The sequence below is a fragment of the Gopherus evgoodei genome, chromosome 8 (assembly GCF_007399415.2).
Source record: "Gopherus evgoodei ecotype Sinaloan lineage chromosome 8, rGopEvg1_v1.p, whole genome shotgun sequence".
In the NCBI taxonomy this organism is placed as follows: domain Eukaryota; kingdom Metazoa; phylum Chordata; order Testudines; family Testudinidae; genus Gopherus; species Gopherus evgoodei.
In genome coordinates, this window is record NC_044329.1 from 53,103,976 (window position 1) to 53,248,154 (window position 144,179).

General features: G+C 49.8%; 1 protein-coding gene across 1 annotated transcript; it reads left to right on the top strand.

The window, feature by feature from the left end:
* Positions 1 to 237: 237 nt before the first annotated feature.
* BRINP2 (BMP/retinoic acid inducible neural specific 2) lies at positions 238 to 56,696 on the top strand. Its single transcript, XM_030573957.1, has 8 exons — positions 238 to 865; positions 26,534 to 26,870; positions 42,828 to 43,018; positions 44,569 to 44,765; positions 48,516 to 48,621; positions 50,402 to 50,638; positions 53,812 to 54,034; positions 54,456 to 56,696. Exons 2-8 carry the CDS (start codon positions 26,608 to 26,610, stop codon positions 55,570 to 55,572), a joined length of 2,334 nt encoding a protein of 777 aa, XP_030429817.1. The 5' UTR covers positions 238 to 865; positions 26,534 to 26,607; the 3' UTR covers positions 55,573 to 56,696.
* The last annotated feature ends 87,483 nt before the right edge of the window (positions 56,697 to 144,179 follow it).

Genomic DNA, 144,179 nt, shown 5'->3' on the forward strand with positions numbered 1-144,179 from the left:
AAAGTCTCCCCCCCTCCGGCGGCCAGGCCAATCCGGGCGCACAGGGACTATGGCCGAGGCTCCCATTGGCTGCCCGCCTGCATGCGGGCGGGCTGGGGAGTGTGCGGGGCGGGCGGCGCGGTTATCTCGGGGCCCTTCCAGCGCCGGAGCAGCGCGCAGGTGACAGTGGCGAGGCGGGCGCCAGCAGCAGCGCAGGGCTGCGCTCGCCCCCGCACGGTGCAGGCAGTCCCGGGAGAGGCGCCGCCTGTAGCAGCCCCCGCCCTAGAGAGGTCAGCATGGCACGTGGCGGGCGCCACCCTGGCAGTGCCCGTGGCTCGCCGGGCGCTGGGCGAGCGCGCTAGAGCTGGAGCCTGGGGTTCGCCCGTGCGCAGCGGCGTGGCACCCGGCTTCCTAATGTGCAAGGGCTGGTGCATCAGCCATGGTGGGGACTGAGCCGCTGGACGGGCAGAACAGGGGAGCCACGCAGCAGTGAGGGCCGGGAAGGGTGCGATAAGGGGGGTGTCTGCGCGCCCCCCCGGGCCCCCGAAATAGGAGCGAGCCCCGCCAACAAGACTTTGGAAAGTTGCCACCGAGGATGGTGGGCAGCCTCCTCCCCGAAGGGCAAGAGCCAAGGGAGCGCTCCGGGGGTGCTGGTAACGGAGGATCTTTGCCTGGACCGCTCTGAAATCTCCCCCCGGGGGTGCTAAAGCAGTTGGGTGCAGGCCTGCCTGGCTGGAAGGCCTTCGGGACAGCGCCGCGGGGTTTCCCCGGACCGGCTCCTAGCGGAGTGCTCACACCGGAGTTACCACTCCGGAATCACTACTCCGGATTCACAGCGGCTGGCGTCCCTGGTTTGCCTTCTTGACCCACATTCCTATTGCCAGAGGTAAGTCTTAAAAGTTCCTCGCCCTCGCAGCTGCAGCTGTAACGGGGCTGTTCTCGTTGCAGGCACCGCTCGCTCTTTTCCTACCTGATGCAAGCAGGATTGGTTATGCTTATGTGGAGTATGCTGAGTTGCCTTGTATTCACCTAGGCACATATAGATACTGACTTACCATATAGAGATGCCGCACACAGAGGGAAAATGTGCTAATGCTGAGCTCTGTTAAGCACTGGGATAGTTTCCTAAGGGAAGAAGAGGCAGCTCCAGGGCTTCCGTTGTTTAAAACTGGACTGGCAATGGCACTGGAATATATGCTGCTGAACAGTCCTGAAACAGCCAGCGAATGGGCAAGATGACCTAATTCCATCTCTACTGTCTATATGAATATGCCTGTATTTACTGTTTGTATACATCACATTCTATGTCACCAGCAGATAGATTAGTTTTGCCTTGTTCTAGCCACTAAAACATGAAATGCTCCCACCCTACAACTGCATGAACTTGTGAGCTGCCTCTCCCACCCTCCAGCTCACTTTTCAGCAGCCGATACTGTCTCCATTGCTTACTTACCTAGAGCAGGGGCTTGCAATCCAGCGCTGCCCTTTCTCCATTGCTAATTAGCAGCACAGCCCTGGCTAGATCCCAGGTGGATGGGAGAGAGGTGCCAATGGGAAAGGTTGAGAACCGCTGACCTACAGAATGTACACGCAGTCCAAACAGAAACTAGAAAATGGATTAACCCAGGGGGTGGGCAAGTGGAGCAATTTGCCCCGGACCCCGCAGGGGCCCCCACAAGAATATAGTGGGGCCCCTGAAATTGCTTTGCCCCAGGCCCCCTGAATCCTCTGGGCGGCCCTGGGTTAACCTGCTGGAAAAGAGTTCTGTGATCTGACCATAGAGGTAAGTACTGTGCTTGGGCTTCTGACACTTGGAGTGGTACACGGGGGAGAGGTTATAACAGGGATTAATGCATTTGGCAGCTAAGAAATGGCTTTTGTACCTTCGATACTACAATGATTGGTCCCCTACAAATACCTACATGAGATAAAGCTGGTCTTAAACTGTGTGCACATATGCCGTACAATCTACGGCGTGTATTCCAAATGATAACTTAACATGAACATGTCTGGCTGTCTCTTTTAACAGAGAGAGATAAGCAACCACCTAATTCAAGCATACTGCATCAAGTGGGGTTCTGGAGACACTGTGGCTCAGGAGAGCAGAGCATGACAGAACCCTGCAACAGGGTTTCCTTGTAGTACATAGTTGCCTATGTTGTTCTTTTTAAAAAATCTGCTGTTTCTCTTGTGTTCCCAACATGGTATCTTAGCAGTGAGACTGTGTCACCTGGATGGTAACACGGGTGTCCCAAAGCCACTTTTGTGCTGCAAATGACTGTTCATTAGTGCAGTCAGAAATCCAATGTTGTGTGTGCTGTACAGGGATTGGGTGGGTGGGTGGGTGTGAGGAAATCAACATGTGTGTGTTTATGTGCATGTGTAAGGGGGGCGATATGTGCACACACTGTTGCCAAGAAGTGTTTGAGGATGAGCAGTCAATGTAACATGTTCTGTTCGGCTGGAGTGCAGCTTGTTCTGAATAGCAGGATAGTTTGGCACAGACAAGTGTGTGTGGGGGGAGAACAGGGCGTACTTGGGTGATCCTATTCCACTTGGCATTCAGCATTTCAGCCTCCTATGTTAGAACCAGCTTCCATCCTCTTGCCCTACATTTAAGACCATCCTATGACCTCCTCCTGGCTTCTAAACAAGTTGTTTATGGGGCCCTGTCCCTGAGTCATCCTACTCCTTCCTCTCCCCGGGTGCGGAGGACTCATCAGGGAGGGCTCAGGAGACGCTGTAGTGCCCTGTACCTCGCCAGCCTACATAGAGGAGCCCCCAGGGAGAGCAAAGACAGCTGCCTGGGCAATTTCTGCTGACTACATGCTTCCCTCCTGCTTTTCCTGTCTGAAATGTTTTGGACATTCAGTGCTTTCCTCCCCCTTAAGCGTTATTGTTAAACAGCAGGTTGGTCCTAGTGCATTGCTTGAGCTGATAGTTTCAGCCCTGCTGGGATAGGAGGTATCAGTGCAGAGAGTGGAGCAAAAAAGGCTGGCCTGGAAACTTTCCTATTGTTATAGTAAAGGGGGAACTAACATAGGAAGTCACCAGCTTCATACCATAGACATTCTGGCTTCACATCACTGCTGGGCACTGGAAAGGGAACTTGGTCAGGTAGCAATTGTCCCACTGCAGAAATAGTGGCCAGTTGGGAGGACAACAGCAAACTGAGGTACAGATGGGCCTGTGGGTTCAATTCCTGACTCTGCCAGTCTCCCTTTGTGAAAGGCCTGACTCCCATAGGCCCAGATCCTCAAAGATATTTAGGCTCCTAATGTTGATTGGAATCAGTAGAAGATAGGAGCCTAAATACCTTTGAGGATCTAGGTCCTGGGCTTTCTATAGCTCTGCTTCCTCATCTGTTCCATGGGGATAAACACACTTCCCTGCATCGCAGGGAGGAGTCATTCCTTACTGTTCGTTGGGCATCACATGTGGTGCTGATGAGGGGCACCATCTATAGAGAGGAAGAGTATAGCAACAGTGAAAAGAGACTGGGAAGGAGGAAAGGTATTTGGGTAGAGGGATAAAGTAAGAGTACTGGGGTACGAAAAGCAGATTGGAATGTAGGGGAGATACAGGGTATGAGGACACAGGAAGGATGGTGGAATGTGGAAAAGGACCTGGGAAAGATATCGAGATGTAGGGACAATTCTAAGGTACTTGTACATAGAAGAATGCTAGGATCTAGGAGAAATGCTAGGCTACTAGGATGCAGAGTCCTGGGAAATTGGGAAGCTGGACTGATCCTGGGATCTAGGATAGATACTTGGTATTTGATGATCTGTAGAAAATATGCAGGGATAGACTGGAAAATTACCAGAGTACTGGGCTGTATGCAAAATTCTGGGACAGGAGGATGTAAGAAGCATCACAGTATGCATCCCTCTAATAAAACCCTAAATGCAACAGCAATCGCTCTGTCTGCCAGTGATTTCACTGCTAAATTATCAAATCCAGTCAGCCCAGTCCTTGACTGACATACACTGACTGACACCTGCCGGGGTGATGTGCATTGGCCAACATGAAAAAAATGGCTTCTTTGTAAATATTTGCTCAGACTGCCTCCTGTGATGAAGTGGGGCTGTTCTTAATGTTTCCTCTGAATACTGTGTGGGTGCCTCAGTTTCTAGCCAACACTCTGTCTCCTGGCAACTAATGGCCCGGGCCCTTCCCCACTGCAAGGGAATGCTAAAGGTGTGGGAGAACAAAGAGGTCAGGTGACCTCCTGGCCCCAGAAAGGAAATCAGCAGAGAAGGAGGGGCTGGAGGGGGTTTCAGTTGGGATCTGGCTGGGGACGGGAAGTGAGTGCAGACGAGGTTGTCTGGCTCGCTGGGCCCCAGAATGGACCCAGATGAGGGGTCCCGTTCTCTGTACCTGCAAGCTCTGTTTTAGACCATGTTCCTGTCATCTAATAAACCTCTGTTTTACTGGCTGGCTGAGAGTCACGTCTGACTGTGAAGTGGGGGTGCATGCAGGACCCTCTGGCTTCCCCAGGACCCTGCCTGGGTGGACTCACTGTGGGAAGCGCACAAAGGGGCATATGCTGAATGCTCCAAGGTCAGACTCAGGAAGGTGAAGCCATGTGAGCTTCTTGCCCTGAAGACAGTCTGCTCCAAGGGAGAGGAGGCTCCCCAAAGTCCTGACTGGCTTTGTGGGGAGCAGTTCCAAAGCATCGCTCAGGGACTCCATGACATCCCAACACTAAAATTTGCATAGCACTTTGTATCTCTTCACCTTGGAGCCAGAGCAGCTAATTTCACTGGGACCTGGGTATGCTCATGCTCAGCTTAAACAGCTCTTAAAAAAAACTCAGCCATGCTTTTGATTTCCCCAAAAGATACTTCTCCCTCCTTGATTTTAACAGCTAAAATACCCAGCTCCCTGAAGCATCTGTTAGTGGAGATTCTGATCTTAAACTCCTGAGCATGCTGTACCTGTACGGGTCACCTGCTGCACCTCTTGCCTCTTTTTCTAAATGAAACATGCACCATCTGCAGCTGGAAATGTATTCAGGCACATTATAAGGAGCATTGTGTTGCCTGCAGCCACACAGCACCTTGTGCTGTGATCCTGTCAGCTCTCACAAGTGTAGTGGAGTCAGGCTGGGCCAGCACTTGGGTGAGAGCAATCCTAGGAAAAGCCCAGGGTGCCGCCTGATGTGGTTCTGATGAACCAGCAGGTGTCACTCTTCCCTCTCACTCCAAGCTGAACCCATCCAAGCATCCAGACAGATGAGGCATAACACTGCAGCCCGAACCAGTGGAGATGGTGAGGGGTCCCCATGCTCCCTTTCAGAGCTGTCACTTATCTCAGTGTCCTGCAATCCAGTCCCACCCCCGTCAACTCCCCCTGCTATTTTCTTTGTGTGTGCTGTATTCTTCCTCCCTGCCCCAAACTGCCCGGTGGCAGGGGGGTGCGGGGGGGCTGCTGGGTGCGGCTAGACATCTGCAGTGTGCCACTCCTCAAGATGATCCCTGCCCATGGGCTACCAGCTAGGTTCACACTGGCTTTATGCCAGCTTCTGCCAGTGTCAGACCTGGCAGGAGCCGCCAAGGGTGGAAAATACACCAAGGGAGAAGGTTGTGGGAGGCATACTGTTGTGCCAAGCACTGCGGGGACTATTGGTGGCAAGCAGTGGCCCCCAAAAAGAGGAACCACCCATAGGGCCTGTTTAGGGAGCGCACCAATCAAGTGTTTTCTCTCAACAGCCTCTGCCAGCAGGACACCTATGCAGCCACAATGGGAATTCACACTGGCCTCCCACAGGGTGAGTCCCATAAGAGTGCAAGCACCAATCCTGCCAGCTGCCCTCTAAACCACCCTCTTGGCACTAGGGGGCTCCAATGCAGGGAACTGTGAATCCCCAGCTCTGGTGAATCTGACCCTCTAGATCAGCTTACGAGGACGCTAATTAGCCGGAAACCCAAGCAGCACAGGTTAAAAGTGGTTTCAGGCTGGCCCCTGCCCCTGAGTCCCCTGCCAATGACTGTGGTTTTGCAATCCTGTTTTCCTCTCCCTGTGGCTGTGAGAAAAACCCACAGAGACAATGGGAAACAGATTATACAGGCTTTACATTACTCTTCTTAAATCCCCAGCTCCCGGACTCCTGAGGTTACATGAACAATCTTATTCATTTAAAACAAATCTATTTCATTAACCCCCACCCCCACCCCGCATTTCTAGCCCTCCTGGTGTCAAGGAAAAGCTTGACAGTGTGAACCCTAAAGGCTAAAAAAGTAGATGCCAAACAAGGAGAACTCAGTCTATCTTTATATACATAAAATCTCTTGATTTTAGGGGCCATGATTCATGATTTTTGAATGTTGGCTGAGACACCAACTGTACCCAAGCAAACAAAGACAAAGAACGACCCATTTTTCTGTAATTCAAATTAAAGTATCTTCCCACATCACATGTAGATTCATAGATTATAAGGTTAGAAGGGACCACTGTGATCATCTGGTTTGACCTGCTTTATAATGCAGGCCTAGAACTGCTCTGAATGACTTGTAACAACAGGAGGAGGTAAAACATATCCAGGCGGTGCAATGATATGGACCTTTTAAGTTTCCACAGTGCATTGGGATGGAAGGCATGGCATGCACATAAGACATTACAGTGCTGTGAGGTTCATAGCAGAAGGCTGAGTTCCTGAAGCACGATGCCTACTTGGGAATGTTGGGATAACTCCACAACCCGCAGCGTGCTTCTGAAACACTTACTGGCCCTGTGAATTCCCCATTGTGCAAGGCCTGGGCCCATAGTTATCAAGCTTTCAGTTTCCATTAGCTAGTGAGATCAATGTTTCCTTGTCACTTCCTTGGGAGATTATGTATATGATACCTGCACAGCAATAAACTGTGCTGTCTAGCAATTCATTAAGGGGAGGAATATATACCCGACAGCAAAAAGGACACAGGGTGGGAAGGAAACCTTGTGCCACGTAAAAGGAGGCAAGCACCGAGAGAGCTCCCTGAACCCAGGCCTGGCATGTCTCAAGGCAGAGTAGGAGTGCAGACTAGAGACATAGGCCAGGGAGCTGCTCCCCTCCACCTGGGACATGCTGGCTGGGGAGAGTTCTTTTCCCTGAGAGGCAGTCAGGTGATCAGCCTACTCTGAGATCTGCTCTCATGAATTCCAGCAGTGCAGCAGCTGTTTGCAGCTGGATCCCACGGGGTTGGGCGGGCGGAGTTGATCCCCCACCTAGGGCTGCTGCCTCTGAGATACAAAAAAACCAGGACATCTGCCTGCCTCCCACACCCCATACACCCCTGTGTACTAATGGCCCACCACACAGGGCACTTGCTCCCCGTCCCAGCCCCAGGAGAGGGCACCAGCCCCTGTGGGCTCCTGGGGCTGCCCTGGGCACCGACCTCACCAAGCAGTATGCAGTGCCAGCTGGATCCAGCCTGCTTCTGCCCAGCGTGACCCCTGCAGTCGGTACGTGTGCAGCGGTGACCAGGTACTGCTGGCCCCCCAAGCTCCATGCCCCGCTCCTGAGCCGCCCCATCCCCAGGGCTCCCAGACACTCTGGAGCCAGAGCTCCCTCTCCCATTAGAGCCAGAGGGGATGTGATTAGCAAACGCTGGGGTGTTTAGTGTCCCGGGAAGACGCACAGATTTCTCAGGACAGCTACCTAGAAAAAGGGCCAATCATGGGACAGGACAGGCAGCAACTCTAAAGGCGCTGAGCACTCAAGCCCCAGTGCAGCAAGGCTTTTGGGCCCTGTTTCAGGAAGTCTCTTGGGCATATGCTAAAGTCCCATTGACTCCAGAGGTCACTACTTCTGTGTGCTCAAGTGCTGTGCTGGATTGGAGCCAGAGGGCTCAGCACTGGGCAGGATGGAGCCCTTTCTTTGGGGCCCAACTGGGGCTCTGAGTACATGGAAATCCGGCCCCTCAAACCATGTCAGGGTCAGACACAGGGAGGGAGAAGGAGAGCGAGCCGGGGTACCGGGCGGATTGGGAGAGGAGAGCGGAGATGGAGGCCGGGCCTTAAGCAGATAGAGACAGAGCTGGATGGGGCCTGCAGCAGTTGGAGTGATAGAGAAGGAGATCAGCAGCCAGTGGTGGGTGGCTAACAGAGCAATGGGCAAAGGAGACTGAGCTGCTGAATGGGGTTTGTGGGAATCAGAGAGGCCGGGGCATTGGTTGCTGGAGTGAGAGCACAAGGATTGTATCAAGGGGATGGGAGGTTGCTTTACTGAGCTCCCCTGCTGTGGAATTCTTCTGTGGGCTGGCAAGAGGGCGAGCCCAGGGACAAATCACTCAGATTTGTGCAGTACTCTGCACTGGGAACAGGCAAGGTGATGGGAGCAAAGGGGGTAGAACATGGTGTTCTGTGACCCAATTCCTCGAAGTAGACACTAGGCTGGACTGACCCTTCCCTAGGCCTCCTCCTACTTCTGTGCTGCTTTGCAGCAAGGTCTGGTTTTTAAAGCGCAGGAACCTTTGAAAGCATGGCCCACGGGCTCCTGTGCTTGGGGCACTGTGCCTTGCAGAGGAGAGTTGGGGGGCAGATACCTCTCCCAGTATATGGACAGGGGCTCTGTGCGGTGCTAGTTAAAACTCCAGGGGTGGCATAGAGTGTAGGTTAAAACGCAGGCTGAACAAGGTATGGATCTGGGTAGGGCTTGTGTCCCAGAAAACAGAGCAATATGATGTTGTTTCTGCAGCCCCTGTGCCTAAAACAGATGTGACCGTGTAATTAAAGACTATGTCACCCTGCATACGCACAAGGAGACAGAGTTAAGGTTGGATAGGCACCCTTAATTCTAGAATTTCCTAAGCATTGAGAGCTTCATTTGGTAGCCTTAATGTTCTTTTATCATGAGGTTGTTGAGTTTTTTGGTGTTACAGTATATAAAGATCTCCACAGCACCCAACACAATGGGACCCCTCCCCCATGCCACATAGGTCATTGGGAGCCACCATAACAACAATAATAAGAGTTTGAGAGGCAGTGTGAGCTAGTGGTTAGGGCCTTGGGGTCAGGAGATTTAAGTTCCTTTCCTGACTCTGTCCCAGAGCTGTTGTGTGTTTTGGGGAAGTCACTTCCCCTCTCCATGCCTCCCTTTTACCTCCCACCTTGCATCCAGCTGGTCTGGTTGGACTGTCAGCCTTCGGGGCAGAGACTGTCCCTTACTTTTACAGCACCTAGCTTAAGCCAATATCTGTTGACTCTTCAGTCCATCCTGCTACCTTTCCTAAGTCTGCCTTGTAATGCCCTGTGCACCCTGGTGGCGAGTGGGGTGCTGGGCTCCATTGCTCAACAATGACCTGAGAACAGTGGGGGGGGGGGGGGAGTTGGTATTTGACTGGCCTAAGGAAGACACCTGCCTGAAGAACTCCTGGGGAGATCTTCCCAGGTGGGTGAGTTAGCCAGGTGCCTTGTTAATAATGCTTGCATTAGGGTAGACTCTAGAGGCCGCTGCCAAGAGCCAGGTCCCATTGCCCCAGGCACTGTACAAGCACACAAGAATAGACAGTCCCTTATGCTACAGGTAAACAGCCCAGCATCGTTAGCCCCACTGCCAGAGAACGAAGGCACAGAGAGGCTTGCTCTCTCCATGTGCCATTGTGTGACCTTGGGCAAGAAATTGAACCCAGAGCTTTCATGCCTCAGGCTTGCACTGTATCCACCAGACCATCTCTCTTCTCATTAACGTCAATAGGGACTTTTAATGAGATCCCACACCTGCCCATCTGAAAACAGACCACTTGATGGCACGTCTCATCACATCTCCCCAGCATGGCATAGGCCCATGGGGGAGCAGGATTAGAGCTCTAAGGTAAACCCAGGATACCACAGGAAATAGAGTTGATGACTCAGTAGATAGCAACCTTCTCTCCGAAACAATGCCCCAGCACGGTGCTAGGGGGCGCCGTGTCAAGCCCCAAATTGCCGCGTCTGAATTCCCATCCTGGTAATTACACCTCCTTCAGATTCCCTCTGCAATTTTCAACTGGAGACAGTTTTCATATACATCCTAAACTGCTGCGTAATGTTGCTCTGCAAAACATCTGCTGCATTCCCCCCACCCCCTAGCCTATAAAGTGCTTTGAGTTGCTCTGTGCTGAATAAACACGTGATAAGATTATCCTGAATATGTGTTTCACATATGCTGGGCTTGATTCACTCAGGACTTACTCTGGCTTCTGGCGACATAGAAAATCTACCAGGGCTGGGGGTGGATGGAAGGAGGGATTGTGGTGGAGGAAAGCACTCTGCCAGGTGGCTGATAGCCGACTACTACAGCACCCAGACCAGGTGGCATTGACTGGAGAGGAGTGGCACTGAATCAGAGCTGCACACGGGACAATCTGGGCTGGTAGGACTCCTTTGGAAGGTGGAATCCCAAGGGGATGACAGTTCCCGTGGGATGCAGCAGCTGGCACTGGTGTAGGAGTTGCAATTTGCAGCCCCTTGAGCAAGCAACAGAGAATTGAAGCCAAGGGGCCAGACCCACCGCTGGTATAAATTGGCATTGAATCAGTGGAGTTCCGCCAATTCGTACCAGCTGGGGATCTGGGCCATGGTGAATTTCAGAAGGTGTTTGGCCCTGCTTTAAATTATATTTAATCTACTGCAGAAAATGATCTGGAAAATGTACATGGCCTGACAAAATCGATGTTAATGTCCCTGACAATTAGCTAATGCCTTAATAATTGAACTCCACCTGATATACAGTTACACTGTACATATCCAGGGATTGCTTTGCCATTGACTTCAAAAGGAGCAGGATCACAGTGCATAGCTGTGCACTATGTTGTAGTACCTGCCGTAGAACAAGCTTCCGGGTTCTTTTTCTGGGTGTTGTGACAAGGTACTTGGGTTGACCCCCTCCTTTCCAGGCTGGAAACTCTAGGCTCTCCTACAGGAGGTGGTTGTCTCGCCAGAGGCAAAAGGAGGATGGATCTTGAGGTTAAGGCACTGGCTTGGAAGGCAGGAGATCAGGGGAACATGCCTGGATCAGCTGCAGATTAACTGTGTGACCCTGGGCAAATATCTCTTCCCATCAGTTCCCCCATCTGCGAAGAGGGGGTTAGACCATCCTGTCTAGATTGCAAGCTCTTTAGAGCAAGGGGCTGTCTCTCACCATGTATGCTCACAGCGCCTGGCCCAATGGATCCCTGCTTCCGACGGGGGCCTCTCACATTCCTACTCTAACCAGTGCTGCTGGGGATGGGAACAAAGCACGTCCTAACATGAGAAGCTGAAGCAGAAGCGGAGATTTGATGCAAAAGCCTCTGTCTGAGTTTATTTGCCCCCACCACCCATTCCAAATATTGATGCTCTCTCCCCACTCCCACCCTGCCTCTGCAGCCCCAGCTGTTCCACTTCCTTATTAGCTGAGCACACCCCCACTGCGTGGTCGCTCCTTTCCTTTCCCAGAAGCAAAGATGAATTAACAGCTGCAGGGAAGAAAGCTGGGCAGCTTAAAAGCAGTTTGTGATTCAGGTCTGCAGGACTCAGCAATTTGACATTCTTTCTGATCCTGTTATTTCTCACCTTAAACCTACCCGAGTGAGCAAGGTGCCTTTATTATTCATCTAGCTGCTGGCTGTACTCTCAAACTCCACCTGCCTCCCAGCATCTGCCATCTCCCCTCCCTGCAGGCTTGTGTAGGTAGGACTAGAGACCCCAGATCCGAGAAAGGTTTCCATCTCGGCAACTCCTTTTGGGCAGTGAGTGATAAACTGACCTGTCAGCCTATTTCTGCCCTCCAGTTTTTATCTCAGAGCAAGCTTCATTTGGGCTATCGATTTGTACCATGAAGAGGGACTAGGTTGAGAGGTGTCAGGCCAGCTACCTACAATCAGTTGCAGGGAAGGGGGGGTACTGGATGGCTGGGAGGGGCCAGAACAGGGTTAGGCAGAACTGCTCAAGAAATAGACTTTGTTCCCATGAAAAAATTGACAAACACTTTCTTATTTCCATTGAAATTTTTCTTTGAGAGTTTTAATTGGGGTGGGGGGGAGAGAACAACAACTATGCATCAGGAGCCTGAAAATTCCAGGATTTTTGATGAAAATCCACCATCAAAATCCGACGTTTTGCATGGAAAGTTGCATTGTTTTGGTCAAAGAAATATTTCAAAGCATAAGCTCTAGTGTTGGGTTCAATGATGGTTCCTAGGCACCGAGGAGACTCAGTTAGGGTGACAGGTGCTTAAATGAGATAAAGCCCCACATATTAGGACGGTCCCTATAAAATCATGACATCTGGTCACCCTTGACTCAATAGCCAGGCTTCCACAGGGAAACCTAATGTGCGTACACATGTGAATCCTCTAGGATCCACACACTCACAGCCATGTACACATACCGAGACCTGAGACACCCCCACACAAACTCACAGGGCTGGACAAACAGCACCTGTACAGACAAGCACAAACCCACACAGGACAAAGTTACACCCAGCCACACGGGTGCATGCACACACCCAGACAGGGCCTGATCTCTGCGGTCTGCCTGCTTCTCAGGCAAAAACTAGCCATGACGCCGGGAAAAGAGCTTGAAGGTGGGGGAGCAGGATAGTCCATACTGAAGCAGTGGGTGCTGTTAGTACTGAGGCAAGTAAGAGAGTTCTGAATGGCAGCACTCCTGCTGCTGCTGTCGGGGGCCAGTGGTGCCACGTCACATTACATTGCGCCTTTGGAAGTGGCTGCTGCGCTCTGCGCCCCAGCCGACCCCATGCTGTCAGCGTGCCTGGCTGCGCTGTCTCGAGTCCAGCCCCCCAATAGGAAATGCTCATCATGCGTGCACCGCGGCCAGTGTGCCATCTGTCACCCACCGCTAGAGAAGGAAGAAGCACAACGAGATATTTTCTGCATCGTTTTCCCTCCTCCTGCTGCAGGTCTCAGAGCCTGGGCTTCTGGGGTGGGGGGACCCTCCCACAGAGAGAGTGCTCAAGTGGATGGTGCCCTTTGCTGAACCTGAACAGATCCACCTGCTAGCACTGGCTCCTGTTCTGAGCCCGGGGACAGTGTGTTATCTCCCATTGTCCCACGTCATGGGCCCAGGGCTCACGAGCTCTGTGACATCAAACATGGTGCTGATCATCCCCAGCTGCTGTAGCCCATGGTAATCCAGCCGCATCAGCCCACGACCTGGGGCACCTCTGTGTGGTTTACCTTTTATCCACATCACCATCTCCTGAGAGAGAATCCAGCGCCAAGGTTGTAACGTGGTTCAGAGACCCAGATAAATACAGGGTCCAGCCCCAGCAAACATCTCTGACCCAGCTGTACGGAGATGGGATGATCCCTCTTGTCCGTCTCCCTCCCAGTAGCACTAGGCTCTCCACAGCATACGGGACTCTGAACCACGGTTTAGCTGCGTTTGTTTCCATGATGAAGATGGGCCCTCAGTTCCCATGCTGTGGGCCAGATGCTGCAGAGTGCAGCCTGGCACACACAGATGGCACTCCGCGCAACATTCAGCTGTGAACTCACTGAGCTCAAGGGATGGTGTGAGCGTGGCAGAGCAACGGAGGGGTGCTGTTTACACTGATCGGCCAGTCAGTGAGTGTTCAATGCGCACACGTATGTGTTGAGGGTGCAAAAGTGTATGGCAGGAAAAGGTAATAGGAGGGGTTAGATTAAGCTGCTGCCTCCAACTTTATCTACCCCCTTGGTCCTGGCCAAGAAGCCCCAACACTCATCCATTAGAGGTGTCGGAATAGACTGTCCCCTGCTGGTGCAGGGAGGTACAAACACCCTGAGCCTGCCCAGCTCACTGATTCACCTCCCTTGCCTCGCAGCTCTCAGGGATTGTGCAGGGGGAGGGCAGCTTTAGCTTGTAGTCAGGACTTCCAAGCCAGCTGTGTAAATCCTCTAGCTGCCCCAGCCTTGCCTTCTACTTGGCCAAAGCTGCCCCCATTTTTGGCCCTGCAGAAGAGGGAGATTATGGCAGCCCCGAGTTGTCACTTTGCTAACATGGGTCCTGCTGACAGGAGCTGGTGTGGGTACTGTCTATATGCGCATATGGGATCTAACCCACTTAAACCCAGCATGCAACTCTGCTGAGAATGCCAATCCCCTCCCTATCTCCTGCTCATTCCTTTCTGTTTCTGTCCTGTCTGCCCCCTGGCTGGTTCTGTCAGCCAGCCCAGATCTCTCCAGCAGATGGCACCTAGGCTGCTTGAGCTGGCAGTCCCTCTGATCCCCTTCTTTTTGAGGGGGCACTGGAGGAATGCCTCCTTTCACCGGACACCAGCAGCTCTGCCCACTCCTTCTCCAAGACGGACACACTGCCTTTGGGCACCAGGGCATTTGGATTCTCAATGACAGAGCATCAAAATTAATTCAAGGGCATCTTTCTGACGACAGATGGGCATCTCGCTTTGTCAAGGAAGAACATGCAGCTGGGGACAGATAATATAGGAATCCATACACAGAGTTAGGTAGGGCAGGCCAGATCCTCAACTGGTGTAAACCAGTATAGCTTCCCTGACTCACACCAGCCAGGGATCCGGTCCAGGGGGTGGAGAGAGAGAGATGCACACTGTAAAAGCAGAAGTAATGGGGTGAAATTAAGCAAAGGAAAATTTTGAGCGAATATCAAGAAACATTTCCTATCAGTCAGATCTATTAGACCATGGACTAGGCTACCGAGGGAAGCAGCTGGAGTCCTGTTGCTTGAATCTTTTGAAAGCTGGTCTAGACAAAGCACTGGAGAATGCAGCAGAGGGAACAACCCCATACTGGCCACGTGGGAAAGATGACCTAATAGGTTTTTCTAGCTCTAATTTCTATTATCCCTGCGGTCTACCTGAAGAGGTGTGTTAACCAGCAGCCTGGAAGATCTGCAGTGCTTGGCTTTGATCTAGGAAGCTGAGAGAGTATGCTGCAGTAAGAAGTGATTCTCACCCACTAGGGCCAATTCTTCCCCTCGCTCTGGTCCCTCTATACCCTTCCCCTTGTGAAACCCAACTCAGGGGGGTTGGGGGAGACAGGGAGAGGCACATCAGGGTGGGGTGGGCACTGCAGACATTTTGGGTCATGTCTGCCCAAATCCAGACAGACACCCTGGAGAAGCTGCCCTAAGGTAAAATCTTATACCCAGAGTATCCATTTATAGGAGGAATATTCTGTGAGGAAACTGATTTGAGAAGCTGAGAAAGGATCAAAGTGAGGGCTTGACAAGCTCAAAATTTGCCTTCCCTTCTCTAGGGTAAAGCATCCACGTGAGTGTATGTGCGTGAGAAAAAGAGTGATTCTGCATGTATTTTCAACCCACTCAGCACTCCTTCCACCCCCCCCATAAAAACAACCAAATCCAACTGCCCAGCAGCCTGCCAGCAGGATCAGAGCAGCCCACACAGCCCAGCACGAGGACCAAACCAACAGTTACCTGCAGTAACAAACCAACATGCATGTGATGGGAAGGGAAAGAAAAATGTCTTTTCTGCAAAGAAAGCGTTTTCACAGGGCCCAATCCCAAGCTGAGTGAAGTGCATGGGATCCTTTCCTGTGATTTCAGTGTGCTTTGGCTCAGGCCCATCAACAAGCATAAACACAGCCCACTAAACTTCAGACCTGGTGCAGTGTCACACCACATGCCCCGGACAAGACACTGGCAGCCTCCCCCATTTGACATACTGTGAGGGGGAGGCATGGGAGATACAGTGAGGAACATTTTTGCCTTCTAAGGGAAAGCAACGTTGGAATGCCATGGAGATCTACTGCCATTGAGTGCCAGTGGCTCTGCCCATGTACCTCCCACAGCATCCAATTCCACAAGCAACAGCACATGTGTTATGAACAACCAGGAATGCATGAAAATACGTGGCAGGCAGGGTGCATAGGTACAACCAGGGTCCTGGTGGCTCTAGACCTTGTAGCAGCAGGGAGCTAGGCAATCAAGCCAGCACAGCGCCTCTCTGAAGTGCTACTAGGCTCTCTGTTGTACAGATGGGGCTCTGAGGCACAGAGAGGCTCAGGGACTTGCCCATGGGCAGGCAGGCAGTCTGTGGTTAGGAGGGAATTGAAGCCAGGTTCCCAGCTAGTGCTCTAACCACTGGCCAATCCTTCCAGTCTGTAGCACTGCAAGACTAGACGCTGGGGAGACTGGAGTGTCTTCCTATGTGAAAATACTCTGCCTGTCTGTCTCAGTCAGAGACTGCAGAACCCAGCCCTGAATTCCCCTCTGTGGCTCTGCACCCTGATCCCAGCTCTCGAGAGCCTGATCCTAGCGAATGAAAAGGAGAGCCTGCGAGCTTGTTGAAGAGCTCACAGCTGTCACATGGCATCAGCTAGATAATGGTCGCTCTGGTACACACACAGTGCTGAGCGTCAGGAGAACACATATGTGGGGTGTGCAAACCTACTGCCCCAACAGAGGAGGATGACTATGAGCCGCCAATGTGATATGGCTGTTAAAAAAGCTAATGCGGCCTTGGGATGCATCAGACGAGGTATTTCCAGCAAAGATAAGGAGGTGTTAGTACCATTATACAAGGCACTGGTGAGACCTCATCTGGAATATTGTGTGCAGTTCTGGTCTCCCATGTTTAAGAAGGATGAATTCAAACTGGAACAGGTACAGAGAAGGGCTATTAGGATGATCCGAGGAATGGAAAACCTGTCTTATGAAAGGAGACTCAAAGAGCTTGGCTTGTTTAGCCTAACCAAAAGAACGTTGAGCTGGGGATATGATTGCTCTTTACAAATATATCAGAGGGATAAATATCAGGGAGGGAGAGGAATTATTTAAGCTTAGTACCAATGTGGAGACAAAAACAAATGGATATAAACTGGACACTAGGAAGTTTAGACTTGAAATTAGACGAAGGTTTCTAACCATTAGAGGAGTGAAGTTCTGGAACAGCCTTCCAAGGGGAGTAGTGGGGGCAAAAGACATATCTGACTTCAAGACTAAGTTTGGTAAGTTTATGGAGGGGATGGTATGATGGGATAGCTTAATTTTGGCAATTAATTCATCATTGATTATTAGCAGGTAAATATGCCCAATGGTCTGTGATGGGATGTTAGATGGGGTGGGATCCGAGTTACTACAGAGAATTCTTTCCTGGGTGCTGGCTGGTGAGTCTTGCCCACATGCTCAGGGTTTAACTGATTGCCATATTTGGGGTCGGGAAAGATTTTCCTCCAGGGCAGATTAGCAGAGGCCCTGGAGGTCTTTTACCTTCCTCTGCAGCATGGGGCACGGGTCACTTGCTGGAGGATTCTCTGCACCTTTAGGTCTTCAAACCATGATTTGAGGACTTCAATAACTCAGACATAGGCTGGGGGGTTGTTACAGGAGTGGGTGGGTGAGATTGTGTGGCCTGCATTGTGCAGGAGGTCAGACTAGATGATCATAATGGTCCCTTCTGATCTTAAAGTCAGAGAGTCTGTGAGTCAGCAGGGCACTGAAAATAAAGGGAATTGGTCTAATTGCTGCTCAGAGTCACTATAATCCCAGCACCTGGTTCTCCTGCCACTTAGGCTGAGGTCACACCAAGGTATCATGGGAGTCCTGCGTGGTGTGACAAAGGAGAACAGAGCCCAAAACCTTGTGGGAGTCTAGCAGCCTCCAGATCGCCTGGGCTCTGCTCAGCTCAAGGAAGCTGATAGTTGTTCTGCATCCCCTTCTGCAACAAGGGGTGACTCTGTGAAACACACCCCACCACATTGCCAGAGTTCAGGGCCAGCAGGCAGGGCCGGTTCCAGGGTTTTTGCCGCCCCAAGTGGCAAAGGGAAAAAAAACCAGCCGCGATCGTGATCGGCAGCAGCTCCATCACGCCGCTTTCTTCTTTGGCGGCAATTCAGCAGCAGGTCCTTCCTTCTGAGAGGGACCCACCACCGAAGAGCTCAACATGCCACCCCTTCCCCTTGGCCGCCCCAAGCACCTGCTTTCTGAGGTCACGGCCGGGGAGGAAGAAATGAAGCCAGACACAAGGGACAAGAGAGGATTTTCAGCTAAGTCCAGGAAAACAGAGAGAGTGTCAGAGAGACAGAAACTCCCCCCTGCCCTGGAGGGTGGTCACATGTACAGCTCTGATCCCAGCTCACTCCTTACTCAGCAAGGGCTCCATCCTGCTGACAGAGCACCCTCAGTCTCCACTGAAGTCAGCACCTCACAGGAACGAGCCCCCAGTCTCTCAGGCCCAGATTCTCAAAAGTATTTAGGTCCCTGACTCCTACTGATTCCCTTTAGGGGGATCTGCCTGTTCCCTTTGAAAAGGTTAAAGATTAAAAGCCACCAGGCAGAGCTGGGATTTGGAGTAGCCACAAACTCTTGCAAGTGCCATATATGGTCGCTTGTATGTTTACTTCCTCCTCTTCCCTGCTCCTGGGCCCCAGGGGAGAGATGATCACTGTAGTGAATTGTTACATTTTCCATTCAGCTGCATCAGCAGTGCCAGGGGAGCTCAGCCCTGGGCCCGGAGGAGGGGAAAACCGCTCCCTGCTTGCGCATGCAGAACCGACAGCAAAACAGCAGGGTGAAGCATGGACCCTGGAGGGAGCCTGCCCCTGGCAGCACTCTCTGGGTGCAGCGACTGGACGGCGTTAGGGCAAGAGGTCTGCCATGGGCCCCTGGGCATTCTGAAGAGCAGCGGCCCCAGGCGACATTCACTGAGGACAGCAGCGCAAGGGGGTTGGGTGACTGAATTGGAGCAGGTGAATTGGAGCCACACGTCCAGTTCTAGCTCTACAGAATTTTGGAGTCAGGGCTTCACAGCCACTTCCTATTTCTGCAGAGGGGCAGTCAGTCCCTAGAACCACAGAAATAAGAGATGCACCTGACGTATTCGCTCCTCGGTCTGATCCTCGGGGGCCAATGCAGGATTTCTCAATACAATCCTTTCTCCAGTGCTTTGACCCGGCCAGTTGGAAATCACCAGCCATTCTTTTGGGAGGCTATATACAGCCCAGTAGATCTCTCTGTTAGGAAAGCCTCCTGATGTTCAGCCAAAAAAGGGCCTTAGTTAATTTCATTCTGGCACTTGGTCTATGGTAAAGCCTGGGGTAGATTACTCCTAGCAAAATGCTCTAGGGCTCAGAACCTTTCAAATACGAGACAGATACTTGATCCACGAGGCCAGCGTCTCCAACAGTTTCTCACTCACTAGCGCACATCCAACCTATTTCAGGGATGACCCAAGCCACAGTCTTTTCAAATTTGGCCCTGCTCCAAAAGGGGACTCTAAAACCCCCCACCAACCAACCAGCCATTTATTGTCTTCCTGCGACTCCATAACCAGATCTGCTCAATTGACAAGGAAAAGGGATTTGTATGCGAGATAACCGCTCAACCTCTGCCCAGGACCCATAATGGCCAATCGTGAACCCCTTACACTGATGAGCGTTGACTCCAAGTGCTGTACCTGTGTAATGGAAGGCCCAGTTCCTGAACTCAGGTGACTATGGGGGAATTGCAGCTCCTCTTTCAATAATAAGTTCCCAACCTTGCTGGTTGAGGAGAAAAGCTTGACAACATGGCCAGAGCGCACCCCAAAGGTGCAAAGAGAGAACCTCCCCCTGGATGATTTTTTTTTCATTCTCCTGATTTTTAAGCCAGACTCATGAGCCTTCTGGGCCTGACTGATGCTGATTTGGCACTTGTGATTGGCAGTAACGGCTTGCCAGCAATGAAGGGTTCACACTCCAGCCCTAAACAAAGCCAGCTTCTTTCTGGCTCATGCATTGCCCCCTGTGAGAAAAATTCTGCCACTGGAATGTAGTGAACAATTGGACCGACAATTCATGAGCAAGAATAGAATCCGGCTCCATGTCTGATAGCTCCACTGGGCCTGCAGGGCTGCAGGGGGGAGGAACAACACACCTCCCCCCCCGCAACCCCTCACTGGGCCGCTGGGAAAGAAACTGTTTCAAGATTGGAAAGAGAGAATCAGAAAGTGCTGGGATTGACTGAAAATCAGCCATGTCTAAGAGGAAGAGCCATCTCTCCTGACAGCTCCCCCTTCTGCCGTGCAGCATGTCCAGGAGGCACCAGCCTCTTTACACCTTTTGATCTTTCTCCTCCTTTGGAGACCTTGAGCTCCACCCTCCTTTCCTCCTCCAAAGGCCACTGCTTCTCTCTCCTATGAGGTGCTCTAAGATCTTTAACTGCCCTGAAGATTCCCAGGGTCGGTTTCCCTCCACCTTCTGACTTTCCCTCCTCCTTGGACCTCCCTGCCCTTGTGCCCCAGCTCTGGGGAATCCCATTTCCAGTCCCCGCTTCTGAGGTTTGGGCACCACAGTGATGGTGGGGAACAGCCCTGAGCCAACTGACTCTTGACCAGGGCAATCTCCGCCCTCAATGCCTGCTCCCCAGAGAGGGCCCTGATCCGGAGAGGTGTTCTACGCCTGGGACATCCCACTGAAGTCAGTGGCCGCTGAGGGTGCATGTCTCAGGATCAGGCCTACAGAGAGGAAGAAGGAGCAAGGGGTAGTGAACACAGAGCCTGATCCAGAGCCCCTTGACATCAGATGGAGTCTTTCCATTGATTTCAGTGGGCGTTGGCCCAGGCCCCAGGTGGCTGGAGTAGAGAAAGGGCAGGTCAACTGCTAGCACGTAGCCCCGGGGCAGGAGGTGGCATTAGTGAAGTAATCCCTTGGATGGGCAGCTGAAAATACCAGAAAAGCTGGTGGGAGGCCAGAGATTCAGCCCTTCTCCACCTTTAACAATATGCAGTGGGTTGTCAGACAACAGCCATCACTGTGTGCGGAGGGTGACTGTCACACCCTCCACACCTCCCTCCAGCTGCCCCCTTTAGTCCTGCGCTTGCACCAAGGGAAGCCTAGGTATTTTGTGAAAGTGAGACCTGCGGTGACAAAGCCCTGGAAATCTCTCTTTGGCTATGCAGTGTTCAGATGTCGGCTCTTTACCCCACCCCCTCCTCAGGCGAGGCCTAAGGCTGGAACAGAAGTCAGGATTGGCGAGCACTGACCGAGCTGTGAGCGGCCTTGTACCGGGAGAGCTGGGGTGCTGCAGGGCAGAAATGAAGTGTGAAGACAGAGAACTGAGGGGGAGGATAGAACAACAGGCAGTGTTGAAGGCATAATTGAGATTCATGAGAAGAGCTATGTGGGGCCCCTGAATTGGATTAGCAGGGGGTGTTGAAAGCTACAATTGACATGCATTAGCAGAGCTGCATGGAGGCCCAGGATGCATCCCAGGGGGATGCTGCCGGTCTGGATTGACATGCATTAGCAGTGCTGCGAGAGGGCCTGGCACTGGAATGGCAGGGCTGCTGCAGGTAATAATGGAGACATATTATTAGAGCTGCATGGGGGCCGAGGACTGGCATATCAGTGGGGTTTCAGATCAGGAGTGAGAGGCACTGGCAGAGCTGGGTGAGCTCGAGCATCTGCCTGCTGTAAATGTTGCTCATGACTCACAAGAAAGTTTGCTAAACATATGGAAATAATTCTTAATATCATATTGCCCAGATGGTTTTGATGGGGAACATATTTTGCTAGAACAGTAGATCAAAAGCCCTTATACGGTGTGGGCCACTTCTTGAGAGAGAGAGAGCGAGAGAGAGTGCGAGCTTCCCCCCTCTTCGCCAGGGACGCTTCCCCCTCCCAGCCTCCAACCCCAATCCCACATGCTCAGAGACAGGAAAAAAACATTAGGACGGTATTAAGGAGGCAGGTTGTAAATAAACTCCCTTGAATCTGATGGCTCCAGTCTATATCTGTTCTATTTATTTCCTTTTTCAGGGGGTTGGACGCTGCTCTATTGGTCCCCAAAATCCCTTTGTCTCCTGCTACCCCGATAAGAATAGCTCTTGCATAGATGGGTTATGCATACATCTCCAGGGGAAGGGAAGTATTGTTAGTCATAATAAGTGGGGGAAGCGGAGGTAGAGAGAAGGGAAAGGGTTTGGCTAAGGTCACACTGGTGCAGGGGCAGAACCAGGGATCGAAACCAAGTCTCCCGATTCCTAGCCCTTTGCCCTAGCCACTAATCTGTCCAGGTTACTTGATAGTTTGCTCCTCTCCTGTGTGTCTGTTGCGTCTACAGTCTGAGGTCATCCACCAATTAGATTGACTTCACCTGCTGGAAGAGCCCAAAGACAGACATGAAGCAGCCATGCAGATGGGGGCTTGTTGTTTTGAGCTCAGTTGGTCAAAATCTCCTAGCACCATAAAAAGAGCCTGGGGATGAGCCATAGCAAGCAGGAATTGCCTTGAAAACCCTATCTCAGCAGCTTCCACGCAAAATCAATAGCAAAGCCCCTAGCAGACTTCATGGAGTCTCTGGCAGTTCTCGCTTTACTGGGTCAGAACTCTGCTTGGCTTAGGGTTTTTTTTTTTTTTTTAAGGGGGACTGGATTCAGAAGTGTTTGAACTGGGAGCGTCACTTATGGTGGAAAGGCCTTCTCAGAGATGAAATCCTTGCAGTATTTCCTAAAGACAGTCAGAGTCTAGGTTCCTCTGGAAGATTGTTCCATAGCTGGAACCTCTCCCCCTGGAAGCCACGCCATGCCTCTCCCTGTGCCAGAGGTCTATGAAGTGGCTGTTGTCACAGCGATGGCCAGCAAATACCTCCTTAATGGCCCAGCTACATGCCAGCAAGTGCCTCCAGGTATGTACTTTTACACCCCTGCATTTATTTCAGCTAAAAAGAGAGCCTGAGTCAAAAGTGTTGGTGCTGACTTTGAACTCATCTTTGTTCTGTAGATATTTTTAGTTCTTGCCATCTGAGAAAAACCCCTAATAAGGAAGAAAATGTTCTATCCACAGTCAGATTCTGCTGAGCAGCAGGCCCTGAACCTTGTAACTCACCATCTTCAGTCAACCCGCCCCCACTGAACAAACAGGAAACACTGACTCACAAAGCAAAGCTCCTACCTAACATCCATTGGGGGGTGGGGGGGCACTCAAATCCCACTTGGAATGTCTGTTACCAGGTTAGAAGACAGGCTCATGACACCTCCTCCTGAATCCACCACAGGACAACCCCCTATTGGTTCACTCCCTGCCAAGGGGCCATGAGGGTCTTGCTTTGAGGTCAGCTCTGGTTATGAGCACAATGCTGACCCAGCCAGCCACCAGATGGGTAGGATACTCTGGTCTCTCACTAAGGCTGCTCCAGTATCAGATCCCTTGTTGGTAGAACCAATACAGTGTAAATAAAGGCTGCCACTAGTCGCAGACTACAATAGGGGGTATTTTCCACCAGAGCACCCCCTCTAGTCAGGACACAGCACCGCAGAGATTCTTCTACTCCAGCACCACCCGGTTGTCAGCCAAGCTGGTTCTGCAACAGGCTGGATCTTCTGGGGACCAGCCTTCCAGCCTGGTCACCTTTCAAGTTCAGGCCCCTTCCAGGATAACAGAAGTCTTGTTCTTCCACCCACCTTGTGGTCTTAGTTCTCTGCCCCTTCTAGGCTTTTTTTTAGAGATTTGGATCCCAGGATGCTTCCTTTGGAGTCTCTCTCACAGTCTATCAATCATTGGAGTTCCCTGCTCTTTGCCCCTATTCCCACAGGCCTGCAGACTTCTTGTTCCTTTAGCAGGGCACTTTCTCCCCAGAGGCTCTTTCTCTCCTAGCAGCTTTCCCCCACTGCCTTCCCTCCCCATTCATCTCTCAGGGACCTCCCTGCAGGCCATATCTCAGAGACCTACGCTGCACTCTGTGGGTGCCACACACTATCAGAGGTGCCTGCTTTCTGCAGTCACTACCATAGCTTGCTCCCTAAACTGTGCCTCTCAAGCCTTTTTACAAAGCCCAGCTATTTGCCATACTCACACCCACCCCATTAGTCCCACCTCCTCAGGAGGAGAGGCAGCTAATTATGGCACAGAGGGGGCTAATTGGACAGAGCCAGCTGACACTTAAAGGGACTGGCTGCCCTGTTAGACCAATAAAGGGGCCCGTCAATCCCATCTTACCCGCCCTTCTCTATATGCTAATGCACTTAGGAAATGATTGTGAAGGAGGATTTCTTTGCCTGCCTGGACTGGACATCAGGTACCATCCCCAGGAAAAGAAGACGCTCAGGACCAAATTGTCAAGTGCTCAGCACCCTCCCGTGGGAGTGACCTTGTTCAAGGGTTAGCCAGGGCTCAACCCTCTCTGGGGCAGCAGGGAGCCACACCAGCTCACTAACCACAGTTGACGATTGGGGGAATTAGTCTGTCCACAGGGTCTCCCCCAGCAGCCCTTGTGGTAACTGAAATACGCACCGTAAGCCCAGGCCGTCGGGCAGGGCAGGGCAACAATGAACCCGGCGCTCAGGCCCTCAGGCAGGGCTGAGCAGCAACAGTACAACCAATAGGAAGCCCAGGCTCTGGGTCAGGGTGGGGTAAAAGGCCTGGGAGAGGGGGAGACGGCTACCCACGAGTTGGGTGGCAGGGGGGGACGCAGGCCCTCCCACTCCACTGCAGTCCAGCCCAGGGCCCTAGCAGCGGCCAAAGACCTGCTGCTGAGTCAGTGGGGATTCTGGCCGCAACACACTGACATGGGCTCTGGCAGTGCTGCAACCAAACTAGGGTCAGCTGCCCCCGGGTCACTGCCAGACTCCCCCTCGGGTAGTACCTGGGTCCAGGTGTTGTCCTCTGGGGTGTCCTGCACCATGGGATCCTCGGGGTAGCGGGCGCAGGGCAGGTCTGGTAACTTCTCTGGGTAGCGGGTACAGGACAGGTCCGGCCAGCCCTGGGCCATGGGGGTTTCCCAGTTGCAGGCTAGACTGGAGACATCTGCTCTCTCCTGCAGCTGAGGGCTTACTGAGCTCAGAGGGCGAGCCTTTATACTTCTGGGTCGCTGCTTGACCCGCTGAGGGGCGGGCTCAGAGCTACTAGCTCCGCCCACTCCAGCCTCCGGATGGGCTCGGCACCCTCTGGGGTAGCGGGGAGCCACACCACCTCACTACAGACCTTTACAAAGCACTTGCCACCCAGCCGCTCCCAGAGGGATGCTCCTGGCCCAATTTTCTAACCACTTTGGTGCCTAAATGGAAGCGCTGTTTTGCAGAGCTCTGGCCTTGATTGGAAGTGATACATGTGTCTTCAACAGTTTATTGGTTTGTTTGGTTTTCTGGCTGTCTGGGTTTTTTTTATTTGTCTAGTTGATTTGGCAGTCAGGGCTGCGATGCTGACAAATTGTTCCCCTCGCTGTTACTGAGCGTTTCATTTCCTCAAGAATCAGAACCCTGGACCAAAGGAATAAGCTGTGCGCAGTAGGTTTGTGCAGAGTGAGCACATACTAGATAGCGGCTTTCGGGACTGTGCACCTCATCCAGAGCACGAGTCCCCTCCTCTGTGTGCACGGCAGGTCCAGTCAGAGGGGAGGAGCGTCCATGCAGCAAAGGAGGGAGGGTCGGGAAAGGTGCCACGGAATTAAGGAGCAAAGTAGCAGCCGAGCGTGATTTGGGATACAGTGATGCTAAAGGGAACTGGTCCCCAAGCAAGTAGCTATGACTCCTTGGGGTTGGAGGCACACCCTGAGATGAGACACTAGGTCTCGGCTCCTAAATCCATGGAAGCCCATTGAAATCTCCACTGGAGCTGCCCAAGAGGTCACATCCATAGTGGCACGTTGCAAAAATGTCTTGTGGCAGGATGGACAAGGAGCTTCCTTTGGGCCAAGCCTGTCTCAGAAGGTCACCATCAGGGCCAGCTCTGGCTTTTTTGCCGTCCCAAGCAAAAAAAAAAAGGGGGGGAGCCCCGCCGGAGCGGCAAAGCAGGGGAAAAAAAAACCTGCGGTGTGGCCGGAGCGGCAAAGGAGGGGGGGACAAAACAGCATGGCTGGAGCAGCAAAGCGGGCGGGGAGAACACGGCACTGCTGGAGCGGCAAAGCAGGGGAGGGGGAACAAAACAAAAATGGTGTGGCTGGAGTGGCAAAGCGGAGGGGGGAACATGGAGCGGCAAAAGGTGGGGGAGAGAAACAATGGCGCGGCCGGCAAAGCAGGGGAAAAAACAAAACAAAAAAACTCTACAGGGTGGCCGGAGCCAGGGTGCAGGGGGACTCCCTGCGCTGCAGAGTGCGCGCCCAGTCTAATGGAGAGGAGAGGGAGGGAGCAGGGGGGGGGGAGAGAGAAGGGCCCCACGGCCTCAACCGCCGCGCCGCCTGCCAGGAGGGCTCTGTGCTGCTCCGGTCGACGGGGAGGGAAGGATGCGGGCCGCCCTGCCAAGTTTGCTGCTTGGCGCTCCCCTCCTTCACGCTGTCGCTCCCTACAAGGCGGCCAGAGCAATGAACACAGAACACACTGACAAGTACCAAACTCAGGGTAGAACAGTGGTTCTCAAACTTTTGTATGAGTGACCCCTTTCACATAGCAAGCTCTGAGTGCGACCCCCCCCCCCCTTATACATTAAAAACACTTTTAAATATATTTAACACCATTATAAATGCTGGAGGCAAAGCAGGGTTCGGGCTGGAGGTTAACAACTTGTGACCCCCCATGTAATAACCTCCAGTTTGAGAGCCCCTGGGGTAGAACAGCCAGCCATGGACATGTTTCAGACCTAGCTATGTGCCTGCCATGTGTTTCTCCCCAGTACCCAGCATAACAGCATGTAGGCTACCAGTGGGTTCTCTGCCTGTCAGTCTGTCTCACTAACACCCTTCCCCTCGTGCCGTTGCAGTGCCGGAGGTCCTGAGGAGTGCCGAGGGGGAGAGAGTGGCGAGAGAATGAAGAAGCCAACTGCGCGGGAGAAGCATGAGGTGGCAGCAGTTTGAAGGGCTCCGGCTGATGGTCCCATGGGCTTTGGCGCTATTGGTCCTGAGTCTGTGCTGCCGGGGGTTGGTTGCCGCCGCTGCTGCCAGCCCAGAGCCTGATCAGCATGCCGCCTCCTCCTCCCCGGGCCAGGCGCCGCTGGACTGGCTGCTCACTGACCGGGGACCATTTCACCGAGCGCAGGAATACACTGACTTCGCTGAGCGCTACCGGCAGGGTTTCACCACCAGGTACAGGATCTACAGGTGAGAGGGGGAGCTGGCGTTCCTTCCCTAGGGGGCTGTCTGTCTACAGGAGCAAGGCGAACATGCTGGGAGAGCAGGGGAGAAAAGAGAGACAGAATAGGGCAGGCAAATATGATGAGCTAGCTCGTGTATGCACACGTGTGTACATTGCTGCCCTCTAGTGGAATAGAACAGATCTGCTCAGATAGGAGTGCTGTTCACCTCTTAATTCCCATATAAGCCCCCATGGGGTGAATCTTCCCTCATCGCCCTCCCGTGAATTGGGTGACTGCAAATAGATCCTGGCAGATCCTCAGGAGCCACCGTCCCAACTCTGCTGCATTGATGCGCGTTTGTACATTACCACTGGGGATAACGCTAGAGCCAAACTCTGCCCTTCTCAATGACACTCACACATCTGTCTGCAAGTGGTGTGTGGCCCTGGGTTTGCAGTTTAAATAGAAGGATCAAATTCATTAAAGCCAGGGCTGGATTAGGCCCAAGGAGTTTCCAAAGCAAATACACCTGACCCTTGCTAACCTCCCTGTGTTACTCCACTGAGTACCCTGGGGCTTCAGCCAGCTGAGAGGTGGAGCTAGTTAACAAGGAAATATTGTCATACATAATTGAACCCCTTTTGTCTAAATAACTGAACAAAGCCTGGTTGGGGATGCTAGATCCCAGGGTGGGTTTTTAGGTATTGTCTTTGTTCATTTACTCATGGAGTCACTAACTCTGGCAAAGCCTGTCCCATTCAGACATGAGCTTTTAAGCCAGGCTGTTCAGACCTGATGCTCCTCAGGATGGGGACTGGCTCACACTATGGGCTGGGCATGGTGAGGCTCTAATCTCAGTAGCAGCCTCTAGCCTCACTTCTACTAGAAATAAATAACGCTAACAGGCTAGATTCTCCAATCTTCCGTCTTTGGGTGCCGCTCAGGAGATGCCAAGGGAGCAGAAAGCACCCTCCATGCTTTCTTGGGGATATCCCGAGTAGTGTAGAGGGCATGTCAATGTAAAGATGGAAGGAAGCAGCAAGTGGAGTGACCAATGTGCCCAGTCCTTTGGCAGTTTCCAGCTGCCATGTGGTCCCTATGGGGCCATAGCCAGCTGGTGCAGTTTGATGCTGCTCTAAACTGTTCTGAGTCCAGGGGCAGAGATTCAGGAAGCTGTAACTGGCCACAACTGGTTCCCAAAAGCTCTCCTCCTCCCCCTCTCCACTGTACTCAGCATAATCTGGGCCAGCAAGTGCAAATCAATGAGGCTTCAGTGTCATTCGCCTCACCAGCTGGCACAGAGCCGATCCCAGGGCAGGAGCAAGATGAATTCTGATGGATGCAGTAGCGAGCCAGGCCTCGGAATCCAGAGCAGGCAGCTCAGTGCACAAGCGGGTTGAACCAAAACTAAATGTGATTAAGAAAGAAAAAAAAATCAGGCAGGCAAATAACCCTGCGACGCTGTCAGACCTTACTGCAACTTCAGAGAGCGCTGGGAAAGATGTGCTATTTATAGGCCACCCTGATTGCATATGTAGAGCAAACAGGGGACAGGTTCTTCACGGCGCTTATGGCAAAGGGAGGCCTGTGGCGCTGAGTCTTGCAGGAGCAAGTCAGGCAGTGTAATGGGCTTTGATAAAGGGCTGGATCATTTTATAGGCAGCAATAACAGTTATAGCTCCAATAACACCACTTTTCATGTCTCTAGCCTGGCCATCTGAGCATCCCTGAGTGCTTGGCCAGCTCCCAGAACGCAACCTTTCAATGTCCTTGTGCGCAGCAGGGCAAGGCTGTTAGCATGTCGTTCTCGCAGTGATGGGCTAGGGTGAGTGCTTGGCACAATGACCTGCGTTGAGGGGCAACTTCAACTGTATTATCAACTGGAGCTGTATTACCTCAGGCAGAGATTTGGCTTGGGAAAGTACAGCCCTTCCCCCAACTTGGGGTCTGAGCCTGGGACTTACAAAGCTAAGAGCATGCGAGACTATAGTAGGTCCATTAACCGCTGATATGGAGCCACCAATAGAGGGGGACATAGAGCCCCATTCGCTCCATGGGTTACACATGCACCCTCCCAGTACCATCTCTTAGAATGGTTTAGCATACTCCTCCTTCCACCCCCACCGCCACATCTGCCCAGCCAGCTCCAGTGATCAGTGAAGAGGGGAAATGGAGCCCTGGCTTTCACCTTCCATGTCCCTGGGGGGTGTTAGGAGGGAGCACTCCTTCCACTGTCCTGAGCACAGGGGCTGTAATTCTTCCTCACCCTTGCATGCTGGATGCAAGGCAGGGGAAAGGTGGCTCCTTGCTCCAGCCTTGGGTCAGCCATTAGGAAAAGGCTGCCCCATTCTGTCCAAGTGAAACCCAAGTGTCTCACAGGATTCCTGCAGGAGAGAAAGAAGAGACAAGGCATCTTCACTCTGCTGCCGCACAGAAAGGGTTAATTTCTACACCCTTTCAGAAGAGCAGGTTCTGGAGAGGAGATGGGTTGCCAAAACCATGATTGTCTGTGAGGCACAGAGAGAGGATCTGCTAGGGGCAGGGATAGGGGGAAGAAAAGAAAAAAAAAGAAAAGAAAAGATGACTGTTTGAAGGCAATCAACATCTTGCTCTCGACATCAGGAAAACTCTGCTTTAATCTGCCACGGCTGTCACTGCAGTGCCAGAGGCGTTTGAGTGACAGAAGTGAGGAAAGGAGCTGCTTGTTAGCACCAGTGTACAGAGGGCAGGGGACACAGGGCTGGGTGGCTATTGGAGAGGACATTGCTAACTGGGAAAGCCTGAGAACAAAACTATTGGGGAAGTGAAATCTGGGTGGTGTTTTGTGCACCTGTTCGGTCACCTGGTGGAAGCTCAGCTGGATTCCCCGCTGGCAAAGGGAATTCCTGACTTCCTCACACCGGGGTGAAACGGACATGGCCTGTATGTCACTTTTAGCCCTTCTTAAGTCCTCAGGCTTCAGTGGTACCTAGGCTTTGTGCTGGTCTCCTGCATAGGGGGTCATGAATTTCACCCTTAAATAGCTCTTCTGAGGACCTATTTTCCTTCCTGGTTCAGCCATGGCCCACCCCAGACATCTGGAATAAATGGACAGGAGTGTTGGGAAGCACATGGGCTTGGGGATGATGGAACTGGCTCCTCTTGCCCCGGCCCTCAGGCAGGCTGTGGTAAGTGACTACCCAAATTCATAACCCCAGGATCGATGTGGTGGCCTATGGGAAAGGACTCCAGCAGGTCTCTGTTCAATTCTGAACCAGCAGGCGTCAGCGTCACTAACCCCGGGCGACCCTCACAGTAGGAGCTAGCACAGAATCCAGGGAGACCAATCTAATCTATCCCCGCCTCCCTAGAGGTACTGTGTAGAGACTGGCTAATGCTTCAAAGGTAAATTCTCTGAAGATATCATCCAAACTGAGCATTCTCCAACCTGGGGCCGAGCAGGACCTTTGCTGCAACTGCAGCTCCGGGCTGCCACAGGCTGGGGCTGGTCAGAATGGCCATTGGAACCGAGAGCAGGGATCTGGGCTCTCCGGTGCTCTCCATGACCTCTCTGCTCAGCCTAGCCCCACAGCAGAGGAAGCTGCCTGGTTCGAACACAGAGGGGACAAGAGGCGGACCTGAGGGAGTAGATTGGGACCAGGAGCCTTGGGAAGAGACTGGGACTAGAGAGGAGGGAAAATGTGACTGTTAGTTGGGATGGGGAGGAAGACTGGGAGTGGGTAGGCAAGGAAACTGGAGTGGGAGCCAGGAGAGACTGGAGCTGAGGAAGGAAATGAAGGAGAGACTGGGAACCAGTGGGTATGAGGGAGAACTGAAATCAGATGATGGGCTGGGTCAGGGAGCCACTGGGGACAGGGGAGGTGGGCAGGTTGGCAGGGGCTCAGTGGAGGCTAAAGCCAGAGGAGAGAGACAGATTGGAGTAAGAGTTGGGAGAGGTGAACTCAGACAGGCTGGGCAAGGAGACTGGGATGAGAGGCCTGAGAGTGGAGACTGGGACTAGCAATGTGGGGCAAACTGAACTGGAATTAGGAGCCAGGAGTGGGGAAGAAACAGGACTGGGACAGGAACAGATTGGAGGGAATGGTGCAGAACGGTCAAGCTTGGGGAGATGCGGAAACAGATGCTGAAGAGTCTGTGCCCACTAGAGCACACACCCCTCCAGAGCCTGGAAGGGAACCCGATATTCCTGAGCCATGTCATTCCTCTGCTGTCAGCAAAGAGCTGTGAAACCCACTGGCAAGTTGTCCCATCCCCCCCTTGTAGTGCTGGTCCAGAAAGAGGCTAATACTGCTATCCACCTACTACTACTACAGTTCCCCCATCAGCTCCAGTGGCAGAGATCTATGTGCGGGAGCGAAGGGTTCCAACCCTGCTGATTCCTAGATTCCAAGGCCAGAAAGGAACACTGGATCATCTAGTCTGACCTCCTGTGTAACACAGGTCACAGAACTTCCCCCAAAACAATTCTGAGAGCAGAGCGTTTAGCAAAACACCCAAAGACCTAAAGATTTCCAGTGATGAAGCATCCACCATTACCCCTCAGAAGTTGTTTCAATGCTTAATTACCCTCACTGTTAAAAATACACACATTTGCAGTCTGAATTTGTCTAGCTTCCGATTCTTGTTATTCCTTTCTCTGCACAACTGAAGAGCCCATTAGCCAATATTTGTTCACCAGGCTGGTACTTATACACTGTGATTAAGTCATCCTTTAACCTTCTCTTTGTTAAGCTAAATAGATTGAGCTCTTTGAGTCTGTCACTGTAAGGCATGTTTTCCAATCCTCTAATCATTCTCATGGCTTTTCTCTGAATCCTTTCCGATTAAACAGGTGTGTTGTAAACAAGACACGAGAAGTCATTCTTCTGCTCTACTCGGCACTGGTTAGGCCTCAACTGGAGTATTGTGTCCAGTTCTGGGCACTGCACTTCAAGAAAGATGTGGAGAAATTGGAGAGGGTCCAGAGAAGAGCAACAAGAATGATTAAAGGTCTTGAGAACATGACCTATGAAGGAAGGCTGAAAGGAGACTCAAAGAGCTTGGCTTGTTTAGTCTAGCCAAAAGAAGGCTGAGGGGGGATATGCTTGCTCTTTATAAATATATCAGAGGGATTAATATTAGGGAGGGAGAGGAATTATTTAAGCTTAGTACCAATGTGGACACAAGAACAAATGGGTATAAACTGGACACTAGGAAGTTTAGACTTGAAATTAGATGAAGGTTTCTAACCATTAGAGGAGTGAAGTTCTGGAACAGCCTTCCAAGGGGAGTAGTGGGGGCAAAAGACGTATCTGGCTTTAAGACTAAGCTTGATAAGTTTATGGAAGGGATGGTATGATGGGATAGCTTAATTTTGGCAATTGATCTTTGATTATCAGCAGATAAGTATGCCCAGTGGTCGGTGATGGGATGTTGGATGGGATGGGATCTGAGTTACTGCAGAGAATTCTTTCCTGAGTACTGGCTGGTGAGTCTTGCCCACATGCTCAGGGTTTAGCTGATCGCCATATTTGGGGTCGGGAAGGAATTTTCCTCCAGGGCAGATTGGCAGAGGCCCTGGAGGTTTTTCGCTTTCCTCTGCAGCGTGGGGCATGGGTCACTTGCTGGTGGATTCTCTGCAGCTTGAGGTCTTCAAACCACAATTTGAAGACCGCAATAACTCGGACATAGGGGTTTGTTATAGAAGTGAATGGGTAGGGTTCTGTGGCCTGCTTTGTGCAGGAGGTCAGACTGGATGATCACATTGGTCCCTTCTGACCCTAAAGTTTATGAGTCTATGAATTGGGTTTATTTAGTTTGGAAAAGAGAAGACTGAGAGGGGACATGATAGCAGTTTTCAGGTATCTAAAAGGGTGTCATCAGGAGGAGGGAGAAAACTTGTTCACCTTAGCCTCTAATGATAGAACAAGAAGCAATGGGCTTAAACTGCAGCAAGGGAGATTTAGGTTGGACATTAGGAAAAAGTTCCTAACTGTCAGGGTAGTTAAACACTGGAATAAATTGCCTAGGGAGGTTGTGGAATCTCCATCTCTGGAGATATTTAAGAGTAGGTTAGATAAATGTCTATCAGGGATGGTCTAAACAGTATTTGGTCCTGCCATGAGGGCAGGGGACTGGACTCGATGACCTCTCGAGGTCCCTTCCAGTCCTAGAGTCTATGAATCAACATCCTTCTTGATTTGTGGACACTAGAACTGGACACAGGATTCCAGCAGTGACCAAAAACAGGGGTAAAATAACCTTGCTACTCCTAGTTGTGATTCCTGTTTATGCATCTAAGGATTGCATTAGCCCTTTTCGCCACAGCCTTGCACTGGGAGCTCATGTTCAGCTGATTATCCACCATAACCCCCAAATCTTTTTCAGAGTCTCTGCTTCCCAGGGCCGAGTGCCCCATCCTGTCAGTATGGCCTATGTTCTTTGTTCCTAGATGTACACATTTACATTTAGTTGTGTCAAAACTCATATTGTTTGCTTCTGCCCTGCTTATGAAGTGATCCAGAACACTCTGTGTCGGTGACCTGTCCTCTTCATTATTTACCACTCCCCCAATTTTTGGGTCATCTGCAAACTTTATCAGTGATTATTTTATGTTTTCTTCCAAGTCATTAATAAAAATGTTGGGGCCAAGAACTGATCCCGAGAGGACCTCACTAGAAACACACCCGCTCGATGGTGATTCAATGTATGTTATATTTGAGATCTATCAGTTAGCCAGTTTTTAATCCATTCAAATTGTGCCATATTTATTTGGTCCCATTCTAGTTTTGTAATCAAAATTTTGTGTGGTATCAAGTCAAATTTCTTACAGAAGTCTAAGTATATTGCATCAACACTATTATCAACTGAATGTGTAATCCCATCAAAAAATATATCCAGATTCATTTGACAGGATCTGTTTTCCACAAATCTGTGTTGATTGGCATTAATTATATTACCCTTCTTTAGTTCTTAATTAATTGAGTCTCATATTAGCCGCTCCATTATTTTATGCAGGCATGATGTCAGACTGCAATGAATCATATGGGGTTTCAATATGATGCCATGTGACAGAATTTCTGTTTGTTCAGTTTGCTTTTTTAAAAGCCCAGGAAATCACACACATTAAAAATGACATAGGTTACAAAGTCAAGGACTCAAAAGTTAGGAAATTCCAAAATTAAGTTTGATGTGTAATCTTAATTTGGCACCCTTGTGTATATGCATTATGATATCATTGTTAATTACAGGATCACATACAATTTTTTTCCACAAAACCCTTGCCTCATTTGGTATGTGGCATGGATCTGCTCTGGAGACTAATCAGGCTGTGTAGTGAAGGAGGCTGTTGCCTATAGGACCTTTCCTCATTTTTTGCAGAATTGGGAATGAGTGTAGCGAAGGAGACAGGGGATTGCAAGAAGAGAAAGAATGGTCTCATGGCTAAGGCAATCAGATGCTGCCCTGGAGAACGGATTTCATCCCTTCCTCTGTCACAGAGATTCTGTGAGATGCTGGGCAAGTCACCTAAACCCAACTTTTCACAAGGGGCCACTAATTGTGTATTCCTCATTTTCTTGGGTGCCCAGGTTGAGATCCTGTTATCTGATTTGAAGAAGCACTGAGTGTGCACCGCTGCCAATGGGTGGTGCGCTTTAAACACATAATGTACTATAAATAATACTAAGTTCTCTAAAAAACTGGGCCCGAGGTATCTATAAAATTAGTGGTTATTTTTTACTTTAATCTCTGTGTGCCTCTAATCTGGAAAATGGAGATAATGCTCCCTTATCTCATGGGTACTGTGACAATGAATTAATATTTATGAAGCACTCCTATACTGTAGTGACAAGCACCACAGAGAAGCCCATGAGGAAATTAATAATTCTGTCTTCAGACAGGGTTGGAATAGTGTGCAGTAAATAAAGCCTGGGGCTACCCAATGAACAATGAAGAGAAAACAAAATTTTTTTTGTAAGCGCTGCGCACTGAAGGAGACAGGACTCCAGGGGAGAAAAATAGTATGTGATCACATAATAAAAGGCTGTACCATACAGTATACGCACAAGGGGGCCAAATTAAGGTGACACAGGCCACCTTAATTCTAGTATTTCCTAACTTTTGAACACTTGACTTTGCAACCTTAATAATGTTCTTGTAATGGAGGTTTTTGTGGTGTAGTAATTATTTATATTGCAACCGTCACAGACCAGGACCCCATTGTTGTGGGCAAGGTATAATACAATGTATTATATTATATGTAGCATTTTACATGCATGTAAATATCACAGGCCATGGGGCTTTTTTTTGAAGTGATCCATTTTTCAGGACAACTCCAAATCCAAACATGTCCAAGTTTTCATTTTCCCCTTTATTTCCCTCTTTTTCAGTGGCAAAATGGAAAAGAGAGAGAAAGAGGGCAAAACACAGAAAACAAACCACCTCCAGTTCCCAAAAACTGGAGAAAAATGTGAAAAATTTTGAAACCAAAATAATTTTTAATAGATTTTCACAAAATATTCCAAAGAAATGAAAACCCTTTCGAAACTGTCAGAAGAAAAATTGTTTAGAAAATTTTGAAAACACTCGTGAAAAAAATCTTTCCCTTTTTTCAACCAGCTCTTGCACTAGCCATGAATGAACAGAACAGCCTGGGGAACTATTAATTGAAGGTTATCTCTAGCTGGGGAGGCATGTACTGGAAACAGTGAGAATTCCAGTTAGAGGGGGGTGATGACACCAGTTGGTTTTGCGGATTAATAACACCCTAGCCTTTAACTTCGGGAGGCTGTTCAGATAGGCATTGATGGGCTTTTTTTCCCCCTTTTGCTCACTGTTCTCTTCCTTCTCCCATCCATCCACCCACCCACAATTAGATGTATCTGATGTTTCTAGCCAGCAGAAAACTTAGGGCTGGGATAGCAGGGGTCATGATGGAAGCACTTCGGCAGAGCTGCATGCGTGGGAATCTTGCACATTGCTTGCCTAACACTGCTCCTTCCTCTAATCAGTGCTGTCAGGTTCTCACTTTAATGAGCATCAGAATGCACCTAATTGTCTCTAAAAGACTCTATGGGTTTTTTCTGTACAAAACCTTTACAGCCAGAGAAGTGGTTTTTGAAAGGCAGAGAAAAGCAGAGATTCTAGTACAAGGCCCTTTTTGACAACAAACAAAGCAGCTGCTGCCAGTGCTGTGATCAGCTTGTTGTTATGAATCCTGGTGCCTTCAGGGGATTGATTTTCACCACCACCACCCTGGCCTCCATGCTGCTGCTGTGGGACCAGAGGTCTCTGGAGAAAATGCTGGTGACGAAGGTGAGACAGGAAGAAAGAACCCCACATGGATTAAGGCAACCGTTGTCTCTCAGCTCCTCCGAGGCATGTAATCAGCTAGCAACCCTTTGGATTTGTTTTGATAGCACAAAAGCTAAACTCAGGGTAAGCTAATCCACCTCCACCTGACAGAGCCTTCTGCACTTGGATCTAAAGAGCCTCTCTGAGAAGGACCTGCATGGCATTGGGGATTCGCTCTGTTGTTTTCCAGGTGGAGCCCAGCGTTCAGATTTGCTGTTGGTCCCCTGTGAATCAAGTGTTGGGGGAGGCTTGTGGGGCACATGCTAAGCTAGCACATGGCCCCAAACTGGAATAGGAGGGAGTGCTGATTAAGTCACATTGGGGAGCTGGAAGAGCAGGCACTGCTAAAAGTCAGGACTGAGGTGCCTTGTGGGAGTGAGACAATGCTCGGGTTGGCACAGCCTGAGGTGGGGCAGGTCAGGTGTCAGTGCTTTGGCAGTGTGTGGGCACAGGAAGAGCCAGGGACCTGCTGTGGGACAGGACCGAGGGGTGTTGATGTATGGGGGGCCCAGCACTGGAATGTGGGGGCTTTGCTGATGAGGCTGGGACTCTGACCATAGGGTATAACAGGTTTGTCAGAATAAAGCATCTCTCCCTCCTAAGCCCCCACACATGCTGACATAGGAGCAAGACCTCAAGGCCAAAACTCAGCCCTTCTGACAGGTGCCCAGTCCATACCACTAACCATCCAACAAAGGCCAAGGCCTAGCCCACGGCCCCTGGTGGCAGGAGCGTCTGCTCCTCCGACCCATCAGCCAGAGCAAAGGAGGCTTTGTCTGTGGTGAGGAAATGGGGCCAAGAGGTTTCTTTCCCCCCAGGTCAAAGCAGAGGGACGCGATTCCAGAGAGACACGCACCCCGGGCAAGGGACATAAGGCTTCTGCCAAGACGTGGGCCCCATGCCTGTGGCTGGAAGAGGACAGATCTCAGACATAGTCAGAAGTAGGGGAGAGTGGGATATATGGGGCCTAACACCAAACACCAGGCCCTGCTCTTTCTCCCAGCTCCACATACGCAGACCCTTTGGTCTTCTTCCTTCAGCCCCTGGACAGACCTTCCTGGCCAGGGGTGATCTTCCTCTTCCACCCTCCCCTTCCTCGCTCCCTAGCACATCACCCCCCTGCATAGACTTCACCCCTCTCACTGACTCACTGTTCAGCTGGGCCCCTCAGAGGAGCTGGGCCTACAGCCCAAAGGTGGTGATGGGAAGGAACAAGTGACCGAAATGAACAAAAAGCGCCAAACCTGAGCCTCCATTCTCCCTCCAGAATAGCCTCTGAGGCAGGAGCAGCCCTAGGCTGTCAGTGGTGGTAATTCCTGGGCCAGGTCGATTGTGAAGAGCACAGGCATGCTTGGCTGCTCAGGGCTTTGCACTCTCACAGCTGCAACTCCAAGCGCTTGTCTGCTCTCCGATATGGCTGTTGTGCTGCCCATTTAACCTAATAAAAACCCACCCGGGGCGCCATCACTGGAGCGATGGCAGATACTTCGGCTGGCTGCTCACCCCAGCCTCCCCTCCATCTCTCCCAATCACCCTTAATTAAACCAGCTGAAAGCCACAGGCTGATTTTAATTAGAGCAAAATTGCAAAGATTAGAATGAAATTGGCCAATCATTGTTTACAGGGCCATTGTTTGGGAAAACAGTGGGCTGGTAAATTGCCTCTATGCTGGGCTTGCAGCAAGTGCAGACGGTGCCAGGGATGTGGGAGTCCTGCTAAACGGGGCTTGGCACGTACCATATGGCACATTTTGCAGGCTGCAGATGTTGAGATGTTACTTACCAAATTACCCAATGCCAGCACATGCTGCCAACCTCCTTCCCCCGGTCGTGCCCCTCAATACAGAGAGGGGGGTGCATGCTTGGCAAAGCTTGGGTATAAACCCCTGTGAGCTAGCAGGGCTTTTGACAGGATAATGGCTGAGTAGGAAGGATGATCTAGGGCAGGGTGGGCAACCTATGGCACGCGTGCCAAAGGCGGCACATGAGCTGATTTTCAGTGGCACGCACAGTGCCAGGGTCCTGGCCACCGGTCCGGGGGGCTCAGCATTTTAATTTAATTTTAAATGAAGCTTCTTAAACATTTTAAAAACCTTATTTACTTTACATACAACAATAGTTTAGTTATATATTATAGAAAGAGACCTTCTAAAAATGTTAAAATGTATTACTGGCACGCGAAACCTTAAATTAGAGTGAATGAAGACTTTACACACCACTTCTGAAAGTTTGCTGACCTCTGATCTAGAAGATAGTGCACTGAGCTGGGACCCAGGAGATCTGGAGTCAATCCCTAGCTCAGCCATAGACTGCCTGCTTGACTTTGGGCAAGTTACTTGGTGTTACTTAGTACTTCAGTTCTTCCTTTGTAAAACAGTGATAATACATCCCTTTCTGCCAGAGGTACTGGAAGGGTAAGGAGGGTGCTATGTACCAAGAGAGGTTATGAGTTCGAATTCCATTGTTTACACTCTAATTTCCTTTCCTGTCCCCCTCCATTCCCAGAATTCCCACCTCCAGGAAGTGGCATAGCTGAGCATACTCCCACACTTTGTGGGAAAGCATCAGATCGGGCCTTCCCTTCCACCCCGTTCCTGCAACAGCCCTGTCTGGGGATAGCAGCAAAGTTGGGAGTCTCACACTGCTTGGACAGCCCTGGGTGGTAGGGCCATGTACACCTGTGAAGGGTATTCCTGAGGGCCCCTGCTGGCTTGTGCCCTTCTCACATTCATAAGCAGACTCAGACGGGTCAGAGGGAGTTTTGCCTGTACTTTCAACAGAGCAGTGTCAGGCACTCATTTTATAGCTCTGTTTCTGTTAGAGATATCACTGTATTTACAGGGTAATGACATTTTAAACCTCAGACCCCTTAGCTCAAGTATGCCCAGAGAACAACCATGTCCTATAGGCCATTGTTCAGTATCTTAGACATGGAGGGGCAGAGTGTCGGGGAAAATGATTTTAACAGGCCAAAGCCCCAGCCTTCCGGATCCTTTTTATTTAGTCAGTCTCCACGTACAATTATATTTACATGTAAGTATATTAGCATACCGGGAACTGAGTCTCCTCTCACCTACAGCTCTGTAAATCAAGACAATGAAGTCAACGGTACAAACCAGAGAAAAATCAGGCCCAGGACGTTGCATGTGGTATCAGATCTGTTCCATAGCAATTATAAATAGTTCAGACCTTTGTGATTCATTTATTACTATTACACATAGTATTAATATATACTGGCTTGCTATTAGAACTAATGGCTCTGGGATTACCTGTGTTTGTTTATAACTTTAATTTTTAACTGATATAATTAGCAAGCAGTGTGGTCTAGTCGGTAGACCTGGGTTCTATTTCCTGGCTGTGCCATTGAGCTGCTGAGTGCCCTTGGGCAAAACACTTCATCTATTTCCCCTCCCACCCCTTGTCTATTTAGACTGCAAGATCTAAGGTGCAGGCACCCTCTTGCCATGTGTGTACAGTGCATAGCACACTGGGGCCCTGAGCTCATGCTACCATAATACACATACAAAGGCACATAATCATGTGCCTTTCTTTGGGACTAATACAAAACCATCAGGAGTCTTTTCATTGATTTCAGTGGACATTGGCTCAGGCTCTCTGAAACCATCTGCAGGGTGGGAACTGCACAAGCAGGGCCGGCTCCAGGGTTTTTGCTGCCCCAAGCAGCAAAAAAAAAAAAAAAAAAGCAGCTGCAATTGTGATTTGCAGGAGCCCCACTGCACCGCTTCAGTCTTTGGCAGCAGGTCCTTTGCTCCAAGAGGGATTGAGGGACCCGCTGCCAAATTGGCGCCAAAGAGCCAGACATGCCGCCCCTTCCCCGTGGCCACCCCAGGAACCTGCTTGCTGGGCTGGTGTCTGGAGCCAGCCCTGTGCACAAGGAGAACACTATGATCAGCTTACTAGTTTGTCTGTGGGTGGAATCCATCAGCCAGCAGTCCACATCTGTCTGTCTCCAGAGAGGCAAGGGGGAAGCAAGCAGCCCAGCTGCGTGCATGCATTTTTCATTTCTGAACTTCGGTAAATGTTCCTGCAGATTAGATGCAGCCCTCTGGTAAGGTGTCAGTGGACCAAGCCTGAAGTTTTGGCATCTCTGTCTTAGCTCTGAGTACCAGTCTGTATATCTAACCTTGGAAACAATTCTAGGGCCCTGCCCACCAGGAATAGCTGATACACACAGCTGCAGAGCAGAGCAAAGGTTTCAGCCGCAGAATTCCCAGATGGGATCACTATGCTGTCAGCCAAGTCTACGTAGCACTTTTAGCCTGTCCACACTACCTACAAACTTGTTGCACCATTGGCTGAGGCTGGTAGTAAGCATTCTCACATGCAGCCACCCATCAACCCTGTGAGACTGGGGATATGTCCCCCTAAGCATTCACTAGGCTGTGGTGTGGGGAAATGCCTGTGATAGCCTTCGGGTTAATCTGTTTAGATCAAAGGGTGGTAAATGCTTCCTGCAAATCGTCATCTGCTACATGCAGATCACATAGGGTATTATGACAGCAGGACAATTCCCCGGAGAAAACACTACTCAAAGGGGCTTTCCCAGCCAGGCAGTGGTGGCTACCTAGCTGGAAGTCAATGGTTGCTTCCAGTACAGATTGGCCTTTTTACCAATGGATTCGCTGGTTCAAATTCGGCTCACATGTGAAATGAGTTTGGATGCCTCAGCAGCAGGGGATGGGTAGATTCATATACTGGAAAGCCAGAAGGGATCATTGTGATCAGCTTGTCCAACCTTCTGCATCACTCAGTGATCCCCACTTCGGGTCCTTAACGTGTGGTGGAACTAGTGCATATTCTATAGGAGGCCATCCATGGAGTCTCATGCTAAAGCTGCAGAGTGATGGAGCATCCCTTGGGAAGCTTTATCTGTGGTTAATCATCATCATCACTGTGCCCAGGCTGATTTTGTTTCATTTCAATTTCTTGCCTTGATCTTTGGAATAGCAGCTGTGCGTTCAGCCTCCATCCATTCTCTCTCACTCCCACCTCCTTTGAACTGAGCTGGAATTGTTTCCATTCCAGTCTCTCCTCTCGGCTGCCAGAGCAGAGTTATTGATCATGTGAGGGCTGCGTTGAAGGGAGCTAGACCTGTTAGATATAGTCTGTTACCGCCAGTTATGAGAGACTCTGGCTAAATCCCTAATCTATTCAGTTCTCTATGGGCGTACTTAACCAGCTGATATTGCAATATCCCTAGCCCAGTTCACTCCAAATGAGATGTTTCCAGCACACATGTGGGACTTGTCATATATACATGGATTTATATTGTGCTGCATGCCGGCAGGGGCTCATGTGCTCCACAACAAAGGCAGCCAGCACGCCTGCAGGACAGAGCATAGAGGGAGCCGGGCGTTGCCTGGCTCCACGTATGAAGGGAAAGCAACTGAGATGATGTGAGGTGGTAGCTGAAGGAGAGGGAGGCTAGCCTTGTGGTTACAGCCCCGGGCTGGAACGCAGGAGATCTGGGTCCAATTCCCTGCTCTACCACTGACTCCCTTTGTGACCCTGGGTTCTGTTCCTCAGTTCCCCATCTGTACAGCATGTAACAGGGTGGCACCCCACCTCTGAGGAGCACCCTCTGGCCAAGTGTGTCTGCACCTCTGTCAGTCTGTGGTGACCCCTCCAGCCAAGTCTCACTGTGTATATGGAATACAACTCAGAGCCCTTCTGGAGTAGCAATGCAACAAAGTCTTTCAGCGCTCCTGGCCCTGATAGGGAGCCATGCTCGCAGGGCCTCCTCCATGGAGACTCTTCTCCTGCTCTGGTCTGTTTTGGCCCCTGCTGGGCCTCTTAACAGTTCAGATCCTCTTCTGGGGTTTATCACTGTACAATTGTAGGTCACTTCCCCAGTGGCCTATGAGGGGGACTCGGGCCTGCATACTACTCCAGGTCCCCACCCAGGGACCCTAAGAATCGCAGCCACATGCCACCATGTCCCTTTAACAACCACTTTCAGTTCCCAGGGCCACTTCCCTGCAGCCCCAGCCTTCACCAAAGCTTCAGCCTACCTCAGGGCTCTTTTGTGTTCAGGCCCGACAGCCAGCCAGCAGCTCTTTCTCACTTCTCCTAGTTCCTGCCCATGCTGAGCTGGCCGTGGTGCTGCAGTTCCCTTTGGCCAGCCAGAAGCACCACCCGCACTCCCCTGGCTGTAAGCTGCAACTGAGTTTGGGCTGCACTGCAGCTCCTTTTATACTAGCTTGCAACCATGTGAATGGTTAGCCCCTTGCAGCCTTCCTGACTGGCTATATCCCACACAGCCTCTCTGTGCAGCTTGGAGGACTGCTCTACTGTACTTTCCTGGGACGGGTATGGGAGGACCCTAGTCCTGCCTGTCACAAGTGGGGATGAGAATCCTGTCTGATCTATTAAAGCGTGAGCTCTTGTGGGCAGAGCCTGTCTCACTAGGTGCCCGTTACCGTGCCTAGCACAATGGGCCCTGATCTTGCTTGGATCTCCTTGGATCTACCTTCACCCACCCCTAATGGAAGGTGGTACAATGACCAGTACATACTACAACCTTTGTGACTGCGATGGGGGTTTATGTTCTCTCCCATTTCCCCATCCTCCCCTCCCTCTAATCTGGATACTGGAGTTTATGGCTGCTTTTTCTTGGCTTCTTTCTCCAGAGAGTTTGCCCGCTGGAAGGTGAATAACTTAGCCTTGGAAAGGAAAGATTTCTTCAGCTTGCCGCTGCCCTTGGCCCCTGAATTCATCCGGAACATCCGCCTCCTGGGACGAAGGCCCAGCCTGCAACAGATTACAGAAAACCTGATTAAAAAATACGGCACACATTTCCTGCTCTCTGCCACTCTGGGAGGTAAGTGCCTCCTGTGCCAAAGTTATGCACGTGGGGCCAGATTCTCAGCTGTAAATTGGCATTGACATCAGTGACGCTAACTCCATTTTCACCAGGTGAGGATCTGGCCCATGCAAAATAGCCTTTACCTTTCATGCTTTCCTTATGTAGCAGCATCGAGATGTGAGCATGGTCTGCCCAGTTCTTGGAACACTGCATGCTCATGGAACTACTGTTGCTGGCTCAGCAGCAGAAGTGATGACCAGCCAAGATCTTCCAAAGTGGTTAGTGATTTTGGGGTCCCAACCTGAGAACCGTGAAAAGAGACTCTTTTTCGGAGGGCGGATGTGCTGCACTTCCTGAGAATCAGGCCCCTTTCCAGCATCTCAAGTTGGGTCCCTCAAACCACTAGTCACTTTGGAAAAATCTTGGCCGCTGTTGCTGTGGTGGGGCCCATAAAACCAGCAACTAATGTTTGGCAAGGAGAGCAGCAGAAAAGAGATGGGTTTTAAAAGAGATGCATGGATGTTTTCAATGTCTGGGAGCATCTTGGAGCAACGGGGTACAAGCAGCAGCAGAACAAGTCCTAAATACGAGGACTCCAATAAGCATGGGGACTCTTTACTGAGAGACCATGGGGCTGGGAGCACACAGACATTTCCACTTAGCTGATGCTAACACGTAAAGCTGGTCTCGGCACTCCCAGGCCTGCAGAGGGCCAGGCAAGGCGTGCTCCATCTCCGAATGGAGCAGGAGAGTCTCCAATGACACAACCACAGTCCTCTGGCCAAGCGCCACTGGGCCCCCCAAAGGAATGCCCCGATGCTCCTGAAGCCTCAAGCGCTGGGTTGCTTGGCATTGGGGGCAAGTCCTGGAGCATGGCTCAGGGATCTGATGGGGACGTGAGAGGTGCAGGAGAGATGGAGGGAAGAAGTGGAATGGGTTGTATTTGTGTGCTAGCCTCTCGTGTTCTGTCCTGCAAATGGGCCACTGTGCGAGGGCCAAGGCAGTAAAAGATAAGACGCAATGTTCCTTTAATAAGGGAGGCTGGTTCTGTAAATCCATGCACAGGGACGTGTCCCCAGGCAGAGGAAGGGCCAATGTAATGGAGAGAGAGAGCCTCTAATGGTGCCCTTCCGCCTGCCCGGCAGAAACAGTTGGGATTCCTGCAGGTCTCTGCATGATTGAGCCTCCTAGCTGGGCACTGGCTAGCTGGCCCGGGAGTGGCAATGTCTCACAGCCGGCTCAGGATGGCCATCGAGCAGCAAGGGGCTGTGACACTGCTTGGGCGATCCGGTGCTCAGTCTCCAGGGTCTGATTAGAGTGGCTGGAAATCAGAGGGGCTGCAGACTGACGTCCCCCACTGGGCCAACTCGCACTCCTGCGAGAGGCCTTGTGGGGCAGACCTACCCAGCAGCCCATCCTTCGGGCTTGTATTGCTGTGAGGGATGGCCAGCCCGGAGGGGCAGCAGGGAGGCGGACTCTGGCTCCATTCCTGCCCATGGATGACTGAGGGTGAAGCAGAGTTGAGCGTCCCTGGAGCACACTGACCAGCTCACGTGCCTGTGCAGGAGAAGAGTCCCTGACCATTTTCGTGGACAAGCGCAAGCTGAGCCGGAAGGCGGAAGCGGTCGGGACGAGAGGGGGTGGGAACAGCTCCACTGTCTCCCTGGAGACTCTGCACCAGCTGGCTGCCTCATACTTCATTGACCGGGAAAGCACGCTGCGCAGGCTCCACCACATCCAAATAGCCACAGCCGCCATCAAGGTAAGACCGCCGCTGAGCACGGAGCAGGAGGTCCCAGAACGGTGGGGGTGACAGCAAGGGGGACCCTGCCTATCCAGATGGGGGGGCTTAGCACCTCTGACATTAGCTTTCCAAAGTAAAGCAAAGGTGAAAGGGATACAGAGCTCATTCCAGGAGGGATGGGCTTGCAAGTACTTACTCTGCGTATTACAGTAGCCGCTAGACACAACAGATGCTGCACAAACACATTGGAAGGAACAATGTCTGTCCCTACAAACTTACAATCAAAGTACACAAGGCAGATAAAGGGTGAGAGGGGAAACTGAGGCACAGAGCAGGACGTGACATGCCCAAGGTCACCCAGGCAATCAGTGGCAGAGCCAGAAAGAGATCTCATGTCTCCAGACTCCCAATGCATTGCCCAAGGCACTGAGCCATTGTCACAGGGTGGCCCCTCCTCACATGCCCCTCCTGTGGTAGGCTGCGGCATGATATCTGCTCCTGCCTCAGTTTCCCCTCGGTCGAGCCATAAAGAGAGACAGTCTGTCTCGCAGACCAATTCAGAGAGACACCTTTAAGCATAACTTAGTCATGAACACATACAATAGTGCATAGAACTCTCATGGTAAAACAGTTCTCCCAGTTCCCACAGGAACACTCATCTAGATACAGGGATTTCTCCAGTCCCCTCTCTGGGGACAACGCTTGCATGTCACCCACCCGTGAGTCCCCCAGCACTCCTTTCTGCCCTTGTTCCAGGGCCCCTCTCTCCCAGCCAGCCACCTGAGAGCCACCAGTCCCCTGACTCTTCTACCCTGAACACAGCTCAGCCCTTTTCAGCCTCCCAGCACTGGCTCTCCAGCTCAGGAAGGGCAGCAGGCTAACCCCTCCACTGGCCTCCTAGCATTTCCTCCCTATTCGCAGGGAAGACCCACATCATTCTCTCCTCTCTGCAGCTTCCCTGTCTCTCCCAGGCAGCTCTCACCTGCTACTGCCTGGCGCTCTCTTTATAAGGGTCCAGCTGCTTTCTTTTAATCCCCGTTGGGCAGCTGCTAATCAGTCACAGGTGCACTGGACTCTCTTACCTCTCATAGGGCACAGTCATGCTGTGACAGCCACTCCCTCCCAAGGCATTGCCCTCTGGCTGAGAAAACTTGGGTTCGGTGGCTGCTTCTGCTACAGAACGTGTGTGACTTCGAGTAAGTTGCTTCTGTTCCCCTCTGTGATGCAGGGCCAGTAACACTCTTCCTTGGTCTGGCCTGTAAGGGGTTGTCTAGGGCTGTCTCTTGCTCTGTGTTTGTACAGTGCCTGACACAATATACATAAATAATAATAAACTATCTGGGCAGGGGAGTCATCACCGGACCCTCCAAATGACATGTCTTGTTCTGATCATCTCTACCCCTTAGCAAGCTGATGTCTTGCTTTCACCTTGTTCCCTGGCTCCTGTGGCTTAGCCCCTGGGTATCTTCTATGGCTGAGAACAATCCATCAGGAAATAAAACACTAGCCTTTCATCGTAAGAGCCAGCAATGAAATCCACCACTCGGTATCCCACCCGTCGGCTCCAAATGCCTACCATTAAACTGCCCCATCAGGTGGCCATTCATGGCATGGACCAACATGGCATTCTTATGCTGTGATCTGCAGCCAGTGTTCTGTCATCAGAGTGGGGGGCTCAGGGAAACGGCTGGTGTCCGGACTCACAGGGCGACATTGGCCAGAGGGTGTGAAAAGCTCCCCTCCACCACTCTGCTGGTGCACCTCAGCCCTGACCTACAGCCCACTACTGGTCCAGTGCTGGGTCTCCACACCCTGCTCTGTTGTGGGTAGAGAAGCCAAGTCAATCTCCTCGTGTGGTTGGAGACTGGGCTGAGAGGCTCCAGTGTAAACCCTTCCTGAGCTCTGAGCTTCATGCCGTAGGTGGGGGGAGCTCGCTGTGGAAGGGGGAGGGGCAGAAATGGTGAGTGGTCGAAGGTCCAGTTCAGATGAAATAGAAGGAACACGGGAAGAGGCCAGAAGGGTGGTGAGGTCCCCTTGCGAAATCCTGGCCCATGTGGTCTCAGGCGGCAGGGTGACCTTGGAAAGCAAACGTAATTCAGAGGCCGCAGGGCCATCCTTGCTGAAGAGTTGCTGCTCTCCCGCTGGCATTGCTCTGCTACATCTGTGCCTTTCCTCTGAAAGTGTCATGCCAGCTCCCAGCCTGGAGCAGCTGTGTACAGATCAGGCAAAGCGCTCATTGTGGTGGACTATATAGGAGAGGGCTCAGCCTCCATCCTGGTCTGTTTCTCTGAAAATGGGAGGCCAACTGTGCACTTCCTCCTTCCCCTCCATGTAGAACCCAACGTAAGTGTTTTTCCTCTCGCCCACTGGCTGCTGACAGCGTGGCACAGAGGATGCAGCGTGAGCTGGGGAATCAGCAAATCTGCTTACTAGTCCGGGCTGTGCTGCTGAGTTACATGCGGCAAATCTCTACACTCTGAATTCCTTCTGTAAAACAGCTGTGCTTTGAGATCTCTGGACAGGCTGTTCTCATACGGGCCTTTCAGGGTCGACTTGTGATTGTTGGATCTGCCCCCTCTGCTCTTTGAAGCCCCCTGTGTTAATGTGATTGAGCTGAGTGGCTCTAACGTGATTGAGGAGCATAGAGCAGGTGTGCCACATACAGTCAGGGGACGGGACAGGAATCTCCTGGTCCCTGTTCTCTCCACCCCCATCCCGATGCTGCACTTGGGATGCAAACTGTGGCTGGTTGAAGCCCAGTCCCCGCCCTGGGCTCTCCTCCCGCAGCCTGCCAATTATAACCCCATCTCTGGCAGCCAGCGTCCCCGCTGGGAGGGGAGAGGGAGCCGGAGCGAGGTTAGCGCCTTCCTGTTAGTTATAGGAAATTGGCCACGCTAACGAAGCCAAGCTGCATCAGGCTGGAGGCAGAGCTGCTCTCTGTCAACAGGCCAATTAGCATGCAATTATTTTCCCTTTCTCCCAGCGCTGCCAGGCCGCCTGTCTCTCGCACTGCCACAGACGCTCTCGCTCGGGACTGCTCTGCTGGCCTGGCTGGCTCCTTGTTGGCAGGAAGTACGGCCCGGGGCCACTGACTTACATTTGCTTTCCAAGGTCGCCCCGCCTGAGACCACCTGGGCTGGGATTTCGCAAAGGGACCTCACCACCCTTCTGGCCTCTTCTCATGTTCCTTTTATTTCATATGAACCAGACTACTGTATTGCACCTTCACTGCTCACCATTTCTGCCCCCTCTTGCTCCTTCTATGGCCCTGCCTGGTCTCCAGGTGCTGAGAACAGAGCGTGGACTATTAGTGCCGAGTTGGCTAATGCCCGATGGGGCCACCACCAGCAGATGCCACCCTGCCATTGCTGGGGGTTGGTTCTGGGATGTAATAGGTCCTTTTCCTTCCCTAACTACTTATCTGGTGTGCCAGGCTTCCTGGGCTGGGAACTGGCCAGCATCCAAGTTCTCCCTGGCAATGCAGCAGGGCAAATCCCCTCACACGTGCAATGACTTCAGTAAGGGGACGAGAGTTCTGCGTGGCCCCAGGACTGGCACAGCCGAGGGTTTTGAGAGTCAGGCCTGCAGTGCCCGGGTAGAGGGGCACAGAGCCCAGCACTGGCTTAGGAAGGAGTATGGGTCAGGCCTGAGGTGCATTGACAGAGCTCTGCATGTTTTCAGCTGCAGGCTCAGACCCTAATTGCTGAGGTGTGATGCAAACGCCAGGTCCTGCCTCACTCATTCTCTTACTACCCCTTGTTCTCGCAGGTAACTGAAACCAGGACGGGCCCTCTAGGCTGCAGCAACTATGATAACTTGGATTCGGTCAGCTCGGTTCTCGTCCAGAGCCCTGAGAACAAAGTACAGCTACTAGGTGAGGACGGCAGCCTTCCTTCTTTCATCCTCCACGCCTAGCAACAGCCAGAGCCAGCCGCTACAGCACTCATTGAGGGAGGGACAGGCCAGTGGGAGAGAGGAGGGATACTGAAGCAAGGATGGGTAGGGCCCCAAGTAGAAGGAGGGAGAGAGTGTACAGGAGTTAGGTCAAAAAAGGGTCCCATTTACCCAGAATGCCCCAATGTTGGGGGGCATACCCCATGTCATAAGTGATCCCAACAGGTTAGGTCAGTCTTCACTGCATGCTGACTCCTATCAGGGCCCAAGCATGCACTGCCCCACTAGTCCCAGCTGGGCCCTGGGCCCCTATAAGGTTGGATGGAAAGGTGCTTTGGAGGGTGGGGGAGAGAACTGCAAAGTGGGGGTTGCTGGGGGTGGGAGAACACCAGGAGGCCAACCCTGGAGAAGGAACAACCCTGCCCCGGCTGCCAGAACCCTGAGTGGTGCAGCAAGCCAAGCTCACCCAGTCCCACAGCACAGGAGCTGCAGGATCCGCCACTGTGGGATGAGTGCTGGGTAGGATCTCACCAAAACCACCCCAGGGCAAGTCTGTAACCAGGGCAGGACAAGTGGATCAGCTGCCCAGGGTGCAAAGCCACAGGGGCGGCTCAGACCAGTGATGACAGGTGGCATGGAGCTCAGTGGGGCCAGCAATGCCAGGCAGGCTCGGTGGGGCCAGCCCCACAGTGTAGGAGCACCACCTCCACCCCCAAGTCCCCTCAGTGAGCCACCCAGCCTGTCTGGGTCAGGGGGACACAACCAAAAAATCTGGGGGAGCATATGACCCCACATGATCCCCTACACATCGCCTCTGGTAGGGGGCACAAATACGCTTGCTCGCTCCCAGGCTCTGGGAATCCTCACTGGTCACAACAGGCCATAACCATTTACAAGGAGTCCTGAGCCCCAAAAGGTTGAGAACCACTGAGCTGCAGTACCCAGCACTGAGGGGTAGAGCCTCAGCTGGTGTCAATCGGCAGAGCAGCCCATGGAGCTATTCTGAGTGAGCCTGGTGGAGGAGCCAGCCCTGGATGTTTGCCTGGACCGGATCCAAATTACTGCAGATTCTCTGGGTCTGCAAAGCTAGGCGAGGGGTCTCCCAAGAAGAGGCTTCCTGGTGAGATGTCCGTCACTTCCAGGGTCAGTCCCAGTCAGAACCCATAAACAAAGAACCCACGTAGAGAGCTGGGGATGGGACCCAGAAAAAAGTGAATTCAGCTTTTCCAACTCTCCCAAAGGTTGAGGGACAGGGCTGAGTTTGGGGATGAAGATGCCAGTCATGCTCAGTTTAACCAAATTGGTTCAACCATCTCTATCTCTGAAATGCCTGGAGAGACCCTGACCCCTGGGAGTCCCAGCCTGCTTCGCATGTTTAAAATGAGCATCTGCACTTTTGTAGCTTCTCTGAACTGAGTCTCTGCAGCTGTAGAAATCCATCCCTTCCTAGACCGGAGCTTCTACCCTGACAGTTATTGGGCAAAGTGGGGAGAGGTCATCAAGTCCCAGATCACATCATATCTGATGCTCCTGGTCCAGAACCTCCACGCATGGAAACTGGTGTGGTTGATGTAGCGACATCAATATTGCAGACTCTGGGCCAGAGTCAGCCCTGGTATCAATGGATGTGGCTCCACTGCTGTTCATAATGCTGAATTTGGCCCAAATCCCCGCAGATGGGAAACACAGAGCGCTGAGTGCTGGGGTACGTGTGGGGCATCCACTTGTCTCACCTTTCCTGGGACTCTCCCTTTGTGCAGGGCTGCAGGTGCTGCTGCCTGACTACCTGCGGGAATGCTTTGTGGCAGCTGCGCTCAGCTACATCACCTGCAGTTCGGAGGGAGAGCTCATCTGCCGGAAGAATGACTGCTGGTGCCAATGCGGGCCTGGCTTCCAGGATTGCAATTGCCCTGAAGCCGACATCCAGGCAATGGAAGACCATCTGCTGCAGATCCAGGATGCCTGGGACAATCACAACAGACAGTTTGAGGAGTCAGGTGAGGCCAGGAATGTGTGTGCTCACTGAGACCCACTCCTCTTACTGAGACTGCTGTGCTGGAACAGACCAGTGACCCTGCTAGTCTGCTGTCCTAGCTCTGACAGTGCCAGATATTTCCCAGTTGTATTAGCTAAGCTATTAGCCAGGATAGTCAGGGACACAACCCCATGCTCTGGGTGCCCCTAAACCTCCAATTGCCAGAAGCTGGAACTGGACAACGGGGGATGGATCACTCAATAATTGTCCTGTTCTCTTCATTTCCACTGAAGCACCTGGTACCAACCACTGCTGGAAGACAGGATACTGGGCTAGATTGGTCTGACCCATTATGGCCATTTTTATGTGGGAAGGTTTACTCCATTATGCAATAAGCTACCCTCTGTGTAGAGATTTCTTCCTGACCCAGATTGTAATCAGTTTACACCTGGAAGAATGAAAATGTAGACCCTCAGTGGTTATCCCAGCCAGTCTCACTGCAATGTTTGTTTCAGTATAAAATCTTTAAAAATGACCGTTTGCCTCAATTATATCCAGTAGCAGTGAGTTCCACAGGTTCCTCATATATAGACTTAAAAAAAAGACATAATTGCCTTTCAGGGTATCCCCTTGTTTTTTTGTTATTATGGGATGGGGTAAACAGCAGCAGCTGGGATCACAGCCACATCCGTCCCCTTGTCAATTTTAAACCTGAATTCAGTACTATTAATGCTTCGGAGGCAGTGTGGCTAGTAGACAGGGCCTGGACTGGGAATCAGAACTGCCCAGAGGGACAGGGAAAAGAGAATGACAAAAGATGCATGAAGTGGGAATTTGAAAGCAAAGTGGGTTCTTGCATTGCGCTCTCTCTCTTGGCAATCTGGTTTCAGATCCTGAAAGTCACCCAAGTGGAAATGGGTAGAGGGGGTCTCTGTCTCTCGTACTTATCTGAATCCCACTACTAAAGTGTTTGACAGCTTCCCAGAGACAATTTTTGTTAATTACAAAGGGCCAGATTCTGACAGCCTCCCTCATAGTAAATAGCACCTTACAGCCTGATCCAAAGTCCATTAATGCCAATGGGAAGATTCCCACTGAGATCACTGGCCTCTGATCAGGGCATTAAGCCACCAAAGACCCCATTGAAAACAATGGGACCCTGGAGAGTAAAATGCCATTCAGTCTGAGTACAGGAATCAGCCCGTGGCACCCTAACTTTAGGCCACGTTGGTGATCTCTGGCATGACATAGCTAAGGGGGCTGATGGTCGGGAGCACAGGGCAACTGGCAGAGCTCTGTGCGTCCAGGACTGAAACAGCTGGTGTGCTGGTTTGCAAGGAAGGTGCAGTGGCAGAGCTGTTTGGGTCCCCACGACTGAAACAGCCAGTCAGGAGTGAGGTGCATTGGCCTAGCTGCATGGGAGGAGCGTGACAGCTCAACGCCTGGCTTCAACCAGGGTTACCAGCCTCTCCACTAATACTATGTGCAACGGAAGATTAATCCATTAGCTCCAGTGTAGGGAAAATGACTTCAGAAATCTCTGCCTCGGTCTCCAAGTGGTCTCTCCTTTCCACCAGGGACACCCTTGCCAGGGTGAATATCTAGGCCTAGCAAGCAGATGAAAGGTACAACCCCACATGGGCATTGAGCCATCCCGACGCCAGTGACAGTCAGTGGGAACAGGGGGCTCTCAAGAGACATGCACAGCACCTTGGGGAACTGGCCCTGCCCCTAGGAATTCAGTACCCTGAGGAGCGTGCATTAGAGCTGCTGTGGCAGGATGTTGCAGGGAACCAGCACCTCCTCAGTTAAGTCTGGCAGGGGAAACCAAACGGTACCTGCCTTGCTTTCGCCGGGGGGACCTGCTTGAGTCCCAAGGGGGACTTGTGTGCAGAGAAGTAGCGTGAGGTCTGGCTGGGAAAGGTGGGAACTGTCTGAATGTGAAGGATTGGCATCGTGGCTAGAGCATGCCCCAGCGGTCACTGGTAACACCTTCTCCACCAATACATTAACAGCAACAGAGCATGGTCTAGTGGATTGGGCATCTGATTGGGACTCAGGAGACCCTGGTTCTATGCCAGGCTCCATTCATGTGACCATGGGCAAGTTGCTTTACTGCATTCTTCTTTGGTTTCCCTTCCAACCCCGTGTCTGTCTGATCTAGTTAGAATATCAGCTCTCTGGGCAGGTGGACTGTCTCTGACTCTGTGTATGTACAGCACGTGCGGCCATGATATTCACTGCCTACCCTTAGGTGCTATGAAAAAACAATAAATAAAACTGCATTAAATAAACTAGTAGTATTTCAATATAGAAATGAATGAGACCTTACTATTAGTCTAACCAGGTAGTGTGACCTAATGGATCAAGCCCTGGCCTGGTACTCAGGGTCTATTCCCAGCCCTGCCACTGGCCTGCTAGGTATCTTTGTGTAAGTCATGTGCCCTGTCTCTGCCTCAGTTTCCCCAGCTGTAGAATGGGGATAATGTTTCAGAGATCTCTTGTAAAATGTCTTAAGCTCTAGTGATGAAAATTGCTAGATGAGAGCTAGGTATCATTACTATAATTCTGTCATCTATACTGCACTAGTACTTAGAGTCTCATTCATTGCTCAAAACCTCCTTGTGCTAGGCACTAGCCATGTACATAACAAAGAAATGGGCCCTGCCACAAAGAGCTTACAGCTTAAATGTGTTTTTCTTTGAGGGAAATGGTGTCTAGCATCTCCAGCTAGGACATGTCCCAAGTTCTAATCCTGTCTCTGTAGCCCAGGGCAAGTCAGTTCACCCCCTGCCTCAGTTTCCCAGCTGTAAAATAAGGAGAGTGCTCCTTCCTGACCTACCTGCCAGGGGCATTGTGAGGACAGTTTGTAGGGTGCTAAGTATTACTATTGTGTAATTTTAGCAAAGCTACAAGCTCTCAGAGGCCAAATTCAGAGTTGATGTGATGGGGGTGGGAAGGGCTGGTGCCATGGGGGCAGGCGTGCTCTGTCCCACCAGTCCTTGCAAAGAACCCCTGTGCTAAGTCCATTTGCATGGGTGTTGTGCAGGGGCCACGTGTTTGGACTGGTGGCTAAGGCAGGGGAAAGACTCTAACCTGGATGATAGGCCCCACCTGAGGGTGACTCCAGCCTTATCAGACAGCTCTTCCTGCGTTGCATTCCTGCTCTGCTGACTTCCCCTTCTCTACCCACAGAGGAGCTCCAGTCCCTGGTGAAGAGACTCCCAGAGGATCACTTCGTGAACATGACAACAGTCTCCCAGTACTGGGCAATGGACCTCGACGTGCAGCATCGCTACCAGCAGCTGGGCACCAACCTGAAGCTGCTGCTCAAGAAAACCCATCGAATCATCCGGCGTCTCTTCAACCTCTGCAAACGCTGCCACAGGCAGCCTCGCTTCAGACTGCCAAAGGAGAGGTACGGTGTCCCCTGGCGCCAGCTGTCGGCTGGGTGGGACAAGGCCTGGGATCACCTGGCCCAGTAGTTATGCGCTGCACTGACCAAACTGGGACTAGAAGGATGACGGCCCATCTCCTAATGTGTCACGCCATGGAAGCATTCCCCAGTGTGTTGGGGAGCTGAGTAGAGAAGCCAGCCCTTGGCAACTGAACTGCTTTGCCCCCTTAGTGCTGGCTCTTCCAGGCTCGGGGTGGTGTCATGGGGATCCTTGCCTGTGCCATGGCTAACCTGAGGACTCTAGTCTCCAGGGCTGGTCCCTCTCCCCAGAACAATAAATATGCCCAGAGGACAGGCCACCACACTGTCCTTCGGGAAGAGCGGTAGCCGTGTTCACGCTGGCACTAAGGAGCCTTTTCTCTCTTGCCTCCTTCTCCTTTAGATCTTTACCCTACTGGTGGAACCGCATTCAGTCCTTCCTGTACTGCAGTGAGACCACCCCACCGGGGACTTTCCTGGAAGACAGCCACAGCTGCACCTGCCCCTCTGACCTTGTCTCCTGCCAGGGGTCCATACCATGTGCCTTGGGCGACGGGCCAGACTGCGCTGCCTGCGCTGAGGAGAACAGCACCCGCTGTGGGACCTGCAACCCAGGCTACGTGCTCAGCCAGGGCTTGTGCCGTCCGGAGCTGGCGGAGTCCCTGGAGCACTATCTTGGCCTGGAGACAGACCTGCAGGACTTGGAGCTCAAGTACCTCCTCCAGAAACGGGACAGCCGCATTGAGGTGCACTCCATCTTCATCAGCAATGACATGCGACTGGGGAGCTGGTTCGATCCCTCCTGGAGGAAACGCATGCTGCTGACCCTCAAGAGCAACAAGTACAAGCCAGGGTTGGTCCACATCATGCTGGCCCTCTCCCTCCAGATATGCCTCACCAAGAACAGCACCCTGGAGCCAGTCATGGCCATCTACGTCAACCCGTTCGGGGGCAGCCACTCAGAGAGCTGGTTCATGCCTGTGAAGGAGCGGGGCTTCCCGGACTGGGAAAGGACTAGCGTGGATGCCTCAGCCCTGTGCCAAAATTGGACACTCACCTTAGGAAACAAGTGGAAGACCTTCTTTGAGACAGTCCATGTGTACCTGAGGAGCCGGATCAAGTCTCTGGATGATAGCTCCAATGAGACTGTCTATTATGAGCCCCTAGAGATGGTGGATCCATCTAAGAACTTGGGATACATGAAAATCAATAGCTTGCAAGTCTTTGGCTTCAGCATACCATTTGACCCGGATGCCATCCGGGACCTGATCCTTCAGCTAGATTACCCATACACCCAGGGCTCCCAGGACTCGGCCCTCTTACAGCTCATAGAGATCAGAGATCGGGTGAACCGGCTTTCACCGCCTGGCAAAACCCGGCTTGATCTTTTCTCTTGCTTGCTCCGGCACCGGCTTAAGCTGGCCAACAACGAAGTGGGAAGGATCCAATCCTCCATGCAGGCCTTCAGTGCTAGACTGCCAAGCCCCATGGAGTATGAGACTGGCAAATTGTGCAGCTAGCCTTGGGGCACCTGGAATCTCGGAGGAGGGGCCAAAGAAAAGGGAGGGGGATGGAGAACCGAGACTTCTGAAGGCTTTACCTTAGTGCCAACCGTGTACTTCCACGGGACATCACGTGACCAGCCACGGGGATGGCAGAGTGTGAAGGATGCAAGGAGATGCCCAGGCCATGGCAAGAGACTGCAAGGCAGCAGATGCAAATTGGTCAGAAAGGGGAGACAGGCTGCTCAGTTTGTAATGGCTTGTATTTCTCCCCCTTCCCAGTCACAAATGACACTTGTGACCAGGCAGAAAAATCAACAGATTATTTCACCTGGGAACAGGCCCGTGTGGGGGAGAAAGCTGGTGAGAGGAGTCTGCCCTAGAGAAGAGACATCAGGTAGTACCTCTGCCTGTGACCTTGCCTTCTGGCCTGTGAGCCCAGCCAGTGCTTCACACAGAGTTGGAAGGCGAAGGGACAGGTGGCAAGACCTCAGACCCCCAGGAGGCCAGAACTGCTCAGAGCGCTTCACTCCCACCCACCTCGTGGGAAGAGGCTGGCTACAGCCTTCCTCAGTGCAGGCACTTTTGTATTCTTTTTAACAGACGTTTCTACCCACATCCCAGCTTTTCCATTATCCGTGTCAATTTCTAAGTCAACATATTCCCTGCCTCTTCCTTCCACCCCAACCTGCTCTCTAGCACCATTCCCTTGATGGCAGGGGAGAAGCTGGCCGATTCCAGCTGGGGGGGGGGTCTGTGGGACAGGCAGCCCTGCCTGATCTCCCCTATTCCCACATGGAAGCGAGGAGCACTCCGCCCTCCTTCTGCATCACGGCACCATCAATGCACCTTGGTACATTGAGCCAAGACGTTCCATCGTCGACATGAGCAGCGACTGGGCACCTGGATGGACACACCTGTCATTACAGTCAGAGGTGGAGCTTTGTGGGTAGCTTCTCCTTTCAGGTTTTTATTTATTTAATCAATTGTTGTTGTTGTTTTTAAACGTACTTATTTGGGGGGAGAGGATTCAATTCTTGTCGATTTCTCCAACCGAGATCCACCTTAGTCAAATGTATCTGGTTTAATATATTTTTTAAAAGATTGCCTTTTTGAGCAAAACAAAACAAAGTTGAAAACAACGTGGTCTTGGGCTGTGTCTTTTTGAATGGAGAGGCTCTCTGGGCATGTGTGAAGAGGTGCTCGGCATAAACGTGGACGGATACCTTGGGGCAACTATCAGTGGATGGGATGCACAGGTGGAGATATGAACAGCCAGATGCACATATGATTATGTAGATGCGATGGCAGAGGGATGGGTGCGCATAGGCAGGGAAGGACACCTGCGGGGCAGTGTGGATATGAATTGGAGAGCCAGGGGGAGGTGGTGGTAGATAGGTATTGATGGTTCTGAGAGGGCAGGTGGGGATGTGAAATCAGACGGGGTTGTGATGAAGGTGGGGGTCTGTAGAGGTGAAATAACCTGTAGAGAGATCTGTGCATGTCCATCCACACACATGTAGCAGAAGTTCCCAACCTATTTTTGGCACGGTTGCCATGGCTCCTTTTCTGCTGAGCCTTTTCTGTTTTTTTCCTCCTCATTTTGTTTTCCCTTTTGTTTGAAGTCTATTTATAACCCTTGTACCTCTGCTCTTAGCCACACAGAGATCAGGAACCCCCACTGATTTGAGCACTGATGCTGGTTTCTCATTGTTAAATGAAGCCCTTGTCCCCATGTGTGGTTCCCTGGCTGATGGCTGCAGCCAATAGATCCTGCAGCGAGATGATGTAGCCCAATCCTCAGTATTGGCCAACCTTTGTCATCCCCTGAACCTGGGGGCAGCCACAGCCTATTTGAGTCCTGGGCGCAATTTAGAGGGGCCTTCGGGCTGGTGTAAGCATAAGGGATGCTGCCATATGTGGGGAATGCCTGGAGCACAGCATGACTCGCATACTGTGCTTTCCCCCACAAAGGCCATGCCCCCCACGCTGAGGGCTGCAGGAAGGTTGGTGTAGAGACAGTTATGGCAGCTGCACACCACCTGTGGATTTCCCCAGATGAGCTGTCTGATGCCACACAGGGGCCCCTTTACATCACTGGAGAGGGGCTAGAGCTCTGGAGCAGGGCTCACAACATGTGTTCCTGCAATGTCAGGCCAGGAGCTCTTTAAATGCTTTTGTAAACCCCATGGAATCACTGTGGAGATTTACAGGGAGCCAGCAGGGTAAGGTGGGTTAGTTTAAAGGCGGGGGGCTGGTGAATAGAGACAGCAGCAAGGGAGAGCTGGAGCTGCTGTCTATATTAGCCGGCACCAGCAGGCAGCACAGTCTGGGGATAATCTATACATGGAGAATCACAAGGTGAGAAAAGCCTGGCCCAGCTTCTCCATATCCCCTTCTACCAAGCAGCAACCCAGCCACAGGTAACGCTCTCAGGCCTTCAGCTCACATATGAGCAACATGGATCCAATCCACCGTCTCCCCAGCCAGCTCGAATCCAGACGAGGTACCTGAGCACTGCACTACTGAAATGTAATCCGAAGAGGACACACCTGTATTTCCCTGCTGCTGGCGTGCCAGCCTTTCACAGCAGGCCATAAAGTCACTGCACAGCTTTCTTTGTGGCTACTGAAAACAGAACAGGGCCTTATTAAAAATCCCTGAGTGAAGCAGAGAATTGCAGACACCTTTTGAGGGGGCACAGATCTCAAGCATGCCCCCTTGTGGCAGAGAGTGGCCCTTCTGCCCCTTGCAAGAATTACTCCCAGATCAGAATTCTTAGACTAAGATTCTACCAGGGAAGGGCTTTAGACCTTCAAGCTCCTGGAAGCCTGGGTGCTAATTCAAGCACGCATCTCCTCCTAACTTCATGAATCCCGCAGCCTCCCCTGGGCAATACTTCTTCTGGCAGGCTTACCCTCCTGGTTTACATAAGAACGGCCGTACCGGGTCAGACCAAAGGTCCATCTAGCCCAGTATCTGTCTACCGACAGTGGCCAATGCCAGGTGCCCCAGGGGGAGTGAAACTAACAGGCAATGATCAAGTGATCTCTCTCCTGCCATCCATCTCCATCCTCTGATGAACAGAGGGTAGGGACACCATTCTTTACCCTTCCTGGCTAACAGCCATTTATGGACTTAGCCACCATGAATTTATCCAGTTCCCTTTTAAACATTGTTATAGTCCCAGCCTTCACAACATCCTCAGGCAAGGAGTTCCACAAGTTGACTGCGCTGTGTGAAGAAGAACTTCCTTTTATTTGTTTTAAACCTGCTACCTATTAAATTCATTTGGTGACCCCTAGTTCTTGTATTATGGGAATAAGTAAATAACTTTTCCTTATCCACTTTCTCAACATCACTCATGATTTTATATACCTCTATCATATCCCACCTTAGTCTCCTCTTTTCCAGAGTCTTTTCTTTTCAAGAGTCCACTGCCTGGTTCCTGTATATGCTGGGACTACCTGTCCCTCAGATCCTTATCTCTAGGAGCACAGTCCTTCAACTGAGTGCTGGTAGCCTTTTATCTGTCCAGGTGCTTGTTACTTAGCTGCCAACCAAGCAGTCAATTAATTACAGTGGGGCCAAGATGGACTCATTCTCTCATTAGAAGCCCACTTTGGATAGACTGGATCCTGATTCCACTTAAAGCCCCGGCCACTCCCTTTAACCGTTGCTGAAAGGCCCAGATATGTCCCAGTAGACTGTACCTGCCCTCCTGCTAACTATTCCAGGTTCTCCCTGTTGGCGCACACGTGCTGCAATATATGGTGCAGGCACACCCTGGGGGAACTCACTGACCATGCTGCTGAGAGCTCCAGCTATGCTTTGGCAGTACGCACATCCTGTGTATTCTAAGTACTTCCCAGGAGAACTCACCTGCCCTGCAATTAAACACAGCACTGACTCCAAATGGCACTTGCTTGGTAGGCCTGGGAAAAACATTGCTTCTTTGTTGCTGAGCATTCCTGGTGTAGCCTGATGGAAGACACCTGCTCTGTGCTCCAGGTACAGCCCAGCAGCATACAGCCTGCTGGGTACTGAATGTACCAGTTACAGCCTGGCTGAATGCACTGTAACATACTGCCTTGCTGCTGCAGGGGCTAGACAGACCCTGGTGTAGCCCACCAGCCATGCAGCCCAGGTGCATTCCATTTGCACACACCGTGATTCAAGCCACGGATTCCGTGATTTTAAGAGATGGCTGCGAGCGCTTCAGCTTCAGCCCTATGGGGCAGGGCTCAGGCTTCAGCCCGAGTTTAACAGGCAATTTAAAAGCTTCTGTACTGATGTAGTGGAAACTGCATTACTGCATGTACACATCCATGATGTATTGTCCACATCCTGTCCGTGGCTTTTAATAAAAATCCCTGTGCCAAAATTGTAGCCTTAACCATAATGCCCCCATCATCAGTCCAGTCCACTGTGACGTTAATGGCTCACAGGGGATGAAGCAGAGCGGAACCAAAGGGATGTGTTCATGTCTGTCTTACTGCCCCACACCAGGAGTAGGAAGGGTTAAAACAGGCCAGAGGGAGCCTGTGCAGAACCCTCCATTTAGAGGTGGGCTCACTAAGTGAGCCAATCAGGAGGTGGCTTGTTGCAGCGGCCAAGCAGGACCAGCAGGGGCCATATATAAAGAGCTGCTCAACAGAGCAGAGGGCAGGCTCTCTCTGACCTGCTAGGGAGGACTGGCTGCCTAGGAGCACCGTGGCTGGAGCACTGCTGGGCAGGGTAGCAGAGCAGAAGAAGCTTTAGGCTGACTGATGCCAGACTAAGGCCCTGGAGGAGGGGCAGATAAGGTGCTAGGGCTGCCCCCACTTGCCCTGAGGGAAGTGGCCAACATAGACTGCAGTTTGCCCTGGAACAAGGGACTAGACTGGTGGCTGGACTATAGACTCCTGGTTCCCCCTAAAGTGGGGGAGACAGCATAGCAGGGAGAAGACGACGACTCCGGGAAGCGACACGGGTTCCAGAGAGGTGGAGACAGCAAAGCAGGAGTAATGGCGAGTGAGACACCACCGGAGGCAGGTGTCTTGCAGAAGGACTTGAGCTAATTCCGGAATGGCCAGCAGGAGGTGCCATGGTGATGAGTCTCACCCCACTACACTTACCATACAGCTATCAAAGCCCCTTAGATACGTTCTCATTACCACTCAGAATTAAATTGTCCATCCAGCCGGATGTGTGGATGTCTGACCCACATTTACTGACTGAAGCATCAACATAACTCACTAATTAATCAAAACTCCCATCTGCCGCCAAAGCAGGTGTACTGATACGCTGCTCCATGACTGGCTGACTGACATGAAAAGCTCCATTCTCCTCCACCAATAAGAATGCATCCCTCCAATTAATGGCACGCTGAGCAAGTGTCACCCTGCTGCAGCCATCATCCATCAAGCCAGCTGATTAAAATCTACATCAGTCATTTGGAAGCACTGACAGGTCCTGGCCTTGAGGTTTGCCAGGGCTCTGACTGTATACTGTATTTCCCAGGAAACAGGACACCTCCTTCATTGTCACTTGCAGAGCAAAATGGCCACCTTTTCATTTGGAGTTTCTTACCTCTAAATGTCTTCTCTGTGCCACCCCTCCAGTCTGTTGGTGGTGACCCAGCCCTACCTCCTTCATTCCTTTTTCCTCCCCTGCCCAGATGCCACTGTTGAGGTTGCACTGAGTTTTTCGGGTCACTCTCCTCTTTCAGCTGCCAAGGGGAGTTGCAAGGCCAGAATATAGCAGTTCCCCTTTACACCTGCTTTGCTTGTGTGCTCACAAGCCTGTAGCTGTGCAGAATAAGGCTGCTAAGCGCCTACACCCTGTGGCAGCCCAGGATTTAATTTGCAGTTAAGGACAGAAAAGTCATCATGTAAAATGACCCATTTTTATTCCACATACTCCCCTGTGCGGCTGTGAGCCCTAACGACATACTTTGGGCCAGCTTTTCCGATGGCTTCAATCAGCATAGCTCCATTAACTTCAGTGGCGCTATGTCCATTTACCCCAGCTAGCTAGTACTTTTATCACCAGAGTATCTAAGTGCCTCACAATCTTTTGGGATGTATTTACATTATCAGCAGTGGCTCTGGCCATTGTTATCGTTCATATTACAATTGTGTCTAGACACCCCATTTGAGATCAGGGGCTCCCTGTGCCAGGCGTGGCACTACGTACATTAAGAGCTAGGTCTTGCCTGCTCACACTCCTTAGACGAGGCAACCAAAGGAAGTGCTGTCATCCCCATTATACAGATGGTGAATTGAGGCACAGAGAGATTAAATAACTTGCCAAAGGTAATTTAGGGACTCTGACAGATGGGGGAGGATCAAACCCAGGTCTCCCGATTCCTAGTTCAGTCCAGAAAGTGCCGAGTACCACTCTCTAAATCAGGCATCCTTGTCTCATGTTGGGCCTGTGAAATCACGAGTCACTTTCAAAATCTTGGCTGTAATTCTCCACTTCTATTAATGCAGGAACCTTTTCACTACTACCCTGTGTGGTTTATACTTCGGCTGTAGTGTGTTGTCTATGGTGCCCCGAATGCTTTTCCTATAAATGAATCTTATGGGGTCTGGTTTAGGGGCATAGAACAGACCACAGTACTGCAAGATGCCATCCATGTGACTCTATGGTGGAAATAAAAATGCTATGCTCTTATATTGTATTATCAGTGAAATAGTGTGAGACCATGTAATTAAATACCACATCATACAGTGCATGCACAAAGCAGAACTAGGGTTGGACATACCAGCCCAGATCCTCGTATTTAGGCTCCTAATGCCCATTGATTTCAAATTCCTGAATAACTTTGAGGTGCTGGGCCACTATTCTATTCTGTGCAATTCCCTGAATTCAAAGGGCTTAGCTGGGCATCTTTGCTGCTCTTTGGCATGGAATTTCCTAGGGTTTATTTATTTATTTACATGTAAAAAACATCCCCAGGAGCAGCAATCTACAGAGCTCTGAAGGGCAGCTGGCTTTCAAAACAATTGCAACTACAATCTAAATTCCACACTGGAACTATTTGGCTAGAGACCTCCAGATGGTGTGGCCAAAGTCACCAGAACGCAGCTGGCCATGACCAAGGCCTCCTGACTACTAAGGAAAACATCCCCTCTATGATAAAGGAAGACCCACTGATCAGCAAAAAATTAAGACATGAGCAACCCCATGTTTAATGAAGAGCCTGGCATGGGGAAACTAGAGCAAGGCATAAAGTGGGCTGGTTTGCTGGGGGTGGGACATACAAACAGAGCTCTGAGACTCATTCCTTACTGGTGAGCCATGGCTGTTCTGCCAATTTTCAGCAGTGTGAATGCTGCTAGAGGGCTTGGTGCCCCCTTGGCAAGGAATGGGGCCAAAAATGGACACGCCCACTTCCAAAATGGACATACTCAGAGCCCCTGACCCCATATACAGAAAGAGAGGCTCTGAAATAGCTCCCCTGCCCACACCCAGGCAGGTTCCCGTAAAGCACTATGCCACACACGCTCACCAGTCTTTCATATGCTGCAGCTCCTCTCTGTGGATCCCTGAGTGCTGCTTGCAGGCAACATCCAGCCTCATGAACTGGTGACTGCTGCTAATGCTGCTGCTGCCACCACCTAGGAATCCTCCCCCCCCCACCCCCATGAGGAAGAAAGCACCCGGTTGCTAGCCCAGAGGTGGAAAGCAGCAGGAATTCCAGAAGAGACATCTGAGCAAATGCCTACTGTGCTACCCCAGAGGAACAAGTAGTGGGGATGCTCACCGGGCGGCAGTAGCCAGTCTAGGATAGTGTGCTGGAATCCTTGCTTCACTATCATGTCTATCACATGCAGGCCTGGGGTACCATGTCCCGCAACCCTCCCTCCCGCTGGCTCTGGTGGCACGAGAACATCATACATGTGCTGGGACCAGCTGTCTCAGCCCTTAAATTGCATTAGGACTCAACAGAATCCCACCCTCAGGCACAGCGCCTTTAAACTTATCCCCTAAGCTCTGAGTTCAGGGAAATAATCATCTGCTTAGCACAACCCTGGCACTGGATATTTTAACACGCGAGGCCAGTTCAGCCCCTCAGAGCAGCCCCAGCTGCTGCCAGCTGATAGGATGTGTCTCTTGATCATCATCAGAGTTGCTGCTGACTAGAATGTCAGAGGAAACTTTTTAAATGGCATTTTTGGGCTAACTTCAGTCTGCTCTTACACCACAGCAATAAGCTTTTCCCTCTGTTAATGACATATGGAAAGCCTCAGTTTACACTACTGTAGCAGAGTGCAGCAGGGTCCCTTTGGCTCCTGCCTCTGCTAGGTCCACAAAGTCACTCTGACGCCCTGGGATAAGTAACCACAGGTGCCGATCTTTACAGGCTTGTTCCTAGCACCATTTCACAATGTACAGTTGGCCCTTCACCACTGGTGGGCAGGCGGGAAGAGCTACTGCCCTGCTTCTACTCCCTGCTTTTTCCCTTTCCTTCTGCTCTTCCCTTGGCTTCCTTCCTCTGAGGCTCTTAAAAAGCCCCAGGCTAATTAGGCAGCAGCTATCTCCAGCCAGCCCTAATCTATCCCCCTAAATGGGAGCCTGCATGACAGACGGCTGAATCAGCAACCCTTTGCCCCGCACTCTGTCACAACTACAGGCTTCATATTTATATTCTAATGCATAAGAGTGCCCTCTGCTGGCTGGAGTAAGAAGGGCTCAGATCTATGTCATAGATCCTATATTGACAAGCCCCAATGGAGATTTTCCTTTGAGCCAATTAGAGAAGAATCTTGGTTTTAAGCCTGCACAGCTATAATGAGCAGCAGAGTGCTAGCTCAGAAGCCTATATATGTGCTATATTTATTATATATGTGATTTTATACATGTGCTCTATTATATATCTGTGACATATTTATGACATTGAGTATACGAAAGCAGGAGTCTAGTTAGCTAATGAGGGGTCCATGCTACACAGATAGCTCAGAATACCTGCACTGGTCGAGACTTCTCAGCTATGTTTTCTGCTCATATTCAGATCCCCATAGAGAAAGGTCGAAGAATGAAGATGAGAAAATAATCTCTGTTTAACCAGTTACTATCTTTATTCATTGTTCCCTCCATTCCAGCTAATTTGACCATAATACTGACATGCCAGCATAATATCAAGATCTTAGTGGGAATGGCTGAGCCAGATGTGCCAAGACAAGGAACCCACTGACCCTTTGCCCAAAACTCAAAAGGGGCTCGGTTAATTTCCCTCCAGTATTTTTCACATTCATGTCCCTTGCATAGAAGTTGCCCTAATTAGAAGTGGAAGGGCTTGAACAACAGGAAAAAAGGCCTACCTACAATATTGCTGGCTTCCCACGAAGCACCTGTGCTCATGTGATTTCCACCCAATTACACAGACACAAGAGGCTTGCGAGCATCTGGGTATTTATCCAGACTGAACACCTGCCCCTCCTGAGGTTCACCCAAGCCTAGTGCCTCCGGAAGCAGCTGCCTGCAGTTTGGAGCTAGAGGGAGCCAACCGCTCTGAGAGGAAGTGGGGGAGGTGAGGAACCCCATCGGTTAGAGGGAGGTAGTCGCAAGAGGACAGATCTGTCTGTGTCAGTAAGTATGTTGGGTATTTCTCCTGGCATCTGGAGGCACTTTGTGGCATCCATAGATCAGATTAATTGCAGCTCGGCAGCCTTTATGAGCAAGTCAATTCTGAGCAATCGTTCAATGGCTGGTAAGATCCGAGCTCTGGAAGGATGTCAGGTGTGGGGTTCAGCCCTCTGGCTCTCTCCCATCCTGTAGGGAAGTTGCCTCCTCTGCATTCTTGGCTGCACAGGGCTCTGCACCAACTTTCTGGGCATGCTGCCACATGGGCGTTAGACGCTTTTATTCCTCCCTGCTTCCACCTTTCCAGGTGCTTGGAATAAAAAGTGACTTTGGAGGCAACATACTGGCTGATTAGCCCAGCTGTCTGGCTGACAGGCCAGGGAATTGGGGGGTGGGGGGAGATCAGCAAAGCAGCTTAGCCTTCTTCTGCCCCCACCCCAGGAGGGGTTTCAGCCATGCCAGAGACAGCGCTGTCAGTAAAGGAGGCCTGACAGCTGACAGCTTTCAGAAGCAGTTGGAGGGTTGGTTTCTCCCCCCTTTCCCCGTTGTTGTAGAGCTCGGTGCCTGACTGGAATTTAAAGCAGCACCATTCCAAGACTTTAGGATAAAATGTATATATGCACCAAGCTTTCACTTTGTTCCATCTCCAGACTGGCAGCTGTCCCAATTTCTAGGCAGAGACAAGGCTTCCATGTATTACTCCAACGATGGACGAGGGGGCTAGGTGGCGTGAAGCTCCCACATGGGCCCTGAAAACCACCGCTCTTCTCAGAGCTGGGACCCTCAGGACAGTGAGAAAAAAATCCTTGTACAAATCCACACACCACCTCCTAATCCTCACAAGTAGGAGGAATTTGGCTTTTTTAATGCCGCCAAAGCTATAGTAACTCCACATAATCTATCCTGCTTCTATTATCTGTCTGTTCTCCCTATCTGTCTGCATGTTAGATCACTAGAGAGATAAGCGAGAGAAAATATAAACAGGGTAGATAAACTATCCTATTTATATTCACTGTCTAATCTATCAATCTATCAGTCTGTCAATTGCATTTATAGTCTCTCTCAACCTGTCGCTTGGGCTTACTGTTCTCCATTCATCTGTCTCACTCTGCCCATGTCCTTTTCCCTCACTTCTCATCCTTAAAAGAAAAGCAGATGATTGAACACACAGAAAGGAAATGGAAAGTCAGACAAAAATCAGCTAGACGCTCTGTGACACAGAAGGCCCAACGGTGGTTCACAACTTGTGTCCACAACTCATGGCAGGCCTAGCATACTCATTACACCTAACACTCTGCTTTGTAGTCAGTCTCTAAAAGGAGCCATGTAAGGGACCATATAAAAATTAGTAACACGCTGGTCCTGAAAATCATTGTGTGGTGTATGTACAAAGAGATACAAGTATGTGGTGAAAATACATTCTTAAAATGCATTTGGCAAGCAGTGCCTAAGCCACCCCTGTTCCAGACAAAGCCATGTGGTTCTGACTGCTTGAATGTGTCTCTACTGTGTGACTAAAGACAAAGAAAAGCACATTTTCCCATGCAAGGTAAACAAAACCATCAGGAGAGCAACTGGGAAAAGATAACCACTTAACACTCTCCACGGAGAATGGAGACTGCACCCTCAGACACCTTGCCTGCCTCTTCCAGCGGGTCAGTGAATTTAGAAAGATACAAGGAAAGAGAAAAAGCCATTTTGGCACCCTTCACCTAGTGAGAAAAAGTAACCCAAGCACTTTGAGCCCTGTGAAGGGGCCCGGCCAAAGAGTCTGGTCAGCCATGCTGGAAAAGAGACTTGGTGAGAAACATCTTTGAACATGAGAGTCTAGTCTGTTCAATCAGGTTTAGTTTAGAAGTGTACTTTTACTTTTGTTTGCTTGTTCTATCTTTATTCCTTATAGGTGTCACTTATACCTATGACTTTTTAATAGGCTTATTCTACTTTTACTATAAACCATTCAGTGCTTTGATTAAAATAGAGTTTGTTAACCCCAGTTAAGGTAATAAGCTGTGGGTACTGTCTCTTTAAGGGAGCAGCAAACCTAATTGTTTTGTAAGTGAGTAAAGAAGGGGCTACAGGGCAGATGGTTGGGGAAATTCATGAGGTTGGGGGTCACTCTGCAAAAAGTGTGCAGTGAATATAAGACTGGCCCTACTGGATCAGCCCAATGTCCTCTAGCCAGTGTCCTGTCTTCCGACAGTGGCCAGTGCCAGATGCTCAGAGGGAATGAACAGAACAGGCATTATTGAGTGATCCATTCCTTGTTGTCCCAGTCCCAGATTCTGGCAGTCAGAGGCCTAGGGACGCCCAGAGCATGGAGTTGCATCCCTGACCATCTGGCTAATAGCCATTGATGGACACATTGGGGGAAGCCAGGGTCTGACCTACATGCTTGTACGCTGGCTGCTAGTCAGGGCTCTCAACCACAGCAGCATAGCACGTAAGGCCCCCAGAGCTGCAGGGCAGGCAGTGACACAACCCGTAATTGGTCTGGGTGAATCCTAAAGTGTCACATGCTTCCACTCCGTTAGTATAAAAGCTGCTGCCACCAATGGGGACTCAGGGATAAATCTCTTGGTGGAACAAAATCACCTAAACACCCAGGGGACTGATTCTGCTCCCATCGACCTCTGTGTACTCTCATGGGAATCGCACGTGTGCCACTGGGGTGGCACAGATGGATGTGAAACGGGTTTGGGCCTCAGGAGTGCCAATATGGCAGAACAGTCAGGAATCAGTAGTCTATCAATTTGTCCATTTCATGGCATCCAGTATTCTCAGTGGGCAAGACCCACTGCTGGTAAGGTTCAGGGACTTGCTGCCCCATGACATGTTTGAAGCCCAACGTGGAACATGCAGTGTGCTCCAAAAAGTAATGGTCTTGATTCTCCTGGGATATTGACAGAAGCCCTTCTTAATGCTACAACTACCACTGGGTCAGTCTGGTTTTTGCTGTCCTTCAGCTCTCAAAGGACAGTTTATTTTTGCCGCCCTGATTTCCACTGGAAGATGCTGGAGAAAGTCAGTTTCATGAGAGAACGTTTATTAAATCTGGAGATCAAACGAGCATGCACGGTGTATTTCAGCAAGTGCAAAAGCCTCTTGGGGTTGGGGAGAAGTTGGAGATTACTCATCCAAGCTCTTTCCAGGCCAGAAGTAGAGGTTGGTTCACTTCAAGATTACAGCAGAGATTCAGGTCAGCAATTAGTTTGCAAAAGCCACTCAGCCGTCCTTGCTGGAGATTATGGAAATGGGGGAGGGGGATGTTGTGTGTGAGGAGGGATGGGGGAAATAGAAGGAAAGAATAGAGAATTCATTGAGGGAAGCCCAAATCACAATGAAAAGTGAAACTCTGTGAAGTTAACTCTTGTGTACATCTATCTCTAGTAGCATAGAGAGCAGATAAGAAGGGAGGAAAATGGCCTTGTGAAGGAAACACAAGAGATCTAAATTTGGTTCTTTGCTCTGCCTGCGATGAGTTGGGGACTCACCACATACACCTCGTGCTGGTGACTCTAGGAATTAGCTCTGTCCAGTGGAGCACCTCCTCCTGGTGGTGTCCCGTCCGTCATCTCTCCCTCAGTTGATGTCTCTGGACCCGCAATGCTCCCTGCTCAGCAGCATTCTCTTTGACTGCTCCTTTCCTGCGCAGCATTTTTATAGGGCTATGCCTGGCCCTGATTGGCTGTCTCCAAACTAGGCCCTGATTGGCTCACAATAGCCCTTCTTTAATTGGCTCCCTGTCTGCACAGGCACCCTGGCCTGCCACAGCCCACATCACAGGGTGGGGCAGTCCACCCCACTACACTGCCACAGATTGCATGTACAACCTTGGGCAAATCACTTCATCTCTCATTTTCTCCTGTATATAGTTTAAAAGGGCTAACATTCTATTTCTCCCATCCTTTGTCTCTTTTGTCTTGATCACAATCTCTTGGGGCAAGGAATGTGGATGGCCTGTGAAGTGGAATTCCAGAGACCTGGATTCTAGTCCTGACTCTGCCACTAGCTTTGTGGTAATTTTGAGCAAGACACCTGACCCCCCCCCCCCATGCCTCAGATTCCCCATCTGTAAAAATGGGTAATACACTGACCCCCACTGAGATCAAAGGATGAAGAGCCCTAGATAAGCACTAGGTGGTATTAGTATTATTATTTCTACAGTGCCTAGTGCAATGGAACAATTATTCAGATCAGGACTCTCAAGGCACTACTGAACATAAATAAAACAGCTGGTTAGCACAGGTCTTCGAGAACTGATTGGTCAGATACACATCAGTCAGTAGAAGGATGTGGCTCCTGATCTAATGGAAGCTCTGGGTGGATGAACACCTGTCGCTGATCAAAACAGACCTATTGTCTTGACTGTGAGCGCCAGCTGCAATAGCTATTTCAGGTGAACTCTCCCTGGCTTTCTAGAATGTGCTAACTCAGGATCTTACCATACTGACTGCAGAAGCCCCAGTGCCACTGTGAAATGCTTCTCAGGGCAAAAGAGAAATCCAGGCTCTAGTCTTTTGCTGCTGACTGGATTCCCCTGGTAGCAGAGCGACCCCAGGCTTACCTAGCCTGGTGCTCAGTTAGCCCCTATGGCTGTTGCTGTCAATCAGACAGACAAGTGCTGCTATCAGAGCAGCAGCCTAGTGCAGATGATAGGGGGAGGTTGTGTTACTTTTAATTTAATGACAGGAGGAAACACAAGAACACCGCAGGCAGTTGGAGGGAATTATCGACTGCTTTTCAGGCTGCATCTCCAGGTAACCACAGCCAGGAAAAGAAGGATGCGAGAGCTGACAGGACAGCAGCGGGAGAAGGCCTTCAGTGAGCTGGCCTGGCTAGCTTTGCCCCCGGGCCACTCTGACTGCCGCACTAATTCTTCTCACTGAGGTCTGGAACCATGCGGTGGTTAGGGATTAGTGAACAGATGCTGATATATGATCGGCCAACTGAGCTTGGACCCGGAACGGCTATGGAAGCTTTTCCAAGGTCAGAAAAAGTTTGAGCCATGTTGTCCCTCCATTAAAATATATATATATCTATATCTATATATCTATATCTATCTATATCTATATATCAGATATATTATATATATAGATATATAGATATATATATATATATATATAATCTGATCTTGCAAGATCTCTCTACCCAGTTCTGCAGCGATTGGGCTGATTATAAGGACCGAATTTTTTAGGAGTTTATCCAGACTGGTTCATAGCTCAGAACCTTATGGGATTTGCTCACCTGCCGGCAAATGGCAACGACAGAGTGTTTAAACCCTAAATGTTACATCCATTGCTCAGAAAGCATTATCCTCTCTGGTGACCCCTTTGGCATATGGGAGGAGGGGTGCACAAAGACATAGTGTGATCCACAGCTTAGAAATGGAGGCTCACCCTCTAACACTGCATGGAGGGAATGGGTCATAAACACGGGACAATGGGCTCAGTCTACTTGTTGCAATGGCTCCTGGGCTAGGTTCAAGCTCATGCAGGATTAAATTTGCAGTGAGGTAACAGAAATGCTGAGCGATTAGGGCTTTTCATTGTAAGTAGAGCCTTGCGGCACAGCACTGATGAAAGAGAAATGGGCTGTTGTCAGAGCAGAAGCAGGAGCTGGTCATATTAAGGTTCTAGGTGTGTCATGGGCCCAGTGCCGAGGGGAGGCCAATTGGGGAAGGGAGAGCAGCGTTGGCTCTTGTGCTGCAGGGCTGGGCCCGACCGGATTCCTCGCTCTGGGCGATGTGACTAGGTGCATGGGTTGCAGCACCAGTGGGAGCAGCAGGTACTAGGCCACTCCTCACTCACATTCGGCCTGCCCACCCCTCCACCATGACGGAGGAGAGGCTGAGCCAAACTGAAGGGCACTGTAACTCCATGCGCCAGCTTGCAACGCCCCGAGCAGGGAGCGGGGCCCAGCCTGTGGGACAGAAGCCACCACTGTGGGGTAAGTGCGGGGTAGGCTCATTTTCCAATTTCCCGTCCCCTCTCCCCAGCACGGTTGGGGTGCCAGGGCAGAGGGTGGTGCTCTGGATGGCTAGTTACCCTCAGCAGGGCGAGAGGAGGTGGTGGAAGAGAAGGACTCTGGCCTATGATTTGGGGCTCCCCTCCATGCATTTGGACCTTGGGTGTGTTGTTAAAAAAAAGAAGTGCAGTTGGTGGGTCGCTTCACAGAAAAGTTTGGGATCTGCTGAGCTAGTGGTTAAACCACAGGCCCAGCAGTAAGACAACCTGGGTTCTAATCCTGACTCTGCCACGAACACTCTGTGGTATGTCATTTAGGTTTTCATTTTCCACATTTATAAATGGGATTAATGCCGCTGGGATGTGTGACTCACCAGCTGGCAGGCCCCCTTGTGGCTGGACGTGGTAGCAGGCTCTCCTTCTTTGGCGCCCCTGCTGGAAGCTGCACCAGCCCTGCAGCAGGGTAACAGAGAGTCTGATGAACGATAGTCCGTCATCCTTACGCTGGGTCTTCAGTCCAGCTCCCGATTCACCAGCCCTGACCCCTGGCATCCAGGGCTTTTAACAGTCCTTACCCCTTGTCAGGGATTTCTGCTCCACCTTCCCCAGGAGGTGGGTAGGAGAACTCTAGTCCAAGGACCCTTTAAACAAGCAGTCATGGCCCTTCTGCATAGCCCCCTTGCTGCCTCCCTGGACCACTTTCTGCCTTTCCCTGTCTTGGGCCATTGCCACAGTCTCTTCCTGGGCTCACAGTGTCTCAGCACCTCTCTGAGCCTCTACCCCATTCATTCAGCCCTTTTAATCCTCCCAGGTGTACCACAGGTGTAGCAGGGCAGGGCTGACTGCACTCTTCTTAACCCTTTCTGGCACAGTGGCACCCCCATCACAAAGGACTGCCCCCTCCCCAGGATAAACAAATATCTATGATCTGTTCTGAGATCCATGAAGGGAACATCTCATAGCAGGGCAACGTGGTAGGTTGCATGGTAGCCCTGAATTCTGAAATGGACGAGGGCAACAGGGGAAGATGCTATATAAGGGAATAGTATCAGAGCGGTAGCCGTGTTAGTCTGGATCTGTAAAAAGTGACAAAGAGTCCTGTGGCACCTTATAGACTAACAGACATATGAGAGCATAAGCTTTTGTGGTGAATACTCACTTCGTCAGACACATGTGTGGAAATTTCCAGAGGCAGGTATAAATATGCAGGCAAGAATCAGTCTAGAGATAACGAGGTTAGTTCAATCAGGGAGGATGGGGCCCTCTTCTAGCAGGTGAGGTGTGAACACCTAGAGAGGAGAAACTGCTTTTGTAATGGCTAGCCATTCACAGTCTTTGTTTAATCCTGAGCTTATGGTACAAATAAGTGACAGTCACGTTAACACTACCCTATACACCACTCTATACTGAAAACCACCACAAAATTTCCACCATATGCGTCTGACGACGGGGATATTCACCCACCTAAGCTTATGCTTCAATATGTCTGTTAGTCTATAAGGTGCCACGGGACTGTTTGTAGCTTTTTACATAAGAGAATAGCATCTCCTGGATATGAGACAGGGACAATAAGAACCAAGTTGAAACTCCCCTGAACAGCGCCCCAAATCCATACCCCTCTTGAAAGAAAGCTTTGTTTGCTTTAATTTTCAGCCACATCTACACTTCTCATGTCTGGAGAGGAACAGAATGGGCAGTGCCGAAATACTATGCTCTGTTCTTTCAGTATTTCCTGCCCAAATCACAACCAGAAGTAGAAACTCTCTAAGATCTTAGGGGGATGTTCTTGTGGAATGGGCCAGCTAGAAGCAGGATGGACTGGAAAATTCACAAGTGTGCTCATTCCTCTGACATCATGTCTGTCTCTAGCCAAATAATTTCAGTGAGTTGGATAGCATCCAAACATGTAGATGTTCCTGTGACCTCAACCTTTTTGGGTAGTGCAGCTTTCTTAATGGGGGTTCTCAACCCAAAAGGGGTCACAAGACTATTGTGGCGGGAGGGTATGCGAGAGTGGCAGCTGCTGGCAAGGCACCTGGCTCTGAAGGCAGAGCCACTGCTGCCAGGAGCATGCAGAAGTAAGGGTAGCATGGTATAGGCGGTCATCACTTTTGGGGGGTCATCACAGCCTGAAATATTTTCAAGCAAAAAAAGGCTGAAAAAAAACCCTGGTGTAATGGACTTTCCCTTCACATCTGCCTGCTATCACCTCTCTTTTCAGCCATGCAGTAGGCACAATGTATATCTGCAAAAAAACCACTCAGGACAGACACTGAGTGGGATATTATGGCTACTGGTTTAACAGAGACAATAACCCTGGAAGTGACCAGGTGCCACTGGCCATTCATGATGTACAGGGCTGAATGACTATGGGGTTTTCCCCTGTATTTTGCTGATCATCATAGTATACTGTGGTTAACCTTCTTTCAAGAAGAATAAGTTGTTGCTGCCAGGTACGGGGTAAATGATTTGGATAAAATAAAATGGATTCCAGCCTTACTATCTGGGTCCCACCAACTGATATGATGGGGAGCATGGGGTGGTTGAATCACAGTCCTAGATCCCAGATTTGGGGTGTAACATACAATTCCCATGTGATTTTTGTTAGATGATTGAAAAGTCCAAATTAGAGTGAATCAGAATAACAAACTGACTAATAACAAAGGGTCAGATTGTGACTTCCTTGCTCATGTTGCTAGCACTTTACACCCCAGAGATTACAACAATAACTCCCATGGGACCATATATGAAGTATATCCTGCATAAGGCAAGCAGAATCTGGCAATAGACTAGATATGTAGGGAGCCAATAGAAAATGGGCTTTATCCAGCCTTAGGACAGTACTTAGGACAGTACTGGCACTACAGTAATGTTGTCAAGCCCACACAGTCAAAATTATGCATCAGGCCACCAAAAATCGTGAGATTGCCTTACCATTCCATGAGATATTTTTAAAATAACACAAGTGAACTCCTTTTATTTGCCCTCTGATTTTGGAGACTTGGGCTTGAGATTTGCAAGCTTTCTCTGCACCATGAGGCTAGAAACTTACTTCTTTTTTATTAAATGAACGTGGTATTCTCACATAATCACCTGACCCCAGAAGCTGAGGCTTGATGAAAAACATGGCCTATCACAAGTGCTGACACCACTGCTGGAGCTACTTTCTCCAGAAATAACCAAGACGCACTGATCTCATCTTCAGAGAGCGGCATGCAGATCCCTTGCTCTGTCCTTAATCAGCTTAACTCCTTCCATAGAAGGTCTGACACAAAACACCCCCATTCACACCCTACACACTGCTGCCCTCAGCTTTGTATAAAGTATGCCTTGTAAGAGATCGTTTGAAAACACGTAACTTGCTAGTCAGTATTGTCCTGGTAAAATATGTGTGGCAACATTATACGTGAAGTTATAAGATTCCCCTGTATGGTATTATTAACACATGTTCCAAACTGCACAGCCCTGCCCAAACAGAAGTTAGCAAACAGAGGAATGCATTTAAGCAGTACACAACGTCATGAAGCAGGAAGGGAAGACAAAGTTTGAACAGGTGAAAAAACCAGCACAGAATATCCTTCCATATAGAGTCTTTGGCTCTTGGTTCTCAGCTGGAAATGTTTTTAAAAGCGGGGGAAAACACCCCAAGGGACTTCACGCTCTCTCCCTGCACCTGAAGAGACAAAGGAAGCAGGTGCTGGACTCTGGGGGAGGGGTCTTGACCCAAGAGTTTGGTCAGTAATCGACTGGTGCATGTAGTGAGAAACTTTGCTTGAATCTAATAGTTTGTTAAGTTAGCCATTAGCAAACATTCTATCTTTGTTTTTCTTGCCACCGTTTCTGACTTTTATGCCTCATTACTTGCAACTCACTTCAAATCTCTCTCTTTGTAGCTAATAAACTCGATTTACTGTTTTATCTAATGCAGTGTCTTCAAGTGGAAGTATCTGGGTAACTCCATTTGGGGTAACAAGTTGTGTGCATATTATTGCCTCAGAGGAATAGAGGACTTGATCTATTTGCACTGTCCAGGAGAGGGCTGGGCAGGACAGGACATATGTTTCTGGGGGAGAATCTCAGACTGGGAGTGTTTGGGGGTCACCCTGTGGACTCTTTAGGGCTGGTGAGAGCCAAGGTGTGGCTGGCTGGCTGCAGCTCACACAGACATGGCTGGGAGTGACTTGCATGCTGGAGGCTGTCTGTGAGCAGTCCAGGCTGGAGGCTACAGCAGCAAAGCAGTGTAAAGGGCACCCCAGGTGACAGTGTAAAGGGCAGGGGTGACACAGCTACCCCAGGCTGGATTGTACCCTGGTATGTCACAGAAAGCTCAATCTATTGTAGACCGGCCCGCCTGCCATTTTGGCTCCTTGGTCCTGACAGACAGACCCTGGTGTAGAAAGCAGTCAGAAGCTCGTCAAAGAAAAGAGAGAGGAAAGGATCAGAGACAGAAGGATCAGACAGAGGGAGAAGAGATGGTAGATGCTGGGACAGGGCCTCTGAAATTATAACATACTGTGAGGAGAAAGAAAAAGAAACTAAGGGCCAGACCCTTGGCAGGCATAAACTGACATAAGATACAGCAGTGGTTTTCCACCTGTGGTCTGCAGATCCCTGGCATTCTTCAGACTATATCTAAGGGGACTGCAGAAGGTTGCCGTTATCACAGAACTGTGGTTTTCAACCTGTGGTCTGCAGAATCCTGGGGGTCCGTAGACAATGTCTAAGATTTCCAAAGGGGTCTGTCAATCCATTTGAAATTTTTTAGGGGTCCACAGATAAAAAAAGGTTGCAAACCATTGCGACAGAGCAATGCCCATTTACAACATTTGAGCATCTCTTCCTAAAATATTACTCCTTGGATTTTTCCAAAACTGAAGTCCTTTCAGTCCTCGCTCTGATGGCTGATTTACTGAGCACTGACAATGTGTTTCCCTGTACAAACATGAAACCTGAGCAAGGTGAATCTGGATTGCAGTGTGAAAAAGCTCCCTTGACTTCAACCTTTCTTCTATCTTCATTATCTCCTTAAATTCAAGCATAAAGTTAACATCGAGTATGTCAACTCCCAACTTTGACAGGGTAGTTCCTTCAACTCCATATCCACTTTCAGCAGCCGCACTGTGTAACTAGAAAGGGGGCTAGACCCAGCATCTTGATCCCTGAATTTCGAGGGGTCTAAAATCTGGATCCAAACAGCACACTTCAGGCCTATATGGCCTGTGAATATAAGCCAGCTAAGCAAAAGAATTGCATCTGCTCTGCCTGGCCCAGAGAGTGCTGAAACAGGGCAGATGGGCCAATTTACACATTCTTCACAGGAAGGGCTAACAGCATTGCTGTGTGAAACTCAACCAGTTTACATCTCAGGTGTTGCACTTTATTATTTCCATTCGCTCCCTGTGTATTTTTCTTCGAGCGCTGGGTTGGAACTAGGGTGACCAGATGTCCCAATTTTATAGGGACAGTCCTGATTTTTGGGTCTTTTTCTTATATAGGCTCCTATTATCCCCCCACCCCTATCCCGATTTTTCACATTTGCTGTCTGGTCACCCTAGGTGGAACACACACAAAATCACAAAACAAATTTGGCCAGAACTGCTAGGTTTCATGCTGTAATGACAGCAGCAAGGAGGGGCCTGTGGCTGAGAAACATGACTGAAAGCAACCGTCTCTAATCGGAGTTCCATTCTTGGATCTGCCACAGTGTCCTTGTGTAGTGTTGATGTTGTGCCTCGGTTTCCCTCTTTGTAAAACAGGGGAGGTTATAAGGGTTAATCAGAAGCGGCGCCAGGGTTTCTGACGCCTAGGCAGACGGCTATTTCTCCTCCCCCCGCCCCCGGTGGACCTACCGCAGTCATGCTGGCAGACGGTCCGCTGCTGGAAAGGCTCCGGTGGAGCTGCTGCAGTGATGCTGGCGAGCAGTCCACTGGTCTAAAGGCTCCGGTGGACCTGCCACAGGCATGACTGTGGTAGGTCCGCCAGAGCCTTTAGACTAGTGCACCGTCCGCCGGCATGACTGCGGTAGGTCCACCGGACCCGTGTGCTGCCCCCCCCCAAATTAGCGCCCCCCCCCAAATTCTGGCGCCCTAGGCCATTGCCTAGGTCGCCTAAATGGTAGCGCCGGCCCTGGGGTTAAAGTGTTAATGTTCATAAGTACTTTGAGGACCTTAGAGGGACAGTGATATAAATCTAGGAAGTCTCACTACTAAGCAAAACCATAAATTGCATGCAATTTTAATGCAAGACCCCCAAATTGGCCTAGGCCCTCTTGTAATTGGGCCTGTATTTGTCTGAAATGTTGGAGAACCTTATTGAGCTCTTAGATGTCATGGTTCATATTTCACGTTCATGACAATACTAAAATCAGGACGAGTTTTGCTTGGCTCTGGGCTTTTACAATGAACATTTTGTTCAGCTCTGTTTAAACCTCTCCATATGCAGAGCATTAGCCCCTAACCATCAGGTTTCTCCTAAAACAAAGACATTCTCCAGTTTGACAGGTTTCTCTGTGTTTGAATGTTATTTCTGAGAACATTCAATAAATAGCAAGAGGTTTCTGAAATGTGTTATGATCTCTTCCTTCTGGCACAGGGCAGTTTTTTCATAACTAGGTTTCCAAAGATGCTTTGATTTATCATTTTCATGGACTATTGCAATGCCAGGTTCTGGACACACACTGATGACCCAGTTCCTGATTCTGGTGATATCTTGATTGGATTTGCTCCTCCTCTTAACTAAATTTGGTCTAAACCAGAACGCTGGACCTAAGGTAGAAGATGATTAGGGTTGGAAGAGACCTGTTACCAGATTTGGATTACTTTGGGGTACGCTCATTTATTAGGGTTACTCTTTGAGGTGGGGGGTGTTCTGTAATTCTATCAATTTACTGCTTGTGTCATTTGTGTCCTCATATGGAGCTTTACTTCTCTCTTTGACAAGTCCCCTCTCAATGGAGCTATCCTGCAGGACCTAGGTTCCCCAGGGCTGGGTTCTTCCAGTCTCAGAATCAGACGCACATACTCACACATTAACAGAGTGTGTCTGAGAGGACTGGGTTAATCAGCACTCCCAGGCTGACCCCTTATATGTCCCTGGACTCAGCAGGCTGAGTCGAGCAGCATTTCCAAGCTGCCACCCTCATAGGCCCTTGGATTCAGCAGGCTGGGTCAAACAGCACCTCCAAGCTGTCGCCCTCATATGCCATGGGCACCGCACCGGAATAGAGTGCACTTGAGCAGGCTGGGTTGAGCAGCACTTTCAATCTGCCACCCTTACGTGCCCCTGGACTCTGCAGGCTGGGTCGAACAGCATTTCCAAGCTGCCACTCTCATAGGCCCTTGGATTCAGCAGGTTGGGTCAAACAAGGCTTTATCAAACCAGGCCTTAAAAACCTCTAAGGATGGAGATTCCACCACCTCCCTAGGTAACCCATTCCAGTGCTTCACCACCCTCCTAGTGAAATAGTTTTTCCTAATATCCAACCTAGACCTCCCCCACTCCAACTTGAGACCATTGCTTCTTGTTCTGTCATTTGCCACCACTGAGAACAGCCTAGCTTCATTCTCTTTGGAACCCCCCTTCAGGTAGTTGAAGACTGCTATCAAATCCCCCTCACTCTTCTCTTCTGCAGACTAAACAAGCCCAGTTCCCTCAGCCTCTCCACATAAATCATGTGCCCCAGCCCCCTTTAATGTGGTGTACTTTGGATTTGGAATTGGATCTGAATTTTGCTGCTTAGGCCCATCGCTATTTGTAATCAGTCCTCTTCAAATACCAAGGAGACACTGTCAATCAGAGAGGGGAAGGATGGAGCAGCTAGTGCACTAGCTTAGGCCTCCGGCAGAGATTGGGCTCAATCTGCTCTACCATTGACTGCCTGTGTGAGCTGAGCCTCAGTTTCCCACCTGTACAATGGGGCTAATAGCACTGCCTTACCTCACATGGGTGTTGTGAAGTACTCAGCTACTAGGGTAAGGATGGCCATAAGGCTAGACTGATCACTGTCCCGATTCCTGCTGCACCACCTATGCAGCAGCATGAGATCTAGTGCACAGGACTCTGGGATTCACTGGAGGAATGCCACTTGTATACAACTTGACTCCTCGCTTGAGATCTTCCTTCTCTGTTTTGCAGGAACCCCCATCTCCCAGCTGAGGAGCAGATCCATGGTTTTGATGGACAGGAGACACCAAGTCCAGGTCTGAGAACCAGTCCATTTTCAGGTGATATTGGCTTTGCTCCCATGTGAGAGGAAAGCAGAAAGTTTAAATCTAGAGAGGTTTTATTTCCATTTGCCCATAAAGCACATGGCGCGGCCCAGCCTGTGGAGTGGCAAGGTGAGATAAAGGCTTGCTGTTTCTTTTTTCTTCCCCTGACAGACTCAGAAGTACAGCGCAGGTGGCAAATTAGCCCTGGTTCCTTGTTAATTGGCAGCAGGAGTGTTCTCCTGCTGTTCAGGTTGTCATAAGCTAGTTCAGCACATTTGCAGATTTTTTTTTCCTGGCAGTGCTTTTTTTTAATCTTTGCCTTCTCTGAAAGCTGTCGAGGGCTCTGATCCACCCATGTTGTGCTCCCAGGGTTTCCTCAGGCCGAAAGGGTCAGGGAACGTGAAATGGCCGTTCCCAGCAAGATCAGGGGATGATTAACATTTGCTCGGTGAGAGCTGGATGTGCTTGCACTGCCAACTCAGTGACTGTCCTAGCCGGGGCTGTCAAGAGACGCCCGGAAGGCACAAGAGACATTGCACAGGCACCCTGCAAAGTGGGAAGCAGGAGGTGGGGAAGAACAATGGTGAGTGTGTGGGTGAGTATAATAAACAGCACTAGAGCCAGCCTAGGATGAGATCAGAGGAAAGGCAACGTGACAGCATGGCACGCATGGGACATGCTGACCCAGTGACCCAGAGAAAGGACCTTGTTCTTTGCCTGGAGTGCATGTTGTGTCTATAAAAGTTGGGAGATTCAATCCACACCATATGAGTGGATCCTGAAGTCCTACTCATGGGGAGTGATGCGCTCAGAGAAAACTTGCTCTTGTCCTGAAGCCTGAGGCCAGATCCTTGACTTCAATGAAGCTGAGGCAGTTTACACCAGTTAATAATCTGACCCAGAAGGAGCTGAGCTAGGACAGATAGATCCATATACCCAGACAGTACAAACTGGTGTAGCTCCACTGAAGGTCTGTTTCCATCAGGTGAGGATCTGGGCAGTAGTAAAAAGGCTTGAGAGATAAGGATGCTCATGCTGGAGGGTTGATCTTATGGAAAGATCAGTTCATCTCTAAGGAAGTGGTGGAATCTCCATCACTGGAGATTTTTTAAGAGCAGGTTGGACAAACGCCTGTCAGGGATGGTCTAGATAATAGCCCTGCCATGAGTGTAGGGGGCTAGGCTAGATGACCTCTCGAGGTCCCTTCCAGTCCTAGGATTCTACGTACACGTGGCACTAACCAAGCTTAGTTTTCTATATTTTAAGTAGCCATATAAGCACTTGGAGCTTGCTACAGCCATTTTTAAAATGACTCCAAATATGATAATAACTAGCTATTATGGAGATATCAAAGTTCTTCACAAAGGAGCCAGGTTAGAGAGACAAGGTGGGGGAGAGAATATTTTTTTATCGGACTAACTGCTGTTGGTGAGAGACACAAGCTTTTGAGCTTACACAGAGCTCTTCCTCAGGTCTGGGAAAGGTACTCCGAGTGACACAGCTAAATGCAAGGTGGAACAGATCATTTATCTCAAGTAGTTAGAATATGTGCTAAGGGACCATTCAAGGTAGAGTGGCCCATTGACATGCCAGGCAAATATCCACCCCAAACTCCTCCATTTCATCCTCACCCATAACAATCTTACATTCAATAACAAACACTTTGTCCAAACCATGGGAACAGCAACGGGTACTAGGATGGCTCCCCAATATGCCAACCTCATCATGGGCCACCTTGAAGAAGAATTTCTGGACCAGTGCACCACAAAACCAATGATATACCTGAGATACAATTGATGATATTTTCATCCTCTGGACAGACAGCTTAAACTCCCTCATAGATTTCCATCACAACTTCAACCACCACTACCTGTGCATCAAACTCTCTGTGAAACACTCCCACACTAGTATCAATTTCCTGGACACCAGAATCAGCTTCAACAATGGAACCCTACTGACAACAATATTCAAGAAACCCACAGCTTACCACACCTACCTTCATAGATCCCATAACTACCTCAAACACACCAGCCAGGCACTCAGATACCATAGAATAAGGTACCACAGCTCTGAGGAGAAAGCCCGGGATACACACTTTCATACACTTAAGATGGGATTCACCAAACAAGGACACTCCACCAGTGAAGTAGATCACATCATGGAACAAGGCACCCAAATATCCCGAGAGAACCTGCTTTCATACAGAAATAAAACCCCCTCCAACCACACACCTTAGTTGTCGCCTACCATCTCACAATGGAACCCATACAGGATCTCATCAAACTACAACCCATACTCGATGGGGACCCCATCCTGAAAGAAATCTTTCCTGAACTCCCCCTCTTCTGGCCTTCAAACAAACCCCCACAACCTCTGCAAGCTCATAATCAGAAGCAAGCTCCTCGCAGACCAGGACATGCCAGCTCAAAGTGGTGCCAGACCCTGCCAGAACAACAGATGCAAAACCTGCTGACATATCTCCATCGCTACAATGATTAACACCCCCCACAACACACCTCACAATATGTAGTATACCTCATCCAGAGCACTAAATGCCCCAATAACTCTGTGGGTGAAACCGGACAATCACTGTGCTCTTGAATGAACTCACACAGGAAAACTATAAAAGGCAAAAATGCTCCATCACCTGTGGGAAACACTTTTCACAAAGTGATCACTCTATATCTGACCTATCAGTCCTCAGCCTCAAAGGAAACCTGCCCAACACTTTCAAAAGTCAAGCCTGGGACTTAAGCTCATAACTCTGCTAGACACTAAAAACCATGAACTGAACGGACACTAGATTTATGTCTTATTACAACAATTTGTAACCCACTAACTCCCTTTTTTTTGTCCTATGACTCCAGAGATGTTAATGGGCCACACTACCTTGAATGGCCCCCTAGGCTTTTTCTACACTGGCACTTTTGTTGCTAAAATTTTTGTAGTTCTGGGGTGTGAAAACACAGTCCCCTGAATGACAAAAGATTTAGTGGTGAAAAGCACAGATGTGGATAGCACTTTGTCGGCAGGAGCGGCACTCCTGACGACAAAGCTACCACCCCTCGTTGGAGGTGGTTTGGCTTTGTCGCTAGGCGAGCTCTCTCATGTCGATAAAGGGCAGCCACACAGTGCACCTTACAATGGTGTGGCTGCAGTGGCACAGCTGCGCCATTGTAAGGTGTGCAGTGTAGATATACCCTTAGAATACATGCTAAGTACTTACCCTACACAATCAGTTCCACCTTGATTTAGCTGTGAGGCTCAGAGTACCTTTTCCAGACCTGAAGTGGTTTGAAAGCTTATTTTATTGGACCAACTGCTGTTGGTGAAAGAAAGATATTACCTTGCCCGTCTTGTGTCTCTAATATACTGGGACCACCATGGCTACAACTACACTGCATACAATAAAGGAGGTGGGTGTCCATTTTGAAGATGGAGAAACTGAGGCACAGAGAGGTGAAGTGAATTGCTCAAGGTCACTCAGCAGGCCAGTGGCAGAGTCAGACAGAGTCCAGGTTTCCTGAATCCACAGTGCCTTCTCTACTCAATCATGCTGCTTGTCAATAAGCACCTTAATCAATTAAATGAAATAGTTTGACAATACATAATGCTCACTTAACCCCCACTGAAAGGCAGCCACCTCTAAAGCACAGATCTACATGGGGGCTAACACTTGCATACAAACATTTGCAGTTGTCGTTTTCATATTTCACTTTCTTACTGCCCGAGGGAGCCATCTACGGAGCTCAGAAGGCAAGATCTCTTCTTCTGATGGCACTTCATTTCCTACGGCATGAATTATTGTGGGAAAACCAGAACGTGTGCTAATATGGCCCCATAAATACCTCCCTGAGCTGTTCAAAAGCTCCTAAAAAACAAAGAAATGCCGATACCAAGATATTTGGCTTGCCTGGGTGTATTCCCCCTACTGCTTATTTTGGCTTCATTCGGTGCTTGTGGAACCTGAGTCCGTGTGAAGTTTGGCAACTGCTTAACAGCAAAGTGCAACAGGTGCACACTGTGCCTGCCGCTGATGCTGCCTGGGGGCCTAAGAGAGACAGAAGTTCGTTACTCAGAGTGGAATTTGGCCAGAACCTGAGGAGCTAACAGCTTCCCTCTTGTTCAAAAAGCCATAGCCACAAAGGACTTCTGGGCAGGATCTCAGATGTGTGTCTCTGCACTTCCTCCCCTAAGTGGGAGAGAACGAATGATATTATCAAAAACGAGTCTTTCATTTTTGGATAGTCCTAAAGCCATCTCTGGGACAGGCTTGGTTAATAGACTTTTCAGCTCCAGGGAGCCTTCCATTGTAAAACTCACAAAGTTCCCAAAGTGTTGAAGATGCCCCATGAAACATGTTGGATGCCTAGGGAGATCTCACTCACAACTACCTGCACCCTTTTCCCCCTCACCCTCTGCCAAACAGAATGGCCCGATCTCTCCTGTCCATCAACCGAGAGACAAGCCCCTTCCCCAAGGCTATCCTTTTGGGCTCCTTTCACCTCTCCTTTGCTCCTCCTCTTGGCTGAACCATATACTTGCCTTATGCACTAAGGTAGACCATGTTAATGGAAGCAGGGAGGGTCAAACACAAAGACAGGAAAAGAGACTATGGCCCATGCAATGTTTCCATTCGTGTGTATTTCTGAGCTTTGCTTTAGAGCAGTGATCACTAACCAGTAGATCGCGATCTCCAGCAGCACAGCAGGGCTGTCGCAAAGACAGGCTCTCTGCCTGCCCCACCCCAACACTGCTCCTGGAAGCAGACAGTGCAGCCCCGGGGGTGGGGGCAGGGGTCTCCCTCTGCGCGCTGCTCCTGCCTGCAAGCACTGCTCCCGCAGCACCCATTGGAGACACATGTCACACACACACATCCAGGCCACAGCCGCACATTGGCCTCTTCCGGGAGCGGCATGGGGCCGGTACAGGCAGGGAGCCTGCCTTAGCGGCAGCCATGCTACACCACCTACTGGGAGCCACTGGAGGTAAGTGCTGCCTGGTGGGAGGCGACCACAACCCCCAGCCCTGATCCCCTCCCAGAGCCAGCACCCCCACCCCCTCCTGCACCCCAACACTCTGCCCCAGCCCAGAGCCCCCTCCTGGAGCCAGCACCTCACACTCCCTCTGGCATCCCAACCCCAACCCCCAGCCCTGATCCCCCTCCCAGAGCCAGCATCCCACCCCTCCTGCACCCCAACACTCTGCCCCAGCCCAGATCCCCCTCCTGGAGCCAGCACCTCACACTCCCTCTGGCACCCCAACCCCAACCCCCGGCCCTGATCCCCCTCCCAGAGCCAGCATCCCCCCCCCACCTGCACCCCAACACTCTGCCCCAGCCCAGAGCCCCCTCCTGGAGCCAGCACCTCACACTCCCTCTGGCACCCAACCCCAACCCCCAGCCCTGATCCCCCTCCCAGAGCCAGCATCCCCACCCCTCCTGCACCCCAAGACTCTGCCCCAGCCCTAAGCCTCCTCCCAGAGCCCACACCCTGCACCCCAACATTCTGCCCCAGCCCGGAGCCCCCTCCTGAACCCAAACTCCCTCCCAGAGCTTGCATCCCCCACCCCAGGCTCAGCTCAGAGCCCTCTCCCACACTGTGAACCCCTCAGCTCCAGCCCAGAGCCCAAACCCCAAACCCCAACTCCTTACTCCAGCCCGGTGAAAGTGAGTTAGGGTGGGGGAAAGCAAATGAGGGTGGAGGGAAGGAGTGAGTGGGGTGGGGCCTTGGAGAAGGGGTGGGGTAGATCCTGGGTTACCCTTAAATTCAAAGAGTGATCTTGGACGTTAAAAGGTTGGAGACCACTACTTTAGAGAGAAGGATGGTCGTGTGGTTAAGGCACTAGGCTAGGAGCAAGGGATCTGGGTTCAATTTCTGACTCTGTCATAGACTCCCTCCTGTGTGACCTTTGGCAAGTCACTTAACCCCTCTGGCTCTCAGTTCCGCAGCTGTGAAATGGGGATGAGAACGCTGCCTTTGTCAGGGGCTCTCTCTTACTATGGTCTGTACAGCACCTGGCACGGGAGGCCCTGATCTCAACTAGGGCTTCTAAGTGCAATGGTAATAGAAATAATTAGTAAGTGCCTGGGCCGGTCCCTAAACAGTGTCCTGAACATTTACTCTGCCCCCCTTTCCACCTCTCGCTGAGGGCCTTACAGATGTATTGTGGGTGTGGGGAGCTGGTTAGACCGGGCAGGTAGCCACGGGAAGGTTCTAGCCGCTCCGTTGCCCCACCAGCAGTATCCGCATAACAGTCCGAGGCAGATGTGCCATTGCACAGTCTGATTGCCAATACAGCAGGCTACAGTACATGGTGAGTGCAAAGCACGTGCCTGAGGGAGACCCACACGAGCCTGTCTGTCACAAGAAGTAATGTCATTCCCAGAGAATTAACAGGTGCAGTCATTGCTCCTTCTAGCAGTTGACTGAGCTGCCAGACAGCCATGTAAAGATGTTCTCCAATGGGAGGGGTCTCTGGTTGTGGTGTGCAAGGTCCCAGCTTCAAGTCCTGCTGTCTGTGTGCTTGTGAGGGGGCACAGGTTGCTACATTGTATCCAGCCATGCAGTGCAGTGACTGTTGTCTGACAAAGTAGAGATGTGATGGACGCTCCTCTTGCAAAAGGGTCAGTCCAGAATGGAGGTGAGGGGTGATGGAAGAGAGCGCAGGATCAGGTATTGAACAGCATGACATTTGCACTGTAATCACAGGGCAGGCTACTAGCAGGAGCCAGAGGACACTTTGCCAGCTGGCTAAGGACACTCCTGTGCAAGTTACTGCAAAACTTTTGTGGCTGTGACTTTAAATCATATTGAATTTTTCTTAAATGAAATTCTTTGGGGGTGGCTAAAAGTCACGGCTCTTTGGTGGCCCACGTGAAGAGTGCTTGTGATCTCAGTCCAGCTTCTTCCATATGCTCTCGGGCTCAATGTTAATTGGCAGTCCCAGCAGAAAGAACAGGATTTAAACAGGCAGGAGACTGGTGCCTCTGGTCCAGAATCCTGTCTCTGAGCGTGGCCAGTACCAGCTGCTTGAGAGGACATAGTTATTCCAAAGTCTACTTACAGCAAGCAATTCACTATTCTAAGGGGCAAGTGAAACTATTGTGTCATGAGGAAGAATTGGCCAGTGGCTAGAACATGTGTCTAGGGCTTGGGAGAGTGGGTTCCAGTCCCTTCTCTGCCACAGCTGTTTTGTGTGATGGACAAGTCACTCGAGGCTCAGCGTGCAAAGATCCTGAGGCATTGCAGTCTTTGGCACTGAATGGCCTAGGCATATGTGGGGAGCTCATCCTGGACCCGCCTGCCCACAAGCTGTCTTTTGTATGGGACCCAAGCCTGTAGAATGCCTCAGGATCAGGCCCTCTAGTGAGATAGGTGGGGGAACATGGCCACCACCAGGGCTCCAGCTTGAGCTAGGGCTCTGAGCAGCTTGTTGACTGTGTGGCAGCATCCGGATCCAGGCAGCTTTGCAAACTCATTAGCAGAAACTTAGGCCCCTCCAGGAGGAGCTGGCAGCTGAGTACCGGTTTGGAGAATGTTAGAGGTGCACTGGAGCCTTCATGTTGGACTTAGACACTTAATATCTTTGTGAATATGCGTCAGTCTCTCGGGCGCTCAGCTCCATGCCTGTGAAATGGGTATAAGCCTGCCCTACCTCCTAGGGTATTGTGAGGATGACTCCATTAAAGACAGAGCAGTGCTCAGACCCTCTGGCAACAGGGGACGTACAAGTACCATGGTCCCATGTCATTACATTAGCTCCAGCAGCTCATAAAGGTATGGGAGCCGATTTCATGTCTGGGCTGTTACATTTCCGTGATATTTTTGCACATTTGGGCAAAGGGCCATTTAGGGGGAGGTGCAGCGGGATGCTTGCCCTGCTGCTGGCCACAATGTACCTGGTCGGTGGAGGACTTCCATTTCCGGAGCTTAGCCAAATCACTTCCAAAATGAAAACATGCATGCACAAGTCCCAGGTTTTATGACAACTTTTTGCACATAACCCACTCAAAGTCTCCAGCAATTAAAGGCCCAGAGAGCTAAGAAGTTGGTTAGGGGAAAAGAGGAGGAATCAGACATTGAGATAACGCCAATTTGTGTTAAATATACATACCATAAATATTAAACAGACATAATTGGCGCCTTTGGGATACCAACTTTTTTCCCACTCTCAAGGAATTCCTAATGATTAATGCATGCTGGCTGCATCGTTAGCCTGGTGTAGATCACGCAGACTGCCTGGCGCCCAACTGGAAGCCATTAATTATTCTTTTTATTACCAATGAAAGTAAAACAAAAAACCCCACACTCACCGAAAAAGAAAGACTCTTGTTCAGTTCAGAGCCTACAACAGAAGAGGCTGTCAGGATGGGCCACTTCATGTGATGTCACAGTCACGCTCAAGTGTCATTGGTTAAGCTGTGATAATATCATGCTGCAGCAATCAGAAAGCTCTGTACTCAGTTCCATATGCTGTAGCCTGTGCTGACTCCTGGTTAAACAGGAAGCATAGTTGAGTGGTTCAAGCACAGGACTAGTAGTCAGGAGATGTGAATTCTGTTCCTAACTCTTACACGCACTAGCTCTGTGATCTAATGCAAGTCATGTCATTGCTCTGTGACTCAGTTTCCACATCTATACAATGGAATTAATAGCACGCCCCATTGTGTGTAGAAAAGGAGGGGGGATCAATTGTAAACAACTTTGAACTCTTCAGTTGACAGCTGTTACAGAGGGCAAAGCATTCTTTCTCTGCTATGTTTTATGGCAGAGGTCTCCAGGTGGTGCTGTGACAATCTACAAGTTTTTTTTCCCCTCTTAGTTTGTGAGAAAGATTTTTAGTCTTGGAAAGAGTGCTGCAGTGGTGCTGGTTTGCTGATGCCGTTCTTTGGTGGAGCTGTTGCAAACAGCAAGGGAGTTTGCTCTCTACCCTAATCTTCCTCTAGAGTCGATTCTTGGGGCAGAGTTGCTCCCTGAGAACCAGGCCTTAGTATTCAGACTCCAAGGATTGCTTGAATACTGAGCACGACCACATCAGTTCCAGGACTGATGTATGCAAAAGAAGTTGCACTAAAAATATATCCAGACCTGAGATCACTGAAACAAGATGCTGATCTGCAAGGCCCTACCATCTACTACACCTGGGCAGAGGTGCGACAATATATCATTGTTACCAGATTTGCCCGTTACTTTGGAGTATGCTAATTTATTAGGGTTACTCTTCTGGGGGAGGAGGGGGTTCTGTAATCAATGTACTGCTTGTGTCACATGTGTTTCATATGGAGCTCTACTTCTCCCTTATGCAAGTCCCCTCTGTCACGGAGTGTGGGGGAGTCCAGCCCTGCACCCCTCTTCCTGGGCCCCACAGTGACTCTTAACCAGCCAGTAAAACAGAAGGTTTATTGGACAACAGGAACACCGGTCACAGCAGAGCTTGCAGGCACAGTCAGGACCCCTCCACCGAGTCCCTCTGGGCTTTCAGGGTGCTTGGATCCTAGCTAGGATACCCTGAATTCCGCCCACACAGCCCCAAGCCCAAACTCAAAACTGCTTCCCTCCTGCCACTCCCTTCCTTTGTTCCCCTTCCCGGCAAAGGTGTTGACCTTTCCCCTCCCTTACCTAGCTCAGGTTACAAGCCCTGGCATCGTCCATCCCCTAAGTCCTCCCCTGCTCTCCCACTCCCCCACACAGACAGTCCCTACTGCATCACATCTCTCCCCCCTTCGAGACTGAACTGAGCGGGGTCACTCTGCCCAGTGACCTGGGGAAGTTCAGGGCCCCCTCTCCGGGACAACGCGTCCGCTGTCAGGTTGGCACTTCCCTTCACATGGACCACGTCCATGTCATAGTCCTGCAGGAGCAGGCTCCACCTCAGGAGCTTGGCGTTGGCTCCTTTCATCTGGTGCAGCCAGGTCAGGGGAGAGTGGTCGGTGTACACGGTGAAGTGTCGCCAAAGAGATATGGCTCTAGCTTCTTAAGGGCCCACACCATGGCCAGGCATTCTTCTCGATGGCCGCGTAGCTTTTGTTCCCGGGGTAGCAGCTTCTTACTCAGGTACACGATGGGTTGTCTTTCCCCCTTTCCATCCTCCTGCATTAACACTGCCCCCAGTCCTGGGTCTGAGGCATCAGTGAACACCATAAAGGGTTTGTCAAAATCTGGGTTTGCCAGAACTGGGCCACTAACCAGAGCCTCCTTCAGCGCCCGGAAAGCCTCCTGGCACTGCTCAGTCCAGATCACCTTGTCTGGCTTCCCCCTTTTTGCACAGTTCAGTGATGGGGCCGGCTATGGCACTAAAGTGAGGCACGAACCTTCGATAGTACCCCGCCATCCCAATAAAGGCCTGGACCTGCTTTTTAGTTTGGGGAGCAGGCCAGTCTCTGATCACCTCCACCTTGGCTGGTTCCGGCTTCAGGCAGCCGCTCCCCACCCGATGGCCCAGGTAAGATACTTCAGCCATCCCCACCTTGCACTTCTCAGCCTTTACTGTTAACCCAGCCTTTCGGAGTCGGTCTAGGACTTGTTTAAACCTGGGACTGTGGTCCTCCCAGGTCTGGCTGAAGACGCAGATGTCGTCAATATACGCCACGGCAAAACTCCCTCCATCCCCCTCAGTAGCTGATCCACCAGGCCTGGAAGGTGGCCGGCGCTCCCTTGAGGCTGAAGGGCGGGTCAGAAACTCATAGAGCCCCAGAGGGGTGATAAAGGCCGATTTTAGCCTGCATCTGCGTCCAGCGGCACTTGCCAGTAGCCTTTGGTAAGATCCATAGTGGTGAGGGTACCGAGCACCTCCAGCTAGTCTAGGAGCTCGTCAGGCCTGGGCATAGGGTAGGCATCAGATACGTGATGGCATTGAGCTTTCGATAGTCCACACAGAACCGGATTGACCCATCCTTCTTGGGGACTAGCACCACTGGCGAGGCCCAAGGCTGGAAGACGGCTGGATCACCCCCAAAGCCAGCATGTCCCTGACCTCTCTTTCAAGATCCTGGGCAGTTTTCCCCAGTGACCCGAAAAGGGGAGCATCTTATAGGGGCATGTGACCCGGTCTCCACCCGGTGGACAGTCAAATTAGTGCGTCCCAGGCTGGTTGGAAAACAGCTGTCGGTATAGATGCAGCACCCCTCTGATCTCAGCATGCTGGCCCGGGGTCAGTTGATCAGAGAGGGGAATCGCCTCCAGGGGGGGAACCAGCTTTTGTCCCAGGGAATAGATCTACTAAGGGGTCATCTCCCTGCCCCTCCCAATGTCCACACACGGCCAACACCACATTCCCCCTGTCATAGTATGGTTTCATCATGTTCACATGGTACACCCGACGGTGATGTGCCCGGTTTTGACAGCTCCACCACATAGTTTTACCTCATTCAGTTGCTTGATCACCTTGAAGGGCCCTTTCCAGGCGGCCTGGAGTTTGTTTCCTCCTCACGGGGATAAGAACCATCACCTGATCCCCGGTGGCGAAGGCACGGGCCTCGTGCTGCTCGCGGTCATACCAGACCTTCTGCCTCCTCTGGGCTCGGGCCAGATTCTCCCTGGCCAGGCCCATGAGCTCGGCCAGTCTTTCCCGGAAGGTCAGGACATACTCCACCACTGACTCTCCCTCGGGAGCGGCCTTCCCTCCCATTCGTCCCTCATTAGGTCTAGGGGCCCCCTCACCCGCCTTCCATACAACAGTTCGAAAGGTGAAAACCCGGTAGATTCCTGGGTACCTCCCTGTACGCAAACAGCAGGTGAGGTAAGTACTTGTCCCAATCTTGCGGGTGCTGGTTCATAAATGTTTTTAGCATCATCTTCAGCGTCCCGTTGAACCTTTCTACCAGCCCGTTGGACTGGGGGTGATACGCTGAGGCCCAGTTGTGCTGGACCCCACATTTCTGCCATAAGGACCGGAGCAGAGCTGACATGAAGTTGGACCCCTGGTCCGTTAAGACCACCTTGGGGAACCCCACCCGGCTGAAAATTGTCAGCAGCGCATCTGCCACTGTGTCTGCTTCAACAGAGGACAAGGCCACCGCCTCGGGGTAGCGAGTGGCAAAATCCACCACCACCAGGATGTATTTCTTCCCTGACCGGGTCGTCTTGCTGAGGGGTCCCACTATGTCCACGGCCACCTTCTGGAAAGGTTCTTCTATGATGGGTAAAGGCCTCAAAGCCGCTTTCCCCTTGTCCCGGGCCTTCCCCACCCTCTGGCAGGGGTCACAGGATTGGCAGTACTGTCGGACATGGGTAAGACCCCAGGCCAGTAAAAGTTCTGTAGCAGCCTCTGCCTGGTGCGCCGGATTCCCTGGTGCCCTGCGAGAGGGATGTCATGGGCCAGGTACAACAGCTTGTGACGGAACTTCTGGGGAACCACCAGCTGCCTCCTGATCCCCCATGACTCTACTTCCCCTGGGGGAGCCCATTCTCGGTACAGGAACCCCTTCTCCCACAGGAACCTCTCCTTGCAACCTCTCCTCATGGTCTGTACCGCACTAAGGTCAGCCCGGTCCCTGTGCTTCCGCAAGGAGGGATCTTTCTGCAACTCGGCCTGGAACTCAGCAGCTGGGACAGGGATGGGGACCAGCTCTCTCTTGCTGGCTGGGTCTGAGGCCGCAGCCTCTCTGAACCGTGCCCCTGGGCTTTCCCCGCTCCCTGGGTTAGGGTCCTGCACCTCGGGTCGAGTACCTTCCCCGTTGTCGGGGAGCAGTGCCCTTTGCCGACTCTGACTACGAGTCACGACCAGGGCACTCTGGGTGTTACTAGGCCAGTCCTCAAGGTCCCCTCCCATTAACACGTCAGTGGGCAAATATTGGTGTACCCCCACATCCTTGGGGCCCTCCTTGGCCCCCCATTTCAGGTGTACCCTTGCCACGGGTACTTGAATGGGTCCCACCCACGCCCATCAGGGTCAGGTAGGTGTCGGGCACCATCCGATCTGAGGCCACCACCTCGGGCCGGGCCAGCGTCACTTCTGCGCCCGTGTCCCAGTACCCAGTGACCTTCTTCTCCATCCACTTCCAGGGAAACAATGCACTCTTTCCGGAGGGCAGCCCCGCGCCCACCCGGGGTAAACCAAAAACCCGGAGCCTGGAGCATCACAGGTGGTATGTTGCCAGCCCCCCTTTCCTGGGAATGTAGCCCCTCCTCCGATGGGTTTTTACCCAGTCCACCCCTTGCGGGTTGGGTCTGCTTGGTCTGTCCCTGAGCTTGGGGCACTGGGCCCGTATGTGACCTCGTTGGCCACAGCGATAGCAGCCCATATCTCGTGGGTCCCCTTGAGTGGGTTGGAGGGACCTGCCGCTGGATGTTCCCCTTTTGGGGGGGGGTTCTCCATAGGCCCCCTTTGGGAGGTCCCATGATGACTCTCTCTCTGCGTTGAGGCAGGCCTGCTCCTTCGAGACTCCTCCCTGCCATCCCTTGCCCGACTGTCCACAAATTGGTCGGCCAGCTGGCCTGCATGCTGCGGGTTCTCCGGCTTCTGGTCCATCAACCACAGCCTCAGGTCGGACGGGCACTGCTCGTACAGGTGCTCCAGTATGAATAGGTCAAGCAGGTCCTCTTTAGTTTGGGCCCCAGCCGTCCACTTGCGGACATAACCCTGCGCCCGGTTGACCAGTTGTAGGTATGTGACCTCACGGGTTTTACGCTGGCTCCGGAACTTTTTCCGGTACATCTCAGGAGTCAGCCCAAACTCGCGGAGCAGGGCCTGTTTGAACAGTTCGTAGTCCCCTGCCTCCGCCCCTTTCAGTCGGCTGTACACCTCCACGGCTGTGGAGTCCAGTAAGGGGGTGAGAACTGCGATCCTGTCTGCAGGATCAACCCTGTGCAGCTCGCAGGCATTCTCAAAGGCCGTCAGGAAGGTATCTATGTCCTCCCCCTCCTTACGCCGGGGCAGCAAGTGCTTATCAAAGCTCTTTGTAGGCTTGGGCCCCCCCCTCACTCACCGCAGCCGGGGCCTCACTGCTCCTCAGCCGGGCCAGGTCCAGCTCATGTTTACGCTGTTTCTCCTTCTCCTCCCGCTCATGTTTACGCTGTTTCTCCTTCTCCTCCAGCTCTCGCCTTTTTAACTCGAGCTCCTCCCGTCTCAGCTCCCTTTCATATTCCAGCCGCATCCGCTCCACGGATGCCGAGCGTTGCCGGGAGGATCCCCTGCTGGGGGGTGAGCTTCGCCGTGAGGCTCCCCTGCTGGCCGGGGGTGTCACAGTGCCCTCGGTATACACTGGGCTCCTCCCCGCCCTTCCCCTAGGCCTAGGAGGGGGGGGTCTCGGGAAGCCCTCGTCCGCCGGCTGACCACTCCCAGCGGGGACAGACACTGGTGCCTGCGCTGCATCTGCTCGGCTGCTTCCCTCAGAGACAGGGCTCCGTTCATTCATGCGGTCTCCCTGCTCCAGCTGGGCAATCAGCTGGTCCTTGCTGAGCCTCCCTGGGTGTAGCCCCCTCTGCTTGCACAGCTCCACCAGGTCACACTTGCACCGCTTGGCATACATCTTCCTGCTGGCCACTCACAGGCCGGGGTGCTCTCCGCTCCCCACGGTTTCCAGGGGGACCCCTAGTGCACCAGCCCTTCGTGAGGTCACCACCTCTCTGCCAGGGTCGAGCTGCCGACTCCTTCGCCCCTGGGACCGCTCGCTGCAATCCCCCGGGGGACCCTGTTACTGCAAAGTCCTTCTCGCTGGGCACACACTCCCAGGGGTTAATCACCCCTTCGTTTTACTGCTCCCCAGTCACTTACTGCAGGAAGCGCCGTCCACGGGGTGCAGTATCTCCCGCCGCTGCCACCAGTTGTCACGGAGTGTGGGGGAGTCCAGCCCTGCACCCCTCTTCCTTGGCCCCACAGTGACTCTTAGCCAGCCAGTAAAACAGAAGGTTTATTGGACAACAGGAACACCGGTCACAGCAGAGCTTGCAGGCACAGTCAGGACCCCTCCACCGAGTCCCTCTGGGCTTTCAGGGTGCTTGGATCCTAGCTAGGATACCCTGAATTCCGCCCATCCAGCCCCAAGCCCAAACTCAAACTGCTTCCCTCCTGCCACTCCCTTCCTTTGTTCCCCTTCCCGGGCAAAGGTGTTGACCTTTCCCCTCCCTTACCTAGCTCAGGTTACAAGCCCTGGCATCGTCCATCCCCTAAAGTCCTCCCCTGCTCTCCCACTCCCCACACAGACAGTCCCTACTGCATCACACCCTCACAATGGAGCTATCCTGCAGGACCTAGGTTCCCTAGGGCTGGGTTCCTCCAGCCCCAGAACCAGATGAACACACACACACAGTCACTCTCTCTCTCTCTAACAGAGCAAGTCTGAGCGAATCAGGTCAATCAGCACTTTCCAGCTGACTCCTTATATGTCCCTGGACTCAGTGGGCTAGGTCAAGCAGCACTTTTATGCTGCAACACTTACGTGGCCCTGGGCTCAGAGGCTGGGCCAAGCAGCACTTTCAAGCATCCATCCTTATGTGTCAAAGGTTCCACACCAGAATAGAATAAGCCTGAGCAGGCTGGGTCGAACAGCACTTCCAGGCTGCCACCCTTATATGCCTCTGGACTCAGCAGACTGGGTCAAGCAACACTTTCAAGCTGCCACTCTCGTATGTCACAGGTTCAGCACGCCCCTATCCCTACTTTCAACATCACAGTTGTACTGGTAGTAACCCACTTGATGAGCAAACCCCACAGTATTTTTGGGTGCTACAGGGATCTTTAGCTTAAGTAAAAAACGTTGCTGCAGAGTAAATGGGAAGCTAAAAATACAAAAGGGTAAAGTTCAGACAGAGAGAGAGAGAGGCAACCAGCTTAACCATAAAAGTTATTTATTGAATAATAGTGATAACTGCACAAGAAGAGGCTAAACAAACATAACAGTTACATTATTAAAGGTTAATACCTGAGAAAAGAAAAACAGAGCGAGGAAGAGAGAGAGGGATCTCACCCATTCCATGAGCCTTGAACTGGTCAGGGTTCCCAGATGAAGGTGGTAGCTCAGGGTCTTGAGTACTGGAGACAGGCAGAGCCCCCAGCACGATCAGTCAGGAGAAGATGGAGTCCCAGTGGAACTGATGCATAGTTTGGACCAAGCATCAGAGCACTTACTTGGGCATAGGTAAGGGTTTTTGTAGAGAAAATACAATGGTTCAAGGAAGAACACTAGATTTATTTATGGGTAAACTGATGACTCAACGGTTTTCTTTAGGCTAGACAATAGGAGCTGATCACTCTTGGCTATGGGTGGTGTTTCTTACCAGGGAGCTCACAATGCAGTTAGGCTGCTTCAGTAATTTGGATATCAATCAAGGATTCATTATTAGTTTTGGTCTGATAACTGCTGAGCTGGGTGTGTGCAAGTGTAGGTTCATTAACATCTGGAGCAGAGATCCCCCATGATGCTGTGATCCCCTGCTTTTCGGGTCCCATAGTTCAGCGCAGTTCTCTGTTCTCCATTCTGCATGCTAATGGTGATGTCTCCCTGTCCCATCTTTCATGCAGATGAGGGGAGTTGCCTCTGTTCTCCATTCTGTATGCCAATGGAGATGTCTTAATCTTGTCAACCTTGTCAGGAGGGGTCTAGGTGTGTCTCCCAATGCCCTTCACTGCTCTCTGCAAGCCTTTTCTCTGATCAGTTTTGGTTCAAGCAGAGACTGCTGTGTGTGTGTGGGGGGGGGGTGTCTTTCATGAGTCAGACAGGCTAGATACTGTGCCCTGGTTCCCCAAGAACACAGAGCTGACTGATATCATCATAAAGTTTTATTCTAGACAGTGTCCAGTACCTAAGCACCGATCATGCTGTCCCAGGACATAACCCAATTGAAATAAAGTAGGATGGGTAATAACTGAAATGGGACAGGAAAGGGCTAACGCAATTTGATAGATTGGTAATCCTTCGATTTTGAGGATGATCTCTACCCGGATTTACATAAGAGTCTGATCCTGGAACCGCAAATCCACCCACAGTATTTACAGACATTTTTGGGAGAAAGTTATTTCTTTTTCCTTCCTCCTCTCTGTCACTGCAGCTTCAAGGGCAACGCGCTTCTCCTCCAAGCGGGCCACTGCCTGATGGAGGATATGGCACCATTGGGGTTGGTTGGTGTCTTGCTCTTCCCAGGTTGTGACGTCCACATCAGTTTTCTTGAGATACACTTTCAGTGTGTCTCTGGCCACCATGGGATCTTTGACCCTGGGTGAGCTGAGAGTAGAGGACTTGTTTTGGGAGGCAAGAGTCTGGCATCCGCACACAAAGTCCAGCCCAGTGAAGTTGGTGCATGAGGATCATTGCTTCAATGCTGGTGACATTGGCTTCAGTGAGGATGCTGGTGTTAATGAAACGATCTTGCCACTTGACACGAAGGAGCTTTTAGAGGCATCATTGGTGATACCACTCCAGATTCTTGAGGAGCTGTCAATAGGCCATCCAGGTTTTGCATCTATGGAGGAGTGTAGGAATAAAAGTTCTCTTATGGACCTGGATCTTGGTGTCCTACCATAGGTCACGGTCCGTGAAAATGCTTTGGAGCAGTTTCCGAAAGGAAGCACTTGCGCACTGGTTCCTGTGCTGGATCTCCCTGTTGATTTTTGCGCTTTGAGAAAGTTGGCTACCGAGGTACAAAAGTGCTCAACTGTCTCCCAAGTCTAACCCTCAATGGTGATTTGTGCTGGGTCATGTTCAAGGCCTGAAGCATGTTGATAGAGCACTTTAGTCTTCTCAATATTGAGTGAGAGTCCTGGTGAGAAAAAGCCAAGGAGATTGAGCTTTATGCTGCTAAACATGACATGAGGAGTTTCTTTCAGGCAATAAAGGCCATTTATGGCCCATACTCCCATGGACACACACCACTCTGAGCCCAACACGGTTCAACATATTTTAAGGACAGCGAAGCCATTGAAGTCAGATAGAAGGAGCCTTTTGAGTTACTCCTGAACCATCAGTCAACAGTCTCTGATGCCACTATCGAATCCATACCTCAATGACATGAAAGAGAATCTCTTGCTGACCCCCCAACCCTTGAGATAGGAACATGAGCCATTATGCAAACTAAGAACAACAAGGCAGCAGGGCCAGGTGGCATACTAGCTGAAGTCTACAAGTTTGGAGGCAAAGAACTGGAAAGGAAGCGCCACAAACTTTTTCTTCATATCTGATATAATGAGAAGATTCAGAAGACTTGAGAAAACACGATTTATAGATGAACTGAAAGCATCAGAAATAAATTATTCGAATGAAGTGCCTGCTACTGCCTTCTACTGGATGGAATCAGTCATGCTTGTGTTCAGCCTCCCAACCCCCACACCCTCGATGGGAGGTGGGTGCAAAGGTGTCAATTGTCCCAAGGCCCAGTTATTTAAAAGGGCCCAGGCACATGGGATAGATACATTTTGGGGGGTTTTAAATTAAGAAAAAAGAAATCTGGGTCCTGCTGCTGCTGCTACTACTGCTCTGTCCCGCATTGTGACAGTAACAGTTTGCCGGAGCACTGCTGCATCCTTCTGGTCTGGCATAGCATCAGCAACAGCAGCAGCAGCAGCCTGGGAGCCGCGGAGCTTGTTGCCTCTGGCTGCTTGGGAGCCGCTGGGCCTGCCGTGCTGGCTCTCCGGATGCGGGGCTGAGGATAGGGAGACTTTAAAGAGGAACAAGCTCCCTGCTGCACTATCAAATTTCCTCACCAAGCAAACAAGCCAGCAAGTTCAGCCACCCAATCAAGCCACCCTAAGTTTGCAGAGAGGCAGCCAGGGCTAGTCCCCACTTTGCTGCCACTAGCACTGGCTGTCGAACTGCTATCACAAGTGAAGAATGAGGGACCACCTCCACCCAGGAGCAGCACCAGGGTTTTTGGCGTCCTAGGCAGGGGTCCTTCCGCGCTCCCGGTCTTCGGGGCACTTTGGTGGTGGGTCCCAGAGTGAGTGAAGGCCCCACCGCAGAATTGCCGCCGAAGACCTGGAGCGCGGAAGGACTCCCCGCCACCAAATTGCTGCTGAGGGCGGCAAAATGCCGCCCCCCCAAATCCTGGTGCCCTAGGGACCACCTAGGTCACCTAAATGGAAGCGCCAGCCCTGCTTCCACCACTCAGCCAGGGAACGAGCGGCTAGTTTTCCCTCTGCCTTTGCCACTGGCTGCTTCCACAGAGATCTCCCAATAGCTGTGGTGCACTATCTACTCATTGCCATCTCCTCATTGCTCTGGGTGTTGACGTCCCACAGCACCAGCAATGCAAGTATCATATTGTATATTTTAACTTTGTTGGTCACAGTCAGTTACATCTTGTAGATCAGTTTTTTCCTTGTCTTTAGATTACACATGAATCATGATTAGGTGTTTAATTAGCCTATTTGATACTTTAGGTGTTTTCTTACTTTGTGCTCCTTTAAATATTTTATATATCAATTAATGTCATTCCATAATATATGTATTTAATTTAAATCTATAATTCAAAAGAAATTCTACATCTTATATTTAAGCTCAGGATTTGTTTAATACTGGTGCTGTAACTGGGAAAAAAAAAGGTTAACTAGATCAAGCAATGCCACAACTTACACATAGTGGGTTCAGATGTGTTATCAATAGGATAACAAGTAGTGTTGTAAACTTCAGCCATCCCTTTCTAGGGGGGCCATTGACGGTTCTGCCCTGGAGCCCAGAATTGCTGTTGGTGGGCCTGCTCGTGTTTCATAGGCTCTATATTGTATACAGAGTCTCCTTACAGCAGCCTATGCTTTGGAGAAGGAAGATCTGTGGGTTTTGTCCCCACTTGCCCCTGTGGCAAGGCACCTCCTTCGTCTCGCTGGCCCAATCACATCCCCACTGGTGATGATGGGCCTAGGGTAAATCAGCCCCACCCCACTCTGGGCAGCATTTGTTCTCCACTCTTCTGTGCTCCTTTGGCCATATTTCCTAGGTAGGCTTCAGGGTAGGCCTATTGGCTGATCCTCCACCAAACAAAAGGGGAATAGTCTCAAACACAAAAAACAAAGGGTGATACCTTCCCCTGCCTCCTCGCTGGGGCTGGGTGTCACCCTGTAGTCTGCCCCGGGGTGTCAGTCCTTCCCGTAGCAGGTGCTCAGGCTTGTCTGTTTCCCCTATGGGGAGGAGCGCAGCCTCCCCTCCTGGAGAAGCTTACTTCGCTGCTGCCACTAGCCTGGTAAGGGCTTGTCACAGTCTCTCCCTCCTGGTTTTAAAAGGTCTCAGGCAGTCCTTAACTGGATCCAGGTGTTCCTAATTGCCCTGAGGTAACCCCTTCTCAGCTTTTCAGGAAGAGGGCCTTTAACATTCTAGGGCTAACATAGCTGCCTTCCTACACCGTCTTGCAGCCGTCCGGCCTGACTTTGTCACACCCCATAAAGTTCAGACAGGCCATGGTATGCACCACGACAAGTGGGAAGCCCTAGAAAGTCTGGCTTTATTACTATGTGAACAGAACTAGTGTGGTGTATGGAGGCTAAATGGTGCGGGAAGGGAGAGCTGAGTGATGAATGATTCTCCACCCTTTCAAAATAAAAGCTACTGCAGTGGAGGAGCAGGCTGGGCTTCTATTTTGTCTCTTGCATCCCAAGCCGAGCACCCACTCCAGAACCTTTAGTGCTGCCGTACAAATCAGAAAGGCCAGGGCTAGATTTGGAGACACTGAGGGCTGTGAGACTGTCAACAAAAAAATCCTCTGCTTTGACTTGCAAAGTTGATCCACTTGATCTGGAAACCAGAGACAGAGACTAACTAAGCAGCAAGCCATAATGGTGTTGGATTTTGCGTTCTGACCGTGACCAACAGGGCCAGCGCTACCATTTAGGCAGCCTAGGCAATTGCCTAGGGCGCCAGAATAATTGGTGGGCGCTGTTTTGCCGGAGGGGGCGGCAGGCGGCTCCTGTGGAGTTGCCGCAGTGGTGCCTGTGGAGGGTCCGCTGGTCTGCGGCTCTGGTGGAGCTGCCGCAGTGGTGCCTGTGGGCGGACGGTCTGCTGCCCGCGCAGCTCCGGTGGACTGCCCACAGGCATGACTGCGGCAGCTCCACCGGAGCCGCGGAGCACCGGACCCTCCGCAGGCACCATTGCGGCAGCTGCACCGGAGCCGCGGGACCAGCGCGCGGAGCGGCAAAATTGCCATGCGCCTAGGGCGCTCAAACCCCTAGCACCGGTCCTGGTGACCAACACTTGAGGTCTGAAGGCTGTTAAATCACGTGCATCACATTAGCTGAGCAGGAGTTGTTCCGCACTCACTTGCATGAACTGTCCTGTTCTGCTGCCAGAAACGCGCTCGAAATCTGCCTGTGCTCTTCAGTGGCGGTAAAACTTCACAAGGCGTGTTACAAGTACCTGAGGAAAACCGTAGAGAAGGAAGGAGTAGAGCGGGCTGCCTGGAAGAGACTGGAGGATAATGATGAGGGCCTGAGTCCTTGCTCTCATAAGAATGGTAGAGATCAACACCCAGTGGGCACAGGACTAAGGCCCAGATCCTCCAAGGGATTTAGGTGCCTAACTCCCATTAATTTCAGTGGGAGTTAGGCACCTAAATGTCACTTCCTTCTTTCTCCTCCCCAGGAGCAGATGTTTCAGTTGCTCTCTGCGGAGGTTAGTCCCATTCTCCACCTCCTCAGCACAGAGGCTGGGAAATGGGGCATGTAGGGGGAAGCGCGTCACTGACTGCAGACAGACTGGGTCGGGTGGGGGAAGAGCTTGAGAAAATTTGCATCAGCTCTGATGTTCTCCTTTTTTCCCCACCATGGCTCTTAAACTCTCACCATCAGCACACAGCCTCCCTCTGAGATTGAAAGCCCCCCTGTCTTCACACCCTACATGGTGCTGTAATCTTCTTTGTACAGCAAAGGTCTTGTGAGGTATCGTTTGAAAACTAACAACTCAGTGGTCAATAATATCATGGCAAAAAGTACACAGCAACATTCTGTATAAAGTTCTGAATTCCCCATATGACGCTGTTTGCACATGTTCAAACCCATACAGCCCTGACGAGACAGGAGTGGCTAAACAGGTCTGCCCTAAACAAAGAAATGTGTTTTATCTCAATTTACACTGAAGTAGTAAATAGGGTCCCTAAGACAGCAAGAGGGGAAAATGGTAGGAGACAACGCAAATCTGCATTTCAGCATACACAGGGAGAAGCTGGAGCATGGGGCCACCTTCACTCCCAGACTCCATAGGGCCTTTTTTACTGTTTGAATAAACTTTGCTTTGCCAGGTAATCCTCAGAAGAATCCACTACAAAGGGTGACTGGACTACAACAGTGAGGGACAAAAACACCTCAGGGATCTCTCCCAGTCTTGCTCACCTAAGATGACAAAGGAACCAGCCCTTTGACTTTCGGGCATCCTGACCTGAGACTTTGGTCAGCAACATTGCTGGGAACATGTGGTAAGGATGTTACCTTGAACCAAGTTGAGCTAGTTAAGTTTTAGCTACTAGAGGAAGCATGTTGTCTTTATTTCTCTTGTAGCCATTTCGGACTTGAATAGCTTCTACTTGTACTCACATGAAATCTGTCGTTTTGTAGTTAAATAAATGAGTTTCATTTTTAAAATCAAAACTAACCCAGTGTTGTGTGTAAACTGAACTGTTTGGTAATGCCAGTTAAAGTAGCAAACTGTTGGCTATTGCCCCCTTGCTGGGGCACCGGACCTCTAATATCTGAACTGCCCCCGAGAGGCCTGGAGAGTGAGAACACATGTTTTGGAGACACGTCAGGAATGGAAGTGTGCTGGAGCCAGAATGTGATTGGTGTGTTGCTGGCAGGGCAAACTGCTGGGGCAGGACTGTCACAATATACAGACAGTCAGGGCATGACCCGCTGTTGGGAGCTACAACAGCAAAGCGTTGAGAGACACCTCGGGTTGTGGGGCAGGCAGTGACAGCCTCTCACTGGTCTGGGTTGCACCCCAGAATGTGCCACCTTCCCAAGTCCATCTGCCATTGTTCCCCTGCTTGGCATTTTCCTCCTGATGGTGATGGGGAGAGAAGGGAGCTCCCTGTGCCCCCTGCCCAGGAAAGGAGGCACTTCCTCACCTCCAACACTCTAGAACCATCCCCAACAACGACTGCGTCAGGGAGAGGCAGAAACTGACGGAGCTTACAGCCCCTGACAGCCAGTGCTCCAACACCGTTCCCCAATGTGCTCCTGCTGGGAGAGGCAGGGGCGAGAGCAGCTGACTGCTCCTTGCCCCAGAACCACTCCCTTCAGGGGCAAGAAGTCAGCAGCTTTAAGGTCCCCCAGAACTGTTGCTCCTATACCAGTCACCTCTACTGAGATAAAATAGGGCTAGCAAATTTGGCTGCCCCTGTACTATTCCCCCCACACCAGGGACTCTTGCTGCAGTGTCTTTGGCTGAAGCAGTGCATCCCCCACTAGCTTGCCTGTTTGAGGGCATGTACTCTCTCAAGGGCCTGCAGAGACTATCCCACAATTCTCAGCACTGCTACCTGGCTCTCCTGCCCAGGAGGTCTATGGGACTGGGGTGCAGCCATAACCCTTGTGTATACCTGCTGAGTCAGGGGTGCAGCAGGCACCAGAACCCAGGTTCCTTGACTCACAGTCTCTTGCTCTCTGACCACAAACCCATGCTTCCTGCTCTATGCACATGGAGCTGGAAGGAATTGTTAGAACCATCAGACTTGTCCATTTCTGTGTGAATTAAGAGGGGAGGTGGAAGGACATGGGGCAGCGCAGGGCTGGCTTCCTATCCTTGATCAAATCCACAGCCGCTAGATGTCATTTCACTCCAACGGGAGCTCATTAAGTTTGCCCCACATTAGGGGGAAGTGTTTGCTGAACCAGCTTGTCCAAACAATTCTAATTCCAACACTCTGAGCTGGATGAGGGAAGCAGAGCCCTAGGCCTGTCTGCCTCCATATTTTCACTCAACAGGCTTAATGTACCTCATCTCCATGCCCTGCTGCAAAGCCCAGCAGGGAACTCAGTGTATCAAGTCAGGACGTGGTGTGAATTCAGCAGGCCCTGCTCCCTCAGCCCGTCTCCTGTCCTCCCCCCAAATACATGCACATGACTCATGTATGCTCTCTTGCTGTCGCACATGCTATTCTGACAGCTGTTATCTTGGCCAAAACCCCAGGGATTGAGCATAGCAGAAAGCCTGAGCCCTCCACAGCAGAAAGGCTGAGCCTCTATAGTATGAACTAAAGTGCAAGACCCTTTAAGAAACAGTTTTAGCAGATTCACAGGTGAGTTGGGGTGCGAGGGACACACTGACAGTGCCACCCACTATTATTCTCATGCTCTTCCACTAATGCTCTCGCCCATGTACCCCCAGGCTTTGCCCCAGTTCCAAGCACACTGTAAAGCCCTGCCTGTAGCTAGGCCAAGCGGGGATTTACCCACCTGAGGCTGCCACCTGCCTGATACACCAGGCTAAATTCGACCAGTACAAATCCCAGCTCTTCTTGTCTATACTGAGCATTTGCATGGGTATGGCTGTGCCAACTGGTGGCCCTGATCCCCAGCTAGCACATGCTCACTCCTCATGCAGACGCTTCTTCTCCGACACACTCCCTCTATTTAATTCCCCTCTCCCCTTGCCAAGGTGTTCTTGTGTTCATCGAACAGGCTTTCAACTCTCTGCGCTGAAAAATTTACTTCCTCTAGATTATATAACAGGTTCCTCAGGGGATTCATCAGGTTGCTCTTGAGTTTGGAGCGAGCTGCCAAAATGAAATAATAATGTCTGGTTTACACAGAAACCCAATTAAAGGAAGAAGGTGGTGAGGGGAGAAGAACAGCGAGTTCTAAACCGAGTGACTTTTGTTTCCTGTCAGACACTTGCCTACTTGCTTTCCGGAGACAACTCAAATTCCAGTCAGGAGAAAATCTCCCCGAGCTGGTACTTGTTCCCTAAAGCGCACTGTGCACTCCGACAACGGCCTAGGTGGCAAACCAAAGGGCTTTTAATATACCTAGAAAGGGGCCCATTTCTGCAAATGTTCTCTCGAGGCTGCAGTGTTTTCAAGTGGATTTAGTGCTGGAGGAGGTCTTCGGTTTATGCACAGTGTGGCATCCCCTCTCCCTTATCACCGTGCTTCAAATCTTACATGGAGGGGACACCTCTAGGGCAGAGAAGGCAGGTCTGGACAGATCCTCAGCTGACGCAACTGGAGCTCCATCCATTTTCACCAGCTGAGGACCTGGCCCCATATTTCACCTGGCAACTAAGTATTGATCCAGTATGGTTATCTGACATGCAGTACACACCCTGTACTCCTTGCAGTACTCACCACACAGCAAGGCTTCTACCCACAAAGAGTCTCTTCCTCCCAGATCCTGATCTGCCCAGGTGTGCATTCACCCTGTCCTCGGCTCCCTATTTGTCACCTCATAACACTATGCTGCCCTTCTCTATGGTCGGTTGGGGTCAGTCAGAATGGTGCTGCATTACTGTGCAGCAAGTCACTACAGGTGCAGGTGCTGTCAGGACTTGCTCCAAGATGGTCCATTCTCACTGGTACTGCCACTGAATGTGAACACCAGAACCCCAATTTTCCTTTTGCTTCCACCAGCATCAATGAAGAGGAATGAGACTCAGCCAGTGCAATTGCACCGGGACAAATCACTGCACCTGATAGCAGCATCAGGCCCAAAGTGTCTCCCAAGCCGACGCACACTGGTGGATTGTGGCACCTTTTTCTACAATTGTGAAACTAGACCTAGAGAGGCAGCCAGATGCAGATCTGGGGAGGAGAAAGGGAAGTCTGAAAGGAGTGCAATACTCATGGAGACAGAAAGAGGGAAGGATGAAGAGGGCAAGGGAGGATCAGTGACAGAGCGAAGGAGGGAGAGTAGAGAAAAGAAGTGACTCACAGAGGAAAGGAGAGGAAAGGCAAGGAGAGAGCTTATTGTCACTGTTAGAACAGGGAGCAACATGGTGAACCAGTGTCAGGATTTTTAAATACTTGAGGCCAGATCTGGAGTTGATATAAAACAGCAATAAGTCAGAGCAGCACTGATTTTCTCCAGCTGAGGATCTGCTCCCCTAGGAATGTTACTGCAACAGGCCTAAATGAAGAGTCACTGTGTAACCCCACCCTCTGCCTGTGAACAGGAGCGCTGAACAAAATCCAGCGCAGCCGAGGGCAGTGGCCCACACTCCCGGCTTTCTCCCAGGCCCATGGTCTCCGCCAAAGTCGCAATTGCTGTAGGGGTGGCTGATAGAAAACAGAATGGTAACTCACTATTCAGCCGTTGCCAGCTCCCCTTATGCTCACTGAAGCTCAACAGAGAGCTCCTCAGCCTCTCTTTGGGGCTAGGGAAAAACCCGTGGAGCTAACAAGCAGCTTCTGCTCTGTTCTGGCCACTGTGGTAATAAGAGCTTTAATTAATTTAATTCCAGACTCCTGAGCCATTTCATTTCTTCCTTGACTGGACAATAATGGAGTTAGTCAAGCAGAACATTCAGTAGACAAAGAGAGAGAGAAACAGAGTGAGGCAGGGTGGGCGACGGTCACAGTCAGAGATCTTGACCACTCCAGGAGAACTGGCGCTTGTATTTTGATAAACCACTGAACTGGGTCACTTCCCTGATAAGACTCTCTAGGTCAGACCCTCAGCTGCTGTCAGTTAGCATAGCTCCAATGAAGTCACTCAACAAAGCTTCGTGGATCACATCTGCTGAGGACCTACCCAGGAGAAGTTGCGTCATCCTCCCTGATTCTCATCTCCCTTACTCCAGTTTACCCCGAGCAACCCGTTTAACCCTGGTATAGCTCAGGAGTCCCTGCATTATTGTGAGAGGAGCATCATGCTCTGACAGTCTTAGCTGGCCAAGTGCTTGATTCTTCCCCTGAATGCAAAAAGGTCAAGTCCAGCTGGAGATCTTAAATGCAATGAGTCTTACAGAGGCTCCCAGCAGATGGGAGTTTGCATTAAAAAAAAACAAACCACCTCACACGTTGCAATCTGTCTCTACATAGGAGAAGAACAGGGGTTGAACTTGTAATAGCAATAGTGCTCCTTCCCCTCACCTCCATCTCACAGACCAAGTCAAGACTTTTTCTGGAGCTCCCTTCATTATGACCAGGTATTTCAGAGGTGTCTGCGATCTCTCACACCACATGTGGGCTGCAAAACTGATCCAACCTCAGGGACCCGTCGTACTAGATGCTGTATGAACCCTTCAGGAGAGGCAGCCCATCAAATGCAATGGCAGGAAAGCCAAAGAGGCAAGGCAGTGTGGTCTAGTGGGTGGGGAACTGAAGTAGCACTCAGGAGTCCTGGGTTCTAATCCTAGCTCAGCAGCTGTGGTTTTTGGCAAATTTCCCCATCTGTTATGTATTTAGATTGTAAGCCATTTGAGCCAGGTACCGTCTCTCACTAGGTGTTTGTACAGCAACAAGCGCCGTGGGTCCCTAATGGTTGTGGTCTGCAGGTGTTTCTGCAGTGCTAATGAAGTTTATGCAGAGTGTTTCTCTGGATCCGTAGCAGGACACCAAGAGGGAGGAGGTTGTGGAGCTTTTGGCCAAGAAGCTTTCCCAGTGAGGCAGCTACAGAGAGAAGAGCTTTATGGAGAACACTGGTGGTGTCGAGCCGGCCGATACACAAGGAACACATTTGGTATTTTCCTCCCCATTGTCTTTCAAAATTACAAGCACATGTCAAAATTTGAAATTTTTTAACCCAGGCTGTAGCTGGTCCAAAAACCAAAGGAGCTCAAAGAGAAGGTTAAGGGGTGACTTGATCACAGTCTAGGAGTTCTTTTCTGGGGAACAAATATGTTATCATGGGCCCTTAAGTCTAGTCAACAAAAGATCCACAGGCTGGACATTGGAGCTAAATAAATTCAGACTAGAAATTAGGTGCACATTTTTAGCAGTGAGGATGATTAACCATTGGAACAATTTACCAAGGGACAGGGTAGATTCTTCATCACTGGAAGTGGATGTTTTTCTAACGTAAGTGCTAATTCAACCACAGCTATTGTATTTGAAGCAGGAATTGAATCAGGAAAGTCCATGACCGGTGTTACATAAGAGGACAGATGATCACAATGGTCCCTGCTGGCTTCAACTCTGTCAATACAGGTTTAAAGAAATGTCACTGGAAATTTTCACAGTTTCCTCTCCCTCCCCCCACAAATTGAGAGTTTGAGGCAGAATTTATTTTGCTTCTGACAAGAAAGATCCACCTGTACCTCCTGCTGGAGAGTAGCAGTAAGATGGCAGCTCAGACAGACATCAGCAACAGCCCCTGTGATGGAAAAGGTGAAAAGGAGGCAGGTATGTCTAAAAACTGCATCAGTCATCCCCTACCCACCTACAGTAGAATAGACCCAACAAAGAGTTGGGTAATTCATGGGAGTCACACGGGAGGATGTGATGATCCCTTGTCCTAGGGAGACACTGACCAAGAATGGAGTGGATTTCTCTTCCTTTAAGGAGTGATGCTAAGTGGGATGTGCCAGTGCTCCTGCACTCCCAGACAGGGGCTTGCACAGGAATTTAAATTTGACTCCTTCTGGGGGAAGCACACTGCCCCTCTTCCCACCTGGCGCCAGCCAGAGCTCAATCCTCCCTCCCTCCATCCTGCCCTAACCCTGGCCCTTGCTCTGGAACGAGCTCAATCTTCCCTGCCTTGGTGGCCCTTGGGCCAGAGAAGTTCTGTGCCCATGATGATTATTGGGGGAGCATGTTCCTGCTTGCATCCCCTTGCTCATGCCCCTGCTCCCAGAAGAATCCCTAACCCTATCGTGTATTCCCTGTGAGATGGAAATCCTTTCCTCCCCTGTATGAGACGGTAAGTGATTTGGTGGCTCTGGATCCTCCATCACCAGGGGACTGGCTGTCAGGTCATTTCTTCCTGTGTAAGCTGACACTGTTAAACATTTCATAGAGCAGCCAGAGCCTGTGAGTCCCACTAACTAGACCCCCTCCTTCCCCAGCTCCAGGGAAAGAGGCAGTGGTGAGTGTCGCTTCTCACATTCATTTATCTCCAAAGAGAGGGAAAGAACCGATCTTCTAAGCCCTGTGGAAGCCAGAGGGGCACACAGTTCCCTGTGCTGATGAGCACTAGCCCAATCCTCCTGCAGCACTCATGTTCAGCAGCATTTAAACAGCATCATTCCACTGGATGTATCAGATCATGGGAGGCAGAAACAGGAAACTATTTTGCTCTAAGCACTTGATAGGTGAGGCAGCATTTAAATGGTTAACAGAGAGGCTGAGGCACAAGAGCTTGGGGGACAAAAGGGGAATATGTTAGATAGCAGGGGCCTGATTGTCAACACCCATAGCCCCCACTGAAGTTGGGGGCGGGCGGGGAGAGAGCATCTCTGACAATCGGGTCCTGAGTTACACAATTCAAGCAAAACACAAATAAAAATTTACAAAATTGGTAACCAATCCTACCAAAACAAACTCCACTGTGTGCACCGTTCTTCCCTGGGAGAAGAGAAGAGAAGAGAAGAGAAGAGAAGAGAAGAGAAGAGAAGAGAGGGAATGAACTACACGTGACAGTTGTTAGTCACGTTGCTTAATGCACAATTGGAAGGTGCTCAGATAGGATGTCGATAAGCACAGCAGAAGAACCTACAGAGAATGTTTAAGTATGTGCCCTCAAGGTTGTACTCCAATAACACCTCAAGAGAATCATATGGTTTTGTGCACGATACAGAGTGATTCTCTCTTGTAAAGTTCCCATCCACATCCTGTGGTTCTTCTCTTCAGACAATTTTGATGGAAAAAATTAAATTGAAAATAGGCAAAAGCTGAAAGTTAGGCAGAGAAAAGGTTTTGGGGGGTTCAGACACTTTCGACAAAAAATTCATTTAGTTAAAAACCCAGTTCTCCCTTGAAAAAACAGTTCTGATGGCAGAACTGTTTGAGCGGCTCTACTTCCCACCCTCCCAACACAAACATGTAGCCAGGAATCCCCCTGGCTTTATACAAATATATCTGGGTCACATTCAGGGAGGTTCAACCTAGAGCATGAACTCTAAGATCCTCAATAATTAGTGCTTGGCTCTGGAAAGCTAGGCTATGAACCTGTCCTGCAACACCCGCTACCATGGTGATGAACACAGCATAAACGAAAGAAGAGAGAGAGAGAGGAGATGATGTTGTTCCAACAGTGAATCATTTTTAAAAAAGCATTTTCCTAGCCTACGGGCAGCTTGTATTATGCATTAGGAAATGACAACCCCCCAAAGCTAATTTGGCCCCAACGAGCACCTGCCGTATTGTTTATGTGCCATCTACTTCTATTAGAAATGTTTCTCTCTTCCCAGGAGCCTTTTCTCGCAGTCTCTTATTTGTTTACCTTTCTTTTTTCTCTTTGGATTCCCCCCTCCTTCCTTTCTCGCCCTTTGCAAACCACAAAGCCTGCTGATGTCTACGTGAGATCTTCAGACTCAGAATATTCCAACTGCTTCCAGAGCTCCCCAGGGCAGAGTGCACATCTCTGTGCTTTGGGCAGGGCCTTGCACAATGACAGCACTGAACAAGTGATGCTTGGCTGGTCAGGGCTGGCTCACATACTCAGGGTCTAACTGATCCCCAGATTTGGGGTCAGGAAGGAATTTTCCCTTAGGTCAGCTTGGCAGGGACCTTGGGGATTTTCTTCAAGGGGCACTAATCACCTGCTAGGATCGTCTGGGCATATCCTAGTGCCACATTCTGGGATATAATCCAGCCCAGTGCAGGGGTGGGGGTGTTGTGTCACTCCTACCCTGTAACCTTGGGTGCCTCACAATGCTTTGCTGCTATAGCTCCCAACCTGGGTCTCTCCCAACCAGCCTATCAGCGTGCAGCTCACATCCTGAGCAGGTGCTAGACTGCTGGGGTCTGAGCTGCTGATCCAGGGCAGCCTCTCTGCAGCTTCCCCCAGCATTGGTTACAGCCAGCAAGGATGACCCCAACACACTCTGTCCTGAATTTTCCCCAAGCCGTGTGCTCTGCAGTGTCTAGCCCTCTCCTGGACTGTTCAGAGAAATAGTTTGGTATGTTTCTTTAAAGCCACAAAAGCTTAACTGGGTGAACACACCCTTCCCTTTCAAACGCAGCACAGAGCTGGTATATGGTGAAAATATACACAGGATTCAGTGAGTTCAAGCATAAGGAGTGAAGATAAGAAGAGTTACAAGTAAAAAAAAAACCAACTATGCTTCTAAAGCTTAATCTATCGCTGACTTTTCTCTCAGTCAGAACCTTCCACAAAAGTACAAGATGCTGGCTTCCCTTTCACCTAAGATGACAACATCTTTGCCTAAGCAGGTTTCTCACCTCCATTCAATTTATGGAGACATCAACCCCATCTTGGTTGAAAGGCCAGTCTTCGTCAGCTTGTACAAGCTCTCACCTCTTGTGTCTGTCCAGTGATGGATGCCAAAGATGGCTTATGTCTCCCACAGTTCAATAACTGTTTCAAGAGGCAGGATGACCCCTTACTGTTCTTTCCTTCCTGTGGGCTTCCCATCTCCTGATGATTTCTACGTAAATTAAGCTCCCATCCCATTGTTCCTCTTGCTGGTCGAGATGCCGTCTAGCTCCTTCCATCTCTCTTACAGAACAGAGCTTCGTTCCCTCCTGCTATGGTAGGACATCCCCTTCTCTTTTTCATAGAATTTAAGGCAAGAAGAGACCATTAGATCATCTAATCTGCGCTGCTGTATAGCACAAGCCATTAGCAATCCCCAGCCACCTCCACACCAAGCCCAACAACTAGAATTAGACCAAAGTATTACAGCCCTCAGGAAACTAAACTATTGTGTGCAACAGACAGAGAATAGAGACTGAGGTGCACCAATGCCTGTTGCCCTGCAGTAGGCATGGATTTGATTAGGCCCTGTGTTCACACCCTACACACTATTGCAATAATCTTTGTACAAAATATGCCCTGAGGTATCATATGAAAACTAACAACTCACTGATCGTTAATGTTCTTGCATAATGTATGTATGCAATGGGTATTGAGAGTTATGAATATATGCTGGAATTATAACTAGTGTGTGTAAACCAGGTGTGTTGCAGAAGTTGTAAAACAAGCCCATCCTATACAAAAGAATGTGTGTGTGCCTCAATTTACATATAAGCCGTAAATAGACCTATCAAGCAAACAAGGGAAGAGGCAAACCTCACACTAACAAGTGGAGGAGAAAACAGCCTGGCACCTATACCCAGCAGGAGAGAGAAACTTGGTCTGGGTTTTACTTTTCAGAAGATTCCATTTCAAAGGCTTACTGGTCTATAAAGACAAGAACTGAATATCAAATGATAAGCAACTGATTGCATACAGTATTACTGCATTACAGTGTATAGAGTGAGGGCTTTTCTGAAAGCTAAGGACACATTGGTTCCTGCCCAGACAGGAGGGGGACAGCTATCTACCTGTCTATGTACAGTAAGCATTGTAAAATCAGAAATGAATATTTCCACCCTGGCTACTGAGCTGTACTGTGACTGAGGGAAGGCTGATGGGGAGAGGGTTCTCCTACAGAACATCAAAAACTAGGGGCATTTTCCTTGGAAAACTCCACCAAAAAAAGACACAGCCCCATATTTATTCAGTGTTCATCATTCCTTCTTGTTATGAATCCCTTACAGCTGTGTTTGTCTAACATTACACCAAGGTCAATCTGTCTCAGCCAACCCAGGCCCAAGGCTACTGTAGAGTCACTGACCCATACTCATGCATGTTTACCTCAGCTCTGCCATTCTCTGATTCCTTAAATTAACGACTGCAGTTATTTCCCAACTGCCATGCAGTCACTAATTATGCAAGTCCCTGACCTCTGAGTGACTGGGGGAGTTCTGAGGGCAGTAGCCATATACCTACAACATGGTTAGCTGACTAAACCCAAGAAACACAGGCAGCGGGTATAATAGGCCTCCCCTGGTGCAGCTGTCACCAGACAACAGGTTTGCAGGTTTTCGCAGTTTGCATGGGCTGGGCTTCTACCAGAGGAAGTTTTTATTATGCCCCATGCAGCTTCTGGGGCAGTGGAGGAGGTGAACTCCAGAGAGATTACTGAGGAACCCAGAAAGCTGAGTAGTATATACCACCTCCTCAGCTTCCCCAGAATCTGCATGGGGCATATGAAAAGCTCAGGTTCTTCAGAAAGAGTTTTTGCTTTTCCCAGGGGACAGCTCGGGGTCTCGGCTCACGTAACCCAGGGCTCCTCCAACCATAGGGGTGGGTGGGCTAGCCTCCCCAAAGAGGAAGGTCCACCTGCTGTCCATGCCCAGAGATCACATACAGTCTATATAACCCCACCACCAAAAGCACCCCGAGGGGAGGGGCAAGCGGAGAATATTATGCTGATGGAAATGAACGAGACTGGATAGGCAGAGTGACATGGCGTGGAGAGGACCAGAAGTTCAAGCAGCCATATTTGTTGTGGGTATATAGGGCCAAATCCTGCCCTCAGTTATACCCTGCCAGCCTATGGACTTCAGCAGGGTGGCACAAGCAGGATTTGTGGGTGGCACAAGAGAAGGCAAGATTTGGCCTCTAGATGGGGAGCTCTCTAAACTGTGATTTACATTGGCCAAGTGAGATGACAGGTCAGTAGAAGAGCAACAAAAAAGAGAAGAGGTTTAGAAAACAGTATCGGTGAGGAAAGAGAGAAGAAGATGGGGGGAACCTCGATCTTCAAATCAATAAACAGTTGTTATAAAGAGCATGGGGAATCAATTGTGTTCCCTGTCCACTGAGGACATAAGAAGTCGTCATGGACTTCATCTGCAGCAAAGGAGATTTAGGTTAGTTATTAGGAAAACCTCTGTATGTCCCAGGACAGTTGAACACTGTGAGAGGTGACCTACAGAGGGTGTGGAGTCCCTGTCACTGGAGGCTAGACAAACACCTGTCAGGGTTGGTCTAGGTTTACTGGGCCCTGCCTCACTGCAGGGGACAGACTACATGACTTCGAGGACCCTTCCAGCCCTGCATGTACAGGATTTCTGTAACAGTGATGGTGATCTGAGCATGCTTCTTAACTTGGTCATAACCATATCCTAGGGGAAATCTATGCATTGCCTATCTGCCCCCCTACTCCCAGCTCCACAGGCAGATGGGACCCTCTGCTCATAGATTGCCCCTACCCTGCATGGAAAGGGGATTCAGCCTTCCCTGGCACAGGATGCTGCATGTGTCTCACGATCATACAGGGGAGGGGGGTCATTAATGGGTGGACTAAAGCCTGGGAGAACATGAATCACACACAAGGTAGAAATGTAAATTCCAAGGTTCATAATGGATTCTCCATCCCTGGCAATTTTAAACTCAAGATGGGATGTTTTTTTCTAAGCTCTCCTCTAGGAATTATTCTGGGGAAGGTCTATGCCCTGTGTTATGCAGGAGGACAGACTAGATGATCAGAGCCCTGAGACACAGCCAGTGGCAATCAAGCCTCGGAATTTATTTGCCCTAATACGTGGAACAATATTACTTTGTAAACAGGAAGCTCTCTCACAACTTACCTTATGTCAATCATAGGGTTTTTAGGTGATAGAGAGGCCAGTAAGAAAACCACCACCACCATCGCTGGGTACTAGCAGCCTCTCCACTCTGTGCAGAAGAGGTGAAAACCCCATGGAGCAATCTATCTATGTAACACTCCAGCCATGTGTGTCATGTGTCCTGCTCTGTGCCTGATCCATAGAAGATATGCACCCACAACTGTTCCCAGCTAATGGATACAGGCCCAGGATCCAGCAAAGCACATGGTTAACTTTCAGCTGATACAGAGTCCCATGGGAGGCAATGGAGCTATGCTGGTTTACATCAGCTGCTGACCTCGCCCAGCGTGTCTAAAGCAAGTCAGTTGTTAATTCTGATTTTACTTTTCACTAAACATTTCTCATCCACACATCTCCTTAAAAAAGCAGACAAGCCTGGTCTAGTTTCCTTGCATCTTGCATGTAGATCAATCCCAACAGATAATAATGAGAGAAGCCAGATGAATCAGCTCAGGGTCTTGCTATTCAATTTTCCATCCTTTGGCTCCTTTATCTCAGGGGCATTGAGAGGGGAACTGCACATGAATTCTCTCCTATCTCCCTTTTCTCCTCTGCATACTGTTTTTTTAAGTTAGATTCTGTGCTGTTTTGCTGACATAATCCAAAAATATAACATATAAAATAGCTTTTCTGGACTTTGGGTACTGGGGCTATGTGACAGACCATAAATCCTGGCACTCTTATAGCAGAACAGAGAGATTCAACCTGGCCATACATGGTCAGACCCTCAGGTGGTGAAACTTAGCACAGATCCTCTGTAGTCAATGGAGCTAAACCAGTTAACATCAGCTGAGGTTCCAGACTATGCTGTCTGAGAATTGGCAGTGCTGTTGGGAGCAGTGCTGACTTCCTGACAGATTCCTAGGTGACAATCTGTGATTTCTCGTAATTAGTTTCTAACAGCTTTTATCTGCTAATTCCTACTTTGTCAAGCTCTAAAATCCATTATTGATCAAGAGATCTTGAGGAAAACACAATGCATTAAGCAAATACGACAGTCACCCTTTCCATGCTCCAGCAAAGTTAGGGGGAAAATCCATTTTACCCAAATCTCGGTTTAAACCATCTGCTTCTGTGTTTCATTATTGCTGAGTAGCAGAATCTATGGGTCACATTCACATGTTAAGCAGGAGGACTGGATTCTATGAGCCACTGAACCAGGCTTATGCTGGTGTCACTCCTCTGGCCCTGGTTCTCCATCTTGCCCAAACTCCACTCAACTCAGGAATGGAGGTAGCACCCTTCTGTCTCATCACATTGGCTCCTGACATGTGAGAGCAGTGCCAACAAGGGACCATTTGCATCAGCTGAGACTACCCAAAAGGCAGCAGTGCTGTGGTAATACTTGTTCTCCCTGAATACAGTCCTGGCCCCCTATTCTGCCATCGGAGAGAAGAAATTCACATATCCTAGAAACAGAAGACACCTATTAGGTCATCTTGTCTACCCTCAGCTGATGCAGGGCTGCTCCCTAGATTATGTGACTTAGTGGCAATGACTCACACATCTGCACCACTCTTCACCCATAAAGCACTTTTATATCCTCTACCTACAAGGATCACTTTACCCACTGCTGAATGGACAGAAGCTTAACTGTAAGCAGCATCACTGTAGCACATTTCAGGACAGGAAGTGAACTAGAATACTGGTGAAACTGGCCTACATTCTCCATTGCTTTGTCCAGCTTGGTTTCAAATGACCCATGTGATGGTGTTTTCATCTACTCAACCATAGTCCAGTGTATCTCACAGTCAGGCATCTCATCAGTGTCCACTCAGTTGTATTGCCTTGGGCCAGCAATTCTCCCTGCTCAGGTCCAAATGCCATCCACAGATCCATGCACCTCTCTTCAGTTAGCATCTACACTCAGACAGATTTGGGCCTGTTACATACTGCAGGCTATCACAGCCCCACCACATTCCTTGCTCTTTATAGTTAGTTTTTCTTATCCTGCCTCCTGAGTTAATGTCTCCAGCCTCTTAATCATCTTGGATAGGTTGTCTGAACAATTTAACAGCCTCTGATAAAATATTGTATTTTTAGGGCCCTGCTTGGGTGTGCCAACAATTGCATAAAGGGGCCATGCAGCATTCCCTCCAATCTATCAGTGAGCCACTGTATTGATATCTGCAACAGCTGGAGCACTGTGTTTATGTGTTTCATTTGGTGCACCTCTCTTTTGCAGAGCTTGGTCTATTCTCTGATCAGGGAGCACAGGCTCCAAGCACACAGGTTACTTGAAAACCTTTCCAAGCACTGTTAAAAAATAAAATAATAATAATATATAATAATAATAATAATACAACCCACACCAAAACCAGAGGCTGTTGCTGTGGCAACTAAGAATGTGGGTGCATAGATCCAGCCATCGCAACATGAGGTAAGCTCCAGACAGAAGTTTGCTGGAGGGGTAAGCGGACCCTCTGGGAGAGCATAGAAATGAAGAAATCAGGACATTGCTGCTCTAATTGATGTCTGTTTTTCCTCTTTGTAACAGGGAGGAGAAATGGAAGGCAGACTGGAGAGTGAGGAAAACAGATGTGTGTTCATAAATCCCACTTGAATCAGCATGGTAGGCGTATGCATTGGAAGCATTAAGCACTGTCACTCCCTGCAGGAGAAACTGTTTCAAGGAACAGTCATGTCAAATATTGTTGTGCACCACACTAAAATACATGGCATGTTTCCCCATCCCCGGCATTGCACAACTAACCAGATGCATGTTTGGGAAGGTGGAACTTTTCTCTGTAGCATACTAAGCTGTTGCCAGGTGCAGGATACTGGATCTGATGGACTAATGGTGTGATCCAGTGTAGCAAAATCTTATGTTCTGACATAGCCAATATCTTCCCTGAATGGCAGGTACAGGGCCTGTACTTGTCTGTGGGCATATGTTCCATCTCCATACATCTGCATATAACTGCTACTCAGACGGTGTGATCCAGCAGCTGCAGAGGAGTTCGAGAGTGGATCTTTTCTACTCTCGCTTACTACTGCTTTACACATCAGTGGTGCTCCACAAGTGTCAAACTGGTCTAAGCAGATGGGAATCCGGTCCGCTGATGCAGCTGAAGTATTACACTTGAACTTCATGGGCTAGCTTTCATGGCTATAATTTTTCTGGGAGTGAATTTTAGTGCTTGAGAAAGGGCCAAGATAGACCAGTCTAGAGAATGAAATAACTTACCCACCAGCACTGCCTGGCCAATGGCACTGCTAATATAACCATGCTGATAGACTTGATCCTGTGTACATGCACAGAGCTATTTTCCCTGGGCCAGGTCCTGAAGTCCCTAATTAGTCCTTACTCAGCAAAACGTCCACAGATTTCAGTAACAGTTGTGCCTTTCTGGGAGTAGAAGCTAGCCACTTTAAAATAACCGTGCTCTGCTTTTCCAAGTCCAGTAGAGCTTCTGGACAACTTACCCAAAAGACAATGAAAGACAACGTGCTGATGACGCTTATAGAGAAAAGGAAAGGCCAAGAGTGGTATAGAAAACTACTCCCCAAGTGCATCAGGCACTGCTTACCAAACACACACATCTGCATGCCAGCTATCCTACTTGGAATCTCATCCTGGATTGATAATTCTGGGGTTCTAAATTGCAGGACCAGGGCTTTGCAAGTGAACCTCCTTGGGTAGGAGTGACTGGTAGAATGGCAATGCTATGCCACTTCTGGTGCTCTTCTGGTCCTCAGTACAACACTACTATGAAGGCCATTGGGTTCCCGCTGATTTTCATTAAATGAGAACGTCACTTGGGCTTTTTTATCCAGGGCAAAATGACAGCCAATTCTCTTGAAAAAGATGGCGCACCAAGACAGCTGCTACCTCTTCCTTCCCTCACGATCAGGGTGGTTGCCGGGACAGCATGCACTGGACATGGCTTCCTCACTTTCAGGCTGATCTTGCACCAGTGAAGTCAACAGAGCTTCTTCCACTGACTTCAGCAGAAGCTGGCTCCGGCTCTCTTGGAGCAACAGACATGGGCTGGGCCCAAAAAGAGGTTTAGTCAGGAACACTTCAAGAGCAGGGACCAAATGCGAGCTGCCTTCCACAGCATTTTTAACATGCCCCTTTTGGAGGCCACAACAGCTAGTCTATCACGTTTGCCCGAGGGGAGCTACAGGGTGCTCTTCTCAATGCTACATGCTGGCTAGCACGAGCCAGATTGGAATACAGAGATGACCTTGGTGTCATATGGACAAACACTCAGGTATTGGAACTGGATTGCACTGGGACATATGCTCCTTGGGGTCCAGGTTTGGTGTAACTGTTGGGGGGCAATGTGTCCATCGCAGATTTTATAACACCATTTTCTTGGAAGAGGCCAAATGTCTGCTATGGATTTGAGCCCTCTTCCTTTTACTGTGTGCTTAAATATCAAACACTGCATTTCCAGCATGTGCATCAATGAAATTATGGCAGGTATGTATGGATACTGCAAAATTGATACTATCTGGGCAGTACTATTAGTACATAGCACTGTGTGTCAATTCAGTCAGCTCAGGAAGGCTTTTCTGCTGGGGCACCTCAGATTTACCCCAGTTGTTCTAGGACAGCTCCTCTCCTGGGATAGTGAACTGCAGTCATCTGCCATACTCCCACTGCCTGTCTACCTTCTTCTGCTGATACTATCAGCCACCATTACCTCTGAGTTATACACAACAGAGATTTTTCACAGCTGACCCAATTGCAGGTAACCATAGCAATCTACTGTGTTCTGTCTCTCCAGAAGCCACAGGCAAGGGGTTTCTACAATAATATTGCTTCTTCCTTACATGCAACATCCGTCCCCACTGACTGCAGGTAGATCTGAAGGGAGGAAAGGGGGAAGTTTATACTTCCCAGTCTGATATTTTTGGGTGCTTTGGTCCCCTGGGTTGCATTTCAACTCCTAAAGAGGTGGAGTTAAACCTTGGTTACTCCAGGAGTTCTGAATGGGAAAGGTGCCATGCTGAAATAGTATTTAGGAATTTTTAGTGCAGGCACAAAAAGAAATATACCCAGACACACACAGTACATAAAACTACAGTCTGTTTCCCTTCTAATTGGTAATAAATGTAAATGTTTAGTTATGCCTGACTTGGGAGCTATGAACATCACATCTGCCTGGCTGTTTCTCTGCCTTCACAAGGACTGCAGCATTTATGCCATCTGTAGCTTGGGGACAAGGTGCAAAAGCATGAGTGGGGAAGTCTGTGTGCACATGCGCACACCTGAGAGAAACAACAGCAGTGGGGGTAGGAGGAGAGGGGAGATGCGTATGAGACCAGGGGGCAAAAGAGTAGGAATAGGGAGGGTAGGAAGAGAGAGTACAGGAAGGGACAGAGGTATCAGAGGGAGAAGGCAGCTAGGGAGAGCAAAGGGCACTAGAAAGGCAGGGATAATAGGAAAAGAAAGAAGGAAACTAGGAGAAGATAATCCCCCTCCTTGAAACATCCTCCACAGATGCCCAGTGTGCACCCCAGAGCAAACAGAGATGAAGCTAAATGGAAAAAGACTGAGTTGTGGGCCTGATCCTTAGCTGCTGTGAAACAGCCTCAAGGCCAGAGCTATGGCAATTGATACCAGCTGAGGGACAGGAACATAGTGGAAGTAATTATCCCTCCTCTTGTTCATTCCTACTTTCCACATGCTAAGGCCCTTAACCTCACTCCCCTCATAGAGCTGTGTAGTGAAGCAGCCTACAAATTGGGGCTCTCCCTGGTTATCGCTTTCTTGGTATTCAATTGAAGTGTGTGTACAACACATAGCACTGCCAGGCCCGACTGCTGACAGAAGCCTCCAGGTGCTGCTGTAGTCACAATACATAATGAATGACACAGTGGGGCTATCCAGAAGGCACAGCAGCTCCCACCCTCCCTCCCAACACACAACCCAGCCTGTGCACAAGGCACAAGACATATGAATGGAGCCAGCCACTGGGAGCCCTGGTAAAGTGCTCTGACCTGCTCCTTTTCCCAGGGCCCCCACAAGCAAACCCAGATGTGATACTCCCAGCATGTACCAGAAGGCAAAGGGAAGTCCCTAGGCTCTAAAGATGCCACCTCACACCCAATCTGCCTGGCACCATAGCAGGAATTATTTGTATGTCAGCTGTGTCCAGAAGCCACACCACCTCATTTGCTAGGTGCTGCCCATTTGCACAGTAAGATACAAACCAAGTCAGGAAAGTAGAAAATGTTATCCCTGCTTTTCAGTCGGGAAACTCAGGCACAGAGACCTGCAGTGACCTGCCCCAAGTCATGCATGCAGCCTGGGAAATAAGCCTATTCTCCTGCTGTCCCTCTCCAACGACTTATTCACAAACCCCCACATAAGGTGGTTGTGAAGTTACTGCACCAGATGAATTACCACCATCATCTCTTGGCTCCTACTCCAAGTCCCAAAAGGTTAAAAGAAAAGATGCTGGGAACAAAGGAGATGTTTATGGGCAGAATAAGTTGGTGAAGAAAATTTAAATCTCTCTTCTGCCACTGAGCTAGCAGTTGTATCCAATGCAATTTCTCTCTCCCTCCCCCGCCACATAAGCACCTACCTCTCATAGAACAACATTTACATCAGGGGTAGACAACTGAAGGCGGCACGCGAGCTGATTTTCAGTGGCACTCACACTGCCCGGGTCCTGACCACTGGTCCAGGGGCTCTGCATTTTAATTTAGTTTTAAATGAAGCTTCTTAAACATTTAAAAAACCTTATTTACTTTACATACAAACAATAGTTTAGTTATATATTATAGACTTCTAGAAAGAGACCTTCTAAAAACACTAAAATGTATCACTGGCACATGAAACCTTAAATCAGAGTAAATAAATGAAGACTTGGCACACCACTTCCGAAAGGTTGCAGACCCCTGATTTACAGTATATATTGGGCATGCTTGTTGCTATCCTTGGTACTGAGCAGCCCTGTTCCATCATATTAACACCACTCTCTGCAGTAATTCTTTTCATGGCTCACTTTATGCCTCCCTTTTATTTCCTACACAACATTCCAGGTTCTGCACTTGTTCTGGCTAGACCTGTTGAAATGTTGGCATCTTCTTCCTCGGCCTCCCGTTTGACTCTTATTCTGACACTGCTGGCTTTTACTTTGAAGACAGAAGCTCCAGTATACTGATCTTACTTCTTAGATTCTCCCCAAGCGTCAGAGTATTTTTTTCTTGATCAAGGCTAAAGCCTAAAATCCAAATGTGTTTATCAAAGCAGCGTCTTGGGGTGAGATTTGCTGGTAACAAATAACAGTTGTGTTGGAGCCAGGCCAGGGGCCCTAGCAACGAGAACTGTGCAGTAGACATATGAAAAAGACAGCATCTGCATTTACACTAGGTAAGGTGGGACGTACGAGAATGATCAACCTTCATGCTCCAGGATGTAAAGCAATCAGCTGTTGTGGTTATCTCAGAGAATCCCCACAGTGTATAGGGTTGTAGAATTAGGTTCATTAGGGGAGAGGAAGGGGAAGTTTTCTGCTGAAGCATCTGGCATTTTGTCAGGATGCCAGACTCAATGGACCATCAGCCTACTTCAGCACTGGGGAGAAACCCTGCCTCACAAGTGACCTTGACTGTCTCATGACTAGAGCTAGTGAAGCACAGGCTTAAGCTGTGATAATATCCTGGGCCACCAGGGGGCGGTGCCTGGAGACTAAAAGTTATATGAGCCTTTGACGCCTGTACTCTAGGAAAATTCAGGCCTCGGGGGCCTGGCTCCAACAATGTTTGGGGCAGAGTATCTCCCCCAGCCCCACTTGCCACCCCTGTGCACCTCCCCCAGAGTGTCTCCTGCCCTGGGGCAATTTAAAAGGGTCTGGAGGCCCCCAGACACCGCCAGGCAGGTTACCTGCCTGCCCTCACTCTGCACCACTCCCGGAAGCAGCCAGCACGTCTCTGTGGCCCTGGGACATGGGGCGTTTCCGTGCGCTGCTCCCACTCTGAGCGCCGGCTCCACTGCTCCCATTGGCCGGGAACTGTGGCCAGTGGGAGCGGCAGGGGTGGTGCCTGTGGGCAGTGGCGCACGGCGACCCCCCTGCCTAGGAGCTGCTGCCATAGGGGTGTGTGGGTTGCTTTCGGGAGCCACCCAAAGTAAACACTGCATCCCATTTCCCTGCCCCAACCCAGAGCCTGCACCCAAACTCCTTCCTATAGCCCTCACCCCCTCCTGAACCCCACCCTCCATCCTGTACCCTAACTCCCTCCCAGAGCTTGTACCCCACACCCCCTTCTACACCCCCAACTCCCTGCCCCAACCCAGAACCCACACCCAAACTCCCTCTCAGAGCCTTAGGCAGGCATGGAGTGGAGTGGAGGGGAAGGGAGGGGAGAAGAGGGGGGATTTGGACCCGTTCTGGGCACCACGAAAAATTCTACAAACCTGCCACCTCTAACTAAAAGAGCATGGCCTGAAGGAGAGGCCGGTACATCTAGCAAACAGCATGTGGGTCTAGGAACCAGGTGCTCCTGAGTTCTGGTTCCAGCACTGCCACTGGCCCCACTGTTGCTTTGAGCTAGTCACTAGTTTTCAAGCGCGCCCTCTGCTCTTGGGCAGCCTGGTTGTTGTTAGGTGCACAGTGAGTCATTGTGCAAAGAGACAGGAGTGGAAGTGAGGAATTGCAGGATGTGGGCATGAACTGCTCACTCAACATGCTTAGGAATGGCAAGAGAAGAGGGGCACTCCTTAGAGAACAGGTGTGAACATCAAGGCCTGAGTGAAAGCAAAAGGAAAGAAGCCTGAGGAAACAGAGACTGGGGCTACACTACCATTTTTCAGGAGCTCTCCTGCCTGTGCCTGATGCCACTCCACCAGAAATAGCAGTGATGGGAGTGTCAGGGTAGACAGCACGCAAGCTATTACCAGCCTGCTCAGAGCAGGTCTGGATCACATAGCAGGAAGAACCCAATAGTGCTCCTACCACTGGTGGAGCTGCAATGGTGGCAGATGTCCTGAAAAGGGCTAGTGTGGACAAGGCTAGAGTGCTTAAGGGTGAGGAGAATAAGAGGGGAAGTGATGATGAAGGCAGAGAGAGGTCTGATTTGGAGAAGGGGTAATGGAGGAGAGACAGAAGGTGCTTTCCAGAGGAGAAGGTCCCTGCAGTGCAGACAATGGCTGGATAACCGCACACAGATGTGGCCCCTGCAGAGACTAGTAAGACACACCCCAGAGCTGCTTGGCCATGGTAGTTGTGACACAGGTGATTAAAGTCCTTTGTGCAACACACTGGAGAGCCACAGGTATTGCCAGGGCATGACAAATCTCTTCAAACAGCAGGTCACATACACTATGAGCACAGTGCAGGCGTGACATAGGCAACAAGAAAAGCAGTGTATCCCCACCCACACAAGTGCTCCACTTGGAAGAAACACACTGCATACAGACTCTGCTATTCTGTCTAGAGCAGTTCTCAAAATTTTGTACTGGTGATCCCTTTCACACAGCAAGCCTCTGAGTGCGACCCCCCTTATAAATTAAAAACACCTTTTTATATATTTAAACACCATTATAAATGCTGGAGGCAAAGCAGGGTTTGGAGTGGAGGCTGATAGCTCACAACCCCCCATGTAATAACCTCACAACCCCCTTAGGTGTCCCGACCCCCAGTTTGAGAACCCCTGATCTAGAGGATATGGTACTTTCTGTGGGGCCTGTATCTACATGGTAGCACAGGCAGAGACTATACAAATGCTGCTCATAGCATCACATAAGCCTTAGGAAGTGCGCTTATCGGCCCTGTGTGCATTGCACTGGTAGATCGAGCCAGTTCGTATGTATTGGATGCAATCTAGTCCTGACACGTACATGGCCTTTCAGATGAGTCTTACATGTACATCCCACCCCTGGTGCCAGAGCGTCTGCTAGTATAAATCAGCATAATTCCAGGATTTGCTCCTGAAACACAATGGGCCTGGGGAACCATTGTATTAGTCCACAGTGATCTGGAAATGACACGACCAGTTTCACCCGAATTACACTGGCTTTCCGCTGGAATAGTGCAGTGGTGAATGAGGCTCAGTGGGCCAGTTTTTCAGCTGGAGCAGGTCACCAAATGCAATGCTGATTTACACCATCTGAGGATCTGGCCTCACACATGGCCAGCCATCAGCTGGGTGTGCTAGTCTCCATACTTCACTTGTGAAAGATCTCTGCATGTGGGGTGCTGGTACTTCTGTCAGATCCAAAGCAGCAGCAGCTGGCTTCAAGCACTCTTCGCCTAATTCAGTGAAAATGAGATGTTTGAGGGAAATGAAGCTAATTTAATAATGAATAGCTCTAACTTATCAGAGCACCTCTCCAATTCCTTTTTGACAGTCACTGCCTCTAAGTGCAATTTAATAAGGGAATTGCAGTCACTCAGTCATTTGGAATGGAAACAAGGAATGAGGCTCTGCATTTTTCCTAAAAGCTGACACCACCACCAAAGAAGCCTAAACAAAACAAGACAATCCCCCACCTCCCCCACCGCCTTTAGCAGCAGAGATGTAATTCAAAATAAAAAGCAAGCTTCAGCTCATAGCAAGCAGGAGAGAGATTTGCAAGTGAAAGAAATGGTGTCCGAGAGCTTAAGAAGCAACGCCACAAAAATTGTTATAATTAGCAAGGAAAGGTCTGGTGGATTTTTAAAAAAAGAATATTGCTAAAAGCTTGCTAGTAGCCATGTGCCCTCAGCTGGATGGAGCTGGAATTCCTCAGCTACGTGTTATAGTCTCGATCCTGCTGATGGAGATTCTCCTATAGCTCAAGGGAGAGGGGGCTGTTATTTTGGGGCAGGAGGATCCAAGTTCTCTCTCTACTTTATTTGTATTGCTGTAGCACATCAGTCATGAACCAGGACCCCATTGTGTCAGGCGCTGTACAAACCGAACAGAAAGTCCCTGTCCCAGTGTGAAATTCTGAATGGCCACCATGTGTAGCATACCGCCACCTTAGGTGGCCACTGACTGGCTACACTTGTGAGATCCAAGACCTTCTGACCCCTATGTGCTCATTACCTACTCTCCTAGGTGGGCAGTGTCTATATATGGATGCTCTTTATTGGGCCAGTTTAGAACCAATCACTAGTGTATCATATGCCCTATCCACAGAGGTGAAAGTAACTTAAAGAACTTACCGGTATGCCGGAGTCCTGAGTAGGGGGATGGGCCTCAACCGGAAGGGGAAAGGCCCTTAAATCCCTGGGCCTTTTAAATCTAGATTTAAAGGGCCCGAAGCTCAGGCAGCAGAGGCTGGGAGCTCCCAGCCCCTTAAATCACTGCTGGAGCCCCATGGCAGCAGTAGCTGCAGTGGTGGCTGGGAGCCCCGGGGCTTGGGCGGCAATTTAAAGGGTCAGGGCTCCCAACCACTGGCTGAAGCCCCAGGCCCTTTAAATTGCCGGCCCAGGGAAGCTGCCCCCTGCCAATATGATTGGCTGTGTACCAGCTCATACCGGACCAGACTGGCTTACTTTCACCTCTGCCTACAGAGCTGGCAGCAAATCTTCATTATGCCAAGTGGTAGGAGCCTGTCCTTTAGGAGGAAGAGGGTGGTCTGATATCTGCCCTGATGCTGCGAAAAGTTCCAAGTGGCTGCAGCATGTAGCATAGTGGGGCCTCATCCTCAAATCACTTTACAAGCGGGGGCCAGATCCTCAGCTGGTTAAAAATCAGCCAAACGCCATTGACTTCAGTAGTGCAGCTCCACTGTGCATCTGGCTGTGTAGGGAAAGCTCAAGCACAACTGGAAAGCAGACAGTTGTGGGGCTGAGAACTAACGCAGGAGTGACACTACCCCATCATTTAAGACAATGGAACCAAGTTCAATGGCATCTGCGGGGGAAATTTAGATCAGCAGAAAGTGAATGGGAATTTGTCCTGGTCACTGAGCTTGAGCAGAGAAGGGCCGCCAGTGACTATCATGGCCACAAGGTCATGACCTTGGTTTTCCATCCCCTCCCTCTGTCACTTCTCTAAAGCAAGGTGTAGGATGTTCTAGGACAGTCGGGCATGAACCTTTCAGTCAAACATCTTGTCAACTATAACGGGTCCTACTCTTCCCCCTCTGAAACATGCCACTACGAGCCGGTCCTTACGGGACAACCTGCTTTTTGCAGTTTTCCTCCCCAGACTGTTCTCTGTATGCAGCACACTCCAGGGCCCAGTCCTGCGAGATACGGAGTTTCCCGGGAGGTGCTGAGCATCTTTGCTTCCCAGTGATGCCTGCCTGAATTGGATCTTAAATTATTAATTGTATTTCCACTAGGAAACTTTGTTTGTTCAGATTTAGTTGGACTAGATATCACAACGTATTAAGGAAACCTCCATTCACATTTAGCTGCTCCCTTATTAATGTTCAGATCACATTTGCCTCAGATCACCAAAGTGGGGGGGGAAGACAGGGAGCTGAGGAAGTGTAAACAGGGTCATTTCCATGGCCTCTCCACCCCTTCCAATGAGGTGGAAATGGGTAACCTATGGCAAGGCTCCCCGAAAAACAGCTCTGAGGAGAACTACGGGCAAGTGCCTGCATTCCTTTGGATGCAGAACCTTGGAGGGGCGTCACATCCCTTATCCAAGTGGACCTGCAGGCGCAATGCAAGTAGGACAGGAGCACATGGTACCACTAGGCCTGATGAAGAGGTAGGGCACCATCCGCTCATGGGGTCAGGGCAACCAAGGACTGAATTGTGGCTCAATGTCCTAATTGAATCCCTGGTTCCCCCTTTCTCTGGGAAGAGGTAGTTAAGCTTTACCAAGCCCCAGGCCAGCTCACTTGTACTGGCCAGCACATCAGAGAGGGTTGTGGGAGCTTGGTCAAAGTTCCACCTACTCCTGGATCTTCCCCCTCATGCTGGACCCTGCTCTCCTACAAGGCCTGCAACCAGCATCACAGGTTACCTGGATGGGGACACATTACTTCCTCCCCTCTCTCACATTCGTGTGGGCACTTGCAGAGTGCTAGGGGATTTCCAACAGTTCCCAGCAGCCTCTTCCCTCGCTTCCCGATTATGTTTGCAGGAAGAAGCCTGGTGAGCCAGGGTAGCTGGCATCTTTAGGGGCCCGTTACACTAGCCTGAAAGGGCTGAGCTCTAAGGTTGCTTTACCTTTAAAGCCCCATTAAAGCAATAGTAGGGAGGGACATTTGGGGATCCAGCTCTGTCCCCACTCCCTAGAATGCCATTTGTACCCTGCAACATTTATATAGTGTCACATTTACAGAGGCTGGGTTTGATCCAGTCCTGGCTGATGCTGGGGGAGCAGGAGAGAGTCTACAGCCTCAAAGTCCTGGAGAGGCTGGTCTAAAGCCCACTGAGGCCAATGGAAAGGCTCCCACTGACTCCAGTGGGCTTTAGCTCAGTGTATTTTCATAACGCTGCTGTTTCGATGTGAACAGGGTTGCCTTCAAGTGGCCTTGAGCCAGCCCTGTATCCCACTCTTCTGCCTGACTACTGCTAGCCCCGGGAGCCAGCCTCCTGCTTTGTGGCTGCTAGATGTTGGCTGCTTCCATTTGTGTCATAGCAGAGAGACTGGTCAGTAGAATCCAAATGGGCTTTTCCTTTTTATTGGTACAATTGCAGAGTGAGGGCAATTTCCAGAGCTTATTTTCCACTCCATTGAATGCCATGTTACTACAAATGAAGATATTCCTCAGTTGGGATGATGGAAGATACAGCTGTAAGTGCTTTCTGCTTCATTTGGATAAAGAGTCCCAGAGATTACAAAATACCCAGAGAATGAGGGCCACACTTCATTAAAAGAGCTGTTCCCTGATAATAAAATTCACCCTGCTGATGGGAAGCCTAAGGCAGGGATTTCAATAGAGGTCAGTGCTCTGCTAACCCAGTTATTCCCTGGGTTCCTGGGACTGCTCATGCCCCGCTGGCAGCACTCTTGGGGACAGAGTTGAGTGACGTGTGTGGAGGGAGAGGCAGGGTTCTTACTGCGCAGCCTCTGATTCCCTGGCTTGCGTAATAGTTTGGGTCTGAAAACTGTTCTGCTCACCACCATAGCGCCCCCTAGTCTCAGGTCATAGCAGTGCAGGGATCTTCACTAGAGCCCCCCATTGACTGCTTATCCATCCCTTAGCCCTCCAGCCAGGTCACCTGTTAGCTCAGTCTCTTCCTGGACAAGAAGAGTGCAACTGATCAACCAAAGACACCTGAACAAACCGTTCTGCTGTCCCCCCCAACTCTTCACCGCTGCTCCCAGGGACTGCAGAGTTCCTTCTTTGCTCCTTTGGCTGCACATGGCCTCCCAGGGCCTTCTCCCTGAAAACTTCTTCCTTGCAGGGTTCCCCACTGCCCTCACCTGCAGGGATTCCTGCAGCTTTTCCCAAGAACCTCCCTTCTTACAGCCTTAGCTCCCACAGCGGCCTGACCTGCTCCCTAGGGTTCACTCCAGCCTGCCTCCAGACCCTTCCCAGAGAGCAGGGAACTGCCCTAGCTCCTCTTCCCTGGGTCTTCCCCTTACTGACAACTCTTCCTTCTGTGTATTTCACCCTGGCCCTTCTGCAGCTGGAGTCTCCAAATGTAATTGAGTCCAGATCAGGATCATCTGGGGAGTGAACTGCTAGGTCACAGGCAAGGCTCAGCCCAACTTTCCTTAAATGTTATCCAGGTGGCTTAAAACAAGTGACAGCACCGCAACTTCACCCAAAAGATCCAACAGCAATTGTTAAACTGGCTATTTACAGAATGCTTCCAAAGAACCTGCACAGAAGAACTATGATGCAGATGCTACACCTCTTTCCAGAAGAGATTATCCCAGAAGACATATGTAATAATCTTGTAGAGGAGCTTGCTCAGCCACGCAGAATCCTCAAGAGATTAGATGAATACACACAAGAAGAAATAGATGCTTTCCCAATGCTCTGGACTCCACCTAAAGATTATCGAAAGACGTGAAAAAGAACTGAAAGAGGAACTGCTGTCTTTCCTGCAAAGGATGAGTTCCAGCATCACATTAACTTAGAATGGATGATTAAGATGCATGTGGGTTTCCATGTAAAGGACAGATTTTTTTTCAGGTACAAGGAAAATTTGTTTGGGGAAGATCAGTCATCTTCAGTGTAATGGAAACACCAAGCGACATGCTGATATAAAATTTCTGACATTTCCTGTTCCATAATGTATTGCATGAATCTGGCCTTTGATGCTGAATGTTAATAAAAGGATTTTTTTATTTCTCTTTAAAAAAAAATGAAATGGCCAGCCAACCAGGACTGGATCTAGTTGATAAGTGCATTCCTGCAATTAGGTTTAGGGATAGGATGGTTTATTGGTTATTTAGTGCCATCCCCCTGAAGGGCAATGGGAAGAAGCCCTACAGCCACGTGCTGTGCATCCAAAGTTAAGGGATCATGCAATCAAAGGGCATACAGCACATCACCCTGATAACTAGTGGGGGCAGAGGTTGCTTTAGAGAGTCCAGTATGGCAAACTAAGGGCCTGATTATGATCTCCCTCCACTGACTTCACTATTAATCCTGACTTACAACATGAGATCAGAACAAGACTCAGGCCATGTTTATGTAACACTGACAGACCCCAAGCGTCAGGATTGAACCTGGGACCTCGGGAGTTTAATGCATAAGCCTCTACTGCATGAGCTAAAAGCCACATAGCCGTTGGTTAAGTCTGTAGAGCAGCACATACACAGTGTGTGGGTTTCATCTACACTACAGAGTAGGGTCAACACAAGTTACAGCAGCATACTGCTGGTGAAGTTGGCATATCACTCAGGTGTCCTCAGCTGCTTGTGTCGGTGCTGTGCACACTCACCAGGAGTGCTTGTATTGATGTAAAGAGTGGTGCACCATGGGTTGGTATCCCAGAGTGTCTGTGCATCCATCCAGCCCAGTGCCTTTTGGGAAATTGTCAGTGTGTTGTGGGATAAAACAATGGGGGAGGGATAGCTTAGTGGTTTGAGCATTGGCCTGTTAAGCCCAGGGTTGTGAGTTCAGTCCTTGAGGGGGCCATTTGGGGATGGGTCCTGCTTTGAGCAGGGGGTTGGACTAGATGATCTCTTGAGGTCCCTTCCAATCCTAATAGTAATCTGTGATCTGAACTTGCCCCAGCACCTTTGGAAGCTAGGGGGTCAAGCTCCTAGCATGAAATTTTCTTCATCCCATAATGCCTTCAAGACCATAAACTCATACAACACTTTCTAGCATCTGCCATCTCTGACAGAAGCATGGAGCCCACAGAGCTTTGCTATGCTTGTGAAGGTTGCAAATACAGGACACATGATTGTCCTGTATTTGCAGACCAGCAGCAAGTACCATCACTGGGGACATGAGGATTTCTGAATGCTATTTTCCACAGGTGGTGGGGATTTTAACTGATCTCACTCACTCCTTAGGGTAACAGGCACAGAAAACATAGCTGCTGCTGGCATCCCAAAGCTTCCCAGGCCTGTATGCTGCTAGCCTGTTTACTGCCATTACGAGACAGCTTCCAACCCAGAAGAGGAAGCTGCAGCCAGAACCTCCAAGGGCCTGGAGCAATATCCTAACAAAGATGTAGAATAGTCAGAGGGAAGATCAGTGATAAAAAATAAGGAAGCAGTCAGGGCGCCAGCCCTATTTGCAATGTCTCAGATACAGAGAATAAAGGCCTGTTACTGAAAGGTCCCCAGGATTTCAGTCTTATTGGCAGAAGTAAACATGCCCCTGTAAGGACAGGGCAACTTGCAGAACTGATTGCTGGACTTTATATAAATCAGACAAACAAGCCTCAGCCATGGCAGCAAGTTCCTGGGCCCCTGGACATGGAAGGGGATGTCTTTAACAAACTGGCTGCTCTTCAGAGCATATGGGGAAAGTTTTTTCCATTCAGTCCTGCGGCAATTTCATAAAAAAATTACAGGTGGGCAACTCTGCTGCCAGTGATGGAGAAGAATGCTACATGCTCCATCAGCTCCTAGACATGACACCACCAGACCAAGGGAGATACTTCCAAAAATAAGTTTGAGAGTACAAGATTTACATATGAATGCTCTCAAACATGCATGCAAGCATCTGCAGAAGCCATTAACCAGGATAGTGCCTATCTGTATGAAATAGCAGCTTTATGGGATTTTGAAAGAGGAATTGAGATGAGAATTTACTCAGAGGAATCCAAGACAAAAGGAACTCAGATAAAAAATGCTCAGAAACCCCACGTTAACACTAACAGGGGCCACAGAAATGCATGAAGTGAGCAAACAAGCTCTCATGCAAATGAGGACGATAAACACAGGAGACAGCATGCACTAAATTTAACAAAAAGAAACAAACAAAAAAGCACACAACCAACACCATCACCACACCACACAGTATAGTAACAAGGCAAGCACACCTAACAATGAAAGCTGTGGCTACATAGGACACAAAGCAGGCAAATGCCCATGTCACTATGTACAGAAACTGCAGAAAAAAGGACCCACTATGTAGGACAAACAAAGGAAAGCCACAAACCATCTAGTTGAGGTGAACAAGGATAAGTTGCACAGCAACCCAGATAGCGAGACGCTGTCAGACCACCACATGCTAAGAAAACAGAATTGTTTGGTAAGCTCATGCTAGCACCCTGCAAAGTTACACTGAAGCCCTGGTACGAGCAGAAAATAGAATGCCAAATAGAGAGCGGAGCATCTGTATGTGTAATGGACGACAAGGGCTGCTTCATCTTGCAAGATGGAGCAGCAAATCTGCAGCCAAGCAATGCTAAATTAAGACTATGATGCACTATCCTTACACCACTAGAATCATGTGTGTTATAGGTAGAATGCCAAGGGAAGGTATAACCAGTTAGAATTTCACGTTGTGAACTCCAGAGACACACACTTCTGTCAGCCAGAACACGTGAACCTTGGGACATTATTGTATGAATTGTAGGTGAGAGGCTTAAACTCAGTCAGAAGGAGAGTGATGCATACAGCCAAACACAACCAGCTGGCATCTCCAGGCCTTGAATCCTCAGGGACCTCAATGATGCTTCTGAAAAACTAGGGTGCCCTCCCCCGAAGCATACTACACTTAAACAGACACAACCAGCCAGCCAACCACACCACCTACCATGCAAAGTCCCCATCACATTAAAAGAAGAAAAAAAGAAATTATATATATACACACACACACACACTACAAAAATGGAAAAGGATGACATTATTGCCAAAGTGACCAAGCCTACAAAATGGATAAGCAACATTGTATTTTCCTGGCTTTTCTATGGCTACAAACCCCCTCTTCCGCCCCCCAAGAAATTAAAACAAGTCACTATTGAGGGATCATTACCCAGATACCTATAAACAGAAGAAATCTTAACTGACCTTGCTAAAGCCAAGATATTTTCAGAGGTGGATGCAAAAAGATGGATCCTGGCAAGTCCTATTAGAAGAAAGCAGTTCTTACCACCTTTCCTATCAGTCTTGTGGTGTCCAAATGGAGAAGAATGCCAGCTGGAACCAAACTGGCTGCAGAAGACTATCAGCACTTCCAGCAAGCTGTATTACCAGGTCTAAAGGGATTAACGTTCCAGCTGATGACATTTTAGGGTAGAGATGTGGAGACCCAATGGAAAAGGCAATATAAGATCACAATTGTAATCTCATGGGGCTCCTAGGAAGAGCCAGAGGCATCAACCTAAGACTCAGCAAGCAGATGAGACTGCAACTCACTGAGCAGCCACACATGAGACACCTGCTGACTTCATAAGACACGGCCCCAGAGCTGGAAAAGGTGGGAGCAATAAAGCAAAAGCCAAAGTCTTCAAACACCAAGTTTCAGCATTGACTATTAGGATTTGTAAATTACCTAACCAAATTCTTCCCTTGTCTCTAGGACTTATGTGAACCTCTTAGACACTTATCTGATACAGGCACAATGGGGATTTGACTATCCCAGCATGACAGCTCTCAACCACATTACACATTTGGTCACTATATATACTCTGTGCTAAAATACTTCATGTGAAAGAAGCAGTCACCATATGGTGTGATGCCAGTAACACTGGATTTGGAGCAGCTCTCCAGCAAAACAAAAACACGCTAATAGTCTTTGTATCAAGATCCTTATCTGACAGAACAATATACACTTACACGTGTGTCTAGCAATTGTATGTACAGATCAAATTTATCACAGGCAAATATGAGGTCAAAAATCCATACATAACAAAAGTAATCATAAGTTACTTGAAATAATATTCAAGAAACCACTGCTATCAGCTCTCAAATGCCTCCAATGTGTGCTATTAAGACTACAATATTACCTCTGAGATGGACACTATAAAAAAAGGAACCGAAGTGTATGTAGCAGACTCCTACCTGGAGCAGCTCTGCCACAAGAATCTGATACAAACAAGCCTACAAAATCCCTAACCTAACAAACACAAAAGAAATAGAAAGTATCAATCAGGCCGGCTACATTCCTATTCCCAGCAAGGACTACAGAATATCCTGTAGCATATGCTCAGGGACAAAGCACTATAAATTCAGACATCTGTTATTTTAACAAGGTGACCAGACACAGGTGAAGAGGCTCTAGAGGCCACTCATGAATACTGGAACTATTGTGATGAACTCAGTATGCAGGACACTGTGCTCAAAGGCAACTGAATACTTATACCTAATGCCTTAAGGAGGAGGCCCTATTTTGAATATGTCACAGCCACTTGGGGATAGAAGCGTGTCTACGAAAAAGCTAGAGATGAAGTAAACTGGCCAAATATCACCAAAGAAATTAAAGACCTTATAAGAAATGGCAATACGTGTGCAGAATCCCAAGCAAGTTAGAAGAAAGTAACTTTGCAAACCCACAGCACTCCCAACATACCCTGGAGCAAGGCGGGAATGGACCTTTTTGTTGTAAATAACACTGACTGCCATTCTGACTTTTGGGAATTAGATGAACTGTCCGACACTGCTGCAGCAATGCTAATACACAAATCAATGGGTCACTTCAGTAGATGGCATACCAGATTGGGTCATCTCAGACGATGGATCAGAGTTTATCAGCAAGGAATTTATACACGTCAAAGATTGGGAATTTAACCACATCACAGCCTCCATGTACAGTCAGCCCCATGGGAGAGCTAAACCTGTCATCAAAATTGCAAAAACTTTTAAAGGACAAAAGGTGGCAAGCCACTCTAGATTGGAGAACAGCATGACCAGCAATGTCTAATGTCCAGATGCACACTGGTACCTACAGCCAATGTACTATTAAAACCTGAAGTAGCGGAAGGAGTCACAGATCAATTAGAGTTGAAGCACAAAGCTAAAACCTGCTATGACAATCAGGCCAAAGTCCTTCCAGAGATACAGCCTGGAGCCCCTGTAAGAAGTGCAATTATTTCTTCAAGAGATCCAGCACATGGAAAAGGGAAACATGCATGGAGCATATAAATCCCTGCTTCCACTCTGTTGTGGTAGAGGGGCATGCATGTTGCCAGAACTGTAAATTCAGCCATCCAATACAATATCCTACAGCCAATGGAAGCCTAAAGTGGGGTGAACAGGAACTGTGAGATTTTCCTAACAGTGAAAGATGGAATACAAGGAATTCACTGCTGATCACCGACCCACCCACCCACAGAAGGTGGAACCTGTAGAACATGCCACCCAACAATGTGAAGGGACAAGCAAAACTAAGACCAATGACAAGCCTAATCAGTAGCCTTACTGGGCACCATGAACAGTACTCCTAAATGACAAGCCACCCACCAGATAAAAAACCTTTCTCCTGAATGAATGATAGATAATTGACCTTCCCAAACTACATCAACCATTGTTGCAAGTTCTGTTAGGTACTGTTCTAGTATCAGTTTTTATGAAGTTATTACAGAACCACATTTTGTTACTTGGTATATTGTCTTCAACATAAAAGGCAAAGTTATAAGACACAGCTTCCCACCCACAAACTAAACTGCCAAAGGCCCGAGTTGCACATAGTCAGCCCCAGATCAGAGGGCAGATGACAGAGACAAGAACTAAGGAAGCAGTCAGCACTGCAGCACTGTGTGTAACAACTCAGATATATGTAAGAAAGGTCTGTTACTGCAAAGCCTCAGGGCTTTGTCTTGATAGAACCAGAACTGCAATAATGCCAGCTGAACTCATTACAGACTGCAGAGTGACATGGGAAAGCAGCCTATTAAGGAAGAAGGAATAAGGCAGCCACTCCTAGAAACTTTTGGGTGAAGGTTGCAGGCTCCTGATGAAAGTTTCAGCAAGATCATCCAGGAGGATAAAAGGGAAATCCCTACGCACGTAATCCACCCCCTACAACCTAACTCAACAGGGAAATGAAAAGCAGATGTCAACACCACCTCTGTCGTACCTCTACCTCTTATTGACTCATTGTCTTACTTATATGAGATCTTTGTCTTGTTCACTTGGGATGGACCAGGCACCATCTTTAAATGTCAAGACCATAAGGAAAAATGCATGCACACACTTATCCAGCTTCTCCTGCATTCCATCAAGCTCATCTGCACTTGCCTGGTGGGACTGGCTAAAGCCTCAAATGGGTCCTGGCTTTCAGCATGGCTGGAGTTCCCTGCCATATCTCCCCCCCCCCGCCCACCCCATTCACTGTTCTTGGCAGGGGTCCCTGTCTCAGGCTCCTTGGAGGTATCCATGGTGGTTTGTGGGAGGCTGTTGGGGTCTCTGCCAATATGGAGCACTGTTAGTTATAAAAGCAGTAGGTTTGCAGGGCAGCACCAGATTGCGTGTTGGATTCCCCGGCCTTGTGGGACACCTGCCATGGTTCCTTTGCTTTCCACTGCTGATCCTGGTCATACCCCTTTGCCTGCATCCCTGGTGCAGTCTGCTCATAGATGTCCACATTTCTACAGGTGGTCCATAGCTGCGTTTGCAGAGCCTCTTCTCCCCATGTGCCCAGGAGATCCAATATCTCCTGTCTATGCCAGGCAGGAGCATGCCTAGTGCATGGAGCAGGCATGGCTGGCTGGGCCGTTGCACACAGGAAAGGAGGGCTGCTACATGTGCTCACCAAGGTGGGCAACCAGGAAAAGGCATTTTTAAAAAATGCATGGGGGAGTTTAAAGAAGGAATGGCATCCAGTCTGTGTCCCATGGGGAGTGGAGTTTAAAATTGTGCCCAGAGTTGTCACAGGGAACAGGACATTCTGGGACAGCTACTGGAGGACTGTTAGGGTCAACACAGGTCATGAAGTGTCTACACTTGCTCTGTGTCAACCTCAGTAGGTTGACCATGGTTTGGGTAGGTGGTTTCACTATATTGCTATAATGGGGAGCCTACATTGGTTGGAAACAAATATGAGTGTAAATACATGCACATGTAAGCACACTGACCCCTTGCATTGACTTACGGCTTGATCTAACTCCCACTGAGTGCAATGAAAAGTTGCCATAACTTCAATGAGCTTTATATCGGATCTTAGGACCCAATCCAGCTCCTACTGGATCAGTGACAAGGCTTGATCTCTATGGGAGCTGCATCAAGCAGTTATTGTAAACTGAACAAGAGGCTCATCTGGATTTCTGTGCCCTCTGTTAGCACCTGCCCTTTGAGGAGAAGAACCTAGATTGGAATTCAGCATCTAGCTGGTCTTCTCTTGTCACATCAGGATCCATAAACACACCTGTGTTAGTGAGAGGCAACCTGAGCTGCATGTGTGTGTGTGTAGCCTGATGTACACCCAGTGCTCTTATACATTCATCCAGATCTATGCTCACCATCATCAGACTGGGACTCACATGACAACAGGGTCTCTCTAGGATTTTCAATTCCTGTGGTTTCCAGTTGGGCTAGAAACACTGAGAAAGTAGGTCAGGGGAGCCCTGTCTGAGCTAGAGTTTTCACTAAGACCAACAGGATCTTCATTCGGAGAGATTCTTTATTCATTAAAACAAACTTTTGAGCCAGTATCAGAATTCAAGGCCAGATATCCCTCTCACTTTGCATCAGTGTGAATCAGGAGTCACTCCATAGATCTGAGTGGAGTTATTACCTCTGCCAGATCAAATTATAACTGAAGGAAGCAATCTGTTCTAGACTTGCAGGGCTTTAGAAACAGACAAGAAAGTCAAGGAGTCTTTATTAGACCCCATATGAGTGATCACAATTGGCTGCTCAGTTTACATGTGACTAGAAAGTAAATAGATTTCATTTGCCTCATAAAATCACCACCTGTTGCAGTTTCACTAAATAAAAAATTGCAATTTTTAGAAGATTTAACTGTCGTTGACCAGAGTGAGCTTTATAACCTGACTGGAGTTAATTCTGCTTTACATTTCCTTATGCAAACATTTATGGAAGTTGGTGATAAATTGGTACATGCTCCTGGAATGAAGAGGACAGTTAGAGGGTCAGTCTGTGCATCAGGAGCAGGCCTGGCTGGATTGCAAAACATGGGCTGGGGCTGCTTGTGTGCAGGGGTATATGAAATAGGGGCAAGTAATGGGAACATGTGGCTCATGTGTTCCAAGAGGGAGGAAACGTCCTGTCCAAGTTACAGTTGGGGTGATTCCATTCTGCTCACCACTCCTGCCCCCTGAATTTTCACTGGGATGTAGACGTTCCTCCTGTTCTTATTGTTATTTAGGGCTAGATCATTCCTTCACCATCTGCCTTGGGAAAGGAGCCTATGCATAAGTACGCTGCCCCAGGAGGAGTCAAACTGCCTTCTAGTCTCCACTCTGCCCTGGAGAGGAAGAAAACTGCACCAGGTACATCACCCAGCAAGCTGTGCTGGGTGGTATCTTGGTGGAGGGGGCAGGGAGGGAGCAGAGCCAAGGCTCCACCCCCTCCTTGCCCCATCTGTCTCCTCACTCCCACCTATTCAGTGTTGGCAAGTAGCAGCTCTGCAGAGCCTGCTTCCCCTTGTCTGTTGTAACCTGTGGCACAGGTAGCCCATGCAGGAGCCTGCCTTATTTCCTATCCCCCAACCCCCTGCTTTAATCTCTTGCATGGCCTCAAAAGGCTAGTAACCTAATAGTCACACTTCAGTAGCGCTCACATGCCCCCCAGGTGCTAAGGGCTGTATAAACATGGACAGAAATATGGTGTCAGACCTGAAGAGCTCCTGTCCCAGACTGGTAGCATGGCCATGTGCTGTCACAGCACCTGCCCTCATCTGTAAGATACCCACCCCGGAAATGCAAGCTAAGTGATTCCTATGGGTCCTGTCAGATGAAAGGAGCTATACAATTGTTTCTTAATTTAGAAGCTATAAATCCAAGCCTTTCAGATCACTGCAGTCTACATTTGCTCTACTCCAAACAATAACTTTGTTACTGCTGGAAAAGAAATCACAAAGATTGACAGCCATGCCTTTGTGGTTGTGCTTTTACGTATTGCATTTCTTTGCAGTAATTGCCTTGTGTTACTGTGTCCCTTTAGGAGCAGAAATTGGCAATCCTACTGTATTGCAGGAGGGGCTAAGAGTCCCAATCATGGACCAAACTGTGCTGTGCTAGGTGCTTTACTAACACAGAATACCAAGATGGTGCTTAAGATCCAAAGGTGAAATTCATCCCCCATAAACAGGGCTTAAGTGGGACTTAAACCTTATGCTGCTTCTCTGCTCAGGGGGTGAATTCCGCCTCCAACGTTTAAAACAAGGAGACTTGTTTGCATATGCAAATAAACATCTTTGTATACCCAAGAAGACATGCATGCAAGCAATTGCATGTGCAAATATAGCTATGTAATTACAAATGCCTTTTAGGATTTTGGCCCTGCCTTTTTAACATTTTGGCTTCAAGACACTTATCTAAAATTGACAGTTGGGAATTTAAATGGAGTGGGCCCGAGCCTTAGATGATGTCAATTGGCATAGCCATACTGAAGTCCTTGGACCTTCAGCAATTCCCACCAGCTATGGGTCCTGCTTATCATTTGTATCTGTAGAGACAGGAAAACTTGATGTTTGTGCACAAGTAATAAATATATATATTGAACAAGCCTTCTTGACCAAGGGTCAATGATCTCTGTATAATGCCTATACAGTACTTTTCATGAGTAGATCTCAAAGCACTCCGGCATTATTAGCATTTTACAGCTGAGGAAACCAAGGCACAGAGAAAGGGACATGCCCAGTCACACAGCATTCTAGTGGCAGAGTCAAGACTCTGGAGAGTCCCAATCTAGTGTTCTCTCTACTAGGCCACGCTGCCTCTGCTTTTGCATTGGGTTTGGGTTTTTATTTAGCATCTCTTGCACCAGGAGGTTATATGCCAGTACTTATATTGCATCTCTTTACTCTGGGTATAGTTTGAGCCTATTGGAAGCAGGGCCATGCAGTTCCCACAGTGAAATCTGGATCAAGGACAATGATGTCACCAGACTGTTTCACCGCTGTAGCTGAAATATAAATAAAACATCGGAGGAGTCAGTTTAACAAGCACATCATCTAATAAAACAGGCTCTTTGAGGGGCAGCACAGCTTTAGAAAGGATTACAGGAGGTTTACAGCTTGACTTGGCTTTACATGGGATATTTTACATACACCTCTATCAGTTGCATGAGCCAGAGATATGCGAATGCCGAGAGAGCAGCCATAAGCAGAAATATTACCTCTCATCTTTGTTAAGTGGCAGATTATGCCCTTACCTCTCAGATACAGATCTGGGTGATCCATGGTTTGGAAGCCTGAGAGTTGGCCTATTCACATAGATCCTGACCACCATCCACAAACAGCTGGGTCACTATCCAGTAGCTGTCTCACTAAGTGAAGCAGACAAATGCTTAGTACTCTGCACTGGCTGCCTATCCTGGGTACATTTCCAGGTCCTGGCCCTTGCCTTTAAAGCTGTAGAAGAGTTTGGCTCAAGATATCTGAGAAACTGCCCCTGTCTGCGTCCTCATCACAGATGCTGCACCGGATGGAAAAAGGCTAATGGACTCTAGGATCCAGCTCATTTGGACACATGAATGAGATACTTCCTGCAGACGTTCCCCAACTGGGAATTTACAAATGCTGGAGATCAGGCTGAGGTTCAGGGCAAGAATAGATTTCTAACTCATTGGGGGGCAGGGGGAATAAACTTACTCAGGGGCCAGCATATCCCATAACTGCCATAGGTGCTGGAACTAGGGGGGTTGAGGGGCAGCCACATCTCTTGGCTTGAAGTGGTTGCCATTATATACAGGATTTACAGTTAGGTTCAATGGCTTCCAGCACCCCCACTATAGAAACTGTTCCAGCACCCCTGCTGCCAAATGCAAGGTTCTTCCTCTGAACATAAGGGCATAATGGCCCTACTGGGTCAGACCAAAGGTCTATCTAGCCCGGTATCCTGGTCTTCCGACAGTGGCCAGTGCCAGGTGCCCCAGAGGGAATGAACAGAACAGGTAATCATCAAGTGATCCATCCCGTCAATCATTCCCAGCTTCTGGCAAACAAAGGCTAGGGACACCATTCCTGCCCATCCTGGCTAATAGCCATCAATGACTATCCTCCATGAATCTAGTTGTTTTTTGAACCCTATTATGGTCTTGGCCTTCACAACAACCTCTGGCAAGGAGTTCCACAGGTTGGCTGTGCGTTGTGTGAAGAAATACTTCCTTTTATATGTTTTAAACCTGCTGCCTATTAATTTCATTTGGTGACCCCTAGTTCTTGTGTTATGAGCAGTAGTAAACATTTCCTCATCTACTTTCTCTACACCAGTCATGATTTTACAGACCTCAGTCATATCTCCCCTCAGCCATCTCTTTTCCAAGCTGAAAAGTCCCAATCAAGATTAATCTCTCCTCATACGGAAGCTATTCCATACCCCTAATCATTTGTTGCCCTTTTCTGAACCTTTTCCAATAGGTCATTTTTGAGATGAGGCAATGACATCTGAACGCAGTATTCAAGATGTGGGCATACCAAGGATTTATATAGACGCAACATGATATTTTCTGTCCTATTATCTATCCCTTTCTTAATTATTTCCAGCATTCTGTTCGCTTTTTTGACTGCCGCAGCACATTGAGTGGATGTTTTCAGAGAACTATCAACAATGACTCCAAGATCTTTCTTTCTCTGAAGCAGCTGGTATTGGCCTGTGTTGGAGACCAGATACTGGGCTAGATGGTCCCCTCTGCTGATGCAGCCTGGCAACTCCCATGTTCCAATAAAAGTAACTGATAACCATACACTACCACGGGGAGAGGCTTAGAAATAGTACTACTTCTACTAGCCACACACAGCGATTTTACTGGAGCTTTAGAACCAGCAGGGCTGCTGTAATTAATACAGTGCTGAAGTTATGTTTGGGGGATTACTAAGGTTTATTGGGTAGAAAATTTCAAATACAGAAAACAGGCTGTAAAGATCAGAAATATGGCTTCAGTATAAACCTAATTGCTACAGAGAATCCCTCAGAGACCCATTCAGAGTCCTTTCTATTTGCTTCGTTCATTAGTGATGTGGTCAAGGTTTGGAAAGCAGTAAATGCACAATTATATGCAGATGATCTGGTGCTCTACATGTTTGGCAGCCCAACTGGAGGTAAGGAGCTAAGATGATGTTTTGTAGCATTGGGTGGATACTCAGAATGGTCCCCAAACCTGTGATGTGCTGAGCACTTTCAGTTCCCGTTGGCGTCCCCCTCAGGAAGCAGAGCTCAGCACAGAAATTAAAGTGCATGCTGTTTGCTTCGCAGAGACAAATTTGTACTCCCTGAGAGTAACTGAATACTGTTAAAATGGTGCTGCTTTGGATGCAATTCCGCATGCAGACACATCTGGGTGGTGTGCACTATCACTTTGTGTTTCATTCATCAAGTTACATGATCAAAGTTAGTGCAGCAAGTACAGAGGACAACAAAATAAAAGCTGGAATAGTGGAACAAAATACAGATAGTGAAAGATGAGTGTTTTTAAAATTCCTGCAGACTTAGGACCTGACCCAGCAAAGCATTTAAGCATGAGAATAAAACTTTGTTCACAAGCAATCCTGACTCCTTTGAAGTCAGTGACAAAACTCCTGCCGATATGCTTCCTTCCTCCTCCCTGCCCCGCACAAGATTTCATTCCTTGATTTCTAAGGAGTTACTCATGCCCTCAAAGCTGCAGGTCTGCTTAAATGCTTTGGCTGGATCAAGCCTTCAGTGAGCCACAGTGTTATTGGTTACACACATGTAAGGAATTATTTTGTCTTGTTAAGTCTAAGTAACTGCAGAGATTGTGGATTAGTGCCTTACTTGGGGAAGCCAGAGTTTCATTTTCTGTTCCTAGACAATTTCACTCTCCAGTGGTCATGGTCTACTTTATTTGGATTGCTAATCTAAGCACCTGTCCGCAGAGGTCAAGTTACTTGCATTTCATTTAAAATAGTCTGAGTTTTGACACTGCAAGGTTTCCAATGGTGGCCCCAATCCCAGTCTGCCTGAAATCAAACAGGGCCCCCACCCAGCTGCAGGAGTCTGCTCACACTGACAAGACTGCCAAGACACACCTTCTTACAGCAAACCCACTGCAAAGGGCCCAAGCAGGGGAAAGCCAAAACACAAAGCAACAGGATCTGTCTGCTTCCTTCTGTAAGGTCGCAGAGAAGGAGCAGCCGTAACAGTTTATAACAGCCCTTACCTCAAGATCCTGGTTCAGAGATCCCAACCTTGAAGTTCAAAGTCCCTGCACACAATCAGCCTAAGAAAACCCCACCCAGGGCTGACTCCTGCTTTTTTGCTGCCCCAAGCAGTGAAGAAAGAAAAAAAAAAAAGATAAAGCCACCATTGGTGGCACTTTGGCGGCAGCTCTACCGTGCTGCTTCATTCTTCGGCAGCAATTCAGCAGTCAATCCTTCCCTCCAAGAGGGACCTGCTGCCGAAGACCCAGACATGCCACTCTTTTCCATTGGCCACCCCAAGCACATGCTTCCTGTGCTGGTGCTGGCCCTGACCTCACCCATTGTCTGTTGTATCTAGTTGGATTGCAAACCTGTGACTCTCTATGTGTTTGTACATTGCTGAGCACAATGAGGCCCAAGTCTCAGTAGTGGCTCTAAATGCTATTGCAATGCTAGTGATAAGCCAGAAGGTTTCAATCACTGCAGGGGCCTATATGAACTTACTTAGAAGAAAAAAGGCAAGATCCATAACTGATGTAAAATTATTGTTGCTCTTGTCACAGTTCAGGGCAACTGCACCTGTATTCCCCCTCTGAGTCCACCAGAGGCACCCACTCCCAGGCTTCTGGCTCCCAACCATCCCTGTCTTGGGTGGAGACCCTAGTTCCTCTCCTCCTGCTGGGGTTTTTCCAGGTGACACAGTCCTTTTCTTATACTGTGTTGTTCTCCAGCAAGGCAGGCCATCTAACCAGGCCTGCGTCTGCACATTGCAGGCTACAAACAGTGTAACTGCCAAAGTTGTAAGTTACCACACAGCTCTTTTTGAGCAAGTATATTTATTCTTAAGGTGAAAGCATTACCGAGAAAACAATAGAAGACTCTACATGCATGCTTCTAAGCTCAGCAGAGATCACCCCAACTCCCCCAGGGGCTCTGGCTGCAGCACAGTCCTTCAAACTCCACCCGGGAGTTTTTCTGTTTACAAGTTCACAATCCCCATGGCTCAGAACAAGCACTTCCCCAAATCTGACAGCCACGCTTTTATCCAGCTAGGCCTCTGGTCTGGTCCTCACATAAACAGGTGATCAGCAGACAAAGATGTATATCTTCAAATCAGCGGCACTGCTATGGGTACCCACATGGCCCCACAGTATGCCAACATTTTTATGGCTGACTTAGAACAACGCTTCCTCAGCTCTCGTCCCCTAACGCCCCTCATTTACTTGAGCTACATTGATGACATCTTCACCATCTGGACCCATGGAAAAGAAGCCCTTGAGGAATTCCACCATGATTTCAACAATTTCCACCCCATCATCAACTTCAGCCTGGACCAGTCCACACAAGAAATCCACCTCCTGGACATTACAGCACTAATAAGTGATGGTCACATAAAAACCACCCTATACCGTAAACCTACTGACCGCTATACTTACCTACATGCCTCCAGCTTTCATCCAGAGCACACCACACGATCCATTGTCTACAGCCAAGCTCTATGATACAATCACATTTGCTCCAACCCCTCAGACAGGGCAAACACCTACAAGATCTCTATCAAGTGTTCTTACAACTACAATACCTACCTGCTGAAGTGAAGAAACAGATTGACAGAGCCAGAAGAGTACCCAGAAGTCACTTACTACAGGACAGGCCCAACAAAGAAAGTAACAGAACGCCACTAGCTGTCACCTACAGCCCCCAACTAAAACCTCTCCAGTGCATCGTCAAGGATCTACAACCTATCCTGAAGGACTATCCATCACTCAAAAATCTTGGGAGACAGGCCAGTCTTTGCTCACAGACAGCCCCCAAACCTGAAGCAAATATTCACCAGCAACCACACAACACACAACAAAAACAGTAATCCAGGAGCCTATCCTTGCAACAAAGCCCGTTGCCAACTCTGTCCACATATTTATTCAGGAGACACCATCATAGGACCTATTCACATCAG

Bases quoted from the DNA above. Each gene is read 5' to 3' on its own strand.
- BRINP2 (XM_030573957.1), top strand. From the start codon at position 26,608: ATGAGGTGGCAGCAGTTTGAAGGGCTCCGGCTGATGGTCCCATGGGCT. The intron at 43,019-44,568 runs GTAAGTGCCTCC...GTGCCTGTGCAG, and splicing joins GCTCTCTGCCACTCTGGGAG to GAGAAGAGTCCCTGACCATT. The intron at 50,639-53,811 runs GTGAGGCCAGGA...CTCTACCCACAG, and splicing joins CAGACAGTTTGAGGAGTCAG to AGGAGCTCCAGTCCCTGGTG.